General features: G+C 33.0%; 9 protein-coding genes, 2 long non-coding RNA genes and 1 other non-coding gene across 19 annotated transcripts; 8 read left to right on the top strand and 4 right to left on the bottom strand.

The window, feature by feature from the left end:
* Positions 1–7,129: 7,129 nt before the first annotated feature.
* Positions 7,130–9,602, top strand: LOC126748025 (uncharacterized). Its single transcript, XR_007664587.1, has 3 exons — positions 7,130–7,271; positions 7,637–7,729; positions 9,554–9,602. It is a non-coding gene; the product is annotated as an uncharacterized LOC126748025 (long non-coding RNA).
* A 23,641-nt stretch (positions 9,603–33,243) lies between these two features.
* On the top strand, positions 33,244–45,049 carry LOC126747882 (heat shock protein 75 kDa, mitochondrial). Of its 2 annotated transcripts, none has more exons than XM_050456797.1 (13): positions 33,244–33,507; positions 33,838–33,927; positions 33,982–34,214; positions 34,273–34,344; positions 34,399–34,556; positions 34,608–34,954; positions 35,013–35,196; positions 35,246–35,393; positions 40,347–40,471; positions 40,528–40,715; positions 40,774–41,005; positions 41,078–41,150; positions 44,729–44,827. In XM_050456797.1, the coding sequence occupies exons 1-13, from the start codon at positions 33,399–33,401 to the stop codon at positions 44,810–44,812; spliced, it is 2,043 nt and encodes a 680-aa protein (XP_050312754.1). In that variant the 5' UTR covers positions 33,244–33,398; the 3' UTR covers positions 44,813–44,827. The 2 variants fall into 2 exon arrangements, with proteins under 2 accessions (XP_050312754.1, XP_050312753.1); XM_050456796.1 differs by lacking the exon at positions 44,729–44,827 and adding an exon at positions 44,855–45,049 and having other exon boundaries at positions 33,245–33,507.
* On the bottom strand, positions 36,398–39,013 carry LOC126747883 (uncharacterized). Of its 3 annotated transcripts, none has more exons than XR_007664453.1 (3): positions 37,394–37,479; positions 36,844–37,026; positions 36,398–36,476 (listed from the first exon to the last, which is right to left on the bottom strand). It is a non-coding gene; the product is annotated as an uncharacterized LOC126747883 (long non-coding RNA). The 3 variants fall into 3 exon arrangements; XR_007664455.1 differs by lacking the exons at positions 36,398–36,476; positions 37,394–37,479 and adding exons at positions 36,514–36,660; positions 38,875–39,013 and having other exon boundaries at positions 36,844–37,043; XR_007664454.1 differs by lacking the exon at positions 36,398–36,476 and adding an exon at positions 36,514–36,660.
* A 1,377-nt stretch (positions 45,050–46,426) lies between the features above and the next one.
* On the top strand, positions 46,427–65,593 carry LOC126747767 (V-type proton ATPase 16 kDa proteolipid subunit c). Its single transcript, XM_050456564.1, has 3 exons — positions 46,427–46,619; positions 54,600–54,789; positions 64,260–65,593. The coding sequence occupies exons 1-3, from the start codon at positions 46,535–46,537 to the stop codon at positions 64,465–64,467; spliced, it is 483 nt and encodes a 160-aa protein (XP_050312521.1). The 5' UTR covers positions 46,427–46,534; the 3' UTR covers positions 64,468–65,593.
* A 63-nt stretch (positions 65,594–65,656) lies between these two features.
* LOC126747765 (ethanolamine kinase) lies at positions 65,657–84,004 on the top strand. Of its 2 annotated transcripts, none has more exons than XM_050456560.1 (7): positions 65,657–65,720; positions 77,952–78,100; positions 82,317–82,447; positions 82,659–82,931; positions 83,128–83,357; positions 83,414–83,642; positions 83,702–84,004. In XM_050456560.1, exons 1-7 carry the CDS (start codon positions 65,672–65,674, stop codon positions 83,790–83,792), a joined length of 1,152 nt encoding a protein of 383 aa, XP_050312517.1. In that variant the 5' UTR covers positions 65,657–65,671; the 3' UTR covers positions 83,793–84,004. The 2 variants fall into 2 exon arrangements, with proteins under 2 accessions (XP_050312517.1, XP_050312518.1); XM_050456561.1 differs by lacking the exon at positions 65,657–65,720 and adding an exon at positions 74,242–74,260.
* LOC126747766 (ER lumen protein-retaining receptor 1-like) lies at positions 69,029–73,768 on the bottom strand. Its single transcript, XM_050456563.1, has 3 exons — positions 73,544–73,768; positions 69,545–69,840; positions 69,029–69,489 (listed from the first exon to the last, which is right to left on the bottom strand). Exons 1-3 carry the CDS (start codon positions 73,632–73,634, stop codon positions 69,118–69,120), a joined length of 759 nt encoding a protein of 252 aa, XP_050312520.1. The 5' UTR covers positions 73,635–73,768; the 3' UTR covers positions 69,029–69,117.
* On the bottom strand, positions 83,992–100,472 carry LOC126747764 (putative methyltransferase NSUN7). 4 transcript variants are annotated; one of them, XM_050456557.1, is made up of 15 exons: positions 100,335–100,472; positions 100,018–100,277; positions 97,625–97,683; positions 97,370–97,554; positions 97,190–97,309; positions 96,930–97,119; positions 96,704–96,879; positions 96,342–96,648; positions 96,139–96,291; positions 95,946–96,092; positions 95,787–95,900; positions 95,552–95,725; positions 91,643–91,821; positions 84,249–84,579; positions 83,992–84,142 (listed from the first exon to the last, which is right to left on the bottom strand). In XM_050456557.1, the coding sequence occupies exons 2-15, from the start codon at positions 100,274–100,276 to the stop codon at positions 84,035–84,037; spliced, it is 2,502 nt and encodes an 833-aa protein (XP_050312514.1). In that variant the 5' UTR covers position 100,277; positions 100,335–100,472; the 3' UTR covers positions 83,992–84,034. The 4 variants fall into 4 exon arrangements, with proteins under 4 accessions (XP_050312514.1, XP_050312515.1, XP_050312513.1 ...); XM_050456558.1 differs by having other exon boundaries at positions 96,235–96,291; positions 100,018–100,389; XM_050456556.1 differs by having other exon boundaries at positions 100,018–100,387.
* Positions 100,473–112,414: 11,942 nt separating this feature from the next.
* On the top strand, positions 112,415–119,871 carry LOC126747881 (peptidyl-prolyl cis-trans isomerase). Its single transcript, XM_050456795.1, has 3 exons — positions 112,415–112,628; positions 118,045–118,349; positions 119,410–119,871. Exons 1-3 carry the CDS (start codon positions 112,431–112,433, stop codon positions 119,531–119,533), a joined length of 627 nt encoding a protein of 208 aa, XP_050312752.1. The 5' UTR covers positions 112,415–112,430; the 3' UTR covers positions 119,534–119,871.
* A 7,704-nt stretch (positions 119,872–127,575) lies between these two features.
* On the bottom strand, positions 127,576–130,568 carry LOC126747849 (uncharacterized). The gene is made up of 2 exons (XM_050456753.1): positions 130,256–130,568; positions 127,576–129,300 (listed from the first exon to the last, which is right to left on the bottom strand). The coding sequence occupies exon 2, from the start codon at positions 129,288–129,290 to the stop codon at positions 127,869–127,871; it is 1,422 nt and encodes a 473-aa protein (XP_050312710.1). The 5' UTR covers positions 129,291–129,300; positions 130,256–130,568; the 3' UTR covers positions 127,576–127,868.
* Positions 130,569–133,178: 2,610 nt separating this feature from the next.
* LOC126747884 (uncharacterized) lies at positions 133,179–134,189 on the top strand. The gene is made up of 3 exons (XM_050456798.1): positions 133,179–133,576; positions 133,645–133,808; positions 133,868–134,189. Exons 1-3 carry the CDS (start codon positions 133,513–133,515, stop codon positions 134,123–134,125), a joined length of 486 nt encoding a protein of 161 aa, XP_050312755.1. The 5' UTR covers positions 133,179–133,512; the 3' UTR covers positions 134,126–134,189.
* A 3,654-nt stretch (positions 134,190–137,843) lies between these two features.
* On the top strand, positions 137,844–139,221 carry LOC126747880 (DNA damage-regulated autophagy modulator protein 2-like). The gene is made up of 5 exons (XM_050456794.1): positions 137,844–138,084; positions 138,275–138,399; positions 138,560–138,789; positions 138,844–138,982; positions 139,041–139,221. The coding sequence occupies exons 1-5, from the start codon at positions 137,930–137,932 to the stop codon at positions 139,211–139,213; spliced, it is 822 nt and encodes a 273-aa protein (XP_050312751.1). The 5' UTR covers positions 137,844–137,929; the 3' UTR covers positions 139,214–139,221.
* Positions 139,222–139,519: 298 nt separating this feature from the next.
* On the top strand, positions 139,520–139,592 carry Trnar-ucg (transfer RNA arginine (anticodon UCG)). The gene has a single exon. It is a non-coding gene; the product is annotated as a tRNA-Arg (tRNA).
* The last annotated feature ends 3,210 nt before the right edge of the window (positions 139,593–142,802 follow it).

A 142,802-nucleotide genomic window follows, 5' to 3' on the forward strand; every position in this document is an offset into this window, starting at 1 on the left:
GCGCTAACCCTTTTGCCTCAGTCAACTCTCTCTCTACCTGCTTCTGTATTATTGGTCGTTCGTTCAACCCTTGCAACTTGCTCGTGTGTTTTTAACCCTTTTCGCTGAAGACAGGTTTCACTTTCGTTTGTAAAGGGGTGCAGTCAGGTTTAAAGGATTGGTATGTTTCATTTGTTGGCTCGTAATAGAGCAATTTTCTTCAAAAACTCATACAGTTCTTGACGGTCTAAAGTCGAGTTATCACAAGACATTCGTGAATTTGTTATAAAACTCTTCAGCATCATCGATCATCTATTTTATATATCGAATTATGCAGAGCTTATGTAACCCTTGAGGGATCAGGCACCCGAAAGTAGGTAAAAATGCCCACGCCATGGGAATTCGATTCTCGTCCTCGGGGTTTCTCGTTTCCGAATTTGTGTAATAGTTATGCGTGGGAAGAAAATATTCAGTAGAGGTAACTTTACGTCAGGTCGATGCGGTCCTTCGAATAGATGTTTGGCGAACCCTTCGGTCGAAGGTCCGTGAGAATTTCTGCATATGTATTTTAATATTGACACCTTTGAATCACAATGGATTAGTCGAATTTTAGGCAATAGACAGAAAAGGGTTTTTAGGGGATTCTCGTGGGAAGTGATCGAGGCAAGTGTACGCAATTTATTTTGTTAAAAACAGATGGAATAAGAACTTTTATTAGAGAAAATCTTTTAGACACTTTAAGCTCTGTTTGAACTGTGTCAAAAGCCTTTGAGAAGTCTGAAAATTGTAACATTTGCATTAGATTCAGGAGGATTCCCACGTTAACCAATGCTTTTTTTGGCCTCTGAACAATCTCTGATTCCCTTTTCCATGTTACAGACAAGGATGCACATCTTTTCGACGATGGTCAAAAAAAAGGGAGAAATCGCACACAATATCCTCGATATAATATTTACCTGCGAAGGGGCAAAGAGATTTGCAAGTCTAACCTTTTTTCTCTCTTCTAAGACGTTCGAAAAACACTTTTGTGTTCGGGTTACACAATTATTCACTCCTATTCATAAGGATTTGGGTGCGGGGTTACGTAAATTCAGATCCGTTTCTGAAATTGACTAGTTAAGCGAAATTTCGTTATTTTTTTCGTTCCTTTTCTATTAAATCTGATATTTTTTCGGGGTTTTTGAATAAAATAGTTGCACGTGTTCGGATTTGAATGAAAAGAGGGTATTTCGGGCATAGGAAAATAATTTCAAGGTCGAGCCAATTTATATATATGTAGGGGGCAAGGAAGAATTATATAGTGGCCAGCTAGCTCCCCCGATTTGTGCCCATTAGACTTTTATAGGAATTTAAATTTTGTCTGCGGGTTTTTTATATGAAAAAGAAGAGTTAATATAGTAAAAAAATTTGAAAAAAAAATCATTTTTTCGAAAAACGACTAATAAAGGAGTTATTGGAATTTTTCGGATTTTGGCCAAAACTGGCTCGAAAATTGGAAAATTTTGAAAAGTTGCTCGAATCAAAAAAAAATTTTTACTGTGTATTGCTATTGAAAATCCATTAAAAAAACTCTTATAGTAAAATTCTCTATTTCCCATAGGAAAGCTAAAAAAAAATAAAAAGTGTGCATTATAGAAACTAAAGGGTACACCCATGATTTTTCTTGAAAAATCATATTTTAATTTTTTACAAAAAATCTATGGGTCTCACAGGATTATTGTTTATATAAAAGTTGTTTGGAATCATGCTGGTTATCTTTACAAACAAAAATTATAATTTTATTTTTTATACAGTGGGACAAAATCCCAAAAAACTTTAAAATCAAAAAACTCATTTTTCTCAAAATCTATGAAAAATTTCAGAGTTTTTATTTTTGTAATAGATGCTTCTTTTAAGGGCAAAATTAAAAGTATTTTAGTCATTTTTTCGAAAAACGACTAATAAAGGAGTTATTGGAATTTTTCGATTTTTGGCCAAAACTAGCTGAAAAATTGAAAAATTTTGAAAAATTGCTCGAATCAAACAAAAATTTTTGATGTGTATTGCTAGTGAAAATCTAATCAAAAAACTCTAATAATATAATTTTCTATTTCCCATAGGAAAGCTAAAAAAAAATAAAAAATGTGCATTAGAGAAACTAAAGGAGTACGTCCATGATTTTTCTTGAAAAATCACATTTTTATTTTTTTCAAAAAAACTATGGGTCTGGGAGAAATATTGTTCATATAAAAGTTGTTTGAAATTTCAATGCGCATCAGATGCAATAGAAAAATAATTTTTAATTTTACTAGTTTTCCAGAAAATTGGGAAAATCTCCTTACCAGTTTTTCCTCATTTTCACGAAAACTGGTGGGAATTATGCAAATTTTCTTTTACCATTGGATTCCAAATTAAAAATAGAACAAATCATATAGAACAACATTTTTCTGTAAATCGAAAAAAAAAGAAGTTATGGACGATTTTTGAAAAAACTGGAAAATTTTTGGGTAAAAAATTTGAAAAAAAAAATTTTTGAAAAAAATTGAATTTTTTTTCTGTTAATTGATAAAACGTTTAAAATGCTTCAAAAAAGTCTTATAAAACTTTTTTGAAAAATGTACCTGGAAAAAGTTATACCCAAAAAAGTCTCCTCAAAAAATCCAAAGGGGTACCCATGGAAAAATGTTCATAATTTTGGTTTTTATTTTTTTTCTGGAAAACTATTGGTTGGAGAAAAAAATTGTTTAAACAAAAGTTGTTTGGAATATTAATGCGCATCAGATGCAATAGAAAAATAATTTTTAATTCTAGTAGTTTTCCAGAAAATTGGGAAAATCTCCTTAACAGTTTTTCCTCATTTTCACGAAAACTGGTGGGAATATTGCAAATTTTCTTTTACCATTGGATTCCAAATTAAAAACAGAACAAATCATAAAGAATAACATTTTGCTGTAAATCGAAAAATAAAGAAGTTATGGACGATTTTTGAAAAACTGGAAAATTTTTGGGTAAAAAATTTGAAAAAAAAAATTTTTGAAAAAAATTGATTTTTTTTTCTATAAATTGATAAAACATTTAAAATGGTTCAAAAAAGTCTTATAAAACTTTTTTGAAAAATGTACCTGGAAAAAGTTATACCCAAAAAAGTCTCCTCAAAAAATCCAAAGGGGTACCCCTGGAAAAATGTTCATAATTTTGGTTTTTATTTTTTTTCTGGAAAACTATTGGTTGGAGAAAAAAATTGTTTAAACAAAAGTTATTTGGATTATTAATGCGCATTATAAGCAATAGACAAATAATTTTTAAATTTGACAGTTTTCCAGAAAATTAGGAAAATCTCCTTAACAGTTTTTCTTCATTTTCACGAAAACTGGTGGGAATATTGCAAATTTTCTTTTACCATTGGATTCGAAATTAAAAATAGAACAAATCATAAAGAATAACATTTTGCTGTAAATCGAAAAATAAAGAAGTTATGGACGATTTTTGAAAAACTTGAAAATTTTTGAGTAAAAAAATTTAAAAAAAAATTTTTGAAAAAAATTGATTTTTTTTTCTATAAATTGATAAAACATTTAAAATGCTTCAAAAAAGTCTTATAAAACTTTTTGAAAAATGTACCTGGAAAAAGTTATACCCAAAAAAAGTCTCCTCAAAAAATCCAAAGGGGTACCCCTGGAAAAATGTTCATAATTTTAGTTTTTATATTTTTTCTGGAAAACTATTGGTTGGAGAAAAAAATTGTTTAAACAAAAGTTATTTGGATAATCAATGCACATCAGATGCAATAGAAAAATAATTTTTATTTTTAGTAGTTTTCCAGAAAATTGGGAGAATCTCCTTATTAGTTTTTCCTCATTTTCACGAAAACTGGTAGGAATATTGCAAATTTTCTTTTACCATTGGATTCCAAATTAAAAATAGAACAAATCATATAGAATAACATTTTGCTGTAAATCGAAAAATAAAGAAGTTATAGATGATTTTTGAAAAACTGGAAAATTTTTGGGTAAAAAATTTGAAAAAAAAAATTTTGAAAAAAATTGTTTTTTTTTCTGTAAATTGATAAAACGTTTAAAATGCTTTAAAAAAGTCTTATAAAACTTTTTTAAAAAATGTACCTGGAAAAAGTTATACCTAAAAAAATTCTCCTCAAAAAATCCAAAGGGGTACCCCTGGAAAAATGTTCATAATTTCGGTTTTTATTTTTTTTCTGGAAAACTATTAGTTGGAGAAAAAAGTTGTTTAAACAAAAGTTATTTGGATTATCAATGCGCATCATATGCAACAGAAAAATAATTTTTAATTTTAGTAGTTTTCCAGAAAATTGGGAAAATCTCCTTAACAGTTTTTCCTCATTTTCACGAAAATTGGTGGGAATATTGCAAATTTTCTTTTACCATTGAATTCTAAATTAAAAATAGAACAAATCATATAGAATAGCATTTTGCTGTAAATCGAAAAATAAAAAAGTTATGGACAATTTTTGAAAAACTGGAAAATTTTTGGGTAAAAAATTTGAAAAAAAAAATTTTTGATAAAAATTTAATTTTTTTTTTGTAAATTAATAAAACGTTTAAAATACTTCGAAAAAGTCTTATAAAACTTTTTTGAAAAATGTACCTGGAAAAAGTTATACTAAAAAAAGTCTCCTCAAAAAATCCAAAAGGGTACCCCTGGAAAAATGTTCATAATTTTGGTTTTTATTTTTTTTCTGGAAAACTATTGGTCGGAGAAAAAAATTGTTTGAACAAAAGTTGTTTGGATTACCAATGCGCATCATATGCAACAGAAAAATAATTTTTAATTTTAGTAGTTTTCCAGAAAATTGGGAAAATCTCCTTAACAGTTTTTCCTCATTTTCACGAAAACTGGTGGGAATATTGCAAATTTTCTTATACCATTGGATTCCAAATTAAAAATAGAACAAATCATATACAATAATATTTTGCTGTAAATCGAAAAATAAAGAAGTTATGGACGATTTTTGAAAAACTGGAAAATTTTTGGGTAAAAAATTTGAAAAAAAAATTTTTTGAAAAAAATTGAATTTTTTCTTATAAAGGGATAAACTACCCAAAAAGCTTCAAAAAAGCCTAATAAAACTTTTCACCTCCACCACCGCCTCCGCGAGTTTCTTCAGTAAAACTTCTTCCGGTTTCTTCTTTGAGAGGAGTTTTGGAGATGTTCACTTCCACTTTGTGGCTGTCCAAAAACCTGTCAACAATTTTTGTTCATTATTCAAATTGGACGATTTAGTTTCTGGATATTGCAAGGTCTTTAAGCAATCAAATAAAGGGCTTAAATCGGGAAACCTGGAAAGAAATATTGTTACCTTTTAAACCAGTCTGAGATCTGTCTGATAGTCTGTATGTCTGAGACCCTAAAATTACAGGAAGTTGATTTAACTTCCGTGCAATTGTAGGATGTACTTATCAGGTTCTGAGGATCATAATTAGAGAAACAGGCTAAATCAGAATAAACCTCAATCAATTCAATTCCCTTTTCTCGTATTCAAAGAGATATTCAGGCCTTTACCCGAAACTGCAAAAATTCGTTATAATATCCCTTAACAAAGACAAGGCACCCTTATAAAAATCTGCATCTGCCTTGGGAAGTGAGGAGCGGGGGATGAGGGTGATTTGCAATCCGTAGGTAGAAATATAATACCTACATCTCCCTCGAACAAAACCCCAAAAAAAAAAAAAAAAATAAATAAATTTGAATATAAAGTGCCGATAAACAATTTTTTAGTCGGCACATGCCGTTTGTGATCTTTTTTACAATGGATTTTTAATAGTGCGGCCATCGGTTTTGGTTTTTTAAGACTGACGGACGGGGTGGTTTTCGAGTGGCACGTTCCACCCCTGATCTCTTTTTTTGCGATTTATTATGGTTGTGTGACAGAGATCAAACATCGAGATTAGTTTGGGCGATGATTTAAGGATGAGGGAAGAATTAGCATTTGACTATGAGTTGTTATCACTGTCTCGACCACTGGTCAGGAGATGGACAGTTCTACTAAGATAATAATTATATACTTCCAGGCAGTTGAGAGAGAGAGAGAGAGAGAGCTGACAAATTTCATTAACTCTTTATTGCCTTCCCTTCTTCACTCGTTGTTTTATCTGTGAAGTAATTGTGCTGTAACTACTTAGGCAAGTCAAAAGCTTATGGCAGATCGAGAAACATACCTACTACTACTGTCCCCAAAATGACTTCTAACCAAAAATGACCCTCAAATTATAAACGGTCGAGGCAACAGGCTAGACGGTGGTAAAAACCTTCAAAGGGCACATTGCGAAAAAAGGTCGGTCCTTTTAAAAGAGGCCCTCGTTGCAAAATTGGAGCGATTTCTGCATCCTTTCCGAGAAACCCCGTTTTCGTCGGTCAGGGTAATAAATCTCGACGTTTTGCATATCGCTTTATGTTGTTATTAAGCCCTAAAACCGTTTCGGACCTCGTTACATAAAATCGGTTCTTCTTTTTAAATCGATCGTTGTACTATTAGGTAATAAGACCTCCCTGTTGACGACAAATGGTTTATTGCGGCCCTTAAAAAAGGGCTGTTTTGACTTCTTTTTGCCTCTTTAAGCTGTATATACGCAACCATTTTCTCTTTCAGCCCTTCTTGCCATAATACACGTTTTTGTTCAAGTCTCAGTCATACACGTTATTGTCGGTTTCCAGTTATTTTATGCACCCCATGCATCATCAGGCCATTATGTGTTGGGGAGTGGCCGTGCAGCCAATGTCCAGGGTCCCGAGGGATGGACGGCCATCGATGACGTTATTCACACGTTGGGGTTGTGTTTTCCCTATCCGGTTACTCATGCGGGCGTTCTTATTATTTTATGGTCTTGGCATTTTTTCTTCGAAAGCTTCAGGAGGCATTAATTCGGGTTCTAAGTTACGGAATGGCATATTTTTTATTCTCAAACGTTGAAGGTCCATATCTCTGGTTCTATGCGTACTATTTGGAAAATTTCAACGATGTTCTCTTAATTTTGTTTTTCTGAATCCAATGAGGCCTTTTCTGAGGTCGTAGCTCTCATATTAGCTGAGATCTCGCACTTTTGGTGCCCATTTTTGTGCTCAAAAACGAGGTCCAAAAGTGACTTTTTCACAATGTTCAAAGTGCTGTAATTTCGTTATTTCTGGTCGGATCTCGTTATAACCCGGTGTTTTCGTGATGTACGGAATGCCATTAAGCCCCTGGTATAGTTAGTTCAAAATCTTGAAAAATCAATTTTTCGTGAAAAAATCGATACGGGGGGGTATACCCTAAAAATGAAAAATCCCAAACTTTGAAGGTCGATATCTCTGCTTCTATGGACTCTATCTGGAAAATTCCAATAATTTTCTCTTAATTTAGTCATTCTGAATCCAATGAGACCATTCCTGAGGTCGTAGCTCTCATATTAGCTGAGATCTCGCACTTTTGGTGCCCATTTTTGGGCTCAAAAACGAGGTCCAAAAGTGACTTTTTCACAATTTTCAAAGTGCTCTAATTTCGTTATTTCTGGTCGGATCTCGTTATAACCCGGTGTTTTCGTGATGTACGGAATGCCATTAAGCCCCTGGTATAGTTAGTTCAAATTTTTGAAAAATCAATTTTTGGTGAAAAAATCGATACGGGGGGATATACCCTAAAAATGAAAAATCCCAAACTTTGAAGGTCGATATCTCTGCTTCTATGGACTCTATCTGGAAAATTCCAACGGTTTTCTCTTAGTTTCGTCACTCTGAATCCAATGAGACCATTCCTGAGGTCGTAGCTCTCATATTAGCCGAGATCTCGCACTTTTGGTGCTCATTTTTGGGCCCAAAAACGAGGTCCAAAAGTGAGTTTTGCCGAATTTTCAAAGTGCTCTAATTCCGTTATTTCTGCTCGGATCTCGTTATAACCTGGTGTTTTCGTGATGTACAGAATGCCATTAAGCCCCTGGTATAGTTAGTTCAAATTTTTGAAAAATCAATTTTTGGTGAAAAAATCGATACGGGGGGGTATACCCTAAAAGTGAAAAATCCCAAACTTTGAAGGTCGATATCTCTGCTTCTATGGACTCTATCTGGAAAATTCAAACTGTTCCCTCTTAGTTTCGTCCTTCTGAATCCAATGAGACTATTCCTGAGGTCGTAGCTCTCATATTAGCTGAGATCTCGCACTTTTGGTGCTCGTTTTAGGGCTCAAAAACGAGGTCCAAAAGTGACTTTTTCGCGATTTTCAAAGTGCTCTAATTCCGTTATTTCTGGTCGGATCTCGTTATAACCCGGTGTTTTCGTGATGTACGGAATGCCATTAAGCCCCTAGTATAGTTAGTTCAAAATCTTGAAAAATCAGTTTTTTGTGAAAAAATCGATACGGGGGGGTATACCCTAAAAGTGAAAAATCCCAAACTTTGAAGGTGGATATCTCTGCTTCTACGGACTTTATCTGGAAAATTCAAACTGTTCCCTCTTAGTTTCGTCCTTCTGAATCCAATGAGACCATTCCTGAGGGCGTAGCTCTCATATTAGCTGAGATCTCGCATTTTTAGTGCCCATTTTTGGGCTCAAAAACGAGGTCCAAAAGTGACTTTTTCCGAATTTTCAAAGTGCTCTAATTCCGTTATTTCTGCTCGGATCTCGTTATAACCTGGTGTTTTCGTGATGTACAGAATGCCATTAAGCCCCTGGTATGGTTAGTTTGAATTTTTGAAAAATCAATTTTTCATGAAAAAATCGATGCGGGGGGGTATACCCTAAAAATGAAAAATCCCAAACTTTGAAGGTGGATATCTCTGCTTCTATGGACTCTATCTGGAAAATTCTAACGGTTTTCTCTTAATTTCGTCATTCTGAATCCAATGAGACCTTTCCTGAGGTTGCACCTCTCATATTAGCTGAGATCTCGCACTTTTGGTGCCCATTTTTATACTCAAAAACGATGTCCAAAAGTGACTTTTTCACGATTTTCAAAGCGCTCTAATTCCGTTATTTCTGCTCGAATCTCGGTAAAACCCAGTGTTTTCATGATGTACGGAATGCCATTAAGACCCTGGTATAGTTAGTTCGAATTTTTGAAAAATTATTTTTTCGTAAAAAAATCGATACGGGGGGTGTACCCTAAAAATGAAAAATCCCAAACTTTGAAGGTCGATATCTCTGCTTCTATAGACTCTATCTGGAAAATTCCAACGGTTTTCTCTTAGTTTCGTCCTTCTAAATCCAATGAGACCTTCCATGAGGTCGTAGCTCTCATATTAGCTGAGATCTCGCATTTTTAGAGCCCATTTTTGGGCCCAAAAACGAGGTCCAAAAGTGACTTTTTCGTGATTTTCAAAGTGCTCTAATTCCGTTATTTCTGCTCGGATCTCGTTATAACCCGGTGTTTTCGTGATGTACGGAATGCCATTAAGCCCCTGGTATAGTTAGTTCGAATTTTTGAAAAATCAATTTTTCGTGAAAAAATCGATACGGGGGGGTATACCCTAAAAATGAAAAATCCCAAACTTTGAAGGTTGATATCTCTGCTTCTATGGACTCTATCTGGGAAATTCCAACGGTGTTCTCTTAGTTTCGTCCTTCTGAATCCAATGAGACCTTTCCTGAGGTCGTAGCTCTCATATTAGCTGAGATCTCGCACTTTTAGAGCCCATTTTTATGCTCAAAAACGAGGTCCAAAAGTAACTTTTTCCGAATTTTCAAAGTGCTCTAATTCCGTTATTTCTGCTCGGATCTCGGTCTAACCCGGTGTTTTCGTGATGTACGGAATGCCATTAAGCCCCTGGTACAGTTAGTTCAAATTTTTGAAAAATCAATTTTTCGTGAAAAAATCGATACGGGGGGGTATACCCTAAAAATGAAAAAACCCAAACTTTGAAGGTCGATATCTCTGCTTCTATGAACTCTATCTGGAAAATTCCTACGGTTTTCTCTTAGTTTCATTATTCTGAATCCAATGAGACCCTTCCTGAGGTCGTATCTCTCATATTAGCTGAGATCTCTCACTTTTGGTGCCCATTTTTATGCTCAAAAACGAGGTCCAAAAGTGACTTTTTCGCGATTTTCAAAGTGCTGTAATTCCGTTATTTCTGCTCGGATCTCGTTATAATCCGGTGTTTTCGTGATGTACGGAATGCCATTAAGCCGCACTTTTAGAGCCTATTTTCGGGCCAAAAAACGAGGTCCAAAAGTGACTTTTTCCCAATTTTCAAAGTGCTCTAATTCCGTTATTTCTGCTCGGATCTCGGTATAACCCGGTGCTAATTAGCACTGCACCCAACTAGCCTCTGGTATAGTTATTTCGAAATTAACTTCGGATATCCACTGACCATCCCCTGCAATCTGAGTAGTAACGTAATTCGTATCACGTCGCCTTATATAATTTATTATAGTAAATATCTAAAAATAATACGATCAGGTGACAAATAATCTAATCTTATATTAATAATCCTATACGCGGTATCCGCACGAACGTAATTTCTTATATAATTTTTCGATATGTCACAGTTAACTTGTGCCATACATAATAAACCCCAATGAGTAGTGTTACATATTAGCAAACATAACGCGTTTTTTATAGAAGGTAATTGGAACAGTTACCTATATATAGCAATTTTTTATGGAAAAAAACAACCGAACAAACTTTCCAGAATTATCAACCAGAATTAACGTTATGCAGATGATACAGTACTTCCTTATGTAACAAATCGTTTAAGGTTATGTTACATAAGGAAGTTTTCCTTCCTTATTTTCGAAATAATCTGCCGCACAAATGAAAGGGAAAAGACATAAATAAAAGAGCTGTCAGGTTATAGTCGATCGAGTCCCTTATGCTTTAAGATGATTTCCGAGAACCACCTACATTATAGGATGGATATATATGTATGTATATATATATATATCCTGATTACAAGCTGAGATCCATTTTTGTTATACGATCAACAACCCGAGATCCGATTTTCAAGATGAGATCCGTTTTCGGATCTCGCCTTGTAACACGTGTATATAGGTCGCATTTGAATGCTAAAGGTCTAAAACGACTTTTTTCAAAAAATTGTCCGGATCTCGTTTGGCACGATTATGTATATTATATACTAACATGTGTTCCGTCCTAAATCTCTAGGTGGCGCTCGAGCCGCCTTCCTCTGTATGCTGTATTTCAGTTAAGACGAGATCCGTCAATCGCGGCAACGTTGATGAATTATTTTTTAACTGCAGGCGCGGATTTTTATGGGGCATTAGAAAATGAGCTTTGTCTTGAACTTGATGATTTGCAATATATAGGGACATAAATTATTATTTTTAGTTGCCAGCGTTTTCTAAAGTATATTACGATTAAGACGAGATCCATCAGACCAGCATGACTAATATCTTTAAGCAGGTGATAAAAGTATAAATAGAGAAAATAAACTTTGATTCTCTAGAACTAGAACTTCTTTGCATAACGTCAAAAAAATTAACTGTTAAAACATTTTTAACTTATACGCTGCAGCTTTTATTAGAATCCGCCAACAAATAACTGCAGAGAAAAAAAATAACAGAATTTGAAATGTCAAATTGTATGTAGACTGACCCAAATTTAACATTTTTAGCTTATTCATAGCGCTCTTTTCCAAAATTAAAAATTTAATTTTTTTATGGTATGTAAAATTAGAAAATTTTAAATAAAACAAAGTCAATTTACGATTAGATGAGTTGTGATAAAAATCAAGTAAATACGCCAAAAAATTAACACTTATGTTAGAATATTCTCGTTTTCTTTTTAACACTTCTATAAAAAATAACACACATCAATCTTGATATAGAGGGTTGACGTTTAATTTTATATTTGACAAAGTTCTGTCAATTACCTCCTCACCTCCAGCAAACCTCACTTTGATACATCAAATGGGAATCCCCATCGTGTGATACATCATTGTGAGCATTAAAATGTCTATTCAAGTGCCAAAATAATTAAATAGATTGAAGTACCAGCGAATAATGAGCCAAAATGTCTGGTAATAGTGAATATTTTTTGAGGTCATACTTGAAGTATGTCATATGGGTATCCTATAGTCGTGTATAAAAATGTAAGTTTATAGACTTATAAAGAGTAAAGGTGTGAAAAGGTGCTTAAAAAACAATTTAATTAGTTCACAGAATTTATTTTATTAAGTGCTCAAAATCTATTCTGTCATTCGCGAGACACTAATAACGTCTGTTTTGAAATTCCTCACGAACATTGGCAAGTGTTTGTCCGCTAATATCTCTATATTCGCGAGTTATTCGCTCCTTTATCAATACACATCCCTGGAAACTGTTTATTAAGCTACTCTCGAACTGTCAAAGCGTAGTGCGGGGGATCTTGTTGTAAATACAAATTGTTTTATCAAAAGATATCCACTTGGTTTTCCAAAGATTGGACGATTTAAGGATATATTGTATTTTCAAAAAAATGGACTATTTGGACTTAATGAATAGTTTATTACCATACATTTTTACTAGTAAATCGCTTCAACTTGGATCCAATTTTTTTTTGGCGAAGTAAAATGGAAAAGTGTTTGCCATTTAAAATAATGTGTGACACAATGAGAGTAACCATTTGGCCTACTAAAGTTTAAGTTGATAAAATGTCTTTTATTACCACACATTTTTTTTTGGACACTGTTGAATAAACATTTTACATGCTGCTTACAACGATGTGTCACACGATGAAGGTTCCCATTATGACATATCAAAGTGAGGTTAACTGGAGGTGAGGTGTTTGACAGAGTTTAGCAATTTTTGAAGTTTAAAATATTTCTTGAAGCAATCTAAAATGTTGCCTATTGACCACTACGCTGACTCATCACAGTGGAAATTTAAAATGAGTATATTTTCTCCACAAGATGAGATCTCGAATCTGTTTGTTTGCCCAGATGCATTTCTGACGATATTCGATTCTCACGATATTTGTATACGTAGCAAGAAAGAGATAAGTCCTTTTAAAACAAAGATATTTAGTCTTTTAAAAAATACAAAACATAAACATGAATATCCATCTGATTCAACTTATTATTAAGTTTGTAAGTTGATAAGCAAAAATATAAAAATCCTATAATTCTTTTAGGTAATAATTCCTATAATTCTTTTAGGTAACGTGAATTATATTTTGGAATCAAACATATTTTGAACAAGTTTGAGATATTTTTTTCCTTAAATGAAATCTCTTGTATATTTTTGCATTTTCAAATTCACCGAATAATTTTGTACATGTTTTATAAATAATACCTATCTTCAACTGTTTACGAAATAATTATGTTTAAATAATAATTATAATACTTTATTGCAACCGAAATTAATAAATTATATTGCATATTTCTAAAATTTATTTCATCAAATGCTGGAAGTGACCGCCATTAAGATAATTTTAAACCAATTATATAGTTCATTCACGATGAAAAGGCCAAATTCATTTAAAATTCAGGTATTTTTTCTTTCTTTTATTTTTCGGACACGTCGATTAGCATTGTCGCTTGCGCGTTTTTTTACAATAAAAATTTTCTATACAGGGTACCTCAAGTAGAAACTATGGCGTCAACATTAATTTTTTTAAATGGAATACCCTGTATATGATATTTTACAATTATTCTACGATATACCCTGAATACTTTATGCATAGCACACCATAAAAGTCAGCGGTTTGTGAAATTTGACGTAATAGACTAGTGAAACATACCTTATTAAAAAATTACTTTATACAATATTTATTTCAACTGATGTTCAATTTTTTGTCAATTCAATGCATTTTCGATCGACAAGTCTAATTTCTTGTTAAATTCTTGGCTTTAAGTCATCAATATTATTTGGTCTATTCACATCAAGTTGGGATTTTAAATATCCCTATTAAAAAAATATAATGGGGTTACATCGGGTGGCCACCATTTGTTAGAAAAAGTTGCATCCAGAAATTGTCGAACAGCAATGGTAAAGTGAGGAGGTGCCCCGTCTTGTTGAAACCATATCTCGCTCGTTACTAGGTATGTCAGCCTCTTGTGGATCAAGGAATAAAACAACTAAAGCAGGGATAAGTCCAAACTATAGAAAGTCTCAGTAGCGCTTTCCGTTGTATTGTATCTCCGAAAAAAAAGGTGCAAAGATTCGATATTTCACAATACTTGCCCACATATTAAATTTATGAGGGCACTGTATGTGATATTGTTGGGTCAAATGAGGACTTTCGGTTGCCCAATATCTGCAAGTTTCCCTGTTAACATGAGTTGGGTTAACGTGTTAACTTGAGACCCCTGTAACTAAAATTTTCATTGCAAAGGACGTATTGAATCAAATGGACAACAAATTAAATATTACAATACAAATCGTTTATTTGTCAAAAGAAAAAAAAGAATACGCTTTATGAAAAAAGAAGGCAGCATGACAAAAAGGACAGTTCATCGATTATAAAAAAAAACCGCTTCACATGCTCCTTATATTAAGGAAAGCATATGTAAACTATCCTATACATAACAAACAAAACAGCTAAATATTTCTAAATAATCATTAGTATTTAGTCTATGAAAGAATTTAAAACGATCAGTAGTCGCAATAAATCTAGAATTAATTTTTATTTTTTAATGACTTATGTTTCTTTAGATATATGGTATGCTATACAAAAAGTATTCAAAATATATCATAGAATTGTAAAATATCATGATATTCCATTTAGAAAAATGAAGGGTGACACCTTAGTTTCTACTTGGCACCTTGTATAAAATTTCATTTTTTTCTTTAAAATTTTTATTTAAAAAATGCCCAAGTGACAATAGTAATCGATGTATCCAAATAAAAAAAGAAGAAAAAAATATCTTAATATAAAATGAATCTGTTCCTTTCATCGTAAATGCACTATATAACCAATCATTTTAATTACCTGTATCTCTGTAAATATTTGTATATATATTTAAATAAGTGTTAATTATTTAAAAGTTTCAACTGAATTGTTAATTTAAAATATTTACAATACACTAAACTCAGACTTAGAGAATCGAAACAATAACTATCCTGTGATGAGGAAACTAGAACACACAACGAAGTTTGAATAATCTTGATGTCTAAATATTTGAATAGAGAACCTGTAAGTCAGTAGCAATGGAATTAATATGAATATCTTTTTTGTATTTTGTAATTTAATTCTTGCTCGGCCAGCAGAAGGTATTCTTTCAAAGCACACATAGTATAAATCCATTGAAAATAAGTAGACTGAAGTTTTGAAATAAAAAAATTGATTTAAAAAGCTCTTAAAAGTGTCAAATTTAATTAAAATAATAAAAATACAAACATTTGAAAGGAATCAATCATATTTAAATGTTTTCACAATAAAACTCATTCAGATTATTGTAAACACTTCCAAGGAGAAAATTACAGACCTTCTTCCGAAATAGCTTAAAGAAAAGAGAAAAGCGCTGTTCAATGTGTTCCAGTAAACGATTACAGATTTTAATTTTATACATGATTGATTTGTTAATCAACGTAGAATGGGGCATTTGCAATACTAAATTAGCAGCAATATACAAAATCTTCTCCTTAAAACTAACACACTTTTGAAAAGCCAAGAAGAGAGTGCTGACTACACAAACCCCAAAACCTTATGCCATATAATAATCTCGACGGGACTGAAAATACACCTAAATCGATAATCTCAAATTGCATTCTGTGACGTCATCAAAATCGTGATAAAATACTTCTTCAATTGACTTAAATGCTGAATAACGCCTATTAGTTACTAACGCCTATTATTATAATGTTATGAATTAATCAGAAAAGTATATATTTTCTCGAAGACGGTGGGATAATAAAAGACCAACTTCAATTTTAATTCGATAATTCGAAAACGTGTAAAAAAGTATTGTTAGAGTAGAATATTGATCGCCCTGAATCCCGGCTATTACTTAAAATGCAAATATTTCAAACGATTGTGACAATTCCTTTTTTTCTATTACTTTAAAATTAATAGGTATTTTTATAATTTACACACATAATTATCAAAACATTTAATAACTAATATCAGCAATAATTAAAATATTTAACCAGTAAGTAATTTCTACTATATAACATTTCTAAAACAAGAGTACTCATGATTCGATATCTTTTATTCTGATTGACCAATTTTTTTGTGAGAAAAATATTATTTTTAGAGTATAATTTTGAAAAAAATTAATCTTAAATCTTGCAAATAACTTATTATTAGAAGAAAATTCTAATAAAGTCAATTTACGAGTAATAAATACAATGAAAAATCAAGCTACGTCAATAAATGAGTCGCCATATAAATTTACTTCATATAGGCCAATATAGGCATATAGGCCATATAGGCATAAGCCAATAATATTCCTTATTTTCACGGTAATCCTTAATACCATAAAGAATTATACCTAATATTCTATGAAAGAAATGAACAAATAACCAAAATATCACAGATTTACGAGATTAATATATTTAACTAATTAAAAAAAAAGAAATTAGTAGTTTGTTTAGTTTGCCTTCATTAAGAAAAAAAATCATCAATCCGAACACATAGACTTTTACGGGATCCGACCTCTTTCCTTAATATTGTGGCACACTTATCTAATACATATAGCCGTAATAAAATATAAAATATTAGCGGAAGATTTTTAAAATATAGTCCTATTTTCTGTTTAAATTACTTAATTATCGTCACCTACATTATCGCCACAGTATAGACCTCTTTGATTACTTCTTAGTTTTTCGTTGTTACTCTACGTTCTTCCATAGTTTCCATTTATATTAATACAGAAATAGTTTATAGGTAAATAGAAAAGATTAACAAAACCTAATTTTGTTTTACAAAATGGCCATATTTAAACTGGCAACATCGTTGGATCTCGCGTTATGTGGTGACTTTAATGATATAGAAGGTCGGATCTCGAGTTTCACCATATATTTAGTGGATCTCGGGTTGATATATATACATGGTATATATAAAGGGGTTGAAAAAATCTACCCCTCTCATGACCCCATTAATTGAACCACTTTGTTAAATATATTAACAAATTATTGCTTCCATATATTAAGGGCTTCAGGTGGATCTCAGGTAGTCCACGATATGATCGGATCTCGACTTGATAGAAAGAAGTGTATATATATATATATAATATGGATGGGCGAAAAAGGGATTTAGGGCAAGCAACATGTGTTACGTCACATCCTGTTTTGACCGGGACGCGTCCTAAACGCGTCCCTTTTCTCTATATTATGTGGATAAAAAAGTTATTGAGTTTGTTTGAAGATGACCAAAATAAAGAGCGAAACGTCTGCAGTATTATTTTGAAAAACAGTGATTTTTCATTGGAATTTCTTACTGGTAAAGTATGTGGGGTGGGTGGGGGGCTAAGGGTAGTATTTTTAAAAAACGGTTATTTTTTGTAAAAGAAAAAAAACATTTCTTAACAAAACTACCCTTAGCCCCCCACCCACCCCACATACTTTACCAGTAAGAAATTCCAATGAAAAATCACTATTTGTTAAAATAGTCCGTTGCCTGTGTTCTTGGATTATTTTGTTTATTTAAATTAAATATAATTTTTTTTTATATAAATATTTAGTACAAAAGCGGGGTTATTACATGGGATATTATCGACAAAATCATCTATTGTTCATGCATAGTATATTGGAAAACAGTGATTTTTCATAGGAATTTCTTACTGGTAAAGTATGTGGGGCGGGTGGGGGGGCACGGGTAAAGTTAATGAAAAACGTTTTTTTTGCAGAAAATAATTGCCTTAGAGGAACAACTTTGTTATTAATTAAATTTTCAAAAAAAAAAACCGACATTTTCTTGTGGCATCCAAAAAGTCCTTTTGAGGGATACATTTCTGTGAAAATTGGGTATAACTTTTTTTCGGTACATTTTTCAAAAAAGTTTTATGAGACTTTTTTGAAGTGTTTCAAGTGATTTATCCATTTCTAACAAAAAAATTAAATTTTTTCAAAAAAAATTTTTTTCAAATTTTTCACCCACAAATATTCAAATTTTTCAAAAATTGTCGATAACTCCTTTATTTTTCGTTTTAGAGCTAAAAGTTACTCTTTATGTTTTATTCTATTTTTAATCAAGAATCCAATGCTAAAAGAACATTTTTAATTTTCTCAATAGTTTTCGAGAAATTTAGGAAAAACTGTTTAGAGGTTTTTTCCAATTTTCTGGAAAACTATTGAACTTAAAAATTATTTATTTATTGGATCTGATGCGCATTAAGATTCTAAACAACTTTTATTTAAACAACTTTTTTTTCCAAGCAATAGTTTTTCAGAAAAAAAATAAAAACCAAAATTATGAACATTTTCCAGGGGTACCCCTTTGGATTTTTTGAGGAAGGAATTTTTGGGAAAATTGGGTATAACTTTTTCCAGGTACATTTTCCAAAAAAGTGTTATAAGACTTTTTTGATGGTTTTTGGTTGATTTATACATTTCCAAAAAAAAAAAAAATTTTTTTAAAAAAAAAATTTTTTTTACAATATGATCCAAAAATTTTTCATTTTTTCAAAAACCTCTCATAACTCCTTTATTTATCGATTTTGGACAAAATGTTATTTTATATAATTTGTTCTATTTTTGAATAGGAATCGAATGTTAAAAGAAAATTTTCAATATTCCCAATAGTTTTTGAGAAAATGAGGAAAAACCGTTTTAGGGTTTTCCTCAATTTTCTCGAAAACTGCTGGACTTAAAAAATATTTTTCTATTGCATCTGATGCGCATTGACATTTCAAACAACTTTTATCTTAACAATTTTTTTCTCCAACTAATAGTTTTCCAGAAAAAAAATAAAAACCAAAATTATGAACATTTTTCCAGGGGTACCCCCTTGGATTTTTTGAGGAAGGAATTTTTGGTAAAATTGGGTATAACTTTTTCCAGATACATTTTCCAAAAAAGTTTCATAAGACTTTTTTGATGGTTTTTGGCTGATTTATCCATTTCCAAAAAAAAAACAATTTTTTCAAAAAAAAATTTTTTTTCACATTTTTGGCCCAAAAATTTTCATTTTGTCAAAAACCTCTCATAATTCTATTATTTATCAATTTTGGACAAAATGTTATTCTATATAATTTGTTCTATTTTTGATTAGGAATTTAATGGTAAAAGAAAATTTTTCATATTCCAAGTATTTTTCTGCAAAAAAAACGTTTTTCATTAACACCACCCTTACACCCCCCACCCACCCCACAAACTTTACCAGTAAAAATTCTTCTGCAAAATCACTGTTTTTTGTATATAGTATGCATGAACTATAAATGATTTCGACGATAATATCCCATCTAATAACCTTGCTTTTGTATTAAATATTTATATAAAACATTATATTTAATTTAAATAAACAAAATAACCCAAGAGCACAGACAACGTATTATTTTTAAAAATAGTGATTTGTCAAAAGAAATTCTTACTGGTAAATGTGTGGGGTGGGTGGAGGGGTGTAAGGGTAGTTTTATTAAAAAACGGTTTTTATCTTTTACAAAAAAAAATGTTTTTTCAAAAAACTACCCTTACACCCCCCACCCACCCCACATACTTTGCCAGTAAGAAATTCTTTTGAAAAATCACCTTTTCCAAAATAATATGCATGAATAACAGCTGATTTTGTCATTAATCTCCAATCTAATAACACAGTTTATTGTACAGATTATAAAAGAATTCTTGAGGATCATTTTGATACATTAGGCACGTTTTTAGCTCAAATAATTACTGAGTTACAGCACTTTATGTTTCCAGGACAGTTATGTCTGGCAAACATAAGTTCCAAATAAGATAATTTAAAAACTATTCAAGGCATTTTTATGCAGTTTTCACTCACAGTTAGTGCGTTCTTTTCTGAACATTCTTATATGCGAACGATTTTTATGAGTTAAGAACTCACTGAGTTACAGTAAATAGCGGTAAAAAATAATTGCCTGGAAGAAAAATGCTTTTTGCGCAAATTATAGGTAATAAAATGACACCGATATAGCATATATGCCTCTGTGTAGCATACGATATACTTTTCATACACGTATATGTCTTATAGTGTAATAATGGAATATCATATACAGAGAAATGTAGTAGAAAAAATAGGAAATGATAAAAATAAATTTTCTATATGTGAATAAATAAGTTTAGAGAAGACATAAATGCATCTGAAGATGACCAAAATAAAGAGTGAAACGTCTGCAGTATTATTTTGGAAAACAATGATTTTTGAATACAATTTTTCACTGGTCAGGTGTGTGGGGTGGGTGGGGGGGCAAGGGTAGAGTGAATAAAAAAAATGATTTTTTGCATTAAATAATTACTAAAAAAAACGATTTTACATTTATGCTATTATGTAGGAAACGATACACTTTTTATACACGTATATATTTTATAGTGTAATAATGGAATATCACTGACGGAGAAATCTAGACTAAAATAGGGAATGCATTGACGTATATGAAATAATCATTATACCAAATAAGATATAGAAATAAAAAAAAAACTCAAGAATTCAAATTTAATTAAAATTTACGATAATTGTAAATTTTGTTGATAAAATTCACAATATTGGGGTATATATATAAAAAAAACCAAATCATTGTTGGACAAGTGGCGGTCCATTAGAACCCTTGCCAAAAAGGGCACAATAAATAGTTTTCCGCTTATTACCCTTTTCAAATGATGGCGTATGAAACCCCTTTCCGCCTCACTAATAATGACGGTCATCCGCTCTGGCTGTTACGCTTTAAAAAGGGTTGCAACCCTACCATCTCACCCCTTTTTCACGTAATAATAATCATGGATTGCGGTAAAATGGCTCTTTGTTACTTATATAAGATCAGCAATAATTAACATCATATTAAACAAAAAAAAGAAGAAGAAGAAGAAGAAGAAACGGTTGCCAAGTCACAAAATACGACTTCGGGGAAATAATGGGTTTTAGGGCATATAGCGAGGGAGCAACGAGAGACAAAATGACTCAAAGGGGGGAAACGCGATATAAAGGATAAATAATTAATTTGGAGGGCGGCCATCTTGGATCATTGATCACCCTTACGGAGAGGGAAATTAGTTTCTTATTTTCCCTTTTCGGACCCAACCCTTAAAAGTCAGATACTCTCGCTAAAGTTTAATTATAAAATTCAGTACGGAATGGCAACGCTGCGTGAGAGCAGAGGGGCATCTTAATATTCATGCAAAAGTGACTTTATGATGGCACCATTTGACAGTCGTAAAGTGGTTCCGAAGGAAAAAATTCGCCAAAAATGCACCATAAAAATGCAAATAAAAGGTCCGAAAATTGCACAATAGCAATAGAACGCAATCCTAGTTTTGACAACAGCCATAAATAAGTATCCAATGCTTTTATTGTTTGTTCAGGTCTGTTTGCTATTTTTAGACGTTCTCGGGGACAAAAGGGCTCTTCTCTCAATGTTTATGTTTGCCAACAAGGTCTTGTACCAGTTTTATTAAAATAGGGAATGTTAAAGCAGCTTGCCTAATTTTATGCGTGCCTCCTAATTTGTTGTTACACTGTCAAAGGCCTCAGTAAAGTCCAAAAATGTCTATATACTAAAAACGCATATATGTATCGGGAACGACAGATGTTTTAAATACGTCGATGTAATTTACGACGTCCCTTTATTGGTCCGCGTTTTCTGTCTAAAAGACGGTGCCAAAGACTTTTCGGTTCCTCGTTTCTGCCATGTGATGCCAAAAAAGGGCTCAAGAGGTCACATGTGCACATCCTGTGGGTGTAAAGGGTCCTTGGGAGATAGAGACAGAAATAATTTCTGATTATCCTTGAATTACTTTTGGAATGAACGGGTACAGTTAGTTGCCTTAATTTCACACCGATTTTTGTGAGAGTTGGATTAATTGAGAGGGTGTTTAATTTGGAACACAAAGTGTGTCTATAAAAAATTTGGAAAACTGGATACTTTCAGAGTAAAAAATTAAATATGTAAACAGTGCTATTAGATTGGAAATTATGGACGAAAAACAGTGATTTTTCAATAGAATTCCTTACTAGCAAAGTAAGTGGGGTGGGTGGGGGGGTGTAAGGGTAGTTTTGTTAAAAAATGATTTTTGTGTAATACAAAGAAACCGCTTTTCAAAAATACTACCCTTAGCCCCCCACCCACCCCACATACTTTACCAATAAAAAATTCTATTGAAAAATCACTGTTTTCTAAAAGAATACGCATGATTAACAGCTGATTTTATCATCAATATTTTAACCTAATAACATAGTTTATTGGACAGATTATAAGAGGGTTCTTGAAGATCATTTTGGTACATTAAGCACTTTTTTAGCTCAAATATTTACTGAGTTACAGCACTTTATGTTTCCAGGACAGTTATGTCTTGCAAACATAAGTTCCGACTAGGATAATTCAAAAACTATCCAAGGCATTTTCATGAGGTTTTCACCCTTGGTTAGTGTGTTCTATTGTAAACATTTTGATATATTAAAGTTTTTTGTGAGTTAAGAACTCACTGAGTTATAGTGAGTTTTGTGAGTAAAGGTCCCAAGAGTAAACTAGAAATATTAAATCTTTTTTTTGGGGTAAGTGGGGGGTAGGTAAAGATTGTTTTGATAAAAAAACAATGTTTTTGCAAAAAATATAAATGCAATATTTAATTTAATAACAATCAAATATTTAAATAAATAAACTGTGTTATTAGATAGGATATTAATGACAAAACTAGCTATTTTTACAGAATTTCTTACTGGTAAAGTGTGTGGGGTGGGTGGGGGTGTAGGGGAGTTTTATTAAAAAATGGTTTTTTTCTTTTACAAAAAACAACCATTTTTCAAATATACAACCCTTAGCCCCCCACCCGCCCCACACATTGACCCAGTTTGAAATTCTTTGCAAAAATCACTGTTTTTGTATTAAATATTTAATAATATACTTATATTTAATTATAACAAATTTAAATAAACAAACTGTGTTATCCAAGTGTATTATTTTGGAAAATAATGATTTTTGAAAACAATTTCTTACTGGTAAACTCTATGGGGTGGGTGGGGAGGTAAGGTTTGTCCTGATAAAAAAACAACGTTTTTGCAGAAAATTGAGGAAAACTCTTAAACAGTTTTTCTTCATTTTCTAGAGAAATATTGGGAATATCGAAAATTTTCTTTTAGCATTGAATTCCTATTCAAAAATAGAACAAATTATATAGAATAATATTTTGTGAAAAATTGATAAATAAAGGAGTTATTGAACATTTTTTGAAAAAATGGAAAATTTTTGGATAAAAAATTTGAAAAAAATTTTTTTTTGATAAAATTGATTTTTTTTTTGGAAATGGATAAATTGCCCAAAGGACTTCAAAAAAGTCTTATAAAACTTTTTTGGAAAATATACTGTAAAAAAAGTTATAGCCTATTTTCCAAAAAAAAAACTTCCTTAACAAATCCAAAGGGGTATCCATGAGAAAATGTTCATAATTCCGGTTTTTATTTTTTTTTCTGGAAAACTATTGGTTGTAGAAAAAATTTGTTAAAATAAAAGTTGTTTGGATTGTCAATGCGCATCATATGCACTAGAAAAATCATTTTTATATTCAACAGTTTTCCAGAAAATTGGGAAAAACCTCTAAACAGATTTTCCTAATTTTCTCACAAACTAGAGGGAAAATGGAAAATTTTTTTTTAGCATTGTATTCTTGATCAAAAATAGAACAAATCATAAAGAATAACATTTAGCCATAAATCGAATAATAAAGAAGCTATGGAGAATTTAAAAAAAAAATGAAAATTTTGGGATGAAAAATTGAAAAAAAAATTTTTTTTTAATTTTTAAAATTTTTTTTGGTAAATCGATAAATCACCCAAAACACTTCAAAAAAGTGTTATAACACTTTTTTGAAAGACGTACCAGAACAAAGTTATAGCCAATTTTCAAGCGCAAAAGTGATGGCGAAGAAAACTTAACAATCAGATACAAAAACAATCTGCCTTATATCACAACTAACAGACATGCTCAGAATCATTGAAGAAACTTAGGGTAAAGGGCTTAGGGTAGTATTGTTAAAAAAAAGGTTTTTTTTGCTTGAGATGTTTTTTAGCTTTTACCGAAAAAATCAAGTAAATCCCTGCATGGGAAGCTTTTTTTATGCAATTTTTTGAAAAATTACTCTATTTATTTTAAATTATTTTATGCAATATAAACGTTTATCAATAATACAACCCTTGGCCCCCCACCCACCCCACATTATTTACCAGTAAGATTATCTACTGAAAAATCACTGTTTTTGTATTCAATATCTAATAATATACATATATTTAATTATATCAAATTTAAATAAAGAAACTGTGTTATCCAAGCGTATTATTTTGGAAAACAATGATTTTTGAAAGCAATTTTTTACTGGTAAGGTGTGTGGGGCGGGTGGGGGGCTAAGGGTAGTTTTGTTAAAAAATGTTTTTTTTCTTTTACAAAAAAACAACCGTTTTTCAAAAATACTTCACTTACACCCCCCACCCACCCCACACATTAACCAGTAAAAATTCTTCTGCAAAATGGATGTTTTTCGTCTGTATCCTTAATTTATTAACACTGTTTTTGTATTTAATATTTATATAAAAAATTATTATCGAATTTAAATAATGTATATTCGATCTTTAATTTTCTGGGTAATTTACGTTTACTTAAATTTAATTATTTTATTCCTCTCAGTAAATTCAGTTTAACCGGGTGCTGAAAATCTAAGTATTAAGTGTGCTAAACCCAACTGAAGTCAATCAATAAAAATCCTTATTGCTTGAATTGAAAAATAACTGGTCAAATTTGTGATAAAAGACCTAAGAAACAGGAAAACTAAAATACCCAAGACAGACAACTTTAACCCTCTATAACCCAATTAATCCCATAAAAACAACAACAACAACACAGTAGGATAAAATCATATAATAAGCAAACGGTGCTTGAGCACGCGACAACCCTCCTTTTAAAAAACACCCCCCGAATGCGAGGGCTGTTTTTTACTTTCTATCCCTTCCGGATGTCACCTCCCCGCACTCCCCCCTGCCTCGAAGAAATTTCTAAACTGCGTAATTTCCCTCAAGACAAAAAAAAAAGAAAGTTAATTTTTGGGTACCGTTAATAAGGTCGCACCCCTTACTTAAGGCAGGTGCTTCTTCGGGAGGGTTAATTTCACCCTTCCGCATGATGAGTAAAAAAGTGACCGAATAAACGTCGAAAGTGGATGTTATCCACGCGGATTTCTCCAAGGCCTTTGATCGCATCATCATAATTAATCAAAAGTAGTCCATTTTGTAGAGTAAAAGGTGGCAGGCACCCCCAGCGCCCTTTGTGACACGACGCCCGTTTATGGAGAGAGTCGAACTCCTTCTGTTAATGATGTTTGTTTTGTTTTGTTCGAGAGGATCCTTGGCACATATTAATGATTTAACTGCAAAAGTTAATATACAAGGCATAAAGAAGCTGGAAGCATTACACGGCATTTTAGGGCACAAGAAGACACCTTTTACCTTTCGTGTTTATGAGAAGTCTTAGTGTGTTATCTTGCTTTTGAAATTATTGGGCGGGTCGTTTGTCAATGTCTCAGACCAGATTCCATTACAGTATGTGTGTACTTAAAAGGATATTAAACCCTTGGAGATGCTTTTTTTAATAATTCAATCTCAACTGACCCCCTGTACCTTTACAAGACGCAAAAAACCAATTATGAAAGTTTTAAAGTGAAGGAGTATAAAAACTTTTTTTATGGGATTTTCGTGGAAAGTCGAGAAGTTACATTAAGATTTCATATTATGATACTTCGCGAGAGCTTTAGGAAAGTTCGCCTCGCGTAAAAGAAAAGTTTCCTCCTAATAAGGGACCGATGAACGGATAAATAATTCATCGTATTGGCCCGATGGATAAATAAACGATGACGACTCTTGAATATTGCCACGTTGTCATTTGAGTGTTTATCAGAATCAATAATTGATTCTGTGTTTCCGTTTTAGCACTAAAAAAATGACAAACAATTTATATAAACTCCAGGAAGTAGTCAATAATTTAACTTCTAATATAGGAAACTCCGTTTGCAATTAGTACAAAATAATCGTTAAGGAGAAACAGACAAATTCGACGACTGCTCGATTGACTTCACCTGCAAAAAGGTCTATTTCCAAATGTTTCCTCCCTCTAAAAAAATTGATGCGTTTCGCTATCTTTTACCCCACAGGTGTTTTCAAACATGCCCTTTTCGGATTTCTAATCTTACATAACGGAACGTGCCAGTGAGTATCTCGCGATCGGATCTAAAAAATTGCACCTTCTTCTTCTTCTTCTTCTTCTTCGTTGGTTGGTCTTGCATTAGATAAAGAAACGTTGACAATTAAATTAACTTAAATAATCCCTTGACTGACGTAGTCACAAGCTTTAGACAAGTCACAAAATATCCCTGCATCACGGAAAAACATATTTATCTGAAAACGTGCCTTTGTCTGTTCTTTTGCAAGACTATTATGCTTCTGATCCTGTTTGCTATGTTGCCATTCTGCCCTGCATTTCGGCACTCTCCGATATAAATTGTTTTGGCTTTTGACAAACTTAGACTTAGATCCTCTCTAATAACCGGTCAGTTACATAACCCAAAGAACACATTACATATTATTATTTGGGTTGAATATATATTTATTTATTTATTTAACGATTATTTAGTAAATATATGGTTTTGGTACGTTTTGTCCAAATGTATTTATTAAACTGTAGAATGTACGTATATCATATACTATTCTGTTTACAACAGAAGGGAGAAAATTTCAAAATATTGACACGGTATTTATATGTATATCTAGTTTTTAAACTCGACTACTATACCTCAAATATTTGATGAAATCTTGTGAAAAAGCACTGTTTTTGTATTAAATATTTATTAATATACACATATATTATTATATAAAATATAAATAAATAAACTGTGTTATTAGATTAATATTAATGATAAAATCAGCTGTTATTCATGCGTATTATTATGGAAAACAGTGATTTTTCAAAAGAATTTCTTACTGGTAAAGTATGTGGGGTGGGTGGGGGGCTAAGGGTAGTATTTTTGAAAAATTGTTGTTTTTTGTAAAGAAAAAAACAATTTTTTAAAAAAACTACCCTTAGCCCCCCCACCCACCCCACATACTTTACCAGTAAGAAATTCCTTTGAAAAATCACTGTTTTTTGTTCACAATATCCAATCTAATAGCACTGTTTTTGTATTAAATATTTATAAATAAATTTTAAATAAACAAACTAACCAGACGATCAAAGACTATGATCCAATATATATTATTTAAATTATTGATAACAATTTTATATATAAATATTTAATACAAAAACAGTGTTAATAAATTAAGGATTATAGACGAAAAACAGTGATTTGTCAGAAGAATTTCTTACTGGTAAATGTGTGGGGTGGGTGGGGGGGTGTAAGTGAAGTATTTTAAAAAAACGGTTATTTTATGTAAAAGAAAAAAAACATTTTTTAATAAAACTACCCTTACACCCCCCACCCACCCCACACATTTACCAGTAAGAATTTCTTCTGACAAATCACTATTTTTTTAAATAGTCCGTTGTCTGTGCTCTTGGGTTATTTTGTTTATTTAAATTAAATATAAATTTTATATAAATATTTAGTACAAAAACTGTATAATTAGATGGGATATTATCGACGAAATCATCTATTGTTCATGCATACTATATTGGAAAACTGTGATTTTGCAGAAGAATTTCTTACTGGTAAAGTATGTGGGGTGGGTGGGGGGGCTAAGGGTTGTATTGATAAAAAACGTTTATATTGCATAAAATATATTAAAATAAATAGAGTAATTTTTCAAAAAATTGTACTAAAAAAACTTCCAGAGCACGGATTTACTTGATTTTTTTGGTAAAAGCTGGAAAACATCTCAAACAAAAAAACCCTTTTTTAACAATACTACCCTAAGCCCTTTACCCTAAGTTTCTTCGATGATTCTGAGCATGTCTGTTAGTTGTGATATAAGGCAGATTGTTGTTTTTGTATCTGATTGTTAAGTTTTCTTCGCCATCACTTTTGCGCTTGTTAAGCTCATCAAAAATCTTAACGAATTTATGAAAATTGGCTATAATTTTGTTCTGGTACGTTTTTCAAAAAAGTGTTATAACACCTTTTTGAAATGTTTTGGGTGATTTATCGATTTACCAAAAAAAAATTTTAAAAATTAAAAAAAAATTTTTTTTCAATTTTTTACCCAAAAATTTTCAAATTTTTTAGAAAATCCTCCATAACTTCTTTATTATTCGATTTACGGCAAAATGTTATAATTTATGATTTATTCTATTTTTGGTAAGGAATTTAATGGTAAAAGAAAATTTTCAATATTCCCAATAGTTTTCGAGAAAATTAGAAAAATCTGTTTAGAGGTTTTTCCCAATTTTCTGGAAAACTGTTGAATATAAAAATGATTTTTCTAGTGCATATGATGCGCATTGACAATCCAAACAACTTTTATTTCAACAATTTTTTTTCTCCAACGAATATTTTTCCAGAAAGAAAATAAAAACCGAAATTATGAACATTTTCTCATGGGTACCCCTTTAGTTGTCAAGGAAATTTTTTTTTTGGAAAATAGGCTATAACTTTTTTACAGTATATTTTCCAAAAAAGTTTTATAAGACTTTTTTCAAGTCCTTTGGGCAATTTATCCATTTCCAAAAAAAAAATAAATTTTATTAAAAAAAAAATTTTTTTCAAATTTTTTACCCAAAATTTTCCATTTTTTCAAAAAATCTTTAATAACTCCTTTATTTATCAATTTTCCACAAAATATTATTCTATATAATTTGTTCTATTTTTGAATAAGAGTTCAAGGCTAAAAGAAAATTTTCCATGTTCCCAATAGTTTTCGAGAAAATGAGGAAAAACTGTTTTTGAGTTTTCCTCAATTTTCCGGAAAACCGCTGGATATAAAAATTATTTTTCTATGGCATCTGATGTGCCTTGACATTCTAAACAACTTTTGTTCTAACAATTTTTTTCTCCAACCAATAGTTTTCCAGAAAAAAAATAAAAACCAAAATTGTGAACATTTTTCCAGGGTAGTACCCCTTTGAATTTTTTGAGGGAGAAATTTGATCATAACTTTTTCCAGGTACATTTTCCAAAAAAGTTTTATAAGACTTTTTTGAAGACCTTTAAGCAATTTATTCATTTCCAAAAAAAAAAAATTATTCAAGAAAAATTTTTTTTTTCAATTTTTTATTCCAAAATTTTTAATTTTTTCAAAAATCTTCCTTAACTCCTTTATTTATCAATTTTCAACAAAATATTATTCTTTATGATTTGTTCTATTTTTGATCAAGAATCCGAGGCTAAAAGAAAATTTTCGATATTCCCAATAGTTCTCTAGAAAATGAAGAAAAACTGTTTAAGAGTTTTCCTCAATTTTCCGCAAAAATGTTGTTTTTTTATCAGGACAACCCTTACCCCCCCCCCCCACCCACCCCATAGAGCTTACCAGTAAGAAATTATTTTCAAAAATCATTGTTTTCCAAAATAATACACTTGGATAACACAGTTTATTTATTTAAATTTGTTATAATTATATATATGTATATTATTAAATATTTAATACAAAAACAGGGATTTTTCCAAAGAATTTCATACTGGGTCAATGTGTGGGGTGGGTGGGGAGCTAAGGGTTGTATTGATAAAAAATGTTTTTTTTTCTTTTACAAAAAACAACCGTTTTTCAAATATACAACCCTTAGCCCCCCACCCACCCCACACATTGACCCAGTAAGAAATTCTTTGGAAAAATCATTGTTTTTGTATTAAATATTTATATAAAACATTATATTTAATTTAAATAAATAAAATAACTCAAGAGCATAGACAACATACTATTTTAAGAAATAATGATTTTTCATAGGAATTTTTTACTGGTAAAGTGTGTGGGGTGGGTGGGGGGCCAAGGGTTGTATTATTGATAAACGTTTTTATTGCATAAAATAATTTAAAATAAATTGAGTAATTTTTCAAAAAATTGTACAAAAAAGCTTTCAGGGCACGGATTTACTTGATTTTTTTGGTAAAAGCTGAAAAACATTTCAAACAAAAAACCCTTTTTTCAAAAATACAACCCTTAGCCCCCCACCCACCCCACATACTTTGCCAGTAAGAAATTCTCTTGAAAAATCACTGTTTTTCTAAAGAATACGCATGATTAACAGCTGATTTTATCATCAATATTTTAACCTAATAACACAGTTTATTGGACAGATTACAAGAGGGTTCTTGAGGATCATTTTAGTACATCAAGCACGTTTTTAGCTCAAATAATTACTGAGTTACAGCACTTTATGTTTCCAGGACAGTTATGTCTTGCAAACATAAGTTCCGGCTAGGATAATTCAAAAACTATCCAAGGTATTTTCATGAGGTTTCCACTCTTAGTTAGTGTGTTAGTGAACATTTTGATATATTAACGTTTTTTCTGAGTCAAGAACTCACTGAGTTATGTTATGTGAGTCAAGGTCCAAAAGGTGAACCATGAATTTTTGCAAAAAATTTTAGAGGCACCTGTAATAGTATTAAAGCTATTTTAATTATGCACTAATTTGATGTTTAGGACTAAATAATTTTTAACTGAGGAGACCTATAAGTATGAAACTTTCAGGGTAAATATTCTGGACCTTAGACTATCATTCTGGAAAATTTAAACTTTCTAGCTTAAGTAGATATTGCTTAAAAAAATAGTAATTGAACGACATGACCAATTTTTAACTTTAAAATTTTCTTTTAAGCGCTTTCAGGATGAAATTATTGACGAAAAAGGGTGATTTTTCAGAAGAATTTCTTACTGGTAAAGCATGTGGGGTGGGTGAGGGGTGTAAGGGTAGTTTTTTCAAAAAACTACGCACACCTTTTGCAATATAACTAACACAAAACAAAGCGCATTTGTTTGGTCTATTTTATAGATATCGATAGGTTTATCAGTCTATTGTGTTTTTTTTGCATAAGCGAATTATTAGTGGGATACCTGATGCACTCTCCACCGAAAAACGCAGGTCAACTTTCGCGCGAACCCCCAAAAAGTCCTTCTTCGCAACGCACACACATATATTACCATCGAGAAAGCGACACTATAACGCACATAAATCTCCACCCCGTCAAAGCCCATATGCAACCGAGCCAAAGAAGAAGAAGAAGAATTTCAGAGATTTCTTTACACGCTCCGCACAATAGGGTTGGATAATTCTTGCAACCCCGGCATTTATTACTCGGGCATTGTCCGGCAAAACGTTCGGCTACCGACGCCCCCTTGCCTATTAATTTTTTTCTTCTCTATTATAGTCGCAGCAGAAGGATTTTAAAGGGCCATTTATAACCCCTTAGGTGACGTTGACGGGCCAGACCGTCGTTTTTCTGGGTCATTTTGTGAATTATCTCAGTGACACCATTTACCCAGTCTCTCTTTTTGTTAGAGAAGAAGAAACTTTGTAATGGTACATCTTCGTTTGTCAACGGTCTTTGTCGATATTGGAGGAAAGTGCCGAAATGCAGGGCAGAATGGCAATCGTCCCTGTTCAGTGAATAAACTGCTCGTCGAAGTAGAGGCATAATATTCATGCAAAAGAACAACGTTTTCAGATAGTTTTCCATACTTTATGTAAAGAACGTTGCGTTAAATGACTGAAAATGTTAAGATCAATCATATTTCTCTGAAGATCACTCTGGTTGTGCTCTCTTGCAAGAATATCATGCTTCTGCTCCGACAATTTACTTATATAATGCTGTTTTGGGAGCCCCAGATTCAATATCCAGAGACAAAAAGTGTTTTTTCCCATATTGCCATTCTGCCCTGCGTTTCGGCACTTTTCGAGGCCCTTGACAATCAGGCCAGATCCTCTTCAATAACCGCGGTCAGTTCGTTATTATGTTACATCAACAACTGTTACACCCGAAACGATTACCGAGGGGTGCGTTTTCGGAAAATGGCGATATCGGCACACAATAAGGGATATTTTTTATGGGGCCGGGTGCAGCCACCCTTTATACGGACTACGAGGTCCAGCGGATGGTCATAAATTATCGCAAGACGTAGTGGACAACCCTTATATATAGAGAGAAAGAGAGGGTGAACTTCGGATAACGCATCGATATGCAACTGCTGCCCGGAGGGTCGTTATACGACGACGAGGGGTTGTTTCGAATTGCCTCGCACTTTTTTTTTTGCTTCGTCCGATATGAATCATGGGTCACGTTATTCTTCCTCTTCTTCAGGTTCTTTTATCCAATTCCTTTCCTTGTATTATATATGGTTTGCAGCAAGCAAACTATTCTAGTTAAAGCACATGACTTCTAGCTCCTTTTTCATTCTCTTTGGTACTTCTATGTCTGTAATGTGAACTGTCCATCAATCTCCTATACACAGCCACTTCCTAAACGCTTCCAGGTTTCTAGTGAAGGCTTCTATGCTTAAAGTCTCTTATATTCGTATTGGGACTCTTAAAGATTGCACTCCTTCCTTATTTTTCCTATGTGCACTGTCCCATTGTTCTAAAGCAGCAATACTGTCCAAGTTCTCTCCTAATCTGATATTCCTCGCGCTACTTTGCCCCAAGTGTTTTTAGGAAAACAACTTGCTAAAGCACGATACAACACTAGAGATTAACCATCCTAAATCATTCTTCTAAGAATACTATGAAACTATAGTGTCGTACAACAACAACAATAAGAAACGTATCTTTCGGCACCTAATGCCGCAAAGAAAGAAAGGATTTTGACAAGGTTGTGACTGATATTTATCCGCTTGACTTGCGCCAAAAAGTAGCGTTTTAGCCTCTTTTGTGTGCAACGGATTATTTAATCCTTGTGACAAAGACAGTTTCACATATCGCCGCAACAATAACGCGGTTTTCTTTATTATAATATTGTAAACCGATCCGTAAATATCTTCTAAACGCTTCGGCACCTATCTGTTTGATAAGGACAAAGGAATTAAAAAGGGGTTTTAACACCAATAGTACCCCTTGATCCCCCTGTTGGGTTATTATTCGAAAAGGGTTCGGTAGAATGAGGGTTTTTTTTTAGTTTATTGATGAATAATTGAAAAAAATTAGAAGAGTAAAGGGATCTAAGGCAGTTTAGCCTTTGAAATTCAAGATTTTCCGGAGTTAAATGAGTGTGACCAATCAGAGACAAGTGGCCCGTGACGAACGTAATAAATACGCATTCATACGTTAACCCGACCGTAGACACTCCCTTAGGTCTGTCATGTCATAAATGACACTTGACAGACATGACATTTGTGTTTTCAGGTTAGGTGGTGATGGTGATGTTTGATTTTTAGGTTAGTTTGGGAAATTTTCCACTAGAAAAGCGGAAAATTAACTTGTTTGCAGCATTTAAAAGGGAAAATTGATTATTAGGTTCTTCGTATTGTATAAAGCGCATAGTACACAATGTCTACATTCACCAGACTTGTTTCTGTTGCGTGCAAAAGGACCGTTTTAAAGAATGGAAGAAATGCGTCTAATAGGGTTAGGAACTTGTATCTGCTTAAAAATGGGGGTAAGTGGTGGTTTCCTACTGCTTTCTTGCTTTTACAGTATTGCTTAAGCTATTTAGTATGAACTGCAAGCAGTTTTTTGCCAAAACAAATGGTTGGAAAACATGTTTGGTTTCTTGGTCATTCAGAGGGGGTTCTATTATAAAAACTAGTACAATTCAGTGGTACCAATGCTTGTTTCTATTCAGAAAAGAGGGTACTTTGATTTACCTATGAATATCTGCACTCCTATAAGAAAAACTTCAGTTAATTCCCTTCTATATTCTCTTCATAACCCTTGAACATTTTCATGCATGTCCTGTGGGCACAACATTCAAACAATGCACTTTCAGGTGCTCTAAATCAAGTCAGATTTCAACACACTGATGCTGAAAAAACCGAGGATTACCACTCAATTATTAAAAACACCGAAAAACCTCTTGGTAAGGAATCCCGGTACCTCTTTCAGACACCCTTTGACCATAACCCAATTGCAGGCGAGAGTACCAAACATGAATTTCAAGCCGAAACCAGGATGCTCCTGGACATTGTGGCCAGGTCGTTGTATTCGGAAAAAGAAGTGTTTATTAGGGAGCTAATTTCGAATGCTAGTGACGCCTTGGAGAAGTTTAGATATATTTCTATGTCAGAGAGCGAGGGGGATAAAATTAATCGACCGTTGGAAATTCACATTTCCACCGATAAAAATGCCAGAATATTCACCATTCAGGTAGCAAAACACCTTCGATTTAACCGAAATCAGTTGCACAAGTTATTCTGTTTTATAGGACACGGGTATTGGCATGACAAGAGATGAACTGGTGCAAAATCTTGGCATTATAGCCAAATCGGGGTCAAAAGTATGTTAGAATTATGCTAAATTAACCATCATTTAAAAATCAATGCTTCTTTAGGCCTTCATAGAGCAAATCAAGCAGCAACAAACCGGGGCTGAAAACATAATCGGGCAGTTCGGGGTGGGGTTCTATAGCGCCTTTATGGTCGCCGATAAAGTGGAGGTTTACACCAGAAGTTCTCTGGACGATCACGGTTGGAAGTGGACCTCTGACGGGTAGTTTTGTCCCTAAATCATCTATCGCAGTATATTAGTCTTGTTTCACAGGACCGGTAGCTACGAAATCCAGCCAGCCGAAGGGGTTAGTTTCGGCACAAAAATTGTCCTACATCTCAAAGGGGATTCCAGGGAGTTTGCCGATGACGAGACCATTAAAAACATTATAACTAAGTACAGTAATTTCGTGGGGAGTCCTATTTATCTTAATGGCAAAAAGGCGAATATAGTGCAACCCCTATGGCTAAAAGACCCTAAATCTGTTACTAAACAGGAGCATATGGAGTTCTATAAGTTCATTAGTGGAAGTTATGACTTGCCAAGATACACTTTGCATTATAAGACTGATGTGCCGCTATCTATAGCTGCTTTATTGTATTTTCCCGAGGGAAAGCCTGGTTGGTACCTAACCGCAAATTTCCAAAAAGAATTTGTGATGCATCGACTCACTTTTAGGTCTCTTTGAAATGTCTCGAGAAACTGAATCGGGGGTGGCATTGTACACTAAGAAAGTCCTAATTAAAAACAGGACCGACAATATTTTACCCAAATGGTTAAGGTTTGTCAAGGGAGTAGTGGATTCTGAGGATATTCCTTTGAATTTGAGCAGGGAATTGTTGCAAAATAGCAACTTGATCAGGTGCGAACCCTGTTTTTAATGATGCCTTAAGGCTCAAATTGTATTTTAGGAAATTAAGGGATGTACTCACCGGAAGAGTTACCAAATTTCTATTGGATCAACTCAAGAAAGACCAGGGGGAATACGAGAAGTTTTATCAGGATTACGGTATATTTATTAAAGAAGGTATTATAACGAACCATAATCAGACTGAGAAGGTAAATAAATATATAGAGTTCATAATTAGTTAATTTTATAGCTTTCCACAGGGGGACAGAAGTTGCTTCAAAAATAAAATTGTAAAAGTCAATTTGGAAAAATTTAAAAAAAAAATAGTTAGGATTATCATACAGGGTTAAATTTTTGATATGTTGTTCTTCACACCTTGGACTAACTTTTTCATTATTACATAATTTTTCGTAAATGTACAGGTTGTCCCAGGAAATTGAGGCAAAGTTCCCTTAAGAAAAAACATGTGATTACCAAAAAATCCCTTTACAAAAATTAAAAATAAAATTATTTAGGACCACTATACAGGGTTGGACTTTTGATATGTTATTCTTCACACCTTGTACTAACTTTTTCATTATTAACAAATTTTCCGTTAATGTACAGAGTGTCCTAGGAAATCGGGACAAAGTTTCATTAGGAAAAAACATGTGATTACCATAAAACCACTTTACAAAAATTCAAATAAAATTATTTAGGATCACTATACAGGGTTGGACTTTTGATATGTTATTCTTTACACCTTGGACTAACTTTTTCCTCATTACATAATTTTTCGTAAATGTACAGGGTGTCCCAGGAAATCGGGACAAAGTTCCCGCCAAAAAAAAATTTCATTACCAAAAAATCCTTTTAGAAAAATTAAAAATAAAAATATTTAGGATCACTCTACAGGGTTGGACTTTTGATATATTATTCTTCACATCTTAGACTAACTTTTTCCTTACTACATAATTTTCGGTAAATGTACAGGCTGTCCCAGGAAATCGGGACAAACTTCCCTTAGGAAAAAACATGCTTTTACCATAAAACCACTTTACAAAAATTCAAATAAAATTTTTTAGGATCACTGTACAGGGTTGGACTTTTGATATATTATTCTTCACATCTTAGACTAACTTTTTCCTTACTACATAATTTTTCGTAAATGTACAGGGTGTCCCAGGAAATTGGGGCAAAGTTCTCCCAAAAAAAAAAATTTCATTACCAAAAAATCCTTTTAGAAAAATTAAAAATAAAAATATTTAGGACCACTGTACAGGGTTGGACTTTTGATATGTTATTCTTCACACCTTGGACTAACTTTTTCCTTATTACATAATTTTCGGTAAATATACAGGGTGTCTCAGGAAATCGGGATGAAGTTATCTCAAGCCAAAACATGTCATTACCAAAAAAGTCTTTTAGAAAAATTAAAAATAAAAATATTTAGGACCGCTGTACAGGGTTGGACTTTTGATATGTTATTCTTCACACCTTGGACTAACTTTTACCTTATTAACAAATTTTCGGTAAATGTACAGATTGTCCCAGGAAATCGAGGCGAAGTTCCTCCTATAAAAACATGTCATTACTATAAAACCACTTTACAAAAAATTCAAATAAAATTATTTAAGATCACTGTACAGAGTTGGACTTTTGATATGTTATTCTTCACACCTTGGACTAACTTTTTCCTTATTACATAATTTTCCGTAAATGTACAGGGTGTCCCAGGAAATCGGGACAAACTTCCCTTAGGAAAAAACATGCTTTTACCATAAAACCACTTTACAAAAATTCAAATAAAATTATTTAGGATCCCCGTACAGGGTTGCACTTTTGATATGTTGTTCTTCACACCTTGGACTAACTTTTTCCTTATTAACAAATTTTCAGTAAATGTACAGATTGTCCCAGGAAATCGAGGCAAAGTTCCTCCTATAAAAACATGTCATTACTATAAAACCACTTTACAAAAAATTCAAATAAAATTATTTAAGATCACTGTACAGGGTTGGACTTTTGATATGTTATTCTTCACACCTTGGACTAACTTTTTTCTTATTACATAATTTTCGGTAAATGTATAGGGTGTCCCAGAAAATCGAGCCAAAGTTATCTCAAGAAAAAACATGTCATTACCATAAAATCACTTTAGAAAAATTAAAAATAAAAATATTTAGGACCACTTTACAGGGTTGGACTTTTGATATGTTATTCTTCACACCTTGGACTAACTTTTTCCTTAATAACAAATTTTCCGTAAATGTACAGGGTGTCCCAGAAAATCGGGACAAAGTTTCCTCAAGAAAAAACATGCATTTACTAAAAACCCACTTTACAAAAATTCAAATAAAATTTTTCAGGATCACTGTACAGGGTTGGACTTTTGATATGTTATTCTTCACACCTTGGACTAACTTTTTCCTTATTACATAATTTTTCGTAAATATACAGGGTGTCCCAGAAAATCGGGACAAAGCTTCCTTAAGAAAAAACATGTTATTACCATAAAACCACTTTACAAAAATTCAAATAAAATTATTTAGGATCCCCGTACAGGGTTGGACTTTTGATATGTTATTCTTCACACCTTGGACTAACTTTTACCTTATTACTAAATTTTCCGTAAATGTACAGGGTGTCCCAGGAAATCAAGACAAACTTCCCTTAGGAAAAAACATGCTTTTACCATTAAACCACTTTACAAAAATTCAAATTAAATTATTTAGGATAACTGTACAGGGTTGGGCTTTTGATATGTTATTCTTCACACCTTGGACTAACTTTTTCCTTATTACATAATTTTCGGTAAATGTACAGGGTGTCCCAGAAAATCGAGCCAAAGTTATCTCAAGAAAAAACATGTCATTACCATAAAATCACTTTAGAAAAATTAAAAACAAAAATATTTAGGACCACTTTACAGGGTTGGACTTTTGATATGTTATTCTTCACACCTTGGACTAACTTTTTCCTTATTAACAAATTTTGGGTAAATGTACAGGTTGTCCCAGGAAATCGGGACACAGTTCCCCCCAAAAAAAATGTCATTACCAAAAAATCCTTTTAGAAAAATTAAAAATAAAAATATTTAGGACCACTCTACAGGGTTGGACTTTTGATATGTTGTTCTTCACACCTTGGACTAACTTTTTCCTTATTACTAAATTTTCGGTAAATGTACAGGCTGTCCCAGGAAATCGGGACAAACTTCCCTTAGGAAAAAACATGCTATTACCATAAAACCACTTTACAAAAATTCAAATAAAATTATTTAGGATCACTGTACAGGGTTGGACTTTTGATATGTTATTCTGTACACCTTGGACTAACTTTTTTTTTATTACATAATTTTCCGTAAATGTACAGGGTGTCCCAGAAAATCGGGACAAAGTTCCCTTAAGAAAAAACATGCATTTACCATAACACCACTTTACAAAAATTCAAATAAAATTATTTAGGATCACTGTACAGGGTTGAACTTTTGATATGTTATTCTTCACACCTTGGACTAACTTTTACCTTATTAACAAATTTTCGGTAAATGTACAGATTGTCCCAGGAAATCGAGGCAAAGTTCCTCCTATAAAAACATGTCATTACTATAAAACCACTTTACAAAAAATTCAAATAAAATTATTTAAGATCACTGTACAGGGTTGGACTTTTGATATGTTATTCTTCACACCTTGGACTAACTTTTACCTTATTACATAATTTTCCGTAAATGTACAGGGTGTCCCAGGAAATCGGGACAAACTTCCCTTAGGAAAAAACATGCTTTTACCATAAAACCACTTTACAAAAATTCAAATAAAATTATTTAGGATCCCCGTACAGGGTTGCACTTTTGATATGTTGTTTTTCACACCTTGGACTAACTTTTTCCTTATTAACAAATTTTCGGTAAATGTACAGATTGTCCCAGGAAATCGAGGCAAAGTTCCTCCTATAAAAACATGTTATTACTATAAAACCACTTTACAAAAAATTCAAATAAAATTATTTAAGATCACTGTACAGGGTTGGACTTTTGATATGTTATTCTTCACACCTTGGACTAACTTTTTCCTTATTACATAATTTTCCGTAAATGTACAGGGTGTCCCAGGAAATCGGGACAAACTTCCCTTAGGAAAAAACATGCTTTTATCATAAAACCATTTTACAAAAATTCAAATAAAATTATTTAGGACCACTGTACAGGGTTGGACTTTTGATATGTTATTCTTCACACCTTGGACTAACTTTTTCCTTATTACTACATTTTCCGTAAATGTACAGGGTGTCCCAGGAAATCGGGACAAAATTTTCCCAAAAAAAAAATGTCATTACCAAAAAATCCTTTTAGAAAAATTAAAAATAAAAATATTTAGGATCCCCGTACAGGGTTGGACTTTTGATATGTTGTTCTTCACACCTTGGACTAACTTTTTCCTTATTACTAAATTTTTGGTAAATGTACAGGGTGTCCCAGAATATCGGGACAAAGTTCGCCCAAAAAAAAACATATCATTACCAAAAAAGTCTTTTAGAAAAATTAAAAATAAAAATATTTAGGACCACTATACAGGGTTGGACTTTTGATATGTTATTCTGTACACCTTGGACTAACTTTTTTCTTATTAACAAATTTTCCGTAAATATACAGGGTGTCCCAGGAAATCCGGACAAACTTCCCTTAGGAAAAAACATGCTTTTACCATTAAACCACTTTACAAAAATTCAAATAAAATTATTTAGGATCACTGTACAGGGTTGGACTTTTGGTATGTTATTCTTCACACCTTGGACTAACTTTTTCCTTATTAACAAATTTTCCATAAATGTACAGGGTGTCCCAGGAAATCGAGACCAATTTTTCTTTCCCTTTATCGACTTCAACTGCCTGGAAGAAATTATTGAATTTTTCTTTTACATGCATTCGAGTCACATACTTCAGCCCATAACTCTTCTTCTTCTTCTTCTTCCTCTTCTCCTTCTTCATTTTTAATGTCTTCAACTGCCATGCCTGGACAAAAACCCCAACAAAAAACACGAAACTCATCCTTGGTTCTTTGCCTATCAGATTACTTTTGTCCACCCTTACCTGAGGGTTCCTCCGCGGTATCTTCCCTTATTTGTGGTCCGATCTGTACCTTCCACAGCTTCCTAGATCATTCCCTTCGAAATTTCAGGAAGACGCCGCCAAACTCCTATTATTCGAATCCTCCCGTTTGGAGGCAGGTAAAAAAATCACCCTGACCGACTACATCAAGGGGGCCACGGAATCCAGGACTATTTTATACCTGGCCGCACCCAGGTAATAAGTCCTCACCTGTCTTAAATAAATCATAACCTCTCTGATTCTTCATTCAGTCGCACCTTAGCCGAATCCTCTCCATACTTTGAGTCACTCAAAAACAAACCTCAAGAGGTTCTCTTTTGCTACGAACCTTACGACGAGCTGGTTCTGATGCAGCTACAACAGTTCCAAGGTTATCGCCTGATATCCGTCGAGAAGGATATGAGGGACGACAAGGCGGCCAGCGATCTAACCAACTTAGGTCAGTACGGTTTGCCGGTTGTTCCCTCTCCAATCAGTTGTTTCTCTTCTGTTTAAAGGAGAGGACAGTTTAAAAAGAAGCGAAATCAACGAGCTCTCGAATTGGTTAAAGGAGAAATTGGTGGGTAAAGTGGCCTCGGTAAATGCGACCACTAGATTAGAAAATCACCCCTGCGTGGTGACCGTGGAGGAAATGGCGGCCGCGAGGCATTTTATCCGCACTCAAAGTCACGGTTTACCGGAGGACCGACGTTATGCCATTTTGCAACCGCAGCTTGAGATTAATCCCAAGTAAGATTGTGCCTGCATAATGGTGTTGTTTTTTTTTTGTAGATTTTTGGTTTAATTATCGTTGAATTTTAGGCACCCGATTATTAAAAAGTTGTACAAACTGAGAAGCGGCGATCCTGAACTTGCGGAACTGTTGGCTAATCAGGTAACGTTTTTAACTTAATTTGAGGTTAAATTTGACGCTTTTTTAACGGGAAATTTCGCGTTTTTTTGACGTTTTTTCTAGGAAGGAAATTTGTTTAATAAAGAGGGTTTTACAGAAGTGTGAAGTGAGGCGGTTTTATTTTTTTTATTTGTAATAATAATATAGTTTCCCATGAGTACGCCTCTGGATTTTTTGGGAAAATTGGGTATAGCTTTTTTCAGGTACATTTTTCAAAAAAGTTTTATAAGACTTTTTTGATCAATTTTGAGTGATTTATCGATATGGCAAAAAAAAATTTTATTTTTTTGAAAAAATTTTTTTTTCAATTTTTGGCCCAAAAATTTTTAATTTTTCAAAAATCGCCCATAACTTCTTTATTTTTCGATTTACGGTAAAAAGTTATTCTATATGATTTATTCTATTTTTAACCAGGAATCCAATGCTGAAGGAAAATTTTTAATATTTCCAATAGTTTTCGAGAAAATGCGATAAATCTGTTAAGAGGTTTTTTCCAATTTTCTGGAAAACTGTTGGATAAAAAAATTATTTTTTTATTGCATTTGATGCGCATTGCAATTCCAAACAACTTTTATTATAACAATTTTTTTCTCCAACCAATAGTTTTCCAGAAAAAAAATAAAAACCGAAATTATTAGCATTTTTCCAGGGGTACCCCTTTGGATTTTTTGAGGAAGACTTTTTTGAGTATAACTTTTTTCAGGTACATTTTTCAAAAAAGTTTTATAAGACTTTTTTGATCAATTTTGAGTGATTTATCGAAATGGCAAAAAAAAATTTAATTTTTTGAAAAAAAATTTTTTTTGAATTTTTGGCCCAAAAATTTTTCATTTTTCAAAAATCGCCCATAACTTCTTTATTTTTCAATTTACGGCTAAAACTTATTCTACATGATTTGTTCTATTTTTGATTGGGATTCCAATGCTACAAAAAAAAATTCCATATTCCCAATAGTTTTCGAGAAAATTGGGGAAAACTGTTTAAAAGTTTTTCCCAATTTTCTGGAAAACCGTTGAAGGTAAAAATTATTTTTTTGTTGCATCTGATGCGCCTTGACATTCCCAACAACTTTTGTTTAAACAATTTTTTCCTCCAACCAATAGTTTTCCAGAAAAAAAATAAAAACCAAAATTATGAACATTTTTCCAGGGGTACCCCTTTGGATTTTTTGAGGAAGACTTTTTTGAGTATAACTTTTTTCAGGTACATTTTTCAAAAAAGTTTTATAAGACTTTTTTGATCAATTTTGAGTGATTTATCGAAATGGCAAAAAAAAATTTAATTTTTTGAAAAAAAATTTTTTTTGAATTTTTGGCCCAAAAATTTTTCATTTTTCAAAAATCGCCCATAACTTCTTTATTTTTCAATTTACGGCTAAAACTTATTCTACATGATTTGTTCTATTTTTGATTAGGATTCCAATGCTACAAAAAAAAATTCCATATTCCCAATAGTTTTCGAGAAAATTGGGGAAAATTGTTTAAAAGTTTTTCCCAATTTTCTGGAAAACCGTTGAAGGTAAAAATTATTTTTTTGTTGCATCTGATGCGCCTTGACATTCCCAACAACTTTTGTTTAAACAATTTTTTCCTCCAACCAATAGTTTTCCAGAAAAAAAATAAAAACCAAAATTATGAACATTTTTCCAGGTGCACCCCCTTTGGATTTTTCCAGGAAGACTTTTTTGGGTATAACTTTTTTCAGGTACATTTTTCAAAAAAGTTTTATGAGACTTTTTTGTTGTTTTTTAAGCGATGTATCGATTTACAAAAAAAAAATTCAAATTTTTCCAAAAATTTTTTTTTTCAAATTTTTCACCCAAAATTTTCAAAAATCCCCCATAACTTCTTTAATTTAAGATTTACGACAAAATGTTATTCTACACGATTTGTTCTATTTTTAACTGGGATTCCAGTGCTAAAAGAAAATTTTCTATATTCCGTAAAACAATAAAATTTTCTGACAAATTCACAGTTTTTGAAAAATTTCGATGCACTTTACAAAATTTCGGATAACTTCTTTGCTATTAAAGATAGAGTCATGATTCAAAGTTTCTTAAGATCTCCAGTTTATTTTTTCACTTTTATATAAGAATGAAATTTTTTGAGAAATTGACAGTTTTTGAGTAATTTGAAAATTTTGAATTTTTAGCATGTTTATGATGTCAACACTTCACAAAAATTTGAATAACTTCTTTGCTATTAAAGATAGAGTCATGACTCAAAAACCCTTATGATCTCCATATCATTTTCTCACTTTCATGTAAGAATGAAATTTTTTGAGAAATTGACGGTTTTTGAGAAATTTAAAAATTTTGATTTTTTTTTTTATTTCTTGAATATAACTTTTTTTTTAGTACATTTTTCAAAAAAGTTTTATAAGACTTTTTTTATGTTTTTTGAGCGGTTTATCGATATCCAAAACAAAAATAAAAATTTTTCAAAATTTTTTTTTTCAACTTTTTCAACCAAAATTTTTCCGATTTTTCAAAAATCCTCCATAACTCCTTTATTTTTCAATTTAGAGCAAAAAGTTATTCTTTATGATTCGTTCTATTTTTAATAAGGAATCCAGTATTAAAAGAAAATTTTAAATTTTCCCAGTAGTTTTCGAGAAAATGAGGAAAAACTGTTTGAGAATTTTCCTCAATTTTCTGGAAAACTACTTTACTTAAAAATTCTTTTTTTATGGCATCCGATGCGTATTGAAATTTCAAACAACTTTTATTAAAACAATTTTTCTCTCCAACCAATAGTTTTCCAGAAAAAAAATAAAAACCGAAATTATGAGCATTTTTCCAGGGGCACCCCTTTGGATTTTTTGAGGAAGACTTTTTTGAGTATAACTTTTTCCAGGTACATTTTTCAAAAAAGTTTTATAAGACTTTTTTGATCAATTTTGAGTGATTTATCGATATGGCAAAAAAAAATTTAATTTTTTGAAAAATTTTTTTTTTTTAATTTTTGGCCCAAAAATTTTTCATTTTTCAAAAATCGCCCATAACTTCTTTATTTTTCGATTTACGGCTTAAACTTATTCTACATGACTTGTTCTATTTTTGATTGGGATTCCAATGCTACAAAAAAAAATTCCATATTCCCAATAGTTTTCGAGAAAATTGGGGAGAACTGTTTAAAAGTTTTTCCCAATTTTCTGGAAAACCGTTGAAGGTAAAAATTATTTTTTTATTGCATCTGATGCGCCTTGACATTCCCAACAACTTTTGTTTAAACAATTTTTTCCTCCTACCAATAGTTTTCCAGAAAAAAAATAAAAACCAAAATTAAGAACATTTTCCCATGGGTACCCCTTTGAATTTTTCCAGGAAGACTTTTTTGGGTATAACTTTTTTCAGGTACATTTTTCAAAAAAGTTTTATAAGACTTTTGTGTTGTTTTTTAAGCGATTTATCGATTTCCAAAAAACAAATTCAAATTTTTCCAAAAATTTTTTTTTTCAAATTTTTTACCCAAAAATTTTCAAAAATCCCCCATAACTTCTTTAATTTGAGATTTACGAAAAAATGTCATTCTAAATGATTTATTCTGTTTTTAATTTAGAATCCAACGCTAAAAGAAAACTTTCCATATTCCCAACAGTTTTCGAGAAAACTAGGAAAAACTGTTTCCCAATTTTCTGTTTAAAATATAGTACCGGAAAAAGAGTTTTGCTCCCTTTTTTTCCAGTTGTTTGCCAATTCCATGGTAGGAGCCGGTCTAGTGGAGGATCCCAGGGTACTACTAACCTCCATGAACGATTTACTTTCTAAGGCATTAGAAAAACATTGATTCCATTTTTGTTTTGTTCCTTTTTTTTTTTTTTTTTTAATATAATAATATGTTGTACAGTTACCAATAAAGTTGTATAAAAGTATTAAAACATTTCCTTATTTTATTCATATAATTCAATTCTTGACATAAGACCCTAAACACTCTGAAATATTTAAAAAATCCATTTTAGATAAGTTTGAATTTCCCGCCCTTACGTCTCTTCGCGGAAAAAACACACTGTGAGCGCCATCTCGTAGCGCATCGACGTTAAGCAACCGAGTTCGGCTTCTCGTGCACAGATGGCGCTAGCTTCAGCCTTGATTGATATTTCTATGATATAAGTTTGAATTTCCCGCCCTTACGACTCTTTTCGCGGAAAAAACCCACTGTGAGCGCCATCTCGTAGCGCAACGACGTTAAGCAACCGAGTTCGGCTTCTCGTGCACAGATGGCGCTAGCTTCAGCATTGATTGATATTTCTATGATATAAGTTTGAATTTCCCGCCCTTACGTCACGTTTCGCGGAAAAAACACACTGTGAGCGCCATCTCGTAGCGCATCGACGTTAAGCAACCGAGTTCGGCTTCTCGTGCACAGATGGCGCTAGCTTCAGCATTGATTGATATTTCTATGATATAAGTTTGAATTTCCCGCCCTTACGTCACGTTTCGCGGAAAAAACACACTGTGAGCGCCATCTCGTAGCGCATCCACGTTAAGCAACCGAGTTCGGCTTCTCGTGCACAGATGGCGCTAGCGTTCGGTTGCATTGATTATTCCTATGATAAAGCATAATAGGCGTATTGATTTTTTTGTTAGCAACGTGGCTTATTGATTATATTTGACGTAAAAATCTTTATTATTATAATAGTGGGCTTTAATTAACGATTTTCACGAGTACGTTAAATGGTTTTGAAAATTACGTAACTTTTATGAAAAGTCCTTGTGATCGTTAGTTAATATTTGATTTAACGTAATAATTATTATAAAACACTTGTAATAATCTCAAGAAAGCACTTCAAACGTCAAGATGCAACGATATTTGAATTGAATTAGTCTAATTTCTTTTAAAGTGGCACTTCAGATCTTTAAGTGTTTCAAGAAATAATGCGCTGGGGGGGGTTTCGCGGAATTATTATGCAAATGACATTTGAATTTCCCGCCTCGACGTCACGTGCCGGAAACGGACGCGGCCGCGTGTCATATGACGCTACTAAACTGACTTTTTCATACCTCAACCTAAACCCGTGCCACTTCTTACATAACGTGAATCGCTTAAAAAAACCCGTGGATTTTTTTAATATATTTAATAACTAATTTAGTTCATTTAATCGATTATTTGTTTTGACGTAAAACCGTGACATCACCACCGATTCCACAAGAGGCCTCCCGATTGGCCGACGCGCGTCCTTAATACGAAAACCGACCAATAGCGGGGCCGCCTTCCACCTGATAATTCTCTTATCCGTCATATGACCCATTCTTGCCAGTGGCAATCGTGTAAGCCATATTTGTCAGTGGGTTCGCTGGTTCCGTTCTGTGTTGTGCACAATTTAAAGATCGTTCCGACCTGTAAATACTCCCCCGAATATTAAAGATGCCCTCCGAATTAACCGAGCAAAGTCCCGTTTACGGACCCTTTTTTGGCGTGATGGGGGCAGCCTCTGCCATCATATTCAGCGGTAAGTAACGTTTTTCTCGGGTTAGTCAGTCATTGTCGCTGCTACGTTATCGATTTATTTTATTTCGCGAATTCCGCTTTAATTTGCCCGTTTGATGGTTTATTTAATTCGATTAAGGGTCTTTGATCGATTTGACCTTACGGCAGCAGCATGAAATTTTCCCTGGGAATTAATTTTTTTCGCTCAAGTCTATTCATGGGCGTAGCGCGGGTCATATGCCAAGATTACACACGGATTCCGGCCTTTGTCGTTCGGAAAATCAATGCTTTGTCTCGCTTAAAGCGGTTTTTAAGGCATTTAGGCAGAAAAATGGGGTTTTTAGGCCCAGTTGCTTGGGTCACATGTTCTCCCAGACCCACCCTTTAACCCGATCAGGTTCCCTTAACTTTACATTCAATTCAAAAGTAAAATCAATAAATTTCAAGTACCCACTGTAGTACTCTCGAGTGTGACAATTTCAATATTCAAGTGCTCCTCGATTAAGTCTTGACCTGGGTTTATTGTTGTGTTTGGCATGGCATGGCATCTACTTGAAATAAAAATAGTTTTACATTCAATGGCACTCGAATATTCCAGTTTTAGAACCCTAAAAGAAGGGGCTGGGTTCGGTTTGGTACCACATGATTGCGACCCGGTCATGTGACTTTTCAAGGTTCAATGAAATCACATGAATATGCCTCCTACCTACCTAAGTTTGCTTAATAATATAAATATACTGAATTTTATTGATGTTAAGAGATTTTTACTCGAATTAACCTGACACTCCCGAGATCATGTGACGAGTTTCTTAAACCTTGCTTCATATCTCTGCGGTTAGTATGTATGCTCAATTTCACATGTTCTTCTCATGAATGTTCCAATTAATGGAGATGAGACTTAAACAGGCTCAAGAAATTTCTAATGTGTGCAATAATAGGTAGTCGAGTCACTTTTCCAGTGAGTTAACCTGTATTTCAATATATATTCAACTTCAATATATTCAACTTCTATATAAAATATTACAATTCTAAGAATATAAAGCACCTAGATACCAGAGTATCTGTATGTGCTATGGTAGAAACAATTTAAAAATTCTAATATATCAATGTTGTTACCCTTAGCAGGCTAGCCATTTGGTGCGACAAGAAGGTGCAGAGTAGATACTTCATTTTTCGAGACCCATGTATTTGATTCGTGATTTTTACTTTAAAAGTTGGTGTGAAACCTCCTGAAATTGGGTTTAAAATTATTTTTCTTACATTCTTGTTATAACATATTTTTCTCTCTAACCAATGGTTTTAGAGAGAATTAGGGAAAACCTTGTTAACAGTTTTTCCTAATTTTCTCGAGAACCATTAGGAGTATGGAAAATTTTCTTTTAGCATTGGATTCTGAATAAAAAATAGAATAAATCATGTAAAGTAATGTTTAGTCCTAAATCGAAGAATAAAAGAGTTATGGGGGATTTTTGAGAATTTTTTAGATAAAAAATTTTTTTGGAAAATAAAATTTTTTTTTTCATAAACTGATTATATGCTCAAAAAGGTTCAAAAAAGTCTTATAAAACTTTTTTGGAAAATGCACCTGGAAAAAGTTATAACCGATTTTTCAAAGTTTCCCTCAAAAATTCCATGGGGGTCATAATTTTGGATTTTATTTTTTTTCTGGAAAACTATTGGCTGGAGAAAAAAACTGTTTAAACAAAAGTTGTTTGGAATGTCAATGCGCATCAGATGCGATAGAAAAATAATTTTTAGGTCCAACGGTTTTCCGGAAAATTAGGAAAAACCTCTTAACAGTTTTTCCTCATTTTCTCGAAAACTATTTGAAAAATTTTAAATTTTCTTTCGGTATTGGATTCCCAATCAAAAATAGAACAAACCGTATAGAATAACATTTTGTCCAAAATTGATAAATAAAGGAGTTATGAGAGGTTTTTGAAAAAATGGAAAATTTTTGGGTCAAAAATGTGAAAAAAATTTTTTTTGAAAAAAAATTATCTTTTTTTTTGGAAATTGATAAAGTGCCCAAAGGGCTTCAAAAAAGTCTTATAAAACTTTTTTGGAAAATGTATCTGGAAAAAGTCATAACCGATTTTCCAGTTTCCCTCAAAAATTCCATAGGGGTCATAGTTTCGGATTTTATTTTTTTTCTGGAAAACTATTGGCTGGAGAAAAAAATTGTTTAAACAAAAGTTGTTTAGAATGTCAAGGCGCATCAGATGCAATAAAAAAATAATTTTTATATCCGGCAGTTTTCCGGAAAATTGAGGAAAACTCCAAAACAGTTTTTCTTCATTTTCTCGAAAACTATTGGGAATATAGAACATTTTCTTTTAGCATTCGATTTCTATTCAAAAATAGAACAAATTATGTAGAATAACATTTTATCCAAAATTGATAAATAAAAAAGTTATGAGAGATTTTTGAAAAAATGGAAAATTTTTGGGTCAAAAATGTGAAAAAAAAATTTTTTTTTTTTTAAAATTGATTTTTTTTTTGGAAATGGATAAAGAGCTCAGAAAACGCCAAAAAAGTCTTATAAAACTTTTTTGGAAAATGTACCTGGAAAAAGTTATACCCAAAAAAGTCTTCCTCAAAAAATCCATAGGGGCACCCCTGGAAAAATGTTCATAATTTTGGTTTTTATTTTTTTTCTGGAAAACTATTGGATGGAGTAAAAAATTGTTTAAACAAAAGTTGTTTAGAATGTCAAGGCGCATCGGATGCGTTAAAAAAATAATTTTTATATCCAGCAGTTTTCCAGAAAATTGGGAAAAACCCTAAAACAGTTTTTCCTCATTTTCTCGAAAACTATTGGGTATATTGAAGATTTTTTTTTAGCAATGGATTCCTCATCAAAAATAGAACAAATTATAAAGAATAAGATTTTGTCGTAAATTTCATAATTAAGGAGTTATGGAGGATTTTTGGAAAATTGGAAAATTTTTGGACGAAAAATTTGAAAAAAAAAATTTTTTGGAAAAATTGGTTTTTTTTTTTTGGTATCGATAAATCGCTCAAAAAACATGAAAAAAGTTTTATAAAACTTTTGATGAATGTACTAGAAAAATGTTATATCCAAAAAATAAACGAAAAAATCAAAATTTTTAAATTTCTCAAAAACCGTTAATTTCTCAAAAAATTTCATTCTTATATGAAAGTGAGAAAATGATATGGAGATCATAAGGGTTTTCGAATAATGACTCTATCTTTAATAGCAAAGAAGTTATCCAAAATTTTGTGAAGTGTTGACATCATAAACATGCTAAAAATTCAAAATTTTCAAATTACTCGAAAACCGTCAATTTCTCAAAAAATGTCATTCTTATATAAAAGTGAGAAAATGATTTGGAGATCTTAAGGATCTTTGAATCATGACTCTATCTTTAATAGCAAAGAAGTTATCCAAAATTTTGTAAAGTGCATCGAAATTTCTCAAAAACTGTGAATTTGTCAGAAAATTTTATTCTTTACGGAATATAGAAAATTTTCTTTTAGCACTGGAATCCCAGTTAAAAATAGAACAAATCGTGTAGAATAACATTTTGTCGTAAATCTCAAATTAAAGAAGTTATGGGGGATTTTTGAAAATTTTTGGGTGAAAAATTTGAAAAAAAAAATTTTTGGAAAAATTTGATTTTTTTTTTTTGGAAATCGATAAATCGCTTAAAAAACAACAAAAAAGTCTTATAAAACTTTTTTGAAAAATGTACCTGAAAAAAGTTATACCCAAAGAAGTCTTCCTGGAAAAATCCAAAGGGGTACCCATGGGAAAATGTTCCAAATTTAGGTTTTTATTTTTTTTCTGGAAAACTATTGGTCGGAGAAAAAAAATTGTTAGAACAAAAGTTGTTTAGAATGTCAATGCGCATCAGATGCCATAGAAAAATCGTTTTTACATCCAGCGGTTTTCCGGAAAATTGAGGAAAACTCCAAAACAGTTTTTCCTTATTTTCTCGAAAACTATTGGGAATATTGAAAATTTTCTTGGAGCATTGGAATCCTGATCAAAAATAGAACAAATTATATAGAATAACATTTTGTCCAAAATTGATAAATAAAGGAGTTATGAGAGGTTTTTGAAAAAATTGAAAATTTTTGGGTCAAAAATGCGAAAAAAATTTTTTTTTTAAAAAATTGATTTTTTTTTTTGGGAATGGATAAAGTGCCTAAAGGGCTCCAAAAAAGTCTTATAAAACTTTTTTGGAAAATGTAACTGGAAAAAGTTATACCCAAAAAAGTCTCCCTCAAAAATTTCAAAGGGGTACCCCTGGAAAAATGTTCATAATTTCGGTTTTTATTTTTTTTCTGGAAAACTATTGGATGGAGTAAAAAATTGTTTAAACAAAAGTTGTTTAGAATGTCAAGACGCATCGGATGCGTTAAAAAAATAATTTTTATATCCAGCAGTTTTCCAGAAAATTGGGAAAAACCCTAAAACAGTTTTTCCTCATTTTCTCAAAAACTATTGAGAATATTGAAAATTTTCTTGGAGCATTAGAATCCTGATCAAAAATAGAACAAATTATATAGAATAACATTTCGTCCAAAATTGATAAATAAAGGAGTTATGAGAGGTTTTTAAAAAATTGAGAAAATTTTTGGTGAAAAATTTGAAAAAAAAAATTTTTTTTCAAAAAAATTTTTTTTTTTAATAAACGGATAAATTACTCAAAAAACTTCAAAAAACCTTTATAAAACTTTTTTGAAAAATGTACCAAAAAAAAGTTATAGCCAATTAATCACACACAGACCTAACCCTGGAATCTGAGGTAACTTGCCTCATAACTCAACTTCTACCTCTCAGATTTTAGTGATTTTTGCTTTCAAACCTACTTTAGGACCTTCTCAACATTTTTGTGGACAAAATGACGTAAATCCATGCAATAGCAACTTTTTTTCAAGGGGCCAATAGTATAGCATAACATAATTATTTTTTTATTTTCGACTTCAATTAAATAATTCTTGAACATGTTCTTTAACATAACATACGTTTATACAGCTTCTGGATAACATCTAATTTATGCATAAATAAACATCGCAGTTCATTATTTTCAGGATCAAAATATATTTTCAATTTTTTCTTGTAATAATAATTAATCGAGTTAACCGAGAAAGAAAATGTGCAATAATACGTTAAAAATAAACGGGTGGGTACATATTGATTCAGTTCCTTATCTCGGTCTCATGATATCTGGCTTTATGTAATTATCCTCGTTCATGTGATATAGGAGGTGTCTTATCGAGTTTATCTGTGCTGTATTTAAAATTCCAACTGCTTTTATAGCTCAAAATGGTCTGGAATATCAATACACCACATATTTCTAAGTTATTTAAGAGACTTTCATGATTCGCACAGGGTCAAAACCTTTAGAGAAGTCAACGAAAATATTCACAGGATCTAAATCCAATTGATTTTGTAAGAGAGCGTTTGTTAAGTTCATCAAATTTAGTCACAATGATTTTGCAGAAGAGTTTTTCACTGGTAAACAGTGTGGGGTGGGTGGGGGGCTAAGGGTAGACTTCATAAAAAACAATGTTTTTTTGCATAAAATATTTGAAATAAAATTGACCGGTTTTCTTTAGAACAATTTGACATATGAACCATTCCTGTAGGTCTAATACTTTCTGAGCTAGACCCAGTTGTATAGGTCAAGCCCCCATGATCACCAGATTTAAGGTCTTTAGAACAAACTTTTCTACAGTTTTTTGAGGAACAATTTAATATATAAATCTGAAATTTTCTCACTAGATTTGAGATGATTCTATTCATCTGGCGTAAACCTACTTAAATGACATTGTGACGTCAAAGAAACAGTGACGTCCTAACAAGACTCAGTGGTTTTATGACATTAATAAAATTCTCCTAATTTTTCCATGTTCGCTTCAATTAAATCAAAAATTGTTTTTTTATTAATAAAACCCTTAGCCCCCCACCCACCCCACACAGTTTACCAGTGAAAAATTCTGTGCAAAATCATTATTTTTAAAAAAACCACAGTGATATTTCAAGTGAATTTTTTACTGGTAAACAGTGTGGGGTGGGTGGGGGGGGCAAGGGTAGACTTCATGAAAAACAGTTTTTTTTTTGGCACTTGTAATTGGCTCTAGCTCAGAAAGTATTAAACCTACAAGAATGGTTCATATTATATCAAATTGTTTTAAACAAAACCAGTCAATTTCATTTCAATTATTTTATGCAAAAATAACTGTTTTTTTTATTAAGTCTACTCTTAGCCCCCCACCCACCCCACACTGTTTACCAGTAAAAAATTCACTTGAAAAATCACTATTTTTTTTGAAAAACGATGATTTTGTCACAGAATTTTTCACTGGTAAACAATGTGGGGTGGGTGGGGGGCTACGGGTTATATTAATAAAAAAAAAATGTTTTTTCAGTAGTAGCCACTATACTTCAATCAAAATTTTGATTTACTACTATTCTATCAATGTCCCAGATACACTTAGTATTATCCAAGGTGCGTCTATTTTTTTTTGTTTCACCTCAAATCAAATACAAATTCAATGCCGACACATCATAATAACAGTTCCGAATAATGGTCTACAAATGACCTGAAACTGGAACGGAGCCAACAGTCTGTTACGGTCGTCTAGTCCGATGTTCCTTACCCAGTTTTTGTTGTAGCGTTTTTTGATTTAATTGAAGCGAAGATGGAAAAATTAGGAGAGTTTTATTAATGTCATAAAACCACTGAGTCTTGTTAGGACGTCACTGTTTCTTTGACGTCACAATGCTATCTAAGTAGGTTCTGAATTAATAATTTCAATTTGTTATGAAGTAATTTATTTTCTAAAAAAATTAATTGTTTGGCCAATTTTTTGTCTATAGGATCAAATTTTCTACACAGAATCCATCTAGGCAATCCCTGCTATAATGCTGTGAAGAAATTATAAAAATATCTTAATTAGTTTGGATTTTATATAGAAAAATGTCCCAAGACAATTAGAAAAGTTTGTTCTAAAGACCTTAAATCTGGTGATCATGCAGGCTTGACCTATATAAAACTGGCTCCAGCTCAGCAAGTATTAGACCTACAGAAACGGTTCATATATTGAATTGTTCTAAAGAAAACAGTCAATTTCGTTTCAATAATTTAATGCAAAAAAAACTGTTTTTTCATAAAGTTTACCCTTAGCCCCCCACCCACCCCACATACTTTACCAGTGAAAAATTCTGTGGCAAAATCATTGTTTTTCAAAATAACACACATACTAAATATTTATATATAATTTAAATAAACAATTTTATTCACGTATAAATGATTTGATAAAACAGTGATTTTTCAAGTGAATTTTTACTGGTAAACAATGTAGAGTGGGTGGGGGGCTAAGGGTAGACTTTATGAAAAAAACGTTACTTTTGCACAAAATAATTGAAATGAAATTGACTGATTTTGTTTAGAACAATTTGATATATGAACCATTTTTGTAGATTTAATACTTTCTGAGCTAGAGCCAATTACAAGTGCCAAAAAAAAAACTGTTTTTCATGAAGTCTATAAATAATTGAAATAAAATTGACTGGTTTTTTTAGAACAATTTGATATATGAACCATTCCTATAGGTCTAATACTTGCTGAGCTAGAGCCAGTTTTATGTAGGTCAAGACAAACAAAAAAGAACAAAAATGAAGTTAAATGTTCAAAATGGTTGCCATTCACGGCTTGACAATATCCAAGGCGATCAATAAAAAGTCGATTGGTGTTAGGTCAGGCGACCTAGCAGGCCATTCGATGGGTCCTCTCCTTCCTATCCACCGATTGGGAAAGGTTTCATCCAAAAATGTACGCATAGTGCGGAACACATGCCTGAATTTTTTTTTTTATGAATTTAGACATAACTGTTGGGATGCACTGTATGTAAACAATTTGGTCCCAGATGAAAAATTGTGCACTTTATTAAAGTAATAGTAGTAAATAATAAATTACAAAGTAGTACGACTACTACTACTATAATAGAAGTCAACCTGTTATTTTAGCCCTCGGTGCGGCCTACGGAACCGCCAAATCCGGTACCGGGATCGCCGCCATGTCGGTGATGCGACCGGAACTGATCATGAAATGCATTATTCCGGTGGTCATGGCCGGTATCATCGCCATTTACGGACTGGTCATAGCGATCCTTATCGCCGGTAATATTGCGCAACCGCCCGAATACACCCTCTACAAGTAAGTATTTATTTGTGTTGTCATTTTGTATTGTGCAAAATAAGAAGTTCAGGGATGTGCTTAAAGTGTTTTTATGTTACCCTCCCCCCTTCCCACATGTGAAAATTGCCTGGAACAAACTAATTTATTGCCTCATCTTTTTCCCTTTTAGCTACTTCTTGCTTGTATTTATTTATAATTTCTTTAATGTGTTTCCTTATTATCCCTTCCTGTTTCTTCCCTGTTCCCTTCTATTTCCTGGTCTCACCTTTAACTTTCTTCATCTCAATAATCATTTGGACTTTAGGAAGTTAAGAGTTGCATTGAAGTTTCTGTTTAATTGCAGTTGAGGTCAGTGGTTCCAATAATGTTTCCTAAATAGTGTTTAATGTCACTTTAAGAGAGTTCTTTAAAAGAAACGTGGGTAAATTGGTCCTGGATAATATGGAAAATTTTAAGAAAAATGTAACTTAAATAATTTATTGTTTGTAATAAGATTTATTGAGTTAATTTGTTTTAATTATTAATGAATTGCTTGGAAATCCTGTTAAATGAATAGTATTTTAATAATAATTAAAAATGATCACTTTTTTTAGTTGAAACCTCAATTGATCCTTGACCAGAAGGATGTTTTCTCAAGGGGGTAAACCCCTAAACAGTTTTTCCTTATTTTCTCAAAAAGTAATGGGAGTATGGGAAATTTTCTTTTAGCATTGGATTCCTTATGAAAACTAGAACGAATCATGTAGAATAACATTTAGTCGGAAATTGCAAAATAAAGAAGTTATGAAGGATTTTTGAAAAAGTTTGAGTGAAAAATTTGGAAAAAATTTTTTTTGAAAAAATTTAATTTTTTTTTTGGAAAAGGATAAATTGCCCAAAAAGGTTCAAAAAAGTCTTATAAAACTTTTTTGAAAAATGTACCAAAAAAAAGTTATACTCAAAAAAGTCTTCCTTGAAAAATCCAAAGGGGTCCCCTGGAAAAATGTTCATAATTTTGGTTTTTATTTTTTTTCTGGAAAACTATTGGTTGGAGAAGAAAATTGTTTAAATAAAAGTTGTTTGGAATGTCAATGCGCATCAGATGCGATAGAAAAATAATATTTAGCTCCAACGGTTTTCCGGAAAATTGAGGAAAACTCCTAAACAGTTTTTCCTCATTTTCTCGAAAACTATTGGGAAAATGGAAAATTTTCTTTTGGTATTGAATTCCCAATCAAAAATGGAACAAATTATGTAGAATAAGATTTTGTCCAAAATTGATAAATAAAGGAGTTATGAAGGATTTTTAAAAAAATGAAAAATTTTTGGGTCAAAATTTTGAAAAAAAAATTTTTTTGAAAAAATTTTTTTTTTTTTGGAAATGGATAAAGAGCTCAAAAAACGTCAAAAAAGTCTTATAAAAATTTTTTGGAAAATGTACCTGTAAAGAGTTATACCCAATTTTCCCAAAAATTCCTCCCTCAAAAAATCCAAAGGGGTACCCCTGGAAAAATGTCCATAATTTTGGTTTTTATTTTTTTTCTGGAAAACTATTGGTTGGAGAAAAAAATTGTTTAAACAAAAGTTGTTTGGAATGTCAATGCGCATCATATGCAATAAAAAAATAATTTTTAAGTCCAGTAGTTTTCCGGAAAATTGAGGAAAACTCTTAAACAGTTTTTCCTCATTTTCTCGAAAACTATTGGAAAAATTTAAAATTTTCTTTCGGTATTGGATTCTCAATCAAAAATGGAACAAATTATGTAGAATAAGATTTTGTCCAAAATTGATAAATAAAGGAGTTATGGAGGATTTTTAAAAAAAATGAAAAATTTTTGGGTCAAAATTGTGAAAAAAAAATTTTTTTTGAAAAATTTTATTTTTTTTTTGGAAATGGATAAAGAGCTTAAAAAACGTGAAAAAAGTCTTATAAAACTTTTTTGTAAAATGTACTTGGAAAAAGTTATGCTCAAAAAAGTTTCCCTCAGAAAATCCAAAGGGGTACCCCTGGAAAAATGTTCATAATTTCGGTTTTTATTTTTTTTCTGAAAAACTATTGGTTGGAGAAAAAAATTGTTTAAACAAAAGTTGTTTGGAATGTCAATGCGCATCATATGCAATAAAAAAATAATTTTTAAGTCCAGTAGTTTTCCGGAAAATTGAGGAAAACTCTTAAACAGTTTTTCCTCATTTTCTCGAAATCTATTGGAAAATTTAAAATTTTCTTCCGGTATTGGATTCCCAATCAAAAATGGAACAAATTATGTAGAATAAGATTTTGTCCAAAATTGATAAATAAAGGAGTTATGAAGGATTTTTAAAAAAATTAAAAATTTTTGGGTCAAAATTTTGAAAAAAAAAATTTTTTGAAAAAAAATTTTTTTTTATTGGAAATGGATAAAGAGCTCAAAAAACTTCAAAAAAGTCTTATAAAATTTTTTTGGAAAATGTACCTGTAAAGAGTTATACCCAATTTTCCCAATAATTCCTCCCTCAAAAAATCCAAAGGGGTACCCCTGGAAAAATGTTCATAATTTCGGTTTTTATTTTTTTTCTGGAAAACTATTGGTTGGAGAAAAAAATTTTTTAAATAAAAGTTGTTTGGAATGTCAATGCGCATCAGATGCAATAGAAAAATAATTTTTAGGTTCAACGGTTTTCCGGAAAATTGAGGAAAACTCTTAGACCGTTTTTCCTCATTTTCTCGAAAACTATTAGAAAAATTGAAAATTTTCTTTCGGTATTGGATTCCCAATCAAAAATGGAACAAATTATGTAGAATAAGATTTTGTCCAAAATTGATAAATAAAGGAGTTATGAAGGATTTTTAAAAAAATTAAAAATTTTTGGGTCAAAATTTTGAAAAAAAAAATTTTTTGAAAAAAAATTTTTTTTTTATTGGAAATGGATAAAGAGCTCAAAAAACTTCAAAAAAGTCTTATAAAATTTTTTTGGAAAATGTACCTGTAAAGAGTTATACCCAATTTTCCCAATAATTCCTCCCTCAAAAAATCCAAAGGGGTACCCCTGGAAAAATGTTCATAATTTCGGTTTTTATATTTTTTCTGGAAAACTATTGGTTGGAGAAAAAAATTTTTTAAATAAAAGTTGTTTGGAATGTCAATGCGCATCAGATGCGATAGAAAAATAATTTTTAGGTTCAACGGTTTTCCGGAAAATTGAGGAAAACTCTTAGACCGTTTTTCCTCATTTTCTCGAAAACTATTAGAAAAATTGAAAATTTTCTTTCGGTATTGGATTCCCAATCAAAAATGGAACAAATTATGTAGAATAAGATTTTGTCCAAAATTGATAAATAAAGGAGTTATGAAGGATTTTTAAAAAAATGAAAAATTTTTGGGTCAAAATTGTGAAAAAAAATTTTTTTGAAAAAAATTATTTTTTTTTTGGAAATGGATAAAGAGCTCAAAAAACGTCAAAAAAGTCTTATAAAACTTTTTTGGAAAATGTACCTGGAAAAAGTTATACCCAAAAAAGTCTTTCTCAAAAAATCCAAAGGGGTACCCCTGGAAAAATGTTCATAATTTCGGTTTTTATTTTTTTTCTGGAAAACTATTGCTTAAAGAAAAAAATTGTTTAAACAAAAGTTGTTTGGAATGTCAATGCGCATCAGATGCAATAAAAAAATAATTTTTATATCCAGCAGTTTTCCGGAAAATTGAGGAAAACTTTTAATCAGTTTTTCCTCATTTTCTCAAAAACTATTGAGATTAATAAAAATTTTCTGTCAGCATTAGATTTATGGCCAAAAATAGAACAAATAATATAGAATAACATTTAGTCCTAAATCTCAAAATAAAGAAGTTATGAAGGATTTTTGAAAAATTGGAAAAATTTTGAAAAAAAAAAATTTTTGAAAAAAAATTTTTTTTTTTTTGAAAACTGATTAAACACTTAAAAAACATCAAAAAAGTCTTATAAACCTTTTTTATAAAATGCACCTGAAAAATGTTATGCGCGATTTTCCAAAAAAATTCAAGGGAGAAATGTTCATAATCTGGACTTTAATTGTTTTTTTCTATTAAACTATTGGTTAAAGAAAAAAATCGTTTTAATAAAAGTTGTTTGGAATTTCAATGCGCATCATATGCAACAAAAAAATAATTTTTAAGTCCAACAGTTTTCCAGAAAATTGAGAACAACCTCTTAACAGTTTTTCCTACACTCCTTAAGCGCTTAAACTTATTATATTGAAACCACTGGTTTAACTCTAAAAAAAAACTTTAAATTCAATTTTTTTAACAATTGCCAAGATCTTGCTTCACAAATCATTGCCGTATCATCTGCAAAACTAAGAAGCTTCAATTTAAGTTTAATAAAAAAAACAATTACCTTCAATTGTAACCTGTGTGGTGGATCTTTCCTTTCTAAATGTATTTTGCAATTCATCCCTCCCAAGCAACGCATCATATATTAGTATGGTTAAATATATATTTATTAAATTGTAAAATATACGTATATCATATACTATTCTGTTGAATAAAATTGACACTATTTAGTTTTAAAACTTGATTACTACACCTCAAATTTTTTATGAAATTCGTTTGAAAAATCACTGTTTTTCGTCCATTTTATCTAATATAATAGGGCTGTTTTTGTATTAAATCTTTATAAATATACATATATTTAATTATATGAAATTTAAATAAACAAACTGCGTTATTATATTAAATATTAACGACGAAATCTTTTATTCATGTTTATTATTTTGGAAAACAATGATTTTTTGAAAACAATTTCTTACTGGTAAGTTGTGTGGGGTGGGTGGGGGGTGTAAGGGTAGTTTTAATTAAAAATGTTTTTTTTTTTAATAATTGTATTATTAAAATAAATATTTCATGCAATAAAAACGTTTTTTTAATAAAATTACCCTTGCCCCCCCACCCACCCCACACATTTTATCAGTAAGAAATTCTTCTGCAAAATCATTGTTTTTATATTAAATGTTTATACATATTTTATTTAAAATTATAATAAATTTAAATAAAAAAAAATTATTCATGTATTTTATTTGATAAAACCGTGAATTTGCAGAAGAGTTTTTTACTGGATAAAAATGTGGGGTGGGTGGGGGGCCAAGGGTTGTATTGATGAAAAACATTCTCTTGCATAAAATAATTTAAAATAAATAGAGTAATTTTTCAAAAATATTGTACAAAAAAGCTTCCAGGGCACAGATTTACTTGATTTTTTCGGTAAAAACTGAAAAACATCTCAAACAAAAAACCCTTTTTTTAACAATACTACCCTTAGCCCCCCACCCACCCCACAAATTGACCCAGTATGAAATTTTTTGGAAAAGTCACTGTTTTTTGTTTGTAATCCTTAATTTATTAACACTGTTTTTGTATTAAATATTTATATATAAAATTTTTTACAGATATAAATAATAATTTTGGGTCATAGTTTTTTTCTTCTATATTAGTTCATTTTTTTAAATTTTATATATAAATATTTAATACGAAAACAGTGTTAATAAATTAAAGATTATATACGAAAAACAGTGATATTTCAGAAGAATTTTTTACTGGTAAAGAATGTGGGGTGGGTGGGGGGGCAAGGGTAATTTTATTAAAAAAACGTTTTTATTGCATAAAATAATTAATTCATTAAATAATTTACACTCTCAGGTTACAGTTTTTTTTTTTTTTTTTTTTAATTTTTACTATTATGTTGTAACTATAACTATTCTGATTAAAATTTGTACTGGCCCAAGCAACAACAGAGGATATTTTTGGTTGAATTTCACCTACAAATATCGAAAAAAGTATTAATGCAAAAACTAAAGATTTGTGACCAGCGATTTTTTTAAAAAGCATTTTTTCTCTCAGACAATTATTTACTGCTAAAATATTGTTTTTCATTAATACAACCCTTAGCCCCCCACCCACCCCACATTCTTTACCAGTAAGAAATTCTATTGAAAAATCACTATTTTTTAAAATAGTCCGTTGCCTGTGCTCTTGGATTATTTTGTTTATTTAAATTAAATATAATTTTATATATAATTATTTAATACAAAAACAGTGTTAATAAATTAAAGATAATATAAGAAAAACAGTTATTTTTCAAATAAATTTCTTACTGGTAAAGTATGTGGGGTGGGTGGGGGGTGTAAGGGTAGTTTTATTAAAAAATTGTTTTTTTCTTTTACAAAAAACAATTGTTTTTCAAAAATATTACCCTTACCCCCCCCACCCACCTTACACATTTACCAGTAAAAAATTCTTCTGAAAAATCACTGTTTTTCTTTTGTAATCCTTAATTTATTAACACTGTTTTTGTATTAAATTATTATATATAAAATTATATTAAATTTAAATAAATAAATTAACCCAATAGAATAGACAACATAGTTTTTTAAAAACAGTGATTTTGCAGAAGAATTTCTTACTGGTAAAGTGTGTGGGGTGGGTGGGGGGCTAAGGGTAGTATTGTTAAAAAAGGGTGTTTTTGTTTGAGATGTTTTTCAGCTTTTATCGAAAAAATCAAGTAAATCCGTGCTCTGGAAGCTTTTTTGTACAATTCTTTGAAAAATTACTCTATTTATTTTAAATTATTTTATGCAATAAAAACGTTTTTCATTAATACAACCCTTGGCCCCCCACCCACCCCACACGCTTTACCAGTAAAAAATTCCCTTGCAAAATTACTATTTTATCAAATAATACACTTGAATAAAATTGTTTATTTAAATTTAATATAATTTTAAATAAATTATATATAAACATTTAATATAAAAACGATGATTTTGCAGAAGAATTTCTTACTGGATAAAAATGTAGGGTGGGTGGGGGGTCAAGGGTACTTTTAAATAAAAAATGTTTTTATTGCATTAAATAATTTACAGTGGTACGTACTAACTATTAATTATTGTGACATTGCAATAAAGGTGTTATCCAAAGCTACCCTTGACCCATCCGAGGCCTAAGCAAGACACCATGGTTAAAAAAAACGTTTATTTTTGGTTCAATTTTAACTACAAATATCGAGAAAAGTATCGATGCAGAAACTAAAGATTTGTGACCAGTGATTTTTTTTAAAAAAGCATTTTTTTCTTTCAAGCAATTATTTAATGCAAGAAATACGTTTTTTTAATAAAACTACCCTTAGCCCCCCACCCACCCCACATACTTTACTACTTTTTTTAAAAAAACGTTTTTATTGCATAAAATAATTCATTCATTAAATAATTTACACTCTCAGGTTACAGTTTTTTTTTTTTTTAATTTTTACTATTATGTTGTAACTATAACTATTCTGATTAAAATTTGTACTGGCCCAAGCAACAACAGAGGATATTTTTGGTTGAATTTCACCTACAAATATCGAAAAAAGTATCAATGCAAAAACTAAAGATTTGTGACCAGCGATTTTTTTAAAAAGCATTTTTTCTCTCAGACAATTATTTACTGCCAAAATATTGTTTTTCATTAATACAACCCTTAGCCCCCCACCCACCCCTCATTCTTTACCAGTAAGAAATTCTATTGAAAAATCACTATTTTTTAAAATAGTCCGTTGCATGTGCTCTTGGATTATTTTGTTTATTTAAATTAAATATAATTTTATATATAATTATTTAATACAAAAACAGTGTTAATAAATTAGAGATAATATAAAAAAAACAGTTATTTTTCAAATAAATTTCTTACTGGTAAAGTATGTGGGGTGGGTGGGGGGTGTAAGGGTAGTTTTCTTAAAAAATGGTTTTTTTCTTTTACAAAAAACAATTGTTTTTCAAAAATATTACCCTTACCCTCCCACCCACCCCACACATTTACCAGTAAAAAATTCTTCTGAAAAATCACTGTTTTTCTTTTGTAATCCTTAATTTATTAACACTGTTTTTGTATTAAATTATTATATATAAAATTATATTAAATTTAAATAAATAAATTAACCCAATAGAACAGACAACATAGTTTTTTAAAAAACAGTGATTTTGCAGAAGAATTTCTTACTGGTAAAGTGTGTGGGGTGGGTGGGGGGCTAAGGGTAGTATTGTTAAAAAAAGGGTGTTTTTGTTTGAGATGTTTTTCAGCTTTTATCGAAAAAATCAAGTAAATCCGTGCTCTGGAAGCTTTTTTGTACAATTCTTTGAAAAATTACTCTATTTATTTTAAATTATTTTATGCAATAAAAACGTTTTTCATTAATACAACCCTTGGCCCCCCACCCACCCCACACGCTTTACCAGTAAAAAATTCCCTTGCAAAATTACTATTTTATCAAATAATACACTTGAATAAAATTGTTTATTTAAATTTAATATAATTTTAAATAAATTATATATAAACATTTAATATAAAAACGATGATTTTGCAGAAGAATTTCTTACTGGATAAAAATGTAGGGTGGGTGGGGGGTCAAGGGTACTTTTAAATAAAAAATGTTTTTATTGCATTAAATAATTTACAGTGGTACGTACTAACTATTAATTATTGTGACATTGCAATAAAGGTGTTATCCAAAGCTACCCTTGACCCATCCGAGGCCTAAGCAAGACACCATGGTTAAAAAAACGTTTATTTTTGGTTCAATTTTAACTACAAATATCGAGAAAAGTATCGATGCAGAAACTAAAGATTTGTGACCAGTGATTTTTTTTAAAAAAGCATTTTTTTCTTTCAAGCAATTATTTAATGCAAGAAATACGTTTTTTTAATAAAACTACCCTTAGCCCCCCACCCACCCCACACACTTTACCAGTAAGAAATTTTACTGAAAAATCCCTATTTTTTAAAATAGTATGTTGTCTGTGCTATTGGGTTAATTTGTTTATTTAAATTTAATATAATTTTATATATAATTATTTAATACAAAAACAGTGATTTTTCAACGGAATTTCTTACTGGTAAAGTATGTGGGGTGGGTGGGGGGCTAAGGGTAGTTTTTTTAATAAATGGTTTTTATCTTTTACAACAAAAATTGTTTTTCAAAAAACTACCCTTACACCCCCCACCCACCCCACACTGTTTACCAGTAAGAAATTCTTCTGCAAAATCATTGTTTTTATATTAAATATTTATATATAAAATTATTATCAGATTTAAATAATGTATATTGGGTCATAGTTTTTTTTCTTCTATATTAGTTCTTTTATTTAAATTTTATATTTAATCATTTAATACAAAAACGGTGTTAATAAATTAAGGATTACGAACAAAAAACAGTGATTTTTCAGAAGAATTTCTTACTGGATAAAAATGTGGGGTGGGTGGGGGGGCAAGGGTAATTTTATTAAAAAAAACCGTTTTTTTTTTGCAGTAAATTTTTTTTTATATCGATATTTCTAGTTAAATTTCAACCAAAAATAAACGTTTATTTAACCATAGTGTGTTGCTTGGGGCTCATATAGGTCAAGGGTAACAATTAGTTATAGTAGGCACCCACTGTTCCATAGTGTCCCCGTTCCAAATTCAGTCAACACCCCGCCAAAGTTGCCGTTCAACGACTGAATTTTTTTTTTTTTTTGCACTTTTCAGAGGTTTCTTGCATTTGGGCGCCGGCCTCGCCGTCGGTTTCTCCGGCTTGGCGGCGGGCTTCGCCATCGGCATCGTGGGAGACGCCGGGGTGCGGGGCACCGCCCAACAGCCCCGACTCTTCGTCGGCATGATCCTGATCCTCATTTTCGCCGAGGTGTTGGGTCTCTACGGGCTCATCGTCGCCATTTTCCTTTACACCAAAAATTAAACAACATTAACAACAACAAATTTAATTAATTAATTAATTATTGTTTTCTCACTTTTTTTTGTCGGAGTTTCGAACGTTTTGTCATCATCATCATCAGTCATCAACGTCAGGTTCTTTTCCCCAGTTAAAGTATAAAATACATACACGAGCTCACGATATTTATGGTCGTATGATAGGTGGGGTTCTGTCATTAGGCCCCGCCCTATCATATTGTAAATAAGGTCATTTTATCAAGTCCCCTCAGAGGTATACTTATTATAATTAATTATTATTGTATAGTCTATAGGTTTTTAGGTTACCTTTTTATTAAGAAGAAGAACTACTTTATTGAGTTCCCAACAATAATAAAAGTTAAATAGCACAATTTATTTTAAACCCATTTAGAGACAATGAAGTAGAAGAAGAAGAGGAGGAGCTTTTTCTTTTGTTTTTTTTCTTTTGTTTATTATTCATTCATTCTACATATCATCCGCTCACTTGATGATTGATTGAATATTATTCACTACTATCGATGATGCGAGTAGAATACCACCATCTTCGTAAGAGTCGTGCGTGTTTCAGTATTACAATAATATATTATTAAGTTCTATGATTATCGGTGTCTAAAATTGTTGTAAATAATAAAATAATAATAATAGCAGCAGCAGCATCATCATCATCATCATCATCAGAAGAAGAAGAAGAAGAAGAAGAAGAGGGTTTGGTGTCCATATATGCATAGTTGTTACTCGTGTTAGCTTCCTAAATAAATTACATAAGTAGTTCAGGTAAAACTCTGTTGAATATTCGAGGATGTTCAACAGTGTTTTGTTTTACTACTAACATTAGTCAGATGGTATAAAATAATATATTTCCCGTTTTTAATTTAGCCAAACTGTAATGCTTTGAAGAGGAAGATGCGATAAGGAAACACGTCTGTCTTTTGTCTTTTTTTATCGCATCAAAAAAAAAAAAAAAAAGACAAAAGACGTTCGTTTGTTTATTCGTTTGTTTGTTTGTTTGTTGTAGTAGAGCGCGTAAGTAAGACGTAGCGGGATGGTCTCTGTTGTAATGAAGGGAACAGCGAAATTATGTTGAAAATAAAATAATTTGTACATTCCATTACAATTTCTGTTTTATCAAACGATTCGTGTTTTTCATTTTGTCCAATTTGTGTGAAGAATGTCCGTGGACCAGTTGATTGGGGGCTTTCTCGAAGGATACGATGAGGCGTGATGACGTCACTTGTCAGTTGACACGGTCATGTTTTTGCGGTAAGAAAGACTTGGTGGAGTTTAATTAAAAAAAAAAAAAATTGCAAAGACCGGCTCGAAGGACCAACGATGTAAAAGGATGAATTAGTTTTTTTTTAATTATTTCACGACTTTACGTCAACTTCAACAGTCTCTCTCTCTCTCTCTTTTAATTTCATTTTTATTTACGTCAACGAATTTTCTCTCTCTCTCTCTTAAAATAAGTTATTAATTTTTACGACAGATATAAAAAGAAAAACCGGCTCGAAGGACCAATGATGTAAAAGTGGAGTTTTTGCACGATACTATTCTGAAAAATAGTGATTTTGCAAAAAAATTTCTTACTGGTAAACAGTGTGGGGTGGGTGGGGGGTGTAAGGGTAGTTTTTTATAAAAACGGTTTTATTGTATAAAATAAACCGTTTTTTAAAAACACTACCAGTACACCCCCCACCAACCCCACATACTTTACCAGTAAGAAATTTTTTTGCAAAATCACTATTTTTCAGAATAGTATCGTGCAAAAACTCCACTTTCATTAAGACGTAAAAGTGATAATTAATTTTATTATTATTATTATTATTATTTTCGCGAATATAAAATTATTGCTTTTAGCAGTCCTCTAGTTCTGTCAATTTGATTTTTATTTACGTCAACAAATTTTCTCCCTCTCTCTCTCTCTCTTACAATAAGTCATTCATTTTTAAAACAAATTTTAAAAAGAAAAAACCGGCTCGAAGGACCAATGATGTAAAAGTGGGGTTTTTGCACGATACTATTCTGAAAAATTGCGATTTTGCAAGGGAATTTCTTACTGGTAAACTGTGCGGGGTGGGTGGGGGGTGTACGAGTAATGTTTTTAAAAAACGGTTTTTATTTTATGCAAAAAAAACGTTTTTATAAAAGACTACCCTTAGCCCCCCACCCACCCCACACAGTTTACCCGTAAGAAATTTTTTTGCAAAATCACTATTTTTCAGAATAGTACCGTGCAAAAACTCCACTTCCATTAGGCCGATTTAATTAATGTTTTTATTATTATTTCACGTAAACTTCAGAAGTCTCTCTATCTCTCTCTTTTATTTTTATTTACGTCAACGAATTTTTTACTTCAATTTGAACCCGTTGACGTAAAGAAAAAAAAAACTAATTCGTTGCTAATATTTAAAAATGCAAAAAAAACGGCTCGAAGGACCAATTACGTAAAAGTGACAACGTCAACCAATTTTCTTTCTCTCTTTCTCTCTTACAATAAGTCATTCATTTTTAAAACAAATTTTAAAAAGAAAAACCGGCTCGAAGGACCAATGATGTATAAGTGGAGTTTTTGCACGATACTATTCTGAAAAATAGTGATTTTGCAAAAAAATTCTTACTGGTATGCAGTGTGGGGTGGGTGGGGGGTGCACGGGTCGTGTTTTTAAAAAACGGTTTTTATTTTATACAAAAAAACCGTTTTTATAAAAAACTACCCGTACACCCCCCACCCACCCCACATACTTTACCAGTAAGAATTTCCTTTGCAAAATCACTATTTTTCAGAATAGTATCGTGCAAAAACTCCACTTCCATTAGGCCGATTTAATTAATTTTTTTATTATTATTACACGTAAACTTCAAAAGTCTCTCTCTCTCTCTCTTTTATTTTTTCTTTACGTCGGAGAACTCGTCCGTTTTTGTCATTGTCAAAATTATTTTTTTATACACAAAAGCAAACTATTTTAATGTCTCAACAGTTGAATCAATTTTTTCTATACGCCAACAAATTATGTAACAAAAACATTATATAATTGTCTCTGTTCGTTGCTAAGATTTAAAAAGGCGAAAAACCGGCTCGAAGGACCAATAATATAAAAGTGACAACGTCACCGAATTTTTTCTCTCTCTCCCTCTTACAATAAGTCATTCATTTTTAAAACAAATTTTAAAAAGAAAAAACCGGCTCGAAGGACCACTGATGTAAAAGTGGAGTTTTTGCACGATACTATTCTGAAAAATAGTGATTTTGCAAAAAAATTCTTACTGGTAAACAGTGTGGGGTGGGTGGGGGGTGTACGTCAACGAACTTTTTGGCTTCTGTCTCTGTCCTTATCGAAATTATTTTATTTTCTTATTCACGTCAGCGAACTTTCTCGCGTCCAGTTAATAATTTTTCAACAATTAAATTAATTTGCTCTTTACGTCAACGAGAACCGTGTTAAGTTTCAACTACCTGGAAGTTCAAAAAAATGACTTCAATTAGTTGAAAAATGCTTCAAATGCCTGGAAAAGTGACTTTAATTACCTAGAACTCAAGTGCCTATTCCAGGCAATTTCCTGGAAGAAATTCATGCTTTCAACTGTCTGGAAAATGACTCTCAATAGTCTCAACTGCCTGGACGTATCAAAAAACTACTTCAAACGCCTGCAAAATTTGACTTTAACTTCTTGAAACTTGAGTGACTATTCCAGGCAGTTGAAACTTCTTTTGAACGAGTCTTTGGAAGGAATTGAAGCACTCAACTGCCTGGACGTATCAAAAAATGACTTCAATTAGTTGAAAATTGCCTCAGATGCCTCAAAAAGTGCCTTTAACTACTTGGAACTCGAGTGACTATTCCAGGCAGTTGAAACTTCTTTTGAACGAGTTTTTGAAAGAAATTGAAGCACTCAACTGCCTGGACGTATCAAAAAATGACTTCAATTAGTTGAAACTTGCCTCAAATGCCTGGAAAAGCGACTTTAACCACCTGAAACTCAAGTGACTATTCCAGTTAGTTGAAACTTCTTTTGAACGAGTCTTTGAAAGAAATTGAAGCACTCAACTGCCTGGACGTATCAAAAAATGACTTCAATTAGTTGAAACTTGCCTCAAATGCCTGGAAAAGCGACTTTAACCACCTGAAACTCAAGTGACTATTCCAGTTAGTTGAAACTTCTTTTGAACGAGTCTTTGGAAGGAATTGAAGCACTCAACTGCCTGGACGTACCTAAAAATGACTTCGAATGCCTGGAAAAGTGACTTCAACTACTTGAAACTCCAGTGAGACATTTGAAGCTTCTTTCTCGCAATTCCCTGAAAGAAATTCTGATCTCCATTAGTGGATACCAAGCTTAAGATCAATTAATTAAGCATAAATCAGTTGCAAGCCTAAATGCGCCCTTAAAAAGCGATCAGCTAACTTCTGACGTCACCGTCTGAACTTCAAAAGCAATTAATGCGCAATTTAACGGACTAAGAGAAGAATTTGGGATTGTTTGGGGTAGATATAGAGAAGGACAGACTTAATCAGGTTTTATCACGATTGATTGTCATGAATTTCACTTTGTATATAAGAAACGAATGCAACTAAATAGAAAATGATTTATTTAATAAAAAAATACATATATATATAATCATTATGACATTCCGTAATGGAGGACGACCCTCCGATGAGTATCAAGCGGTCTCAGGACAGTCCATCTCCTTCTCTCCAAACACGTAACTGATCGGTTGCTGACCGACTTTAGCCGCCTCGACAGTAAACACGTCAGTTATTTGCTGCCATTTCGGTCTCTCCTCTTTGCGCCTGTAAATATCGACGGCGACAATAAACAAAATGACCGTTTGAACGGAACCTGAAATGGTCGAGATTAAGTCCTGGTGGTTCTGGGTCAAATAGCGAAATATCCAGTTCATTATGTAGAAACTTCGGTAGACGCCGAGCAGGATGACGTAGGGCAAAACGGTGCCGTCTCCGGTTTTTCTCGATAAGAAGTGTTGAGGAATTATGGCCAGGGCTTCCAAGTAAATGCTGAACGTCCAGAGGATCTAAAACAATCTGATTAATAAGAGAAATGTTTGAAAAATGGTATACGATACTCACGTCTTGCACCAAATAAAAAGGATCCTGCTCGGACCAATTCTTCTTAAAAACATAATAATTAACGCATATTGCGAGTACCGCAGCCGGAATTACTAGCAAACTGTCCCAAAACGTGTCGTTCCTTTCGTCGTACGTGTGCCCGTACTTGCAATAAATCATATACAGGGTGGTCATACTTAGGGTGATAAAGGTGACCTTCATGAAGGTGTTGTAGAAGGAGATGTACAGGTTGATTAGGTCGGTGTAGCGGCATATAAAGACTATGGTCAGCAGGAGTTGGGTTTTTCCCGATATGCCTATAGAAATGGGGTTATTAATTATGCTGAAAAGGCATTTTGCTTTGGCTTATGGTTATATAGTGGCCAGGGAGGGTACACAGACGCTCAAAAACCGAATAGAGTTTCTTTATTAAAATGACCATTATCAAGCATTATGACTAAGTAGACCCATAGGAAAAAAGTTTTGGTTGTCACGTAACCCTAAAATTAAATTAAATCGCTTAGATTAGATTTTTTTTTATCATTAGGACCCACTGTGTCGTAATTTTTGTCTAGCAAAATGCCTTGTATGGGCCACTGTGTCGCATGAATATTATAATATTACACGAAACGTCAAAAGTTGCCTAATTATTACGGCCAAAAGAACCCGATTTGGTAAAAGATATGCGCATATTCGGATTCTCCAGAGTCTCTGGAATAATTCTGTACCAATTCCAGGAAGTTATGAGCTATTTTAAGCATTTTATCAATGAAATTAGGAAGCAGGTCCGAGCCGGTTCATCCACGTTGACGCCATGTTGTCAAAATCGCGCGTAGACGTCAAAATCGACCATTTTCAGACGCTGTTTTAGGGCATAAAAAAACGGTTTTTACCTTATGATTTGTACATGGAAAAATAGTATAAAGCCTTAGGAACAGTTTAACATCAATTCTGGACCGATTCCAATCGGTTTTAGTGGTTAAATTTCGATTATAAAAAGGGTCTTTTTTCGCCAGTTTCGTTGCCATGGAGACGCGCTTGTTGGGTGCTAGACCACACTAATTATTGTATCATGAGAGCCGGACACGGGGGGGGGTACCAATATTCAGCTGACCGATTTTTTAGACTTTTTATGGAAAATTGCGTTTTTTTGAAAAATGGTGATATTTGAAACAAAACGGTATTTAGTGGATTATAGCCAGATAATTTCCGCGTGTCTGAAGGTAAAAATGGTCTTTGTACGTTGCATAGGTATGCCAGTATTAAGCGTCAAAGTTAAAAAAAGGTGTAGAGCAAAAACTACTCTACGTAGATGACTGTAGAGTATATCAGAAAAAAGCTCTTAAAAAGTATTAAAAAATGTTGAAAGTTTCAAATCTCCAAGTGCCACCCTTAAAAAGTTATTAAATAAAATGTGTTTTTTTTTTGTCAATTTTTTGGACCTTCATGGAAAAAAAAATTTATTGCTCGTCCTGTATGGTTCACAAAAATTTCGGTTATATGGCATTTGAAAGATAAAAGATGATGCTATTTTTTTATAAAAACTTTTTTTCCGAAATAAGTACCGTTTAGCGGAAAATTCAAAAAAACTGAAAATGCCAGAACTCAATAAAAAAAATTTTTTGAAAAAAAAGCTCTAAACATGTTATTTCTCTCATAAAACTAAGTCTTTTCGCCGAAAAACTTTTTTTATAAAAATTACCTTTTAGCCTCTTGACCATTTTGAATTTTTTTTTTACTCAATTTTGATCGCTTATAATAAATCACCCTGTATACGGATCTGGCCCAAAAAGTATACAAATATGTAATTCGATATAGACTTTTAGGCCTAGAAATTTCAAGTTATTTGAAAGCGTTAAAATGGAGATCTCGCGACGAAATCAAATTCGACACAATTTTTTATGAAATTTTGACTTTAGAGCAGTACCGCCCCCTTCCGGGAGGTTCTAAAAATTTTTTCTTTTGTGTTTCATCATGCTCAATATATTGAGAGACCACATGCCAAATTTCATCGTTTCACTATTCATACAACCAAAGATATGAATTTTTATTTGCCAAAAAACACCCATTTTTGAGCCGCGGGTCGCGTGCATAATATAGTCGCTGACGCTCTTTATACACGGAAAATGCTAAAACGTCAAAACGTTGCGAATTATCACGGCTAAAAGAACCCGATTTGGTAAAAAATATGCGCATATTCGGATTTTCCAGAGTCTCTGGAATAATTCTGTACCAATTCCAGGAAGTTCTGAGCTATTTTACGCATTTTATCAATAAAATTAGGAAGCAGGTCCGAGCCGATTCATCCACGTTGACGCCATGTTGTAAAAATCGCGCGTAGACGTCAAAATTGACCCTTTTTGAGACGATGATTTCGGGTATAAAAAAAGGTTTTTACCTTATGATTTGTACATGGAAAAATAGTATGAAGCCTTAGGAACAGTTTAACATCAATTCTGGACCGATTCCAGTTGGTTTTAGTGGTTAAATTTCGATTATAAAAAGGGTCTTTTTTCGGCGAAAATCGCCGGTTTCGTTGCCATGGAGACGCGCACTTGTTGTGTGCTAGACCACATTAGTTTTTATACCCTGATCGTCGGCCCGTAGGGGTACCAATATTCAGCTGACCGATTTATTGAGACCTTTCATGGAAAATTGCATTTTCTTGGAAAATGGTGATATTTGAAACAAAACGGTATTTAGTGGATTATAGCCAGATAAATCCCGCGTGTTTGAGGGCAAAAATGGTCTTCGTAGGTGGCATAGCCATTGCGGTATTAGGCGTCAAAGTCAAAAAATAGTATAAAGCCTTAGGAACGGTTTAACATCAATTCTGGACCGATTCCGATCGGTTTTAGTGGTTAAATTTCGATTATAAAAAGGGTCTTTTCTCGGCGTTTCCGTTGCCATGGAGACGCGGCCATGGGCGACTCCGTGTGCAGGGTGATTTTTCGTGCTTGGGACCTTTTTGAAAAAAAAAATACTTTTAGGGTACTTGTAAAAATAGCGAAAAAATGAAATTTTAGTATGTTATAGTAAAATGAATGGCGCATCTGTTCGATAAGTTTTGGTTTTTCTATCACATACCGGGTGCGCACAATAATTTCCAAAGTCAAAAAATATTAAAAAATTCATAACTCAAAAACGGTTTTACTTAGAAGAACGGTTGAAATTGCAAAACATTCTGCTTATCACACGCTACAAACCGCCTATAAGCCGTTTGTCTAGGGGGCGCCACTAAAAAGTTATTAGGGCTGGAAAAAAAAAGTGTGAAAAAGGGTATTTTCAACTGAGCACTGCTCACCCTGTATAAATGATACCGTTAAACTTTATACGCCGTTTTATTGGGAAAGAATGCAGATTTAATTAATCCAAATGATTTTTTTTTAAATTTTGCACCATAAAAATTTTACAGAGAAAAAACTAAAAAAAGTCAATTTTTAAGGTTTTTCAATTTTTTTCCTAAAAAAAAAAACATTTTTTCAAAAAAAGTCCTTAATAAAAATTATAGTTCTCGATGAGGCGCATATATCTTTTGTGAGTCACTATTTCCGGAAAGATACCGTTAAACCGTCAGAAGGCCTAGAATATCACCCATATCTGAGACTTTGAGCGTTAAAAAAAAATACTTCCCATTGTATACAGCTCATTTATGGATGAGGTCTAATCGACCCGTTAAATTTCATAAAATTCAAAGAACCGTTGCGACCTGTATCGAAGCACGCGGAAAAAATCGAGCAAAAAAAAAATTTTGAGTTCTAAGGCTTCCCCCTCCTAAATAAAAAAACAAATGAAAAATTGTAGTTGATAAAGTTGTAGCCTCATATATCCAGATTATAAAAAGGTAAAAATCACTTCTCTATCCTAATTAGAAAAAAAGTTACAGGCACTTTTATCCGACGAGTCCCGAGGTCGTGCGAAAACTCCCAAAAAGAAGCGGCCTTCTATAACATTATAACAAGTTTTCAATGGGTTCGTTTACATGCATAAAACATATGCCCTTAAACATATTATTATTACCTGCAGCACTCTTCTTCCTAATAATCTCATAGATGAGAGTCAAAAAGGCCGTGAGATGCACCAAATTACCGATAAACAAAAACGTATTCATTTTATTTACGTTTTATATAACCAGACATCGTATGTCAACGATAAACTTGTTGATCGTGTGGTCGTACGAAGAAAACTGAACCGCGATGAAGTAGCAGCGGGACGGTACCGTGGTACCATTAAAGAGTTGCCAAGTGACTAAATATAAATTTCGGATTTTCCTCCATCATCGGGTTCCGAGAATTCGCATACCTAAACGAATGCGGTTGACGTATTTAATTGGGTTTTATCGTAACCCTCAACGATATACGAATTCGTATACAGGGTGAAGTCTTTTTTTTGCAAACACGTTTCTTGACTTACCAAAGGCCTTTGACACTATATACTTGCGTGCTACAGGGTCAGAGTGTCCTCGAATGTTATCGGGCATGCGCTTAGGACCGAGGAAGGTATTGATCCAGGGCCATTTGACATTTAATTTTTATCATACATACATACACGGTCCAGTATTATTTTCCAGTGCTATAATTCTTAATGTAACTGGTTTAAAAAATAATAATCGTTTTTGAGTAGTTCGTAATAATGTCATTGATAAGTTCACGTTACGGTTATCATAAAATACCGACAGTGAATAGGGTGTTTGAATCGGCAAGGAGCAGTGGGTGATATTATTATTATTTGCTGATGGTAAGCTATAAACGCTCATTTGTTTTGTTAAGGAAGCATGTATCCAGCTTTAAATGATTTCTTGAGGTGTTCTTAAGCTTCAGATGAAAAATCATGGAAATCCATGCATCAGAAGCATTTTTATCCAATTTTTTGGAAACCATGTCCAAGAGCAAAGACAGTTTGAGGTAACTGGGGTCATAACTCCACTTCTAGTGCTCAGATCGAGTTGATTTTTGCTTTAAAAGATTCTTTGAAGTGTTTTTTAGCTTCCATTGAAAAAATCATGGAAATCCATGCATCAGAAGCATTTTTATCCAAGTTTTTGGAAAACATGTCCAAGAGCAAAGACAGTTTGAGGTAACTGGGGTCATAACTCCACTTCTAGTGCTCAGATCGGGTTGATTTTTGCTTTAAAAGATTCTTTGAAGAGTTTGTCAGCTTTCATTGAAGAAATCATAGAAAACCATGCATCAGAAGCATTTTTATCCAAGTTTTTGGAAACCATGTCCAAGAGCAAAGACAGTTTGAGGTGACTGGGGTCAAAACTCCACTTTTAGTGCTCAGATCGGGTTGATTTTTGCTTTAAAAGATTCTTTGAAGTGTTTTTCAGCTTCCATTAAAGAAATCATGGAAATCCATGCATTAGAAGCATTTTTATCCAAGTTTTTGGAAACCATGTCCAAGAGCAAAGACAGTTTGAGGTAACTGGGGTCATAACTCCACTTTTAGTGCTCAGATCGAGTTGATTTTTGCTTTAAAAGATTCTTTGAAGTGTTTTTAAGCTTTCATTAAAGAAATCATGGAAATCCATCTATTAGAAGCATTTTTATCCAAGTTTTTGGAAGACATGTCCAAGAGCAAAGACAGTTTGAGGTAACTGGGGTCATAACTCCACTTCTAGTGCTCAGATCGAGTTGATTTTTGCTTTAAAAGATTCTTTGAAGTGTTTTTTAGCTTCCATTGAAAAAATCATGGAAATCCATGCATCAGAAGCATTTTTATCCAGTTTTTTGGAAAACATGTCCAAGAGCAAAGACAGTTTGAGGTAACTGGGGTCATAACTCCACTTCTAGTGCTCAGATCGAGTTGATTATTGCTTTAAAAGATTCTTTGGAGTGTTCTTCAGCTTCCATTGAAGAAATCATGGAAATCCATGAATCAGAAGCCTTTTTATCCAAGTTTTTGGAAACCATGTCCAAGAGCAAAGACAGTTTGAGGTAACTGGGGTCATAACTCCAATTCCAGAGCTCAGATCGGATTAATTTTTGCTTTATAAAGTTCTCTGGAATGTTTTTCAGCTTCCATTGAAGAAATCATGAAAATCCATGCATCAGAAACATTTTTATCCAATTTTTTGGAAACCATGTCCAAGAGTAAAGACAGTTTGAGGTAACTGGGGTCATAACTCCACTTCTAGTGCTCAGATCGGGTTGATTATTGCTTTAAAAGATTCTTTGGAGTGTTCTTCAGCTTCCATTGAAGAAATCATGGAAATCCATGAATCAGAAGCCTTTTTATCCAAGTTTTTGGAAACCATGTCCAAGAGCAAAGACAGTTTGAGGTAACTGGGGTCATAACTCCACTTTTAGTGCTCAGATCGGGTTGATTTTTGCTTTAAAAGATTCTTTGAAGTGTTTTTTAGCTTCCATTAAAGAAATCATGGAAATCCATGCATTAGAAGCATTTTTATCTAAGTTTTTGGAAAACATATCCAAGAGTAAAGACAGTTTGAGGTAACTGGGGTCATAACTCCACTTCTAGTGCCCAGATCGAGTTGATTTTTGCTTTAAAAAATTCTTTGAAGTGTTCTTTAGCTTCCATTGAAGAAATCATGGAAATCCATGCATCAGAAGCATTTTTATCCAAGTTTTTGGAAAAAATGTCCAAGAGCAAAGACAGTTTGATATAACTGGGGTCATAACTCCACTTCTAGGGCTCAGATCAAGTTGATTTTTGCTTTAAAAGATTCTTTGAAGTGTTCTTCAGCTTCTATTGAAGAAATCATGGAAATCCGTGCACTAGAAGCGTTTTTATCCAGTTTTTTGGAAAACCTGTCCAATAGGAAATACAGTCTGAGGTAACTGGGGTCATAACTCCACTTCTAGTGCTCAGATCGAGTTGATTTTTGCTTTAAAAGATTCTTTGAAGTATTCTTCAGCTTCCATTGAAGAAATCATAACAATCCATGCTTTAGAACCATTTTTATCCAGTTTTTTGGAAAACATGTCCAAGAGCAAAGACAGTTTGAGGTAACTGGGGTCATAACTCCACTTCTAATGCTCAGATCGAGTTGATTTTTGCTTTAAAAGATTCTTTGAAGTGTTTTTTAGCTTCCATTGAAAAAATCATGGAAATCCATGCATCAGAAGCATTTTTATCCAAGTTTTTGGAAAACATGTCCAAGAGCAAAGACAGTTTGAGGTATCTGGGGTCATAACTCGACTTCTAGTGCTCAGATCGAGTTGATTTTTGCTTTAAAAGATTCTTTGAAGTATTTCTCAACTTCCATTGAAGAAATCATGGAAATCCATGCATCAGAAGCATTTTTTATTCATCCAATATCATAAAATACCAACAAAAAATAAGATTCATCCATTTCTCGGTAACGGTTACAATATGACTTGTTCCAATTCCAATTTGATGACAATCAGAGCCATTATTGAGAGAATTTGTTACGTACAGTTCTTATTTTCTTATTTCTCCTTAATCTCTTAGTCCAAATAGCATTTTCCGACCTAATACTCCCATTCCATCAGTGTCAGACGGTGATATACACCTCGGGCAAACTACGTGCGGCAATTCCTCTCATTTGAAAGCGTCGACTTTCGTACGCAAGACCTTCGTTTGTCCGACCGGTATAGCATGCCTTTACTATGACATATAATTTGTCTATTATTGTTTCTTCTCTCCCTTAATTTCACTTTTAGTGGAGGTTTTTCCTATCCAGTCTTTTCCTGTCATTACAGGACCATCCATTTCTCTGTAATACTTACAATAATAAATATCATTTTTCCTACCTAGTTTTTCTATTCTATCAATGTCAGACGGTGATATACACCCCGGGCAAACTACGTGCGGCAATTCCTCTCACTTGAATGCGTCGACTTTAGCTCGTAAGACCTTCGTTGGTCCGACCGGTATAGCATGCCTCTAATAGGACTTTTTATGTGGTCCTAATTATATTAGACCTATACCGGGTGGTTCACTATATAATTTTTCTTTCTCAGGAGACCCTGTACAGGGGTGACACGCGTACACACTGTAACTCGATTTAACATGGTTTTATAAATTAAACCTTGGATAAGTAAATCTATTAGTAAATAGCGCGTGCTTTTTGTTTAAAAAATCAATTCGTAATTGTTTTATTAATTTATTAACCGGAGGTGGTACCATTCCGTACAGTAACGTATCCAATAACAAACGACTGAGTGACTGCCTGGCATATCAGTACCATCCGTCCGTCAACTTAATTTGAAATAATAAGTACATTTAATCAGAATTAAACAACCAACCAACAGTCGCAGTCGTCGTCGTCGTTGTCGTTGTTGTCGTAATAAATGTTAATAATTCCTACATTCTAATCTTTAACTTATTTATCAGCAGTGTTGGTCTTCCTTTTAAGCCGATATCTGTTGACCTTTCGAGCATCATTTAGTTGCGTGTTTTTGTCATTATTGTTTGAAAAAATTGAAAATTATTCGTTCTTCAGTGGTGAAACGCGTCATGGCGAGTAACGACCAACTGGGGGGGTTCGAGCACATCCCCGTCACAGTCAACGAGAACGATTTAGAAAGCGGAGCTCTGAAGATTTTGCAAACTATTCGACCGCACTGGCACGTGGCCACTATTCGGTTTAAGGTAAGTTTACCTTTAATTCATCATCATCATCATTATAAGTGTAAATCCATCCATTACCACCACTGTTGTTTGGGAATCGTGCATAATATAATTGACTACGTTTACTTGGTTTGATTTCATTGGGTTAGGCACTGATGAAGAAGTGCCGTTTCAATTTGTTGTGAATATGAATGTATAAGCCAAGCAACACATTATTATGGTTAAATATATGTTTATTTTATGACGTTTTGGTTTTGGTGTATTTATTAATCATCGTGACTGTAGAATATACGTATATTATATACTATTTTGTTTGAAATTCTATTGAAAAATCACTGTTTTTGAATTAAATATTTATTAATATAAATAAATATAATTATATGAAATTTAAATAAGCAAACTGCGTAATTAGATTAGATATTAATGATGAAACTAGCTGTTATTCATGAGTATTATTTTGGAAAACAATGATTTTTTAAAACAATTTTTTACTGGTAAGGTGTGTGGGGTGGGTGGGGGGCTAAGGGTTGTATTGATAAAAAATGGTTTTTTTCTTTTACAAAAAACAACCGTTTTTCAAAAATACTACCCTTAGCCCCCCACCCACCCCACATACTTTACCAGTAAAAAATCCTCTACAAAATCACTATTTTTTGTATATAACCTTTAATTTATTTACACTGTTTTTGTATTAAATATTTAAATAAAAAATGGCAAAATTTTTGGCCAAAAAATTGGAAAAAACATTTTTTTTGAAAAAATGAATTTTTTTTTCTGAAAATGGATAAATCGTCAAAAAAGGTTCAAAAAAGTCTTATAAAACTTTTTTGAAAAATATACCAAAAAAAAGTTATACTCAAAAAAATCTCCCTCAAAAATTTCAAAGGGGTACCCCTGGAAAAATGTTCATAATTTTGGTTTTTATTTTTTTTCTGGAAAACTATTCGTTGGAGAGAAAAATTGTGTAAACAAAAGTTATTAGGATTGTCAATGCGCATCAGATGCAGTAGAAAAATAATTTTTAAGTCCAGTAGTTTTCCGGAAAATTGAGGAAAACTCTCAAACAGTTTTTCCTCATTTTCTCGGAAAGTATTGCGAAAATGGAAAATTTTCTTTTAGTATTAAAATCCTATTTAAATATAGAACAAATTATGTAGAATAACATTTTGTCCTAAATCTCAAAATAGAAGAGTTCTGGAGGATTTTTGAAAAAATTGAAAATTTTTGGGTCAAAATTGTGAAAAAAAAATTTTTTTGAAAAAAATTTTTTTTTTTTTGGAAATGGGTAAATTGCTCAAAAAACGTCAAAAAAGTCTTATAAAACTTTTTTGAAAAACGTACCTGGAAAAAGTTATAAGCAATTTTCGCAAAAATTCCTCCCTCTTAAAATCCAAAGGGGTACCCCTGGAAAAATGTTCATAATTTTGGTTTTTATTTTTTTTCTGGAAAACTATTCGTTGAAGAGAAAAATTGTTATAATAAAAGTTGTTTGGAATTTCAATGCGCATCAAATGCAATAGAAAAATAATTTTTTTATTCAACAGTTTTCCGGAAAATTGGGAAAAACCTCTAAACAGTTTTTTATCATTTTCTCGAAAACTATTGGGAATAATAAAAATTTTCTTTCAGTTTTAAATTTCTGGCCAAAAATAGAATAAATCATATAGAATAACATTTTACCGTAAATCGAAAAATAAAAGAGATATGGAAGATTTTTAAAAAATAGCAAAATTTTTGGCCAAAAAATTGGAAAAAAAAATTTTTTTGAAAAAATTTTTTTTTTTCCTGAAAATGGATAAATCGTTGAAAAAGATTTAAAAAAGTCTTATAAAACTTTTTTGAAAAACGTACCTGGAAAAAGTTATAAGCAATTTTCGCAAAAATTCCTCCCTCAAAAAATCCAAAGGGGTACCCCTGGAAAAATGTTCATAATTTTGGTTTTTATTTTTTTTCTGGAAAACTATTCGTTGAAGAGAAAAATTGTTATAATAAAAGTTGTTTGGAATCTCAATGCACATCAGATGCAATAAAAAAATAATTTTTTGGTCCAACAGTTTTCCGGAAAATTGGGAAAAACCTTTAAACTGTTTTTTGTCATTTTCTCGAAAACTATTGGGAATAACAAAAAAATTCTTTCAGTATTAGATTCCTGACCAAAAATAGAACTGATCATATAGAATAACTTTTTACCATAAATCAAAAAATAAAAGAGATATGGAAGATTTTTGAAAAATGGCAAAATTTTTGGCCAAAAAAATGGGAGAAAATATTTTTTTTTTTTTAATTATTTTATTTTTTACATATCGATAAATCACTCAAAATTGATCAAAAAAGTCTTATAAAACTTTTTTGAAAAATATACCTGAAAAAAGTTATACACAATTTCTTGAAAAAATCCAGAGGCGTAGGTACTCATGGGAAACCGTTCATAAATTTTATATTTATTTAAATTTCTGAAAAACTACAATTTATTCTAAATCCACTAAAATGCATGAGCTATTATTATTAATATTATTTATCAAAAATAGCCGAATCGTATTACAAATACAAATAAACAGAAAATGAAAAATTAAAAAAAAAATAAATGGAAAAGTATGTGGGGTGGGTGGGGGGCTACGGGTAATATTTTTGAAAAACGGTTGTTTTTTGTAAAAGAAAAAAATAATTTTTTAACGAAACTACCCTTACACCCCCCACCCACCCCACATATGTTACCAGTAAGAAAATTTTTTGCAAAATCGCTATTTTTCAGAATAGTATCGTGTAAAAACTCCACTTTTATTAGGCCGATTTAAAAAAAAAATCTTTCAGACCTCACTCCTATACAATACATCAACGTCCATAAGTTTCAAAAAATCGCTTCACTAGGTTTCTCGCAAACGTTCTCCGAATACCTAAAAAAACCTTTTTAATTTGACAATTCACTTGCCGCATCACAGCCACCAATGACTTATTGTAAGAGAGAGAGAGAAAATTCGTTGACGTAAATAAAAATGAACTGAGAGAGAGAGAGACTTCTGAAGTTTACGTGTAATAATAATAAAAAAATTAATTAAATCGACCTAATGGAAGTGGAGTTTTTGCACGATACTATTTAGAAAAATTGTGATTTTGCAAAGGAATTTATTACGGGTAAACTGTAGGGGGTGGGTGGGGGGTGTACGGGTAGTCTTTTATAAAAACGGTTTTTTTTGTATAAAATAAAAATCGTTTTTTAATAACACTACCCGTACACCCCCCACCCACCCCACACAGTTTACCAGTAAGAAATTCTTTTGCAAAATTACTACTTTTCAGAATATTATCGTGCAAAAACTCCACTTTTACATCATTGGTCCTTCGAGCCGGTTTTTCTTTTTAAAATTTGTTTTAAAAATGAATGACTTATTCTAAGAAAGAGAGAGAGAGAAAATTCGTTGACGTTGTCACTTTTACGTAATTGGTCCTTCGAGTTAGTTTTCCGCCTTTTTAAGTCTTAGCAATGAACAGAGACAATTATATAATGTTTTTGTTACATAATTTGCTGACGTATTAAAATAATTAAAAACAGTAAAATAATTTCTCAATTTTAAAATAATATATCATTGTCTCTGTTCGTTGCTAAGATTTAAAAAGGCGAAAAACCGGCTCGAAGGACCAATGATGTAAGAGTGGAGTTTTTGCACGATACTATTTAGAAAAATAGTGATTTTGCAAAGGAATTTCTTACGGGTAAACTGTGTGGGGTGGGTGGGGGGCTAAGGGTTGTATTGATGAAAAACTTTTATATTGCATAAAATAATTTAAAATTAATGGAGTAATAACTTCCAGAGCACGGATTTACTTGATTTTTTCGCTAAAAGCTGAAAAACATCTCAAACAAAAAACCCTTTTTTTAACAATACCACCCTTAGCCCCCCACCCACCCCACACACCTTACCAGTCAGAAATTCTTCTGCAAAATCCTCGTTTTAATGTAATTTTGACTAAATTTTTAATCAGTAGATACAGCTCCGATCCTTAGAAAAATATTTGCTTAATAAACTCTCTTTATAAACGTCTTTAAATAGTATACAATATACCATTCATAAAATATTAATTGCATATCATTAACATAAGTAATAAGTATTAAATTCCTCAACGAAAGACATTTACAGTTGAAGTTCAACCAAAAATAAACGTATATTTAACCATTAAGCGTGTGTTGCTTGGGGAAACTTTAAATAAACCATTTGAAATAAAAGATGATTGTACGTAGTTGTTAACAGATGGGATCACCAATAAACTGATAGGATGTCTGCCTGAAGATGCCCCCGAAGACGAAACCGTGTTGGTTAGGGTCTATGGGAACAAAACCGATTTGCTCATCGATAGAAAAGCGGAAACCCAGTAAGTAAAGCGTTAATAATTCTCAATAAGTTTTAACAGTTTTAAAGGAAAACCGCTCGAAAGTAGACCATCGCCAACGGAAATATTAATAAATAAATAATGGGAGGATGCGGCTCATTAATTTGTTTAAAACAATACCTACACTAAAATAACGTTGCTATAGAGGTCTAATTCCAGTATAAGTTTAAGCAAAGATTCGTTTTATTTTTAGGAACATTTTGCTCCTAAGCAAAGAGGGGTTGGCACCAAACCTGTACGCCACCTTCGAAAACGGTCTGGCCTACAGATACCAACCGGGACGTACCTTGAACAAAACAACCGTGTACGATCCTAAAATATACCCGTTGGTGGCGCAGAAAATGGCCCAATTGCACAAAGTGAAAGTCGAAGGGGTCTCCGACCCCAAACCCTTCGTCTGGAAGAAACTCAGGGACTTTTTAAATTTGGTACCCGAGACGTTTTCGAGTTCGAAGGTGCAAAAGAGGTAATCGAGCGTCCCGTATCATCATCATTAGTCACTCAGGTTAAATTTAAACGTACATGCACCTTGGGGGCCATCAGACAAATCATTCATCCGTTGCTCGTTTGCCGACCTTGAGCCTGTGTTCGATATACCGGTCGGACAAACTCGGGCCTCGCGTGCACTAACACCGTGTGCCGAACGTTAATTTTCGTTTTAGATTCGAGGCCCTGCGTCTACCCTCGCAGACGGACCTAAATCAGGAAATAATCGAATTGCAGAGGGCTTTGGAAAAACCCGATATACCGATCGTGTTTTGTCACAACGACTTACTGCTCGCCAACGTGATTTACACGGAAAGCGACCACAAAGTGACGTTTATCGATTACGAATATGCGGCGTTTAATTATCAGGCCTTCGATGTTGCTAATCACTTTGCCGAGTTTGTTGGTAATTAATTGAATTTTTTTAAAAATATTTGGAAGTTAATGTCCCGTCCTTATTAGGGATGGAGTTGTCTGAGGTGAATTACGAAGTCGATTTTCCCTCAGAGGACTTCCGGAAAAATTGGATAAGGATATACTTGGAAGAGTTCAACAAGAGGCCACCCCTAGAAGGCGAAATTGAGGATTTACATCGAAATGTTTTAAAGTTTGTGTTGGTTACTTACGTGTTTTGGGGCATATGGGCCCTGATTCAAGCGGAACATTCTAATATTGAATTTGATTATTTATTGTAAGTATTATAGGTTGTAAAACCCCCTTACAGTGATAAAGCATAAATGTTTGTTTCAGGTTAGCAAAACTCCGATTAGACGAATATTTTTCAAAGAAGACGGAATATTTAGGCCTAGACAAACCCATTGGGACCAACGACCCTTCATAGATAAATCAGTCATTTTTATACCATAAATAACTTAAGGGGGCAAATAAACCGTACCACCCTATTAATTAATATGTCCTGATCACGTTAATTTTTATATAATTTTAATTAAATCCAGCAAAAGAAGAAGAGAATGCAAGCGAGCGCACTCCAGACCCAAGTTTGCCCTACCGGTATACCAATCAATTATAAAATAAAACTGTTTGATCCATAAATGTTTTATTGGCCACACAATACAATTATTATTATTCAAGTAAATGGTTCCTTCTGTTGAACCGTTCGCAAGGCGACGGTACCGGCTTAACGAGGTTGCTTATGTTACTGGATCTGCTGCCTGACGGGTTCTCTATTGGCTGCAATATTAATTAAATATACAAAAATTAAACAAGCCTCTTTATCTTTGCCGCACTGGAGATCTGACTTAGCCCGACCGGTATAAGTATGTAGTAGTCAAAGTACCTCCTTTCTGGTTTTCAGTATGAAGCTTAAGGTTGGGGAGCAGATGCGTTGCAGAACGCTCCTCTTGAACTTCCTCTTGTCTTTCTTCCTTTTGTTTTTCTCGACGGAGGGGTTGCTCGAGTGTTTCGGTTCTTGTGCGCTGACGTTTTTGGGGGTTAGCACCTTATCGTCCGATTGCTTGGTCTTCTTGGTTCCGGTGATCTTTTTACTTGTATGGGAGGGTGGGTTCTGATTCGTTTTGGACTTTAACAGGACGGAAGGGGCGTGGAAATTGTACAAATTAGGTTTGAAGTCCGGAGATACGAATTGTCTTATGTGGGCACTGGTTAATCTAAAAGAAATATAAGTATGGTTTTATCCAATTTTCTGGAAAACTGTTGGACCTAAAAAGTATTTTTTTGTTTCATATGATGCGCATTGAAATTCCAAACAACTTTTGTCTTAACAGTTTTTTTGTACAACGAGTAGTTTTCCAGAAAAAAAATAAAAACCGAAATTATGACCCCTTTGGAACTTTTGAGGGACGCTTTGAAAATCGGGTATAACTTTTTCCAGGTACGTTTTTCAAAAAAGTTTTATAAGACTTTTTTGAAGGTTTTTAAGTGATTTATCGATTTACCAAAAAAAATTAATTTTTGACAATAAATTTTTTTTTCGAAATTTTCATCCAAAAAATTTTCAATTTTTCAAAAATTCGCCATAACTTCTTTATTTTTTGATTTACGGCTAAAAGTGATTCTACATAATTTGTTCTATTTTTGATTGGGAATTTAATGCTAAAAGAAAATTTTCTAGATTCCCAATAGTTTTCGAGAAAATGAAGAAAAACTGTTTAGAGGTTTTTCCCAATTTTCTGGAAAACTGTTGAACCTAAAAATTATTTTTTTATTTCATATGATGCGCATTGAAATTCCAAACAACTTTTGTCTTAACGATTTTTTTGTACAACGAGTAGTTTTCCAGAAAAAAAATAAAAACCGAAATTATGAACATTTTTCCAGGGGTACCCCTTTGGAATTTCTGAGAGAGACTTTTTTGGGTATAACTTTTTTCTGGTACATTTTCCAAAAAAGTTTTATTAGACTTTTTTGAAGCTTTTTGACAAATTTATCGATTTACAAAAAAAAAAAAATTTTTTTGGAAAAAAAAATTTTTACAATTTTTCATCCAAAAATTTTCTAATTTTTCAAAAATTGCTCATAACTCCTTTATTTTTTAATTTACGGCTAAAAGTGATTCTACATAATTTGTTCTATTTTTGATTGGGAATTTAACGGTAAAAGAAAATTTTCTAGATTCCCAATAGGTTTCCAGAAAATAAAGAAAAATTGTTTAGAGGTTTTTCCCAATTTTCTGAAAAACTGTTGAACCTAAAAATTATTTTTTTGTTTCATATGATGCGCATTGAAATTCCAAACAACTTTTGTTTAAACAATTTTTTTGTACGACCAGTAGTTTTCCAGAAAAAAAATAAAAACCATAATTATGAACATTTTTCCATGGGTACCCCTTTGGAATTTCTGAGAGAGACTTTTTTGGGTATAACTTTTTTCTGGTACATTTTCCAAAAAAGTTTTATTAGACTTTTTTGAAGCTTTTTGACAGATTTATCGATTTACAAAAAAAAAATTAATTTTTTGGAAAAAAAAAAATTTAACATTTTTTCATCCAAAAATTTTCTAATTTTTCAAAAATTGCTCATAACTCCTTTATTTTTTAATTTACGGCTAAAAGTGATTCTACATAATTTATTCTATTTTTGATTGGGAATTTAATGGTAAAAGAAAATTTTCTAGATTCCCAATAGTTTTCCAGAAAATGAAGAAAAACTGTTTAGAGGTTTTTCCCAATTTTCTGGAAAACTGTTGGACCTAAAAAGTATTTTTTTGTTTCATATGATGCGCATTGAAATTCCAAACAACTTTTGTTTAAACAATTTTTTTGTACGACCAGTAGTTTTCCAGAAAAAAAATAAAAACCATAATTATGAACATTTTTCCAGGGGTACCCCTTTGGAATTTCTGAGGGAGACTTTTTTGGATATAACTTTTTTCTGGTACATTTCCAAAAAAGTTTTATTAGACTTTTTTGAAGGTTTTTAGGTGATTTATCGATTTACCAAAAAAAATAAAAAAATTTGACAATACATTTTTTTTTCGAAATTTTCACCCAAAAAATTATTAATTTTTCAAAAATTCGCCATAACTTCTTTATTTTTTGATTTACGGCTAAAAGTGATTCTACATAATTTGTTCTATTTTTAATTGGGAATTTAATGGTAAAAGAAAATTTTCCATATTTCCAATAGTTTTCGAGAAAATGAAGAAAAACTTTTTAGAGGTTTTTCCCAATTTTCTGGAAAACTGTTGGACCTAAAAAGTATTTTTTTGTTTCATATGATGCGCATTGAAACTCCAAACAACTTTTGTTTAAATAATTTTTTTGTACAACGAGTAGTTTTCCAGAAAAAAAAAAAAACCATAATTATGAACATTTTTCCAGGGGTACCCCTTTGGAATTTCTGAGGGAGACTTTTTTGGATATAACTTTTTTCTGGTACATTTCCAAAAAAGTTTTATTAGACTTTTTTGAAGGTTTTTAGGTGATTTATCGATTTACCAAAAAAAATAAAAAAATTTGACAATACATTTTTTTTTCGAAATTTTCACCCAAAAAATTATTAATTTTTCAAAAATTCGCCATAACTTCTTTATTTTTTGATTTACGGCTAAAAGTGATTCTACATAATTTGTTCTATTTTTAATTGGGAATTTAATGGTAAAAGAAAATTTTCCATATTTCCAATAGTTTTCGAGAAAATGAAGAAAAACTTTTTAGAGGTTTTTCCCAATTTTCTGGAAAACTGTTGGACCTAAAAAGTATTTTTTTGTTTCATATGATGCGCATTGAAACTCCAAACAACTTTTGTTTAAATAATTTTTTTGTACAACGAGTAGTTTTCCAGAAAAAAAAAAAAACCATAATTATGAACATTTTTCCAGGAGTACCCCTTTGGAATTTTTGAGGGAGACTTTTTTCGGTATAACTTTTTTCTGGTACATTTTTCAAAAAAGTTTTATAAGACTTTTTTGAAGGTTTTAAGGTGATTTATCGATTTACCAAAAAAAAAATTAATTTTTTACAAAAATTTTTTTTTCCAAAATTTCCCCCAAAAAATTTTTAATTTTTCAAAAAATCCCCATAACTTCTTTATTTTTCGATTTACGGCTAAAAGTGATTCTATATAATTTATTCTATTTTTGATTGGGAATTTAATGGTAAAAGAAAATTTTCTAGATTCCCAATAGTTTTCGAAAAAATGAAGAAAAACTGTTTAGAGGTTTTTCCCAATTTTCTGGAAAACTGTTGGACCTAAAAATAATTTTTTTGTTTCATATGATGCGCATTGAAATTCCAAACAACTTTTGTTTAAACAATTTTTTTGTACAACGCGTAGTTTTCCAGAAAAAAAATAAAAACGGAAATTATGACCCCTTTGGAACTTTTGAGGGACGCTTTGGAAATCGGGTATAACTTTTTCCAGGTACATTTTTCAAAAAAGTTTTATAAGACTTTTTTGAAGGTTTTTAGGTGATTTATCGATTTACCAAAAAAAAATTAATTTTTGGCAATAAATTTTTTTTTCGAAATTTTCACCCAAAAAATTTTCAATTTTTCAAAAATTCGCCATAACTTCTTTATTTTTTGATTTAGGGCTAAAAGTGATTCTACATAATTTGTTCTATTTTTGATTGGGAATTTAATGGTAAAAGAAAATTTTCTAGATTCCCAATAGTTTTCCAGAAAATGAAGAAAAACTGTTCAAAGGTTTTTCCCAATTTTCTGGAAAACTGTTAAACCAAAAAATATTTTTTCAGTGTCATAAGATGCGCATTGAAATTTCAAACAACTTTTGTTTAAACAATTTTTTTCTCCAGTCAATAGTTTTCCAGAAAAAAAATAAAAAACAAAATTATGGACATTTTTCCATGGGTACCCCTTTGGAATTTTTACGAAAACCTGGAATTCCTTAAAGCACTTCAGATCAGTTAATCTCTTGAACCTATTGTCCTTGGGGGATTAGATCGTCATTTATTTCGTACAGGCAATCGAGCGTGAGAGAGAGAACAGATACTAGATCAACTGCCTGGAATAAATAAAAAATTTCTTCCAAGCATTTGAGAGAGAGAGAGAGAGAGAGAGAGAGAGAGAGAGAGAGAGAGAGGTGAAAATAAACAATAAAAACGTGTTTCCAAGCTCTCTTTCTCCGCGACCTTGGCAAGGTCAAATGCTACATATTTCCTCAAGGTCAACTGTCGAAATAATGCGTAACATCATAGGAGGGCAGTCGATCAGACGATCAGGGGAGGCGGTTTGCCTTTGTGAGGGTCCATTCGGAGTGTCAAGGTCATTCATCGATCAAATTAGGATCCAAGGATGATTGAAGGTCATACTACATAAGCCTGAAGTGTCTCGAAGCTAAACATCAATTGATTTTTTACTCTATAGGCTTTAGATCAGTTGATTTCTTGAGCCTATCGGGATTAGATCGACGGTTATTTCGTCCGGTCAATTGAGCATGAGAGAGAGAGAGAGAGAGAGAGAGACAGATAGAACTAAAGTGTCTTAAACCGTTGTACCCTGTGACTCAATCAGCTGCCTGGAATTAATTAGAAATTTCTTCCAGGCAGTTGAGAGAGAGACAAAAAAGTGTTTCCAAGGTGATTTCAAGGTTCTGTTACTCGGTGACCTTGGCAAGGTCAAACGCTACAATTTCCTCAAGGGCGAAAGGTGGCAGTCGATCAGACGATCAGGGGAGGCGGTTTGCCTTTGTAAGGGAAACTGGGAAATTATTTATTAGAATGCGATCAAGATCCAAAGCTTCTCATTTTCTTTTTTTTTTTGACAATTATTGTTGACGTTTGGACAAACCGTAATTGACCACAACACCATGACAGTGTCTTCATATATAGAAGAAGTTCCTCCACAGCTGTAAGAATGCGTAGCATCAAAGGAGGCGACAGTGGACGACGATCAGGGGAGGCGGTTTGCCTTTGTGTGGGTCAATTCGGAGTTTCAAAGTCATTCATCGGTCAAATTAGGATCCAAGGACGATTGAAGGTCATACTTAAACCTGGACTTTCTTGACTCGAACAACTGCCTGGAATTAATTAAAAATTTATTCCAGGCAGTTGTGAGAGAGAGAGAGAGAGAGGAAGATAATAAGCGATAAAAACGGGTTTCTAAGGTGATCTTAAAGTTGTTTCTCGGTGACCTTGGCAAGGTCAAACGCTACAATTTCCTCAAGGTCGAAAGGGGGCAGTCGATCAGACGATCAGGGGAGGCGGTTTGCCTTTGTAAGGGTCAAATCGGAGTTTCAAGGTCATTCGTCGGTCCAATAGGAGAAGTTCTTATGCCAAATTGGAAAAATTCATTCAAAATTCAAGGACGTTTGAAGGTTATACTAATAATAATAATAAATGACCGTTTAGGAAATTGTGCTTCAACTGCCTGGATAACTGAAATCATTAGTCCTCTTTATTTTCTTCCTGGTTGTATGGTTATAGGGTCCCGTTAACGAATGACATCATTTGAGTATAACTTTTTACCTGGACATTTTTCAAAAAAATGTTATTAGACTTTTTTGAAGGTTTTTAGGTGATTTAAGGATTTACCAAAAAAAAATTTAATTTTAAAAAAAAAAAATTTTTTTAAATTTTCACCCAAATTTTTCAAAAATCTCCCATAACTGCTTTATTTTTCGATTTACGGCCAAAAGTTATTCTTTATGATTTGTTCTATTCTTGATCAGGAATCTGAGGCAAAAAGAAAATTTTCAATATTTGCATTGGTTTTTGAGGAAATTAGGAAAAACTGTTAAGAGGTTTTCCTCAATTTTCCGGAAAACTGTTGGTTTTAAAATTTATTTTTTTATTGCATCTGATGCGCATTGAAATTCCAAACAACTTTTGTTTAAACAGTTTTTTTCTCCAACCAATAGTTTTCCAGAAAAAAAATAAAAACGAAAATCAAGAACATTTTTCCAGGGGTACCCCAATGGAATTTTTGAGGGACACTTTGGAAAATTGATATAACTTTTTTCAGGTACATTTTTCAAAAAAGTTTTATAAGACTTTTTTGAAGCCTTTTGAGCAATTTATCAATTTCAAAAAAAAAAAAATTTTTTCCCAAAAAATTTTTTTTTAAATCTTTGACTCGAAAAATTTTCCATTTTTTCAAAAAACCTCTTATAGCTCCTTTATTTATCAATTTTGGCCAAAAGGTTATTCTATATAATTTGTTCTATTTTTGAATAGAAATCGAATGCTGAAAGAAAATTTTCAATATTCCCAATAGTTTTCGAGAAAATGAAGAAAAACTGTTTTATGGTTTTTCCCAATTTTCTGGAAAACCATTGAACTTAAAAATTATTTTTTTATTGCATCTGATGCGCATTGACATTCCAAGCAACTTTTGTCATAACAATTTTTTTCTGCAACGAATAGTTTTCCAGAAAAAAAATAAAAACAGAAATTCTGAATATTTTCCCATGGGTTTGGATTTTTTGAGGGAGACTTTTTAGGGAAAATTGGCTATAACTTTTTTCTGGTACATTTTTTTAAAAAGTTTTATTAGACTTTTTTGAAGTATTTTAGGTGATTTATAGATTTGCGAAAAAAAATTTCAATTTTTGAAAAAAAAAAATTTTTACAATTTTTCACCCAAAAACTTTCTATTTTTTCAAAAATCCTCTATAACTCCTTTATTTGTCGATTTACAGCTAAATGTTATTCTTTACGAATTGTTCTATTTTTAATTTAGAATCCAATGCTATAAGAATTTTTTTTATTTTTCCAATAGATTTCGAGAAAATGAGGAAAAACTGTTTAGAGGTTTTTCTCAATTTTCCGGAAAACTGTTGAACTTAAAAATAATTTTCCAATTGCATCTGACGCGCATTGAAAATCCAAACGACTTTTGTTAAAACAATTTTTTTCTCCGACCAATAGTTTTCCAGAAAAAAAATAAAAACGGAAATTAAGAACATTTTCCCAGGGGTACCCCTTTGGAATTTTTGAGGGACATTTTGGAAAATTGATATAACTTTTTTCAGGTAGATTTTTCAAAAAAGTTTTATGAGACTTTTTTGAAGCATTTTAGGTGATTAATCAATTTACCAAAAAAAAATTTAATTTTTTTCAAAAAATTTTTTTTCCAAAAATTTTCAGAAATTCGTTATAACTTCTTTATTTTTTGATTTACGGCTAAAAGTAACTCTACATAATTTGTTCTATTTTTGATTGCGAATTTAATGCTAAAAGAAAATTTCCAATATTCCCAATAGTTTTCTAAAAAATTAGGCAAAACTGTTAAGTGTCCAGATGAACCATTACCTGCCCAATACACTTATCCTGATAGACCTCTCACTATTAAGGCTCTTCGTTTCTTCATAGATCTTCAGAGTATCGTTGCTTGCGTCATTTGTTTTTATGCTCAATTCCTCATCATCCTCCCCCTCCTCCTCCTCGTAATCAGAAGATTCATCTGAGGTTTGCGAAGAACCATCCCTCATCTGAAAACAATCAAGTCAGTTAATACAATCGCAAATAGGACTGTGAGTATTACCTGAATTATTTCAATTGGACATTTAAAATGAAAATACCCAAAAAAAAATAAATAAATTTATTTCTACTCAAATCACCGTCAATAAACAAACAAACAATAAACTACTTGGTACAAAGAGTGCACCACTCGGGCAACTCGACATTAGTAATCGCAACCGGCATCTGAACCTTCACTTGTTTAATTTCCCTGGTCAATCGAAGTTTCGGGAACACCGGGTACTTGGAACCATTATTGCAACCGTTGACGATCTCGTCGATTTTCGGTACCAAATTCGGCTGCGTGACGAAACTGTTGACGATGTTCTTTTGAGTGGGTTGTCGGATCCTTTGACTCGGCACCAGTTTGTGACGCACCAGGTACTTTTTGAGGTCGATTATGTGACGGGTACTCTCGTGCCACCATTTGCGGTACTGCGACGCGGGTACTCGCGACTCCTGCGACTCGAATCGACACCGAGGACACAGTTGAACGTCGTGTTTTACGTGTGAGAGAAAAGTGTGAGTGGGTGCCGCTATTCGCTCGATCTAGAAATGAGGATGAGATGGTTGGGGGCGCGAGTTGAGTGCCGACGACGCAAGCTTGCCCAAGGTGTATATTGTAGTCTTGCAGTATATTTGTTAAGCTGTATAATATACGTATATCGTATACGATTCTGTTTACAAAAGGGAGGATATTAATGATGATAAAACCGGCTGTTATTCATGCGTAATATTTTGGAAAACAGTGATTTTTCAAACGAATTTCTTACTGGTAAAGTATGTGGGGTGGGTGGGGGGGCAACAGTAGGGTTAATGAAAAAAGGTTTTTTTTGCAGAAAATAATTGCCTTAGAGGAACAACTTTGTAATTTACTTAAGGAAATTTAAAAAAAAAATCATTTGATTTGATAAAAAATGTCCATATTCCGAGTAGTTTTCGAGAAAATGAGGTAAAACCGTTTAAAGGTTTTTCCTGATTTTCTGGAAATCTGTTGAACTTAAAAATTAATTTTCTATTGCATCTGATGCGCATTAAGATTCCAAACAACTTTGGCTTAAACAATTTTTTTCTCCAATCAATAGTTTCTCAGAAAAAAAATAAAAACCAAAATTATGACCCCTTTGGAATTTTTGAGGGACACTTTGGAAAATTGGGTATAACTTTTTTTTGGTACATTTTCCAAACAAGTTTTATAAGACTTTTTTGATGTTTTTTGAGTGATTTATCCATTTCCAAAAAAAAAATTAAATTTTTAAAAAAAAAATTTTTTTTTCAATTTTTTATCCAAATTTTTTCCAATTTTTCAAAAATTCTTTATAATTTCTTTATTTTTCGATTTTCGACTAAATGTTATTCTTTATGATTTGTTCTATTTTTGACTAGGAATCCAATTCTGAAAGAAAAATTTCCACTTTCCCAATAGTTTTCCAGAAAATGAGGAAAAACTATTAGAAGGTTTTTGCCAATTTTCTGGAAAACTATTGAATTTAAAAATTATTTTTCTATTGCATCGGATGCGCATTGACATTCCAAACAACTTTTATCTTAACAATTTTTTTCTCCAACTAATAGTTTTCCAGAAAAAAATAAAAACCAAAATTGTGAACATTTTCCTAGGGGTACCCCTTTAGATTTTTTGAGGGCGAAATTTCTGGGAAAATTGGGTATAACTTTTTTTTGGTACATTTTCCAAAAAAGTTTTATAAGACTTTTTTGATGTTCTTTGAGTGATTTATCCATTTCCAAAAAAAAATTGAATTTTTTAAAAATTTTTTTTTTTTCAATTTTTCATCCAAATTTTTTTCAATTTTTTAAAAATTCTTTATAACTTTTTTATTTTTCGATTTTCGACTAAATGTTATTCTTTATGATTTGTTCTATTTTTGACTAGGAATCCAGTGCTAAAAGAAAATTTTCCATTTCTCCAATAGTTTTCCAGAAAATGAGGAAAACCTGTTTAAAGGTTTTTTCCAATTTTCTGGAAAACTGTTAAAGGTAAAATTAATTTTTCTATTGTATTTGATGCGCATTGAAATTCCAAACAACTTTTGTTTAAACAATTTTTTTCTCCAACCAATAGTTTTCCAGAAAAAAAATAAAAACCGAAATTATGAACATTTTCCCAGGGGTACCCCTTTGGATTTTTTGAGGGAGACTTTTTTGGGTATAACTTTTTCCAGGTACATTTTTCAAAAAAGTTTTATAAGACTTTTTTGAACCTTTTTAGATGGTTTATCCATTTCCACAAAAAAAAAAATTTTTAAAAAAAAAAAATTTTTTTCCCCAATATTTGCTCAAAAATTTTGCCATTTTTCAAAAATCTTTCATAACTCCGTTATTTTGAGATTTAGGACTAAATGTTATTCTACATGATTTGTTCTATTTTTAAATAGGATCCCAATGCTGAAAAAAAAATTTCCATTTTCCCAATAGTTTTCCAGAAAATGAGGAAAAACTGTTAGGAGGTTTTTGCCAATTTTCTGGAAAACTATTGAATTTAAAAATTATTTTTTTATTGCATCGGATGCGCATTAACATTCCAAACAACTTTTGTTCAAACAACTTATTTCTCCAACCAATAGTTTTCCAGAAAAAAAATAAAAACCGAATTTATGAACATTTTTCTAGGGGTACCCCTTTGGATTTTTTAAGGAAGGGAAAATCGAGTATAACTTTTTTTGAGTACATTTTTCAAAAAAGTTTTATAAGACTTTTTTGAACCTTTTTAGACGCTTTATCCATTTCCAGGAAAAAAATAATAATTTTTTCAAAATTTTTTTTTGGCGCAAATTTTGCCATTTTTCAAAAATCTTTCATATCTCTTTTATTTTTTGTTTTACGGTTAAATGTTATTCTATATGATTTGTTCCATTTTTGCTCAGGAATTTAATGCTTAAAGAAAATTTTTATTGTTCCTAATAGTTTTCGAAAAAATGAGGAAAAACTGCCTAAAGGTTTTTCCCGATTTTCCGAAAAACTGTTGAACCTAAAATTTATTTTTCTATTGCATCTGATGCGCATTGACAATCCAAACAACTTTTGTTTAAACAATTTTTTTCTCCAACCAACAGTTTTTCAGAAAAAAAATAAAAACCAAAATTATGACCCCTATGGAATTTTTGAGGGACACTTTGGAAAATTGGTATAACTTTTTTTGGGTAAATTTTTCAAAAAAATGTCATAAGACTTTTTTGAACCTTTTTGGACGATTTATCCATTTCCAGGCAAAAAAATATTTTTTTCAAAATTTTTTTTTTTTTGACTTTTTTCCAAAAATTTTGCCGATTTTTAAGAAATACTCATAACTTCTTTATTTTAAGATTTAGGACAAATTATTACTCTAAACGATTTGTTCTATTTTTGATTGCGAATTTAATGGTAAAAGAAAATTTTCCATTTTCCAATTCTACAAACAAAAAAAACGTTTTTCATTAACACAACCCTTACACCCCCCACCCACCCCACACACCTTACCAGTAAGAAATTCTCATGCAAAATCCCCGTTTTTCAAAATGATGAACGCGTGAACCTCCTGCTTAAAATAAGCCTACAGAACAGAACATTTTGACACCCTGTATATTAAAAAAACTAGACTAGTCTAAAGTTTGAAGCCGACGCAAGCTTGCCCAAGGTGTATATTATAGTCTGGCAGTAAAGTCGCTTTATTAGTTCTCCTAAAGTGCGGTGCATATAACTTACCTCAGTCTCCTTTAATTTCTTGCGAGATCTCGGCTTCCGTTCCTGTTTCTCTTGCCTCTTTTTCGCCCCCTTACTAACTTTCGACTTCCCGGTGTTTTGGGATGTGCTACTACCGAACAGCCCGCGATTCTCCGCCATCTGAATCATGTATTTGTCGTCCAACCGAATCACTTCCTGGAAAACAACCGGACGGTTCCCAACTGGATTTCCCCATTTATATATATATAGATCTCACCTTCCTTTGCAACAGGGCTAAGTAGCAGCCTTCTTTTTTAAAATTGATGCAAGGGTTCTCGCTGGGGCACAAACTCGTCAGGTCCGGACTAACGAATATGTCGGTGTCTGGAACCTAAGATATTTTTTTTGGGAGAATATATGCTATAGTGAGTGGTACCTGTAAGCTCTCCAGAACCTTTTCCTTGGAATCGAACATTATTCTCGATATAGATGAGTCCAACGAGGTTCTTTTGCCTAAATCTAAATTGTTGTCGTCCCCGCACTCAGTTGCCAAAGGCCTCTCGTCCAATTTGTCACTGAAATCCTTTCGAAAGATATTAAGTCGGAAAATGTTCGCTCAAAGAGCTTACGTTCTCCAGAGCGAGTTCCGCAGATAGACCCTTACCCAACAGGGTGGCATGCTGCAACTTCGCCAAACGGTTTATATCGCGTAAAGTTTTACTCACCATGTCGCCATTTTCGGCGTCCAGTTCCGAATGGGTTTCGTATAAAACGAATTGAATCTGAAAATCATGTGAATTCCCCCTTAATACTCCTTAATGCTCGCACATACTTGCGGTCGAGACATGGCGAATCTCAACGTCTTCCGCTGCTCCTCGAGTATACTGATCACCCTCTCTTTGGCCTCTTTGGTCTCCTTGGACTCGGTTAGTACCTCGAGCATCGACAGGTCCCCGCCTCGGCTACAGACCAAATCTATTGGATCAGTGACGGCCGAGTAGCTGTTGGGGGGGGTCGCGAACACCGCGACCACTTCCTCCATGTAAGAAGCGTCCGGCGGTGAGTCGATCAGTCGGTCCGAGAATATTCGGATGTTTGTGATTCCGATTTCGGTGAAATAGTGCTCGTACTCTCCTTTCCTATTAAATTGAATTGCATATAGAGTTCTTCTAGTGTTTGAGGTTCCATACTGACCTCTTTCCCGCACTAAACGCCATCAGCTTCTTGATTTTCATGTTATGGGTGAGCAAAGTTGCCAAATAGGCGGTGGTGCGGGGCGAATTCACGTGCGTCTGAATCACGCTGCCCGATAAGCCTAAATCGAGCAGGATTTTCCCGAAGGTGGCGGCACCTCTGCAGAAGGATTTATCCTGGAAACCTTGTTAGACCGGTCAAAGGGCTTAAAATCAGTCCGACTTACTTGCACCACGAGTATGTGCTCTTTAACGAACTCGCTTCGAGCCAGTTTGCCTCTCATCGAGGCGTGGAAGGCCATTATTTGGGGACAGTGACGGTCCCACTTGAATTTGTCCTTTTCCAGTTTGTCCAGGTCGGTGATCATCTTCAGGTTGAAGGACCTTTCGATCTTATCGGTCAGGGCCTTTATGTCGCTGAAATATAAATGATTGACCAACTCGCTCTTGTTTGACGCACTCAAGGCCTGTATACAGAGTAACTCACTTGACTTTCGTGCAATTCACCCAGCACGTCACCGGATTGTTCTTGGCTTGCTCCATTAACTTCTCGCTCTTCAAATGACTGGGCAGTAACTCGTCCAACGAGAGCGCGGTATGTTTTATTCTACAACCAGAGACTACTACTTTTTTTTTGAATGAAATATATATTGGCGGCTCGGCTTGCCTTAATCTAGCCACCGCCGCTGCCAATCGGACCCTTTGGGACCACAGCGCGTTCTCGGCGAAAGACAAACCGACCGAGTCGAACAATCTGGATGCCAAAGTGGCCACCGCGGTTTCGCGCTTTTTGAAGCTCCTATGGTACAAATCGTAGAACAGTAGCCACACGTGATGGGTGGTTTCTGCTAGCTAAAACGGGGGGGGTGCAAAACGTTCAATTGTTTCGACAAACAGTCGAACGTGTTTTGTGGGGGCTTACCTTCGGGTAAGTCTGGAAGAAGGAGACGTCGTTTAGCGCCTGGGTCAAGACATTTTTGTCTAGAAAAAAAAGTGTTTCTTAAAGAAATGACTAAAATCCATTCACTAGAAGTTAAGATAATGGAATTCTTAGTCCAGGAGTGCCTGTGAGGAGGAGAATAATTTGTCTCTCATTGGCAAGTGAATAACTCGGCTTCTAGTAGTCCAAATTTAGAAATTATTGATTTTTGGACTAGTCTGAAGTCTTTTTTAGTCTTTTTTGAAAAAATCACTAAAATCCGTTCACTAGAAGTCAAGATAATGAAATTTTTAGTCCAGGAGTGCCTGTAAGAAGAAAAATACTTTGTCTCTCATTGGCATATCTTGGGTTCTGGTAGTCCAAATTCAGAAATTATTCATTTATGGACTAGTCTGAAGTCTTTTTTAGTCTTTTTTGAAAAAATCAATAAAATCCGTTGACTACAAGTCAAGATAATGGAATTCTTAGTCCAGGAGTGCCTGTAAGGAGGAAAATAATTTGTCTCTTATTGGTAAGTGAATATCTCGGGTTCTAGTAGTCCAAATTAAGAAATTATTGATTTGTGGACTAGCCTGAAGTCTTTTTTAGTCTTTTTTGAAAAATTCACTAAAATCCATTCACTAGAAGTCAAGATAATGAAAATCTTAGTTTAGGAGTGCCTGTAAGGAACAAAATACTTTGTCTCTCATTGGCAAGTGAATATCTTGGCTTCTAGTCGTCCAAATTTAGAAATTCTTAATTTGTGGACTAGTCTGAAGTCTTTTTTAGTCTTTTTTGAAAAAATCACTAAAATCTGTTGACTAGAAGTCAAGATAATGAAATTCGTAGTCCAGGAGTGCCTGTAAAGAACAAAATAATTTGTCTCTTATTGGCAATTGAATATCTTAGGTTCTAATAGTCCAAATTTAGAAATTATTGATTTGTGGACTAATCTGAAGTCTTTTTTAGTCTTTTTTGAGAAAATCAGTAAAATCCGTTCACTAGAAGTCAAGATAATGGAATTTTTAGTCCAGGAGTGCCTGTAAGGAGGAAAATAATTTGTCTCTTATTGACAAGTGAATATCTCCGGTTCTAGTAGTCCAAATTTAGAAATTATTGATTTATAGACTAGTCTGAAGTCTTTTTTAGTCTTTTTTGAACAAATCACTAAAATCCGTTTACTAGAAGTCAAGATAATGGAATTCTTAGTCCAGGAGTGCCTGTAAGGAAGAAAATAATTTGTCTCTCATTGGCAAGTGAATATCTCCGGTTCTATTAGTCCAAATTTAGAAATTCTTGATTTGTGGACTAGTCTGAAGTCTTTTTTAGTCTTTTTTGAAAAAATCACTAAAATTCGTTGACTAGAAGTCAAGATAATGGAATTCTTAGTCCAGGAGTGCCTGTAAGGAAGAAAATTATTTGTCTCTTATTGGCAAGTGAATATCTCGGGTTCTAGTAGTCTAAATTTGAAAATTATTGATTTATGGACTAGTCTGAAGTCTTTTTTAGTCTTTTTTAAAAAAATCACTAAAATCCGTTGACTAGAAGTCAAGATAATGGAATTCTTAATCCAGGAGTGCCTGTAAGGAAGAAAATATTTTGTCTCTCATTGGCAAGTGAATATCTCGGGTTCTAGTAGTCCAAATTTGGAAATTATTGATTTATGGACTAGTTAGAAGTTTTTTTTAGTCTTTTTTGAAAAAATCACTAAAATCCGTTGACTAGAAGTCAAGATAATGGAATTCTTAGTCCAGGAGTGCCTGTAAGGAAGAAAATATTTTGTCTCTTATTGGCAAGTGAATATCTCGAGTTCAAGTAGTCCAAATTTAGAAATTATTGATTTGTAGACTAGTCTGAAGTCTTTTTTAGTCTTTTTTGAAAAAATCACTAAAATCCGTTGACTAGAAGTCAAGATAATGACAATCTTAGTCCAGGAGTGCCTGTAAGAAGGAAAATAATTTGTCTCTCATTGGGAAGTGAATATCTTAGATTCTGGTAGTCCAAATTTAGAAATTCTTGATTTATTGAGTAGTCTTAAGTCTTTTTTAGTCTTTTTTAAAAAAATCACGAAAATCGGTTGACTAGAAGTCAAGATAATGACAGTCTTAGTCCAGGAGTGCCTGTAAGGAGGAAAATAATTTGTCTCTTATTGGAAAGTGAATATCTTGGGTTCTAATCGTCTAAATTTAGAAATTCTTGATTTTTAGACTAGTCTGAAGTCTTTTTTAGTCTTTTTTGAAAAAATCACTAAAATCCGTTCACTAGGAGTCAAGATAATGAAATTCTTAGTACAGGAGTGCCTGTAAGGAACAAAATAATTTGTCTCTTGACTAGAAGTCAAGGTATATTTATTAAACGATAGAATCTACGTATATCATATACTATTCTGTACTTACATCGAAACACGTCATAAATTAACGAATAAACTCTGCGCATCTCTTGCTCGTCATCAAAATTGACCGCTAAAGGGGGACTGGATAGTAGGCAACCGGCTTTTGAGATGTCTCCAACGGTCCAGGTGATCGGTGCCAAGTAAATCCTCTTTTTCTTCACCCCAGCGGGTCTGGGTTCCGGAGTACAAGCAGGGGTCAAGTTCTTCGGCAAAATGTTCCATTCGTGGATCTTCGTTTCTTTCGGTTCTTCTTCCAGTACCATCCTGAAACATTTCGGGCCCATTGAGCATTTGGGAGTCAAGGATTTACGTTTTACGTACGTTCAGCTTTAAGGCAAACTTAAAATTTTATTTTGACGATTAAATTTGTGACATTGACATATGTAAATCCCTTGTCAAAATGACGACGCTTTCAAGAACATCGTCTGAATAGAAAAATTCTCGTATGTCCGTGCTATTATGATACAGAACCGTTTTCGTTCCTCGTAAGGAATATGTTCGAGTCGAATATAGGTGACACGATAGCGGAACCAGCGGAGGAAGAACCCGTAAAGAAGAAAAATGCCCATTGGTTTCTCTCTTTCATCAAAATCTTCAAGCGGTATAAGACGGAACTGTTCGGAGCCGGCGACTCGGAAATTAAAACCCAAAGGATGCTCGACTATACGGTGAAACCAAGTAACCGGTTCGTTTTAGCCAAGTTCACCGATGGCACCTTCAGACCCGCGTGCTTAGCAGGTCGCAACAAGAAGAAACAAACGTTTATCGTGAGCTTCTATCACGTGAAGAAGTGCGTGTACGTAAAACCTTGTGACGTAATCTTTCGTCACGGAAATCTGCTCAATCTGAAAGTGAGTTTCATGTCTCACGGGGTGCCAGTGAGCGGAAGGGTCTTCGGGAACAACTCCCCAGCCAACAAAGGGTTTCCCACCATTTTCTTCGTCAGAATTAAACAGAAATGGCATAAGGTGCCATTCAAATCGATATTCTTGACGAGCAAACAAGTGAGCAGCATCGCATTTGAAATCCCAGCGTTTGCGAACAAAAAGAAGGAAACTAGGAAACCGGAAGAGGATGTAGAGATGGACCGTCAGTTCCGGTTAACCGAAGACATTCCGGAAGTGGCCAGTTTGACCAGTTGCGTCGGCGACATGGATTGTGACGTTGAAATGACTCAGTGAAATCGTTTGTTTTGTCAATATGTTTGTTGTGAAAATTTGCGGTTCCACTTGTGGTGGTTCTCGTATGTACTCGCGCTCTTGTTTCCGTCGCAGTCGCTCCGTAAATTAAATAAAGAGGTCAAAATTAATTTTGTTGGTTATTAATGACAATATGGTGAAGGATCTCTCAAACCTTGCCTTCGGGCGCCATCTATACGACGCCTACGTAAGTTACGTTAGTATAGCGAGGCCGCCTAATGGTCACTAGAAGAACGTTGGAACGTTGGAACATTGACTAGAAGTGAAGATAATAAAATTTTTAGTCCAGGAGTGCCTGTAAGGAAGAAAATAATTTGTCTCTTATTGGCAAGTGAATATCTCGGGTTCTAGTAGTCCAAATTTAGAAATTATTGATTTGTGGACTAGTCTGAAGTCTTCTTTAGTTCTTTTTGAAAAAATCACTAAAATCCGTTGACTAGAATCAAGATAATGGAATTCTTAGTCCAGGAGTACCTGTAAGAAAAAAAATAATTTGTCTCTTATTGGCAAGTGAATATCTCGGGTTCTAGTAGTCCAAATTTAAGAATTATTGATTTATAGACTAGTCTGAAGACTATTTTAGTGTTTTTTGAAAAAATCACTAAAATCCGTTGACTAGAAGTCAAGATAATTAAAATCTTAGTCCAGGAGTGCCTGTAAGAAAGAAAATAATTTGTCTCTTATTGGCAAGTGAATATCTCGGGTTCTAGTAGTCCAAATTGGGAAATTATTGATTTATAGACTAGTCTGAAGTCTTTTTTAGTCATTTTTGAAAAAAATCACTAAAATCCGTTCACTAGAAGTCAAGATAATGAAATTCTTAGTCCAGGAGTGCCTGTAAGGGACAAAATAATTTGTCTCTCATTGGCAAGTCAATATCTTGGGTTCTAGTCGTCCAAATTTAGAAATTCTTGATTTGTGGACTAGTCTGAAGTCCTTTTTAGTCTTTTTTGAAAAAATCTTTAAAATCCATTCATTAGAAGTCAAGATAATGAAAATCTTAGTTCAGGAGTGCCTGTAAGAAAGAAAATAATTTGTCTCTTATTGGCAAGTGAATATCTCGGGTTCTAGTAGTCCAAATTGGGAAATTATTGATTTATAGACTAGTCTGAAGTCTTCTTTAGTCCTTTTTGAAAAATCACTAAAATCCGTTGACTATAAGTCAAGATAATGGAGTTCTTAGTCCAGAAGTGCCTGTAAGAAAAAGTTAATTTGTCTCTTATTGGCAAGTGAATATCTCGAGTTCTAATAGTCCAAATTTAGAAATTATTGATTTATGGACTAGTCTGAAGTCTTTTTTAGTCTTTTTTGAAAAAATCACTAAAATCCATTCACTAAAAGTCAAGATAATGGAATTCTTAGTCCAGGAGTGCCTGTAAGAAAAAAAATAATTTGTCTCTTAGTGGCAAGTGAATATCTCGGGTTTTAGTAGTCCAAATTTGGAAATTCTTGATTTATTGACTAGTCTGAAGTCTTCTTTAGTCTTTTTTGAAAAAATCACTAAAATCAGTTGACTAGAAGTCAAGATAATGGAATTCTTAGTCCAGGAGTGCCTGTAAGGAAGAAAATAATTTGTCTCGTATTGGCAATTGCATATCTTGAGTTCTAGTAGTCCAAATTTGGAAATTATTGATTTGTGGACTAGTCTGAAGTCTTCTTTAGTCCTTTTTGAAAAATCACTAAAATCCGTTGATTATAAGTCAAGATAATGGAATTCTTAGTCCAGGAGTGCCTGTAAGGAAGAAAATAATTTGTCTCGTATTGGCAATTGCATATCTTGAGTTCTAGTAGTCCAAATTTGGAAATTATTGATTTGTGGACTAGTCTGAAGTCTTCTTTAGTCCTTTTTGAAAAATCACTAAAATCCGTTGACTATAAGTCAAGATAATGGAGTTCTTATTCCAGAAGTGCCTGTAAGAAAAAATTAATTTGTCTCTTATTGGCAAATGAATATCTCGAGTTCTAATAGTCCAAATTTAGAAATTATTGATTTATGGACTAGTCTGAAGTCTTTTTTAGTCTTTTTTGAAAAAATCACTAAAATCCATTCACTAAAAGTCAAGATAATGGAATTCTTAGTCCAGGAGTGCCTGTAAGAAAAAAAATAATTTGTCTCTTAGTGGCAAGTGAATATCTCGGGTTTTAGTAGTCCAAATTTGGAAATTCTTGATTTATTGACTAGTCTGAAGTCTTCTTTAGTCTTTTTTGAAAAAATCACTAAAATCAGTTGACTAGAAGTCAAGATAATGGAATTCTTAGTCCAGGAGTGCCTGTAAGGAGGAAAATAATTTGTCTCTTATTGGCAAGTGAATATCTCGAGTTCTAGTAGTCCAAATTTAGAAATTCTTGATTTGTGGACTAGTCTGAAGTCTTTTTTAGTGTTTTTTGAAAAAATGAGTAAAATCCGTTCATTAGAAGTCAAGATAATGAAAATCTTAGTCCAGGAGTGCCTGTAAGAAAAAAATAATTTGTCTCTTGACTAGAAGTCAAGGTATATCTATTAAACTGTAGAATATACGTATATAGTATACTATTCTGTTTACAAAAAGGACATTACCCTTACCCCCCCACCCACCCCACACAATTTACCAGTAAGAAATTGAATTTTCAAAAATCGACGATAGCAAGTTGATACACTCCTGAAGGAAACGCTGGTGCCAAGACGTCCTTGGAAGTGCACGAATTAAATTAATAAAGCCAAAGTACAATTTATTGGATAAATATTATCACGAGACTTACCTAAATTTAGCGAGTTTCCGTTCAATGTTATCTAAACTCATTATCGCCGCAGTAGTTTTCACAATCAAAGTCACATTAGGAATAAAAAGTTTCATTACCTACCTACCGTGTTACAGCAGCAATTTCACACAAAAATGTATGGCATGCAAGCACGCCGGATTTATTGCGGCTTGCATGTCTTGAAATACGGCCAAATATACTTCGGGGATTAATTATTATACTCACCCTTATTTATTATGCAAATATTGGAAATCAGGTGTAATACACTTACTCGGTACCGCCGCTGTCCATTAACCGTTGCTTTTCCACCAGTTTATAATAAATTTTCGTTTGCCAATCGTTGTCGCTCGGTAGAATGATGTCGAACGATCCTTCGTCCATTTCTTCAGGGCCATTGAGCATGTAATTCTTCAAAATCTAAAATTAAAGGAGCATTAGTTAGTCGCAAGTATACGGGTCTGGCAAAGTCTGGTGTTGAGTGCGCAAGCACGTGTGTTTCAAAGAAACTAATTTATTCGTGGTAGTTCTTACCGATGGCAGGACTGTATTAAAGACGTTTCCCTCTCCCAATGCGCTCAAGTTAACCCAAAGTTGATGTTCTCGAGGTGAAATGCTGGGACTAGCCGAGGCGGGCGTGTACTTTGCTATCTGATCAATTTTTGCTGTTGCCTCCATTGTTTCAATAATCTGTTACCGCCCGTTTAATGTAGCTTCTTTAAGAGGATAATTGAAAAGGTAGACCTGGAAGTAAAAAAAATAATTCGATTGAGTCTGTTTAGGATATAGAATACGTTGTTATAACCGCTTCTTTTTGGGAGTTTCCTTTGAGACGACTCGTCGGATAAAAGTGCCTATAACTTTTTTTTTAATTAGGGTAGAGAAATGATTTTTACCTTTTTATAATCTAGAAATGTCAGGGTACCACTTGATTGTTTACGGGTTTTCATTTGTTTTTTTTGGTTAAGGACTAGGACGCCTTCAAACAACCTTCTACGTAGAACAGTTTCTGCTCTACACCTTTTGTCAACTTTGACGCTTATTACCGGCATACCTATGACACCTGCGAAAACCATTTTTCTTCCGAAACAACCGAAGACTATTTGGGTATAATCCACTGAAAACCGTTTTTCTTCAAACGTTACCGTTTTTCCGCAACGCGTTGTTATTTAAGAAAAAATAAGCCGGTCCAGTCAACCAGTCATATACCGTCGACACCGCGGTAGGAGTCCTCGTGGTGCAATAAGTAACTGGTCCAGCACCCAATGTAAAAGGTCCGTGTCAACAACGCGGATGTGCGACGCGTCTCCATGGCAACGAAAACGCCGAAAAAAGACCCTTTTTATAATCGAAATTTAACCACTAAAACCGATCGGAATGGGTCTAGAATTGATGTTAGACTGTTCCTAAGGCTTTAAACTATTTTTTCATATACAAATCATAAGGTAAAAACCTTTTTTTATGCCCGAAATCATCATCTGAAAATGGTCGATTTTGACGTCTACGCGCGATTTTGACAATATGGCGTCAACGTGGATGAATCGGCTTGGACTTGCTTCCTAATTTCATTGATAAAATGCTTAAAATAGCTTAGAACTTCCTGGAATTGATACGGAATTATTCGAGAGACTCTGGAGAATCCGAATATGTGCATATCATTTAGCAAATCGTCTTCTTTTAGCCGTGATAATTCGGCAAAGTTTTGAAGTTTTAGAATTTACCGTGTATTATTATTATATTAAAGCGAAGTTCTTATTATGTGCTTCAGACCGATTTTCGGATCCTGCGTCACATAAACGCTAATAACTTTTGTTCTATGGCGAATTTTTTTTTCTGGTTTTTACCGTTTTATGTGCGAAGGATGAGGCTACGTGATGGTAGGAAAAAAATTGGGCCACGCCCCCCTAGGGGGTGAGCGTGGTAAAAAACTGCTTTTTTCGCGAAAGCAGTTTGTGGAAAACTGACTGAGCCGAATTTTCTGAAACTCATTGACGTTAAAGGCCTTTATATAACGCGGCTCCTAAAGGGCGCTTTTTACGATAAACCTTTTAGAAGTCGGATTTTTCTGCGAATGATTGTTGAACTTTTCGCGCGGTACCTCGCGGACTTAAACGGTTGTGGGGCCTAAACGGTAACGTTTAGGACAATGCGGACAAATTGACCCTTTTCTACCTTAAAGTAGATTTCTTTTTTGTTAAAACTATTTTTTTCAAAAAGAAACTCATTCCGAGATAAACGAGCTCAAACTTAAAAAAAAAATTTTTTTTTAAAAGTGAATTTTTTGAGAAATAAATTTTTTTCTAGTTCTTTAAAATTTTTTTAATTTTTTTCGTTTGCACCGTTTGAAAGCCCAATCCTTTAGGATTAATTAGAGGTATTATTCATGGCGCTAGGTATTATACAGGATAAGCTGTGTTAATAAATATGAACCCCTTTTTAAGCCTTTTTTTGAACGATTTTTTCTATTTTTATTAATAACTCTTTAATGGCGGCACCTACAGATTTCAAACTTTCAGCGTTTTAAGAACTTTTTAAAACCTATTTTTCGATACAGTCTACAACCTTCTACGTAGACCAGTTTCTGCTCTACACCTTTTGTCAACTTTGACGCTTATTACCGGCATACCTATGACACCTGCGAAAACCATTTTTTTTCTGAAACAACCGGAGACTATTTGGGTATAATCCACTGAAAACCGTTTTTCTTTAAACGTTACCGTTTTTCCGCAACACGTTGTTATTTAAGAAAAAATAAGCCGGTCCAATCAACCAGTCATATATTGTCGACACCGCGGTAGGAGTCCTCATGGTGCAATAAGTAGCTGGTCCAGCACCCAATGTAAAAGGTCCGTGTCAACAACGCGGATGTGCGACGCGTCTCCATGGCAACGAAAACGCCGAAAAAAGACCCTTTTTATAATCGAAATTTAAGCACTAAAACCGATTGGAATCGGTCCAGAATTGATGTTAGACTGTTCCTAAGGCTTCATACTATTTTTCCATGTACAAATCATAAGGTAAAAACCTGTTTTTGTACCCTAAAACGTCGTCTGAAAATGGTCGATTTTGACGTCTACGCGCGATTTTTTCGGCGGTTTTGACAATATGGCGTCAACGTGGATGAATCGGCTCGGACTCGCTTCCTAATTTCATTGATAAAATGCTTAAAATAGCTCAGAACTTCCTGGAATTGATACGGAATTATTCCAGATACTCTGGAGAATCCGAATATGTGCATATCTTTTACTAAATCGGGCTCGTTTAGCCGTGATAATTCGCAACGTTTTGACGTTTATTATAATAATATTCATGCGACACAGTGGTCTAGACAAGGCATTTTCCTAGACAAAAATGACGACACAGTGGGTCCTAATGATAAAAAAAAAATCTAATCTAAGGGATTTAATGGGTATTAGGGTATAATTATTAATTTTTTACGGTTTTTACTTGTTTTAAATAGCAGATCACTCAGAAGTCGATGAGAAGGCTTTTAGAAGATTGCTTGTCATTCAAGACACAACTTCAAAGGTTTTTGTTGCATTTTGAGATCTTACGAAGGCTTTTGACTACGTGGGTCCCACAATATTGAGGCATAAATTGGTTCTGTAACTTGACTCTCTCCTGTTTTTTCGTTATACTACAATTTGACGGATTGTTGACCGTTTATGTGTGAATTCGAGGCCTATCCTCTTAATACATAAATTTCGTATTCGATTATTTTCGGAAAAGTAATTTATTTAAAAAAAAACCCAATCGAGGGCACGCAACCTTAATAAAAATGGAAATACATATTATATAGAACCGAGCAGTAATGTAAAAATCGCACTGAAATTGTTCGTCAGTTAACACGACTCTCTAAATTGAATTGTCGGGTTGCAAGCGCGATTTCAAGTGGCATTTACTTAAAACAGGAATTTCCCGCATAATAAAATAATCGGGGATAAATAAATAACTGTGTGACCCCTCGTTCCTGGCATATACAGGCCTTATTTTATTCATATAAAGAGATAAAACTTGTGTTCGACTGACTTCGCGTGTTTCTCAGTGATAGCGATCTTTAATAAATTGTGTATTATTCAAAAGTCTCAATAAAAATAAACCTATATACATATTTTGGCTTTTTTATGAGGTCGAACTTGTACCTCTTTATTATTGGGTCTACTGAACTCCGCCTCCTTAGAAGAAACTTGCTCGGCCAGGCTGCCCACTCTCAAATCAATCGAAATATCCTTACTCCTTCCCTCACACTTAAGTAATTATCAAGAATCTATTTTTAAAGCAAATTAATCGCACGACAAGCAACACAAAAACGAACTAAAACTAATTTCTTACCCAATCAAAAGGGGGCCGGGAGGGGGGGGGGAGCGAACAAAACTAATAACGGTCTAACGGTCTAAAAACTAATAATTTGTCAGCGCTTAAAAGCAGCTTTAGCTAGCGACAGATACGGACCATAAGTGTGACTGTGGAGCGAGTCGCCGTGTGGTGCTGTCGATCCCGACACCTGTTCGACCAACTTCCAAGTGTCACGCATGCAGCAGCTATATATTTGCCTATATAATATAATTTATTATGTTATAATAGTCTTGCCCTTGCTTCGTATTCGTTCATTTCTAGTCTAGTCAGGTCACGGGTATAGAGGAGGAAATGCCTGAGGCTTATAGGGTGAACTGGATTCGATACTTTGGGTAATTTCTTGGTTCTTCCAGGCATTTTTATCACCCCATATCGGGATGTTTAAAGCGTATTTGTTAATGAGAACTAAATTATTTAAAGATTTTGGTGGGTGCCGAAATCAATTACGGAATGCCAAAGTTCTCGGAGGAGTATTTTAGACGGCGCAACTTTTTAAATTTATGTTTATTTGAGAAGAGGTCGATATAATTATAAGCCATTAATTAAAACTTGAATAGAAATTTAGTCAATGGTGCCATGAAGTTTCCTTATTATTCCGAAAAACCAATATTTTGACTAGGAACTTGTGGATTGGAATAATAGTCCAAGAGTTGGTTCCATACATAGATAAAAACACTCTGTACCTCCTTCTCTACCCTTCAAGTTTCGAAGAGATGAGCACGACGTTGATCTGAGATGTTCGGTTCCTCGTTATCGTCTCTTTTAATGCTGCTTCAGTGTCCAATAAACTTCAGAACTCGCTTAAGATAAAATCAAAATCGCACTTCTTCAGGTTACAGAAAGTCTCCTTATAATTTAGAAAGGGAAATATGTATATTTTTTTGTTTGTCATTGTCTTTAGTTTCAGAACTAATGTTTGCATAATACTTGTAAAGAATTGACTTCTTCATAGTATGCTTTTTATTTCATCAAAATACGTCCGTTAGTTTTTGAGATATTCAGGTTCAAAGTGAGTGCTTACTACCTTGAAGAACAAACACGCAGCCTGGATCCCACTGCACAAAAAGTTCTTTAGTCCCAAAACTGTTGTCTTTCAACTAAAAAACTAAAACGTTGTGCAGACGAATTGACTCCTCCCTTATGTAGACTGTTCACGGCATCAGGTATAAACAGGGCCAATTTCCAACAAGCTGGAAAACTGCTCGAGTGCAAGCTGTACCCAAAAAGGGTAAGAAGACGATGCCCTCCAATTGCACTAGTTCCAGTAATATCGAAGATTATGGAGAAAGCAGTCAACCAACAACTACTGTTAAGATATCTGCAATCATCTGGACTAATCAGCGATCATCAAAGCTTAGATCCACCGGCGATCTTCTGGCTTACGTCACACACTTGTGGACGGAGGCCATGGAGAAGCACGGCGAGTCCCGCTCAGTCGCTCTTGACATTTCCAAGGCATTTGACAGAGTGTGGCAACTAACCAAGCTCTCCTCAATCGGCGTAGAAAACTCATTATTGAATTGGATCAAAAGTTTTCTTGAAGGATACCTCTCCGACAAATTTAACATTAAGGCTGGAGTCTCTCAAGAATCTCCCACCCTCTTCTTGATATATATCAACGATTTGCTAGGAACCACTGTCAATCCAATCTACAGCTTCGCGGACGATAGCTGCACTTATTTCCACATTTAAGTCCGCCAAACCAACGACAGCCGCAAGGTCTCAGAATCTTAGGCAGCAACAAGTAGCTTCAATCAACAACGATATTAGAGCAATCTTGGAGTGGGGCGGTAACAATCTGGTCAATTTTAACGCAAAAAAAACGCAGGCTGCAGTATTTACGATGAAGACTAACCTTGGTGGCCCGGAGCTGGTTATGGCAGGGAAAACATTGCCAATGAAATCATCTTTACATCTTCTAGGAGTCGAGGTCATCAACAGTGTGTCCTGGCATGACCACGTTGCCGAGGTCGCCAGGGCGGCTTCCAAAAAACTCGGAGTGCTTTTCAAACAACGAGAACAGCTGCTGACTCTTTATAGGGCTCAAATACGCCCTTCCTCGAGTATTGCTCGCATGTCTGGAGCTCTGCACCCAAGCATAGTTTAAACCTGCTGGATTCTTTTCAGAAGAGAGCTATTCGTCTTATCGACAAACCAGAACTGACAAAGAGTCTGTATAGTCTGGAGCACAGGAGAAAGCTGGCTGACCTCTGTTTATACTACCGTTATTATTACGGTAAGTGCTCCTCTGAGCTGGCAGGCCTGATTCCACCCAGGGCTGTTTCGGCTAGAAGGACGCGTCTAGCAGTTGCACCTGCCTACCCCAAGGACGTCGCTGTATCGGGACTCATTCATCTTCTTTGTGGAACGGGCTTCCACCTCACATATTTCCCGACGCATACAACCTGCAGCGATTCAAGATAAACGCCCACAAATATCTTCGCACAAGCGCCACTCCAAGAGTAACATAGGACTTTCCTCTTGTGCTTGTATTTAGGACTTTCCTCTCGTTGTGTTTCCATGAATAGTTACTTCACATTATTTGAAAAAAAAACACCTTTATTAAGTTAATTGGTTACCGTTTTCACAAAAATTGTTCGAAATCGTACCCATTAGTTCGAATAACACACAATCTTGCTGCTCGACGTTTTACAAGGTTCGCAAATAAATCCAAAACGTCCATTTTCAATGCGCTCCAAGTTCTTTCGGAGTATTTACTGCTCCATCATGCTCTTTTAAACCGCCCCATACAAAAAAAATTGCAAGGCGTTAAATCCGGTGAGCGAGGAGGCCAATAAAAGAGTCCATTAATTGCGCCCCATCCAACTATCGGAAACTCATTATTTATATGCTAATGAGCTTCTCGTAAAAAAAAAAATGAAGAGATTAATTATTTCTGTTTTTGAAGAACAATGGTACAGTGAAAGCATCTTGTCGAACTTGCATTGTCTTATTTATTTAATGTAACACGACGTTTCGGTTGGTGTGAAGTATAAACTGACAGCAAACTACTATTCTGTAGGCTTATATACTAGATATGTGCAGCGATGTGGAAAGGAAAGTCATCCGTGAAAAGAGTTGGGGAGAGGACACGCCTCTCTCTAGATCCTACACTGTCCTGAGAGTAGAGGCTTCCAGATGTTGGGTACATCGACGCTTGGCTGGCTGAAGATCCCCTGATTCTGTGAAATGAAAACTTCCTCTTTCGCTAGTGCTGTTCCTTGTGCAGAATCTTGGCTTCTGACCAATGGATATTATGTCCATTATGCCACGCGTGCTCTGCTACTCCGGATTTGGAAACCTATCCTCTTTGAGTCCAGCTGCGATGTTCCTTCGCTCTGACTTCTAGGGGGCGCTTCGTTTCACCTATGTATAAGTCACCGCACTCACATGGGATCTGGTAGACGCAATTTTTTGTATCCAACAGGTCTTTGATACCACGCTTCTGATAGTGGTGCTAGATCTAAAGGCAGTTCTAATATTGTACTTGCTGGCAATGCGTCGGATTTGTTCCGATGTACCCCTAATGTAAGGTATGGGTAAATGTCTGGTTGTCGTGGTGGCCTCGTCTCTGATTTGATTTGGACGCGTCCTACTTATTAGCTTCTTTGGATATCCATTCTGTTGTAGATGGTATCCACTTCAGTCTTAAGATCCTCGTCGCTTCTACAGATGGTTCGAGCTCTATTGTAGAGGGGTCTTATGATGCCTACTTTGGTGGTTGCAGGATGGTTGGACTCATAGTGAAGATACTGTTAATATGATTAAGTAAATAAGACAATGCAAGTTCGACAAGATGTTTTCATTAATTATTTCATTGCATTGATGCGTGGCCTGATCGCGACACTGCACATTTTACGCTGCAGATTGAAATTAGGTCTTGTGTAGTGAGTGGCCTTTAGAAAATCCTTACAAACAGATTTGAGGTTCCAATTTATTTAACAATTTTTCTTAAACATAATCTTAATCCCTTGCCTAGAGACTTTGGCGATTAAAATGATTATTCGCGTAAAAGCGTCGTGATCGCGCGCGCGTTTGTACGCGCCTTAACGACTGACTGTCCGAATTGACGGGTGACAAGTGACCGTTTGTCATTGGTTTGACAGGGCGCATACTTCCGGTAAAGATGGCGCTGTTGGGCGTTCTGTCTCGCGTAGCGTCCTCTGTTTCCCTTCACAGCGGAGTCACACCATTTGCGTTTGCTGTTGTCAGCGGTTCTAATTACTGCACGACTTTAAGGAATTTGTGTTCGAAAATGGGTCTGCCGAGGGTTTTCTTCGATATGTCCGCCGACGGTCAGCCCTTGGGCCGGATCGTTATCGAGGTAAGTTCCGTTCTTTTTTTGGGAATTTTCCGTTATCGTTGCCCGGTCACGTTTTCTTCTTCTGCTCATCATTGGGTCCTCCCATGATGATGCTTCTAGAATGTATCCACTTATTAACACTTTAATTAAGTTTTAAAAGCAATAAAGCGGTTTATCGAGTAATTATTAAAAGGTGCAGCTTCCACGTGTGCATAACACCGGCGAGATTCCTTCATAAAATCGCCGGCCATTCTTTGTTAATTCCTATTTTTGTTTGTGATGGAAAGAACCATGCGCTCACGATGACTCGTTAAATCCTTCCTTTGCAGATCAAAGTGTAGTGAATTCAAGGATCTTTTTTTTATTATTTAGGTTATGTAGGAGGTGCAAGTCTTGTTGCATGCTTAATAAGGAATTTATGTGATTAGTATAATGGTCGCTGTTTCTATAGCATTCAAGTACATTTGGCAATTTTCAAGTAGCAATAACTCTATTAAAAAAAAAAAGGGGGCATACCCGAGCTGTATAAGTCAAACGAGTACAGATCCTTCAATTTTATTGACAATTTTTATACAGTTAAGTTATAAGGCCCTTATTCTTTAATTAATTAAACAGTAAAGGACTTAAATTGGGTCAATTTCAGATTGATTTTCATTAAAAAGTCTTAAATGATAGGCATGCAGCAATTTGATTTATAACTGCAGTCAATAAAAACAATATTATGTACCTAGGTAGTAATTCCATGTCCGGACTCTATACTCTATAATTTATATCGATTGCATTAATTTGAATTTCGATATGGCCTATTATACAGGGAAGGCACTTTATTAATTAATTATTTCAATGAACTAATTTGCCTATAAACAATATTATTTTGCATAACAGGACCGATGATCTGAATGAGACTTGAATTTGTTAATACTGTAAAGGGAAAAATTCATTTATTGCTTTAAAATTTAATTATTGTGATTATTATGTTTAGTTTAAGGAAATATGAGCACATATCCTCTGGCTATAAAAAAAATAATGAACTATTTCATTTCTTATTTAAATATTCGAGAAAGGTTAATTAATTTCAATGCAATACATACATCAGTTACACATCTACCTATAGCCTCTGACGACCCCCTTTTGAAACAACTCCCGAACCTTGATATAATTCAATTTATATAAGAAATACAAGAATTGTTTATTGTGTCTCTTTTGGTTTTTTTTTAATTGATTGTTGATATATAAATTTGTATTTGTTGTGGAATAGCTGTTAGATACGAGTGTCTATTTTAGTTTAATAGTTCAAAAACCTCTCGACAGTTTTTCCTAATTTTCTCAAAAACTAAAGGGAAAATGGAAAATTTTCTTTTAGCATTAGAATCTAAATTAAAAATAGAATAAATCGTAAAGAATAACATTTTGTTGAAAATTGATTAATGGAGAAGTTATGAGAGGTTTTTGAAAAAATGATTTACTTGATTTAATCGGTAAAAGCTGAAAAACATGTCAAACAAAAAAAACCCTTTTTTAATAATACTACCCTTAGATTTAATTTTTTTTTGGAGATGGATAAATTGCTCAAAAGCCTTCAAAAAAGTCTTATAAAACTTTTTTCAAAAATGTACCATAAAAAAGTTATAGCATATTTTCCAAGAAAAATCTTCCTCGAAAAATCCAAAGGGGTACCCATGGGAAATTGTTCATAATTTCAGTTTTTATTTTTTTTCTGGAAAACTATTGGTTGGAAAAAAAATTGGTTAAAATAAAAGTTGTTTGGATTATCAATGCGCGTCATATGCACTAGTAAAATCATTTTTATATTCAACAGTTTTCCAGAAAATTAGGAAAAACCTTTAAACAGTTTTTCCTCATTTTCTTGAGAACTATTGGGAATATCGAAAAATTTTTTTTAGCCTTGGATTCCTCATCAAAAATAGAACAAATCATAAAGAATAACATTTTGTTGAAAATTGATAAATAAAGGAGTTATGGAAGGTTTTTGAAAAAATTGGGAAAATTTTGGGTCAAAAATGTAAAAAAAAAAAAATTTTTTTAAATTTAATTATTTTTTTGGAAATGGATAAATTGCTCAAAGGACTTCAAAAAAGTCTTATAAAACTTTTTTAGAAAATGTACCTGAAAAAAGTTATGAGCAAATTTCCCCCTCAAAAAATTCAAAGGGGTACCCCTGGAAAAATGTTCATATTTTTGGTTTTTATTTTTTTTCTGGAAAACTATTGGTTGGAGAAAAAAATTGTTAGAACAAAAGTTGTTTGGAATGTCAAGGCACATCAGATGCCATAGAAAAATAATTTTTATATTCAACGGTTTTCCGGAAAATTGAAGAAAACTCCAAAACAGTTTTTCTTCATTTTCCCGAGAACTATTGGGATTATCGAAAATTTTCTTTTAGCTTTGGATTCCTGATCAAAAATAGAACAAATCATAAAGAATAACATTTTGTCGAAAAACGATTAATGAAGGAGTTATAAAATATTTTTGAAAAAATTTAAAATTTTTGGATAAAAAATTTAAAAAAAAAATTTTTGAAAAAAATGATTATTTTTTTTGGAAATTGATAAATCATTTAAAAGCCTTCAAGAAAGTCTTATAACACTTTTTTCAAAAATGTACTACAAAAAAGTTATAGCATTTTTCCCAAAAATGTCTCCCTCGAAAAAATGCAAAGGGGTACCCATGGGAAATTGTTCATAATTTCGGTTTTTATTTTTTTTCTGGAAAACTATTGGTTGGGGAAAAAATTGGTTAAAATAAAAGTTGTTTGGATTATCAATGCGCGTCATATGCACTAGAAAAATCATTTTTATATTCAACAGTTTTCCAGAAAATTAGGAAAAACCTTTAAAAAGTTTTTCCTCCTTTTCTTGAGAACTATTGGGAATATCGAAAAAAATTTTTTAACCTTGGATTCCTGATCAAAAATAGAACAAATCATAAAGAATAACATTTTGTTGAAAATTGATAAATAAAGGAGTTATGGAAGATTTTTGAAAAAATGGAAAATTTTGGGGTAAAAAATTGAAAAAAAAAATTTTTTCGAAATTTTTTATTTTTTTTTTGGAAATAGATAAATCGCCCAAAGGACTTCAAAAAAGTCTTATAAATTTTTTTTGGAAAATGTACGTGGAAAAAGTTATGAGCAAATTTCCCCCTCAAAAAATTCAAAGGGGTACCCCTGGAAAAATGTTCATAATTTCGGTTTTCATTTTTTTTCTGGAAAACTATTCGTTGGAGAAAAAAATTGTTAGAACAAAAGTTGTTTAGAATGTCAAGGCACATCAGATGCCATAGAAAAATCGTTTTTACATCCAGCAGTTTTCCGGAAAATTGAGGAAAACTCCAAAACAGTTTTTTCTCATTTTCTGGAAAACTACTGGGAATATGGAAAATTTTCTTTTGGCATTGAACTCCTATTCAAAAATAGAACAAATTATATAGAATAATATTTTGTGGAAAATTGATAAATAAAAAAGTTATGAGAGGTTTTTGAAAAAATGAAAAATTTTTGGGTAAAAAATGTGAAAAAAATTTTTTTTGATAAAACTATTTTTTTTTTTTGAAAATGGATAAATTGCTTAAAGGGCTTCAAAAAAGTCTTATAAAACTTTTTTCAAAAATGTACCATAAAAAAGTTATAGCCTATTTTCCAAGAAAAAACTTCCTCGAAAAATCCAAAGGGGTACCCATGGGAAAATGTTCATAATTTTGGTTTTTATTTTTTTTCTGGAAAACTATTGGTTGGAGAAAAAATTTGTTTTAACAAAAGTTGTTTGGAATGTCATTGTGCATCAGATGCAATAGAAAAATAATTTTTAAATTCTACAGTTTTCCAGAAAATTGAGGAAAACCTTTAAACAGTTTTTCCTAATTTTCTCGAGAACTATTGGGAATATCGAAAATTTTCTTTTAGTTTTGGATTCCTGATCAAAAATAGAACAAATTATATAGAATAATGTTTTGTCGAAAATTGATAAATAAAGAAGTTATGGAAGATTTTTGAAAAAATAGAAAATTTTGCAAAACATTGTTTTCCAAAATAATACACTTGGATAACACAGTTTGTTTATTTAAATTTGTTATAATTATATATATGTATATTATTAAATATTTAATACAAAAACAGTAATTTTTCCAAAGAATTTCTTACTGGGTCAATGTGTGGGGTGGGTGGGGGGCTAAGGGTTGTATTAAAGGAAAACGTTTTTATTGCATAAAATAATTGAAAATAAATTGAGTAATTTTTCATAAAATTGTACAAAAAAAGCTTCCAGAGCACGGATTTACATGATTTTTTCGATAAAAGCTGAAAAACATCTGAAACAAAAAAAATTTTTTTTAAAAATACTACCCTTAGCCCCCCACCCACCCCACACATTGACCCAGTAAGAAATTCTCTGGCAAAATCATTATTTTTCAAAATAACACACATAACTTAATTTGTATGCTAAATATTTATATGTAAATTAAATAAAATTATATTACAAATTTAAATAAACAATTTTATTCACGTATATATGATTTGATAAAACAGTGATTTTTCAAATGAATTTTTTACTGGTAAATAATGTGGGGTGGGTGGGGGGCTAAGGGTAGTATTGTTAAAAAAAGGGTTTTTTGTTTGAGATGTCTTTTAGCTTTTACCGAAAAAATCAAGTAAATTCATGCTCTGGAAGCCTTTTTATACATTTTTTTTGAAAAATTACTCTTATTTATTTTAAATTATTTTATGCAATATAAACGTTTTTCATCAATACAACCCTTAGCCCCCCACCCACCCCACATTATTTACCAGTAAGAAATTCTACTGAAAAATCATTATTTTTTAAAATAATACGTTGTTTGTGCTCTAGAGTTATTTTATTTATTTAAATTTAATATAATTTTTTATATAAATATTTAATACAAAAACAGTGTTAATGAGTTAAGAATTACAGACGAAAATCAGTGATTTTTCCAAAGAATTTTTTACTGGTAAAATATGTGGGGTGGGTGGGAGGGCTAAAGGTAGTTTTTTGAAAAACAATTTTTTTTATAAAAGATTAAAACCGTTTTTTAATAAAACTATCCTTAGCCCCCCACCCACCCCACACATTAACCCAGTAAGAAATCCTTTGAAAAAATCACTGTTTTTGTATTAAATATTTAACAATATACATATATATAATTATATAAAATTTAAATAAACAAAATGTGTTATCCAAGCGTATTATTTTGGAAAACAATTTCTTACTGGTAAGTTGTATGGGGTGGGTAAGGATGGTCCGTTAAAAAACAACGTTTTTGCAGAAAATATCTACGTAAATAAGTCTATTTTCTTCTTCTGTTCAATAATTGACGTAATCCTCGACAAAATAAAAGTCAGTTAGGATAAAGCTGTATCCAACTGATCCGTTCAATCTCTCTCTCTCTCTCTCTCTCAAAACAGCTTCGCTCCGACGTGGTACCAAAAACGGCGGAAAACTTCCGCGCCCTCTGCACCGGCGAAAAGGGCTTCGGCTACAAGGGCTCCACCTTTCATCGCGTCATCCCGAACTTCATGTGCCAGGGGGGCGACTTCACCGCCCACAACGGCACCGGCGGCAAATCGATTTACGGCAGCAAATTCGCCGACGAGAACTTCACCCTGAAGCATACCGGGCCGGGAGTCATGTCGATGGCGAACGCGGGACCCGACACCAACGGGTCCCAGTTCTTCATCACGACAGTCAAGACTTCCTGGTTGGACAATAGGTAAGATTAGAGGAGGAGAAGATCGTCGCCCTCCTTGATTATTATCAATTGACATTTGACATAAGAAGAAGAACAAACGTGACAGTTGACAAATGTCAATGGTGACAGTTCTGTCTTCTCTTTTTGCTCATGACTGTCGTTTCTATAGAAATGAAACAAATTATAATATAAACACAATAAAAACACTAAAACTGTTAATATTTTAATTTTTATCTAATTACTTCTTATGTTGACGATCTTTTGACGAAAAATTTTTAATTAAACTGTTTAGGTGAGTTTACAAATGTTCAAATTTGACCAGTAGTGTCAAATGTTCTACACGCCCAAGCAACACGTCATATTATATTATTATCGTTGAATATACGTATATCATATACTATTAATATTTAGTTTTTAAACTTTATTACTGCACTTCAAATATTTGATGAAATTCTTCTGAAAAATCGCAATTTTTTTAATTAAATCTTTATTAATATTTAATTATATGAAATTGAAATGAACAAATTATGTTATTATATATTAACGACGAAATCGGCTGTTTTTCATGCATATTATTTTAAAAAACACTGATTTTTGAATACAATTTTTTACTGGTCAGGTGTGTGGGGTGGGTGGGGGGCTAAGGGTATCATTTTAATAAAAAAAAAAACAATTTATTTACTTATTGACAATAAAAAACTCATAATTTTTGTATTTACACTTTTCTCAAGTAACCTCAAAATTTTCGAGTAAAATGAGAAAAACTCCGTTTTTTGTTTATAAACTTTAGGTTAAATACGAGTTCTCTATAATTAAATATTTAACATTTAATTGATAGCAAACGCGTTTTATAAACGTCTTTAATTTACAAACAATATACCAAACTTAAACGTTTAATAAACCTTCTCGTTAAACGTGAATAACAACATAAACATAACAACACTGAGGACAATAATTTATCCGATATTCATCGTTAAAATTCAACCAAAAATAAACGTTTGATCAACTATCGCGTGTTGCTTGGGCGCCTGTACAAATGGTACTACTCGAGGCGCCATTTTAAGTGTGAACTCTTTTGCAGGCACGTCGTCTTCGGGTCCGTCGTCGAGGGCATGGACATAGTCAAGAAAATCGAGGGCTTCGGCTCGCAATCCGGCAAAACCAATAAAAAAGTCGTCGTGTCGGATTGCGGCCAGTTATCTTAAATTTAATTATTATTTAAAATAAAAAACAACAACAATAGATGCACCTATTTCTAATAATAATAATAATAATAATCAATCGACCATAGTTGAATGTACCATCATCATTATCATCCCTCCCTGAACTCTTCATCCAATTATTAATTAATTAATTAATTAATAGGGCTGAGTGAAGCTACCCTAATGGTGATTATTATTATTGGGTGTATCGATATTATAATGTAATAACGTTTTCCAATACAAGTGTTTTTTTGTTTGTTTGAAGCATTTAAAGCCCTTCAGTGCATTTACTACCACTACTACTACTGATTTGAGTTGAAATAAATTTAATTTTAAATTTCCTTGTGTGTGTGTTTTTAATTTTAATTAACGAGGAATTGTAACTCTTGATGAAATAAAGCGGACCTGATGTGGTTTTTTTTTCTCCAATTTTTTGCAGGTTATGGAGTCTTTTGTCAGCGAATTTTTTTTTTTTTTTTTTTTTTTTTAATGGAAAAATTAAATATTATTTTTAAATTAAATTTATTTTTAATATTTTTTAAATTAAAATTTTTTTTTACATTTTTTTTATTTTTTTAATTTTTTTTTAATTTTTATTTTTTTTATTAAATATTATTTTTTAAATTTAAATTTTTTTTTTTTTTTTGAAAAAAATCTAGTGGCCTTAGGACTTTGGTTGTTGTACTACGAAATTATTGGGTAAGAAATTTTTTATATTTATTTATGACCCTCCTTTACTTGTTTTCCCTTTAAAATACATTAAAATTAGCCTGATAATTATAATAAAAAACAAAATAAAAATAAAAAAATTTAAATTTAAAAAATAATATTTAATAAAAAATAATATTTAATAAAAAAAATAAAAATTAAAAAAAATTAAAAAAAAAATCAAAAAAAAAATTTTAAAAAAAAATTTTAATTTAAAAAATAATAAAAAAATATAAAAAATAAAAAAAAAATTAAATAAAAAAAATTAAAAAAAAAATTTATATTTAAAAAATAATATTTAATTTTTCCAGGCAGTTGAGATACTTTAATTCTACCAACTGTTTCCAGCATTTTTAGCCTTTTATTAAAATTATTTTTGAATTTTTCAGGCAATATAGCTAATTATTTATTTATTCCAGGCAGTTGAAGTTAATTATTCGACTGCCTGGAATAAATAATAAATTATCTTAATTGCCTGAAACAATCGAAAATAACATTAAGAGACCCAAGATCCTGGAATAAATGGAAGGATTTAAGTGTTTCAATTGTCTGGAAAAAAACAAGAGAATTCCAGGAAATATTCGAAAATCAGCAAAACGGTTTTTGGTGTCTGGAACTTGCTGTACGGTCTTTAGGGAAAATCTCGGTTTTTTTTTAATTAGAATAATTTTTGGTTTATTCCAGGCAGTTGAGTTAATTTAATTATCTCTTCCAGGCATTTTTCTTTTAATCTCAATTGCCTGGACTAAAATAAAAATTAACTTTAAGAACTTAAAAATCCTGGAATAAATGGAAGAATTTAAGTGTTTCAATTGCCTGGAAAAAACAATATTAATAAAGAAAAAACTGAACTTTTTCAAATTAATTCGTAAACGAAACCGTTAACAACTTTAGCAAAAGTGTTATTAGAGAATATTTGACTAATTTTTGCCCTAATCGGTGGATTGGTCGTCGGAAGCCGAACGAGTGGCCAGCCAGGTCGCCCGATCTGACCCCTCTGGACTTTTTTTTTTTATGGGACAAAAAGTCTACGTCACCCAGTCAGAATCGAACTATTTGCTACTTTACTAACGAATTGCCTGAAACAATCGAAGATAACTTTAAGAGATCCTGGAATAAATGGTAGAATTTATTCCAGGCAGAATTGAATTGTCTGGAAAAAACTAGAGAGAATTCCGGGAAATATTGAAGTGTGGAACTTGCTGTACGGTCTTTAGGGAAAATATCGATTTTTTTTTAATTAGGTTAATCTTTGGTTTATTCCAGGCAGTTGAGTTAATTTATTTGTCTCTTCCAGGCGATTGGTTCAATTTAAAAGCAGGTGACTTTGGGTTCTTTGGCCTATAACTCGGGTTCTAGTGCTCCGATTTCCACGATTTTTGTTTTAAATTAATTCAGGGACTTCTCTTAACGTCTCCATGAAATTTCATTTAAATCCCCCTAATAATTAATTTTTTATTCAAATTTTTGTACTCTGTAATAATATACCAAAATATTTTTTTTATTGAAATTAAAAACTTGCCCGATTAAGGATTAAATAAAATTTCTATGCTTTAACGGAAGTGTTAGAGAATATTTTGCTAATTTTTACCCTAATCGATGCATTGGTCGTCGAGGGCCTACCGAGTGGCCGGCCAGGTCGCCCGATCTGACCCCTCTGGACTTTTTTTTATGGGGTCACCCAGTCAGGATCGATCTACGTCAATGATTGATTTATTTATTTTTTTATCAGCACAACCCTTACCGCAACTCGAACATTTTCCTATAATAGTTTTTGAGCCCTGGCTAGGTTTGCTCAGGTCAAGTCCTTGTTATAGCGGTCAAAAATTAATTGTGTAGGGTAACCTTGAAGTATGACCTAATTTTCCAATGAAACTAGCTGAGCTAGAGTTTCCAAACCTGGCCAGTGGCGTGCGCTCAAATGTCCCTTACAAGGAACTCAAAAAAAATATCAAGAAATTAAGGATTGCCGCTCACTTGAGCAGAAGTGCACGTTGCAGAATATTTAACTAATTTTTACCCTAATTGGTGGTCGAGGGTTTGACGAGTGGCCGGCCAGGTCGCCCGATCTGACACATCTGGATTTTTTTTTTATGGGGCTACTTGAAATAGAAAGTCTACGTCGTCCAGCGAGAATCTACCATGGATCTACGTCAAAGAATAATTGGCTGATGTTGCAAAATGCTTGTCTCTCTTGATTTACTGTCTTGAAATTAGTGGTGCGTACTGATGAATACGATGAGTACTGGTGAATATATTTTTAACATCTTTTGTAGTAAAACAGTTACATTTCTGTGTTACCTACCTAAAGTTTAATTATTTTAAATTGAAAAATAAGATTATCTTGAAAGGCTGCCATACTTTACTATCGGTAGAAGTAATGACTTAATAATATTCAAGGACCATAAAACCAATGTATCGCATGACGACCTCACTTTCTATTTTATTTAATTTATCAAAATGGCGTCCCATCAATCATCTGTCAAATTTTGACAGATGATTGATGTTTGAGATACAGGTCACTTGACCACCAATAACTGTTTTGCTATTGGTCCGATTGACTTGAAATTTGATATTTAGGATGGAATTAATCAATTTTGACAGACGATTGACATTTAAGTGTCAGATCACGTGGCAACTGTAACTTTTTTTCTATTGATCCGATTGGGTACCGACCGAGTTGTACTCGGTATTTGGGGTTAATTTAGGGGAAACAAGTAATAAATTTTGACAAATATGTTGACATAACGCGACTATATAGGTAACACATTATGGTTCTTTGAAGCATGATACCCCAAAAACTGATCCTTTCTGTCCTTTGCGTATGAACTTTGGGCCTTCTGACTAACCAGACTTAAGTGCATCGGATAAGGACCCTTATAGGAAAACACATTTTGGTATATTTTAGGAAACATTTATTAACATCAATTTTGAAGATCAACAACATGTATATACGATTCATATAATTCTATGTACAACATCAATTTTTAGTAGATATATATATATATTTATAAATTTATTATATTTTATATTAAATGATGATTGTTCAATTAAATTCAAAGGGAATTTATAATAATACTTACAATTTATCTCACGTTTTCTAAAAATACCACATTTATTAAGAATATTCATCTAAAAAAGTCTTTAATATAATAATAAATAAAAAATATTCATTCATTTTTAAATTGTAACAAAATCATTCTATTTTATCTAATTTTTTGTCAATACATTAATAAGAGGTGCAAAAAGTATTACACGTAACATTTTAAATGAGCGGATGCAGACAAACTGCACGATTGTGCATTGCATGTTTTAAAATTGAACTACACGTATATTCTTTTGAGTTCTCTTATTGAAATTAAAATATGACGCTGTCAGACAAAGTTACAGCAAGCACAAGTTTTATTAAATTTCCCTTGTCGTGTACGTCTTCTTGCACTCCTTATATAATGCACTTATCTAGTTCTATATATTATGCTAAAATAGGGAAGATATTAAGGATTGTCTACACAAATTATCTGATATTATCGAGGTCCATACTACATACCTACTACTTACTATATACTAGATTTAATTGTCGTCACGTCAAAATAAGGAGCTACACTCGTTATTATTTTATAATAGTAATAATAGTAGTAGTATCGAATTAAGTTTTATTAAAAGACGATATTAAGCGTTTATAAAAAAAATGTCCCACTGTTGAATTTACATCACAGACCATTCTAGAGAATAATACTCTTATTGGATATGTCTATTATTATATCGGATTAGTGGTTATTGAAAAGTTGTTTTTTTCTGACAAATTCGCTTTTGATGCACTCGAGAACAGAATTTGCCCACCGTGTATACCCTTGACTACGATGACTTGATTCAAGCAAGCTTTGGGACGCATTTAAAGTATAAAATGAAAAAACCCTCTTAATAAGAATTTTCCTTTGAAAATTAAAAGATTGATCAGTATACAATATAATAATTAAATTTATAATTTTTTATAATAAGTATTTAATAGAAAAGCGGTGTTGTTTGATGGAATATCGACGAAATCACTTGTTGTTCTTATAGTTTCTTACTGGTAAAGTGTGTGGGGTGGGTGGGGGGCTAAGGGTTGAAATTTTAAAAAAGGTTTTTTTATGTAAAAGAAAAAAGCGTTTTTTAACAAAATTACCCTTAGCCCCCCACCCACCCCACACACCTTACCAGTAAGAGATTTTTCTGCAAAATCACTGTTTCGTTCATAATATCCAATCTAATGACACTATTTTTGTATTAAATATTTATAATAAATATATATAAAATTATATTAAATTTAATTAAACAAACAGTGTCATTAAATTGGATAATATGAACGAAAAATGGTGATTTTTCAGATAAATTTCTTACTGGTAAGCTGTGTGGGGTGGGTGGGGGCCAAGGGTTGAATTTTTAAAAAAAGGTTTTTTTATGTAAAAGAAAAAACCGTTTTTTAACAAAACTACCCTTACACCCCCCACCCACCCCACATAATTTACCAGTAAGAAATTCTATTGAAAAATCACTGTTTTTGTATTAAATATTTATATATAAAATTTAAATAAACGAACTAGTTGAGAATAAAATACTATGACCCAATTTATATTTGCAAGTAATTTTATGTATTAATATTTAATACAAAAATAGTGTAAATAAATTAAAGGTTATATACGAAAAACAGTGATTTTGCAAAAAAATTTTACTGGTAAACTGTGTGGGGTGGGTGGGGGGCTAAGGGTGGAATTTTTTAAAAAAGGTTCTTTTTTGTAAAAGAAAATACCATTTTTTTAACAAAACTACCCTTACACCCCCCACCCACCCCACACAGCTTACCAGTAAGAAATTCTTCTGCAAAATCACTATTTTTCGTCTGTAAGCTTTAATTTATTAACACTATTTTTGTATCAAATATTTATAATAAATATATATAAAATTATATTAAATTTAAATAAACAAACAATGTTATTAAATTGGATAATATGAACGAAAAACGGTGATTTTTCAAATGAATTTTTTACTGGTAAAGTGTGTGGGGTGGGTGGGGGGCTAAGGGTAGTATTAATAAAAAAAGGGTTTTCTTGTTTAAATCATTTTATAGCTTTTATCTAAAAAAAATCAAGGAAATCCGTGATCTGAAAGCATTTTTGTATGACTTTTTTGAAAATCAACAACAGCCAAACAGAACAACCCCAGTAATTAATTAATTAAAATTGAGTTAACGATTATTATCAAAATAATAAATCAGTATCCATTTTTATCCCCAAATATGTATTCTTTGGTATATTTAAGAATTATTATAAAAAAAGTAGAACAAAAACCACTGAATAAAAATGATAAAATAATTAAGAAGCTTCGATAAAAAATATACAAAACTTTCTGTGCTGTGTATAAGTGATTGGAAATAAAGAATAATATAAAATAATATAAATTATAATTAATTTTCTGTAATCTGAGCAGTGGCGAAGCGTACGAATAGACAAGGTAGACACTGTCTACCCAAAATTATCCAGTTATTTGTCATTAATTTATTACGTAATTATTTCATGTAATTGTTGAATTACAATTTAAAAAAATTAACACAGAACGTAGTCGCTCCTTACTATTATTATATAGTATCTAAACGGCTATAATATCTACCTATATATAATATTTAAGGCGCGCCTCGCCTGACGCATCAATTAAAATAAAAATGCAGGGGTTACACCCAATTAATGTATACGAGCCCCATCAAGACACATTGATATTTGTATTCCGAAATTTGGAGTATCTAATCGAACCAAATACGCATCAAGCAGGTGACAGAGGTCCGGCCGCATCAGTACGTATGCAAAATTTACTCGCGGAAGAGACATTTTCAGACGAGCTTTTGTCTATCGAAGTCGACCAGCTATTTTATTATGGTGGTGAGGGTTATTGTTTATGGACACGCTTGATCTGGTCGGCCGCAATACATCTTACAGGTTTTTTTAGTGGTTATTTATGAACGACTGTTCGATATTGGCAATTGTATTTTAGTTGTGTTTTTATTTGTCTTTAATTAATTTTAAAATAATGGATATTATGGATTTATAAGTTACGGTTATACCAACGTTGTGTTTTTTTCTTTTTTATATCACTAGATAATTTTTCTCTTTGAGTTAATATTCATGCGCTTTCATTCTCTATTTCATTAAAGTGAATAATATTGAATACAAATTTTTTTCTAATTAACGATTTTTATTTTTGGTCTACCCGAAAAAAATGTTCACGCTTCGCCACTGAATCTGAGAGAGTAAGTTATTTAATTAATTAAATTTTTTCTTTTAAATTAATTATTTTATGCAAAAAAAAGGTTTTTCAATAACATAACCCTTGCCCCCCCACCCACCCCACACAGCTTACCAGTGAAAAATTTTATTGAAAAAATCACTGTTTTTGTATTAAATATTTATAAATATACATATATATATTTATATAAAATTTAAATAAACAAATTGAGTTATTAAATTAGACAATAATGACAAAAACAGCTGTTACTAATGCATATTATGTTGGAAAACAGTGATTTTTTATAATAATTTCTTACTGAACAAATGTGTGGGGTGGGTGGGGGGTGTAAGGGTAGTTTTGTCAAAAAACGGTTTTTTCTTGTACATAAAAGAACCTTTTTTAAAAAATTCTGACCTTAGCCCCCCACCCACCCCACACTCTTTACCAGTAAAAAATTCATTTGAAAAATCACCGTTTTTCGTTTATATTATCCAATTTAATGACACTGTTTGTTTATTTAAATTTAATATAATTTTATATATATTTATTATAAATATTTAATACAAAAATAGTGTCATTAGATCGGATATTATGAACAAAACAGTGATTTTGCAGAAAAATTTCTTACTGGTAAGCTGTGTGGGGTGGGTGGGGGGCTAAGGGTAGTTTTGTTAAAAAATGGTTTTTTCTTGTACAAAAAAGAACCTTTTTTTCAAAAATTTTACCCTTAGCCCCCCACCCATCCCACACACTTTACCAGTAAGAAATTCTTCTGCAAAATCACTATTTTTCGACTGTAAGCTTTAATTTATTAACACTATTTTTGTATCAAATATTTATAATAAATATATATAAAATTATATTAAATTTAATTAAACAAACAGTGTCATTAAATTGGATAATATGAACGAAAAACGGTGATTTTTCAAATGAATTTCTTGCTGGTAAGGAGTGTGGGGTGGGCGGGGGGCTAAGGTTAGTATTTTTTAAAAAAGGTTTTTTTATGTAAAAGAAAAAACCATTTTTTAACAAAACTACCCTTACACCCCCCACCCACCCCACACATTTGCCCAGTAAGAAATTTTTCTGCAAAATCACTGTTTCCTTCATAATATCCGATCTAATGACACTATTTTTGTATTAAATACTTATTATAATATAAAATTTTTTATGATATTAAACGTGCAAAAAACCCTATTTTATTTTTCGAATTCCTCAACCTATACCACACGGACATATTCGATATTTATAGTTGAAGCTCAACGGAAAAATATACACCTGCTGTAAACCAATAATAAACGTCTATTTAACCATCGTGTGTTGCTGGGGATGTCATCATTTTATTACCAAAGATGATTCCTCTGTGTCAAAATTATTTAACAAACAAATCTTTGAGGGTCGAACATAAAGAGGAATCGCACGCGTCAGCCACTGGCTCCTCTTCAGTTTTATTGAACCAATTATTGGCCTTGTTCGCCACCCCTAAAACCTTATTGGCGGCCCCTAATACCTTGTCACTCAACTTGGTTCCCTTACTGGGAACACTCTTTTCCTTATTGCTCGGAGATTCCGGTGCCGACTGCGTTAAGAAACCTTCGATCGCGGACCCCAAAGCCTGCACGTTCACTATGGAACCGCGGTTCTTGTCCCACAAAACTTTTCCCGGTTCCTTGCGTACGACCTTTTTTCCCGCTGCTACCGGTGGTTCCACCAGAGGGAACCGACTTTTAGGCTCGTGACGCTTGACGAACCAGTTTGAAGCCGCTTGATAGGGTCTCGACGCGGTAGTTGCTTCGAGAATTTTTGAAGGAATTTCGGAGGGTTGCAATGTGGAAACGTCGAAACTGTTGGATCTACTATTCTTCAATTTCTGGTTGATCCTGTTCGCACTCATCCGTTGTTGTTGTTGTTGTTTCGAGTGACACGGACTCGGTACTTCCTCCTTCTCCCACTGATTGATTTCCGTCGCCGACGTAGAAAGAGAAGATAAAATAGAGATCAGATCGGTATTAGTGCAAACTATGCCAGACTTTTGCTTACTTGTGCTCTGGAGCGGCGGTGGCAGCTCGGAGGCTCTACGCTTCGAGGAGCTCGGTATCGGGGGCAGTGTGGTACCGACAAAATCGGAAAACCTGCGGCCCGTATTGCTGATGGAGTACCGTTGGGCGTTACCGCTCGGCCCCTCATCGATCGGTTGCACCTCGCACAGTTTTTCGTTGCTGGTGTTCCACACTTTCATGCGCACCTTTCTCGCTTGCACAATATCGTCCATGATATCCAATTGGAGGTTATGAATGCTGCCGCGGGATTCGGAGGAGGGGGGACACGCGATCGATTCCCGTCGGTTCGGTAGAATCCTGGATGAAAACGCATTGGGGTAAGCCGCCACCGATTCCCGACGATTTTTACCGCCGAAAAAGGCGGGAGGCACTTTCGAAATCGTTACGACCGAATGCCTTCGGCCCCCCGGTGATACTTGGGGGCCCTGCGACAAGGTGGCCAGAAACTCGGCCTGTCTTGGACCCGGTAGAGCGTCTCCGCGATCCGATAGTCGTCTGATTTGACTCGCGGTGATGCCCGAGCATTGGGGAGTGGGCAACGAGTGTTTCCTCACCTCGCGGCCGAACGGGGTCAGGAGGTACGGGTTCATCGGCGATTCCTCCTCGGAACTCTGTCTGGAACTGTGACTCTTTTGCGAATCTTCGGTTTCGTGGCCTTCGATGACGATCTGAGGTTCCGAGTTTTGGGACTGGAGACGTGCCACCGAGCTGCGACGCATCGCTGATGGGTTCATCTTAAGCAATCTGGAAGACAAGGAACCGATTAGTCCTTTACTGGGTTCAAAGAGAAAAGCTATTTTATCTTTATGGCTTCATTAACTGAGTGTGTATCCCATTCATCCCTTATATAAATGAGAACTGATCTTAACGGAGTTCAGCAAGTTTCAAACTTTCTCTGCCTGTTTTACGATGAACTATTGATTTTATTTCTAAAATGGGGATGCCGTAAAATGTTGATCCTGCCGATTAAAAAAAAAAACTCTAACGCGTAATATAGCGAGCAACAGTAATTCAATTAGCTCTGTGCCGCTCTCGCTCTAATTTCGTGTGTTAAACGAGTCGATTGTACAACAACAGGTGATTGAAAATCGATTTCGTGTCTCCCTCGGACTCTGACTACATTAATAAAATGCCCCCTCGCTTTTATTCAATTTCACACTTTTTGACTCACTCTATGACACGCATTCTTTCTTCGAGAAAGCATTTCAACCTAAAGCCAAACAAATTAATTACACTTGCCAGATTTAGAGTTTCCACGCTCTGGAAATTTATTTAGGAAAATCGGAAACGATTACTTTGACCCATTCAATAAATTACGACTATGTTTACACAACTCCCAAACGGTTAATAAAGAACAAACTTGGTCTTTTTGTAAAATACGCATCTTAAAAGCCTCGTCTATTTTAGGCCTTAATTTACGTCATCGTAATGTCAAATTAGCAGTGGCGTAGTGTGTTTCTTTTTAAACCTACATCACTTTTTTATAAAAAAAAAAACTTGTTGCCCTCAGCACTTTTTTTGCTCAAGGGTTTTTTGTGGAAAAGACCTTCGGTGACCTTCTGGGTCAGAAGCATTTCCCTTTCCTATCATTCATTAATTTCACTCCAATGCATTAGATGTCGTTTCCAAAAAAAAAAAACATCAAGGGTGCCTCTGGTGTTGCAGAACCACCCGATCCGCACTAATTAGTTAAACCTACCTTGAAAGATCTCCAATAAATCCTCGAAAATCGTTTAAAATTGCATATAGAAGTTAAAAACAAGACTACAGAGTTAATGGGTGATCAAGATCAAAAGCGGCGGCAAAAGTAAAAGAAAAATTGCACTAATTACACACGCGGTAGTGTTGAGAAGCCCTAATAAGCGATAAAACAAGCCGAAATGTAGGGCGGCCGCCCTTTCTCGGGAGCCTTTTGCGAGGGTCGATCGGTCGGCGGCAACTAACCGAATGCCCAAAAGGGAGATTCCCTCTCTTCCTCTCTCACGTCGCAGAACGCTGGAACGCAACACCACCACCATCACCAGATCCCGATGCCTAATGCTATTCCTGTTCCTCCTGCCTCTCCGCTCTATTTTTCGTTAGGAAACACTAATTATTATTAGTCTGGACCGCCGCATGCACAGAGATTATTAAAATATGCACGGGATTGTCTTTCCGGAGTCAGCAATTTCTTTATTCCTGGAATATTCATTCGTAAGACACCTTTTTATACACCTTTTTAATACAAGTCAATTTTTCACATTAATCGCCGATGCGATAGGTTGTTTTGCAGGGCCCAAATAATGTACGGAATGTCAATCGGCAACTCCGAAGGTGTAACACTTGAATAAATGATCATTTTGAAGTCAAGATAATAGAATTCTTATTCCAGGAGTTCTGGTAAAAGCCAAAAGACTTTGTTTGGGGGTCTTGAGTCACTTTCAGAGCTTGGAATAGTGTTCTAAGTACTCTAAGAGCTCCTCCAGGCAATTGAGGGTTACCCGAGTCAATCTATGACTCCCTATTTTGGATCTTGCTGTTTTAAATAATGTGAAAGTCTTATTTGAGGGTCTTGAGTCACTTTGAGAGCCTGGAATAATGTTCTAAGTACTCTAAGAGCTCTTCCAAGCAGTTGAGGGTTACCTGAGTCAATTTATGACTCCCTATTTGGGATCTTGCTGTTTTAAATAATGTGAAAGTCTTACTTGAGGGTCTTGAGTCACTTTGAGAGCCTGGAATAATGTTCTAAGTACTCTAAGAGCTCTTCCAGGCAATTGAGGGTTACCTGAGTCAATCCATGACTCCCTATTTTGGATCTTGCTCTTTTAAATAATGTGAAAGTCTTATTTGAGGGTCTTGAGTCACTTTGAGAGCCTGGAATAATGTTCCAAGTACTCTAAGAGCTCTTCCAGGCAATCGAGGGTTAACTGAGTCAATCTATGACTGCCTATTTGAGATCTTGCTGTTTTATATAATGTGAGAGTCTTATTTGAGGGTCTTGAGTCACTTTGAGAGCCTGGAATAATGTTCCAAGTACTCTAAGAGCTCTTACAGGCAATTAAGGGTTACCTGAGTCAATCTATGACTCTCTCTTTTCGATTTTGCTGTTTTAAATAATGTCAAAGTCTTATTTGAGAGTCTTGAGTCACTTTGAGAGCCTGGAATAATGTTCTAAGTACTCTAAGAGCTCTTCCAGGCACTTGAGGGTTAACTGAGTCAATATATATCTCTCTCTTTGGGTTCTTGCTGTTTTAAATAATGTAAAAGTTTTATTTGAGGGTCTTGAGTCAATTTGAGAGCCTGGAATAATGTTCTAAGTACTCTAAGAGCTCTTCCAGGCAATTGAGGGTTACCTGAGTCAATCTTTGACTCTCTCTTTCGGATCTTGCTGTGTTAAATAATGTGAGAGTCTTATTTGAAGGTCCTGAGTCACTTTGAGAGCCTGGAATAATGTTCCAAGTACTCTAAGAGCTCTTACAGGCAATTGAGGGTTACCTGAGTCAATCTATGACTCTCTCTTTTCGATTTTGCTGTTTTAAATAATGTCAAAGTCTTATTTGAGAGTCTTGAGTCACTTTGAGAGCCTGGAATAATGTTCTAAGTACTCTAAGAGCTCTTTCAGGCAATTGAGGGTTATCTGAGTCAATCTATGACTCCCTATTTGGGATCTTGCTCTTTTAAATAATGTGAAAGTCTTATTTGAGGGTCTTGAATCAATTTGAGAGCCTGGAATAATGTTCTAAGTACTCTAAGAGCTCTTCCAGGCAATTGAGGGTTACCTGAGTCAATCTATGACTCTCTCTTTCGGATTTTGCTGTTTTAAATAATATGAAAGTCTTATTGGAGGGTCTTGAGTCACTTTAAGAGCCTGGAATAATGTTCTAAGTACTCTAAGAGCTCTTCCAGGCAATTGAGGGTTCCCTGAGTCAATCTATGACTCCCTATTTGGGATCTTGCTGTTTTAAATAATGTCAAAGTCTTATTTGAGGGTCTTGAGTCACTTTGAGAGCCTGGAATAATGTTCTAAGTACTCTAAGAGCTCTTTCAGGCATTTGAGGCTTATCTGACTCAATCTATGACTCCCTATTTGGGATCTTGCTGTTCTGAATAATGTGAAAGTCTTATTTAAGGGTCATGAGTCACTTTGAGAGCCTGGAATAATGTTCCAAGTACTCTAAGAGCTCTTGCAGGCAATTGAGGGTTACCTGAGTCAATCTATGACTCTCTCTTTTCGATTTTGCTGTTTTAAATAATGTGACAGTCTTATTTGAGGGTCTTGAGTCACTTTGAGAACCTGCAATAATGTTCTAAGTACTCTAAGAGCTCTTCCAGGCAAGTATACACCTTCGGCGATCTATGGTCTGGTGGGCGGACATTAATATTGCACTTGCAATAATCAGTCACAACCTTACTAATGCTCCTCCACTACTAACCAGAGTTGTTCGAACTGGGAATTCAATTAAACTTTTCCTGATTATGATTTCTGTTGCATGCCAATGCACTGATATTTCAGCACTCGAAACAGAAACTTGCCAGTCGTGTATACTATTCTAAATTCGATAATTTGTCAAAAATCAAGTGTCAAGGTCATTAGCGAATATTAATTTGAAGATATATCGGGCATAAGTAATTAATTTGCACGCGATCCGTAATGGATGTGACGTCAGCCGATGCCAATATAATATAATGATTAAGTGACGTCACGGGTTTCCACAGAAACGGGACGTGGTCCAGGGGGAGCGAGCATGCGTGAAATCTCGTTTTAGGGGCTTGCCGACGTTTTCTCGGGGATATATATACTTTCGTAAACAGCTGTGTAGAAAGCAAAACAAACGATGCATATTCTTGTCAATTTTTTTTTCTTTAATGTGTCAAAGTAAGAGGGAAATAGTGTATGAGTTACCCACCCTTTAAAGATATGGGATTCTGCGTCATTTATAACTATTATTATCACTCGAGTGCTCAAAAGGCTGCAGTATGATAATACGGACAGTATGGTGCCTGATTTGTATTTTATATTCTTTTCTTGCTATTGACGTTTGTAAGTACATATTCATAGAGAGAGATACTGAAGTAGGATTTATTGAGTCGTTTTTTTCCACCTAAAAGATTGCGGAGAGACATATCATCGCACTAAAGCAGCCAGCGAAAAACACCACGACCTCTGGTGTCACAAGTGCGATTCTTTTATCGATGGCAACAAGTGCGTCACTCTATCTGGCAACCATAGTTTCTTGCACCATAAGTGCACTAGGGAGCAAAAAAAATGCCAGGTACAAAAACTCCCAAACGATTGGATTGGAGGTGTGTATAATATGTAAACTTTTTGCAGGTGCGTAGGATCTCCATGTCCACCAGCACCGAAGAGGTCACAGGAAAACCGAAACTGTGGCTTCTGCAAAGGGAGTGTGTGGAAACTTGCGAGGGCGGTTGCATCATAATCGGCGAACGTACCAAGTTGCACTCGTGCATCACTTGTTGCGACGATCACAATTTTTGCAATTCCGGAAGTGGGGGGACTTCCAGGGACTTTTTTGGGGGCACTTTGATCCAGTTTTTGTGGAAACAGATTTCTTTTTATTTGACGTGAAGAGTCTTGAAGTTGCTATTGTATAAACGCTCATTAAACAGAAATGAATGGACATTATTTTTAACAGTAGAATTTTTTATTGTAGAGGGCCGCTTCTTTTTGGGAGTTTTCGCACGACCTCGGGACTCGGCGGACAAAATTTATAATCTAGATATTTAGAGCTTTAAGTTGATTATTGACAAATTTTCTATTGTTTTTTTGTTTAAGACTAGGACGCCTTCAAAGTCAAAAAATTTGGGAAATTTTGGGAATTTAATACAGGTCGTAACAGTTCTTTGAATGTTATGAAATTTAACAGATCGATTAGAGTTCATGAGGATCTTATCTATATAGTTTTTGGTTATTCTCAGCATACGGGAAGTATTTTTTTTAACGTTCAAAGTTTCAGACATGTGTGATATTCTAGCACCTCTAACGGCTTAACAGTGTCTTTCCGGAAAAAATGACTCACAGAAGATAGGTGCGCCGCATCAAGAACTACAATTTTTATTAAGGACTTTTTTTAAAAAAATATTTTTTTTTGGGAGAAAAATTAAAAAAACCTTAAAAAATTGACTTTTTTTGGTTTTTTCTCTGTGAAATTTTTACGGTGCAAAATTAAAAAAAAATAATTTGGATTAATTAAACCTACATCCTTTCCGAATAAAACGGTGTATTAAGTTTAACGCTATCGTTTATACAGGGTGAGCAATGTTCATTTGAAAATACCCTTTTTTACGCTTTTTTTTTTCAAATATTAATAACTTTTTAGTGGCGGCACTTAGAGGTTTCATTCAATTGAAGCATTTAAAGAACCTTTAAAAACCAATTTTTCGACACACTCTACAATCATCTACGTAGAGCAGTTTTTGCTCTACACTATTTTTTGACTTTGACGCCTAATACCGCAATGGCTATGCCACCTACGAAGACCATTTTTGCCCTCAAACACGCGGAATTTATCTGGCTATAATCCACTAAATACCGTTTTGTTTCAAATATCACCATTTTCCAAGAAAATGCAATTTTCCATGAAAGGTCTCAAAAAATCGGTCAGCTGAATATTGGTACCCTCCCGGGCCGGACGATCAGGGTATAAAAACTAATGTGGTCTAGCACACAACAAGTGCGCGTCTCCATGGCAACGAAACCGCCGATTTTCGCCCGTTTCCGCCTAAAATAAGACCCTTTTTATAATCAAAATTTAATTACTAAAACCATCTGGAATCGGTCCAGAACTGATGTTAAACTGTTCCTAAGGCTTTATACTATTTTTCCATGTACAAATCATAAGGTAAAAACCTTTTTTTATACCCGAAATCATCGTCTGAAAATGGTCGATTTTGACGTCTACGCGCGATTTTAACAACATGGCGTCAACGTGGATGAATCGGCTCGGATTTGCTTCCTAATTTCATTGATAAAACGCTTAAAATAGCTCAGAACTTCCTGGAATTAATACGGAATTATTCGAGAGACTCTGGAGAATCCGAATATGTGCAGATCTTTTACCAAATCGGGTTCTTTTAGCCGTGATAATTCGCAACGTTTTAGCATTTTCCGTGTATAAGGAGCGTCAGCGACTATATTATGCACGCGACCTGCGGCTCAAAAATGGGTGTTTTTTGGCAAATAAAATTTCATATCTTTGGCTGTATGAATAGTGAAACGATGAAATTTGGCATATGGTCTCTCAATATATTGAGCATGATAAAACACAAAACAAAAAATTTTTAGAACCTCCTGGAAGGGGGCGGTACTGCTCTAAAGTCAAAATTTCATAAAAAATTGTGTCGAATTTGATTTCGTCGCGAGATCTCCATTTTAACGCTTTCAAATAACATGAAATTTCTAGACCTAAAAGTCTATACCGAATTACATATCTCTGTACTTTTTGGGCCAGATCCATGTACAAGGTGATTTATTATAAGCGATCAAAATTGAGCAAAAAAAAAATTCAAAATGGTCCAGAGGCTAAAAGATAATATTTATAAAAAAAATTTTGCGGTGAAAAGACTTAATTTTATGAGAGAAATAACATATTTAGAGCTTTTTTTTCAAAAAATTTTTTTTATTGAAATCTGGCATTTTCAGTTTTTTTGAATTTTCCGCTAAACGGTACTTATTTCGGAAAAAAAGTTTTTATGAAAAAATAGCATCATCTTTTGTCTTTCAAATGCCATATAGCCGAAATTTCTGTGAACCATACAGGGCGAGCAATAAAATTTTTTTCCCATGAAGGTCCAAAAAATTGACAAAAAAAAATCACATTTTATTTAATAACTTTTTAAGGGTGGCACTTGGAGATTTGAAACTTTCAACATTTCTAATCCTTTTTAAGAGCTTTTTTCTGATATACTCTACAGTCATCTATGTAGAGTAGTTTTTGCTCTACACCTTTTTTTAACTTTGACGCTTAATACTGGCATACCTATGCAACGTACGAAGACCATTTTTGCATTCAGACACGCGGAATTTATCTGGCTATAATCCACTAAATACCGTTTTGTTTCAAATGTCACCATTTTTCAAGAAAATGCAATTTTCCATAAAAAGTTCAAAAAATCGGTCAGCTGAATATTGGTACCCCCCCCGGGTCCGGCTCTCATGGTACAATAATTAATGTGGTCTAGTACCCAACAAGCGCGTCTCCATGGCAACGAAAACGGCGATTTTGGCCGAAAAAAGACCCTTTTTATAATCGAAATTTAACCACTAAAACCGATTGGAATCGGTCCAGAATTAATGTTAAACTGTTCCTAAGGCTTCATACTATTTTTCCATGTATAAATCATAAGGTAAAAACCTTTTTTTATACCCGAAATCATCGTCTCAAAAAGGGTCAATTTTGACGTCTACGCGCGATTTTTACAACATGGCGTCAACGTGGATGAATCGGCTCGGACTCGCTTCCTAATTTCATTAATAAAATGCTTAAAATAGCTCAGAACTTCCTGAAATTGATACGGAATTATTCAAGAGACTCTGGAGAATCCGAATATGTGCACATCTTTTACCAAATCGGGCTCGTTTAGCCGTGATAATTCGCAACGTTTTGACGTTTTAGCATTTTCCGTGTATTATTATAATATTCATGCGACACAGTGGTCTACACAAGGCATTTTGATAGACAAAAATTACGACACAGTGGGTCCTAATGATAAAAAAAAAATCTAATCTAAGAGATTTAATGGGTATTGAATTTTAGGGTTACGTGATAACTAAAACTTTTTTCCTACGGGTCCGATTGGATTGAAATTTGGTATTTGGGGTTAAATTATTGAGTTTTCTTATCACATCATGGTTCTGTGAAGCATGATACCTCAAAAACCGTAGACTCAAAGCTTGTATAAGAAATATAACGCGATGAGTTGCGCAACTGCTCACCAATCTTCAATGGTTATTTCGACTTGGATTGTATTTAAAAAACTTTCTACTGGTCAAAATTAAGGAAAATTTCCACTGGTCCCAATTGATCACTTTGGGTGTATTTGATAAAGCAATTAAACGTTGATAGATAATAATGTATTTTTGGGCATTCAAAAGAAGTTTTAAACATGCTTTAGTAAATTTTTTGGCGGCAGCTGTATATTGATCCTAATTTCTTTTAATAAAACTCAATAATGAGGTCCTTCCTCTATAAAAAAAACACATAATTAGTGCATTTATTGATGTAAAACTAAATACTTAAAGTATATTATTATGGGTCAAAGTCGGTACTTCGTGGGGAAATTTAAAAGGCGATTTTATACAAGCGCATAACGCGTCATAGCACTTAAAGTTAGTTATCGATGAACGGAATTATCAAATTTAATATTTAATTGAATGCATAAAGTTTTTATTGATAAAGGTGAGAAATTAGAATTCATCTTTCATAGCACGGTGGTTTTTTTTCGGGTACGATTTGCTATGCCACTCAAATACTGCTATCTAATACCGGCTGCTCAAGCTGTAATTTATACCGTTGCATTTCCAGTTACGTAAGTACAGATATCCATATATATATTTTTTTAATAAACTGTCAATCGACGTACTTGACAATTATTTTAGTCATGATTCTCTCAGGTAAACAATAATCTGAGGGCTAAGGGAAAAGCAACGTCTACTTCTTGGTAGTTTGTTTTTTTCAAGGACGTTTCCATACGATTAAAATGTTTAATATTATTTCAGGTACGTGTTGGGTGCGTTCGTTTATAAGGATATTCCAGCGGTGTTTCCATACATTAGCGACACAGGAGTTTATTCGTTGCAAAGATGCATATTCACTGCGACACTATGTTCTGGATCGATTTTAAGTGAGTTAATATACACAATCGTTATACAAATAAACTCGTTAAGTGGCAATTCAGGCCTTCACAACTAATATTTACTAAAAAATCGTTGAATAAATTGTATAATTATTTAACGATAATAACATATATGGTGTTTGGGGACTTTTTTAGTTTTTATTTTTAGTGACTATATGCCTCTACATCCGATACAGGCAAATAAAAGAGATACTACAAAGAGATAAGACGGCCTCACCAAAATTAGTAAAACTGAATGAGGCGTCGATATATATGTGTTTCTTGTCTCTTGTTGGTGTTTTCTCAGTGGGTTGCTTTCAAGTGAACCCGTTCCTAATTCCCCATTTAACGGCGGCCCTTATAGGTTTTCTGTTTGGTTGGATTGTTATCGGGATACAGGTAATATAGGACAATTAAGTTTGGGGGAATTTTTTTATGCAAAATATTTTTTAGACGTACTTTTCCTTCAAACTGTATCCCTTAAATGAGGCGAAAGTGTTGAACTATGTTCGCCTTTTCCTCCTTATTATAATAACTGTGAGTATGTGCTTAGTTTTCCTGTTTGGAGTCCTGTCCTTTGTTTTCTTTAAAGGTGAGTTCGCTGTATTGCTCTTACGATTACTATTTAATTAATATAATATGTTCTTCAGGAGAAGACCTCACCCAATGGACCGAAAACTCTGGTGGATATCAGTTCCATTTAATAAGCTCCATAAGCGAATGGTTTCTCGTTTATGGGATGATTTATTATATTGCGCTTCATACCATAGATTTTAAATCACTTGTTTTAAATAAGCCACAAATTAAAATAATAAATGCTTAGTGGTTCAATTTTCTTATTAATATTACTTAATAACGTTAATAAATGATTTGATTCAAAAAATTGATCGAAAAAAATCGATCTATTTACTTTTCAAGCACCCCCTGTATTTTCCATGATGAAAAAAAAATTACACTTCTTTCTTTGAGGAACAATAATTCTGTTCAGTTTTGTATACTGTATTTTATTATTGTAAATAATTTTTTAATATAAATAATTAATGGTAAAATTACGGGGGATAATAAAAAAGAAGCGTAATAAATACGATACGATCCGATCAAAACCCACTTTCGCGAAGTGGAACGCGTAGACCGTGTGGCCTAATGGATAAGGCGTCGGACTTCGGATCCGAAGATTGCAGGTTCGAGTCCTGTCACGGTCGTAAAACTTTTTGTTTTTTTTTTTTTTTGCTGAAATAAATACAGGGTGTTCCAAATAATTATCCTTTAAATTATTTTCTAGGTTTAAATTTTTTAAATATAAAAAAAAATCAATTTTAAAAATATAAACATTTTCTCCCAAAATTTTTAAATTTTTCAAAAATCTTCTATAACTTCTTTATTTTTCGATTTACGGCTAAAGGTTATTTTTTATGGTTTGTTTTATTTTTGATTGGGAATTCAATGCTAAAAGAAAATTTTCAATATTCCCAATAGTTTCCGGAAAAATTTTAAAAAACTGTTTAAAGGTTTTTCCCAATTTTCTCAAAAACCGTTTTACTTAAAAATTATTTTTTTATTGCATCTGATGCGCATTGACATTTCAAACAACTTTTGTTTAAACAGTTTTTTTCTCCAGCCAATAGTTTTTGAGAAAAAAAATAAAAACAAAAATTACAAGCATTTTTCCATGGGTACCCCTTTGGATTTTTTAAGAAAGACCTTTTTGGTTAAAACTCTTTTCTGATACATTTTTCAAAAAAGTTTTATAAGACTTTTTTGAAGCTTTTTGGCCAGTTTATCGATTTCTAACAAAAAAATATTTTTTTTTCCAAAAATTTTTTAATCAAAATTTTCAGCCAAAAATTTGTCAATTTTTGAAAAATCTTCCATAACTCCTTTAGTTTGAGTTTTAGAGCTAAATGTTATTCTTTATGATTTGTTCCATTTTTGGTTCGGCATCTAATGCTAAAAGAAAATTTTCAATATTCCCAATAGTTTCCGGAAAAATAAAAAAAAACTGTTTAAAGGTTTTTTCCAATTTTCTCAAAAACCGTTAGACTTAAAAAAATATTTTTTTATTGCATCTCATGCGCATTGACATTCCAAACAACTTTTGTTTAAACAGTTTTTTTCTCCAGCCAATAGTTTTTGAGAAAAAAAATAAAAACCAAAATTACAAGCATTTTCCCATGGGTAGCCCTTTGGATTTTTTAAGAAAGACCTTTTTGCTTATAACTCTTTTCTGGTACATTTTTCAAAAAAGTTTTATAAGACTTTTTTCAATCCTTTAAAACGATTTATCAATTTACAAAAAAAATTCAATTTTTCAAAAATTTTTTTTTTTTATTTTTCAAAATTTCTAAAACACTTTTTTAGGCCCAAAAGTCATTCTTTATGCTTCTTGAAAATATTAAATAAATGAAAAAACCATTATTATTAAAGCCCCCTCAATCGTTGAAACGATCAAAATCAACTGAACAAACCTAGACAAAGCATCGAACACATATTCCGGAACAAACATACTCAACACAATAATTTGTTTACAATAACACCACCGAAAGTGTTATTTATTTTTTTGCATAAAAAAAGGAATTCCGTACCACGTCGACCCGGGCCCGGGCATGGTGTCATTCTTTTGCGTACCGGTAGCGGGTTAACAACAATTACGTCTCGTTTGAATTATTGCGTCGCATATTCAATTCGGATCCAGTTTTTATCCAGTGCGTAGTAAGGATAGAGTGTATTGAGGAAGCCCTTTGTGGAAGTGCGCGCAGTGGTTAATATGGAAGATAAGTGAAGTCTCTTTGTTACAAAATAAATGTGAATCTTCTTTAAGAGTTATGCATAGTGAAGTGATCAGTGTCTATATGTTACAAAACTGGTATGTACAGATGAGTCATTCCTTTATTTTTCCACGCTAATTTTTTTGAAAACTATTGCATTTAAAAATTTTTTTACTATTGCATCTTATGCGCATTAATATTCCAAACAACTTTTGTGCCTACAAGTTTCTTTCTCCAGCCAATAGTTTTCAAGAAAAAAAGTAAAAACCGAAATTATGAACATTTTTCCAGGGGCTCTTTGGATTTTTTGAGGGAAACTTTTTTGGGTATAACTTTTTCCTGGTACATTTTTTAAAAAAGTTTTATAAGACTTTTTTCAAGCATTTTGTACAGTTTATCCATTTCCAGAAAAAAAAATGAATTTTTTTTTTAAAAAATTTTGTACAATTTTTTACTCAAAATTTTTAAAATTTTTCAAAAATCCTCCGTAACTCCCTTATTTTTCGATTTACGGTTAAAAGTTAATCTTTATGTTTTGTTCTATTTTCAATTTGGAATCCAATGCTAAAAGAAAATTTTCCATATTCCCAATAGATTTCGAGAAAATGAGGAAAATCTGTTTAGAGATTTTTCCCAATTTTCCGGAAAACTCTTTAACCTAAAAATTATTTTTTTATTGCATCTGATGCGCATTGAAATTCCAAACAACTTTTGTTCTAACAATTTCTTTCTCCAACCAATAGTTTTCCAGAAAAAAAATAAAAACCAAAATTATGAACATTTTTCCAGGGGTACCCCTTTGGATTTTTTCAGGAAGACTATTTTTGGGAAAATCGAGTATAACTTTTTCCAGGTACATTTTTCAAAAAAGCTTTATAAGACTTTTTTGAAGCATTTTAAACGTTTCATCAATTTACAGAAAAAAAAATCAATTTTTTTCAAAAAATTTTTTTTTTTAATTTTTTACCCAAAAAATTTCCAGTTTTTAAAAATCGTCCATAACTTCTTTATTTTTCGATTTACAGCAAAATGTTATTCTTTATGATTTGTTCTATCTTTAATTTGGAATTCAATGGTAAAAGAAAATTTGCAATATTCCCACCAGTTTTCGTGAAAATGAGGAAAAACTGTTAAGAAAATTTTCACAATTTTCTGGAAAACTATTAAATTTAAAAATTATTTTTCTGTTGCATATGATGCGCATTGAAATTCCAAACAACTTTTGTTTAAACAATTTTTTTCTCTGACTAATAGTTTTCCAGAAAAAAAATAAAAACCAAAATTATGAATATTTTCCCAGGGGGTACCCCTTTGGATTTTTTGAGGAGACTTTTTTGGGTATAACTTTTTCCACGTACATTTTTCAAAAAAGTTTTATAAGACTTTTTTGACGCATTTTATACAATTTATCCATTTCCAGAAAAAAAATATATATTTTTCAAAAAAAAAATTTTTCGAATTTTTTACTCAAAATTTTTTACATTTTTCAAAAATCCTCCATAACTCCCTTATTTTTCGATTTACGATTTAATGTTATTCTTTATGATTTGTTCTATTTTTAAACGGGAAACCAATACTCAAAGAAAATTTTCCATATTTTTAATAATTTTTGAGAAAATTAAGAAAAACTATTAAGGTGTTTTTTCC

This window comes from Anthonomus grandis, chromosome 20 (genome assembly GCF_022605725.1).
Source record: "Anthonomus grandis grandis chromosome 20, icAntGran1.3, whole genome shotgun sequence".
Classification (NCBI taxonomy): Eukaryota; Metazoa; Arthropoda; class Insecta; order Coleoptera; family Curculionidae; genus Anthonomus; species Anthonomus grandis.

Bases quoted from the DNA above. Each gene is read 5' to 3' on its own strand.
- LOC126747880 (XM_050456794.1), top strand. From the start codon at position 137,930: ATGCATAAAGTTTTTATTGATAAAGGTGAGAAATTAGAATTCATCTTT. The intron at 138,085-138,274 runs GTAAGTACAGAT...ATATTATTTCAG, and splicing joins ACCGTTGCATTTCCAGTTAC to GTACGTGTTGGGTGCGTTCG. The intron at 138,400-138,559 runs GTGAGTTAATAT...TTTTATTTTTAG, and splicing joins ATGTTCTGGATCGATTTTAA to TGACTATATGCCTCTACATC.
- LOC126747764 (XM_050456556.1), bottom strand. From the start codon at position 100,297: ATGGGCCCGAAATGTTTCAGGATGGTACTGGAAGAAGAACCGAAAGAA. The intron at 97,120-97,189 runs GTGAGTTACTCT...TTTATATTTCAG, and splicing joins GTGAATTGCACGAAAGTCAA to CGACATAAAGGCCCTGACCG. The intron at 96,880-96,929 runs GTAAGTCGGACT...CAAGGTTTCCAG, and splicing joins AGCACATACTCGTGGTGCAA to GATAAATCCTTCTGCAGAGG.
- LOC126747766 (XM_050456563.1), bottom strand. From the start codon at position 73,634: ATGAATACGTTTTTGTTTATCGGTAATTTGGTGCATCTCACGGCCTTT. The intron at 69,841-73,543 runs GTAATAATAATA...CCATTTCTATAG, and splicing joins TAGGAAGAAGAGTGCTGCAG to GCATATCGGGAAAAACCCAA. The intron at 69,490-69,544 runs GTGAGTATCGTA...AGATTGTTTTAG, and splicing joins CTTTTTATTTGGTGCAAGAC to ATCCTCTGGACGTTCAGCAT.
- LOC126747765 (XM_050456560.1), top strand. From the start codon at position 65,672: ATGAGGCGTGATGACGTCACTTGTCAGTTGACACGGTCATGTTTTTGC. The intron at 65,721-77,951 runs GTAAGAAAGACT...TTCGTTCTTCAG, and splicing joins GACACGGTCATGTTTTTGCG to TGGTGAAACGCGTCATGGCG. The intron at 82,932-83,127 runs GTAATCGAGCGT...TTTTCGTTTTAG, and splicing joins AGTTCGAAGGTGCAAAAGAG to ATTCGAGGCCCTGCGTCTAC.
- LOC126747882 (XM_050456796.1), top strand. From the start codon at position 33,399: ATGTCTACATTCACCAGACTTGTTTCTGTTGCGTGCAAAAGGACCGTT. The intron at 34,215-34,272 runs GTAGCAAAACAC...TCTGTTTTATAG, and splicing joins CCAGAATATTCACCATTCAG to GACACGGGTATTGGCATGAC. The intron at 41,151-44,854 runs GTAACGTTTTTA...CTTTTTTTCCAG, and splicing joins CGGAACTGTTGGCTAATCAG to TTGTTTGCCAATTCCATGGT.
- LOC126747849 (XM_050456753.1), bottom strand. From the start codon at position 129,290: ATGAACCCATCAGCGATGCGTCGCAGCTCGGTGGCACGTCTCCAGTCC.
- LOC126747881 (XM_050456795.1), top strand. From the start codon at position 112,431: ATGGCGCTGTTGGGCGTTCTGTCTCGCGTAGCGTCCTCTGTTTCCCTT. The intron at 112,629-118,044 runs GTAAGTTCCGTT...CTCTCAAAACAG, and splicing joins TGGGCCGGATCGTTATCGAG to CTTCGCTCCGACGTGGTACC. The intron at 118,350-119,409 runs GTAAGATTAGAG...ACTCTTTTGCAG, and splicing joins ACTTCCTGGTTGGACAATAG to GCACGTCGTCTTCGGGTCCG.
- LOC126747767 (XM_050456564.1), top strand. From the start codon at position 46,535: ATGCCCTCCGAATTAACCGAGCAAAGTCCCGTTTACGGACCCTTTTTT. The intron at 46,620-54,599 runs GTAAGTAACGTT...CTGTTATTTTAG, and splicing joins CTCTGCCATCATATTCAGCG to CCCTCGGTGCGGCCTACGGA. The intron at 54,790-64,259 runs GTAAGTATTTAT...TGCACTTTTCAG, and splicing joins CCCGAATACACCCTCTACAA to AGGTTTCTTGCATTTGGGCG.
- LOC126747884 (XM_050456798.1), top strand. From the start codon at position 133,513: ATGATAATACGGACAGTATGGTGCCTGATTTGTATTTTATATTCTTTT. The intron at 133,577-133,644 runs GTAAGTACATAT...TCCACCTAAAAG, and splicing joins TTTTCTTGCTATTGACGTTT to ATTGCGGAGAGACATATCAT. The intron at 133,809-133,867 runs GTACAAAAACTC...AACTTTTTGCAG, and splicing joins GGGAGCAAAAAAAATGCCAG to GTGCGTAGGATCTCCATGTC.